At 35.5% G+C, this 144179-nt stretch overlaps 6 protein-coding genes and 1 long non-coding RNA gene across 8 annotated transcripts in view; 3 read left to right on the plus strand and 4 right to left on the minus strand.

Annotated features, from left to right (window-relative positions):
- The first annotated feature begins 5881 nt into the window (after nt 1–5881).
- On the plus strand, nt 5882–8407 carry chac1 (ChaC, cation transport regulator homolog 1 (E. coli)). Its single transcript, XM_056445575.1, has 3 exons — nt 5882–6520; nt 6625–6660; nt 7559–8407. The coding sequence occupies exons 1-3, from the start codon at nt 6350–6352 to the stop codon at nt 7940–7942; spliced, it is 591 nt and encodes a 196-aa protein (XP_056301550.1). The 5' UTR covers nt 5882–6349; the 3' UTR covers nt 7943–8407.
- Nucleotides 8408–8548: 141 nt separating this feature from the next.
- Nucleotides 8549–86888, minus strand: ino80 (INO80 complex ATPase subunit). The gene is given in 37 exon segments (XM_056445576.1): nt 8549–9781; nt 11250–11468; nt 16265–16442; nt 18768–18929; nt 20854–20942; nt 21052–21154; nt 21555–21713; nt 23281–23353; nt 23699–23793; nt 29714–29841; nt 48853–49078; nt 53690–53709; nt 53712–53829; nt 59888–60083; nt 60510–60603; nt 60696–60763; nt 62024–62157; nt 63595–63762; nt 63882–63967; nt 65585–65702; nt 65788–65872; nt 69148–69290; nt 69385–69444; nt 70617–70712; nt 72847–72927; nt 74498–74707; nt 74808–74875; nt 76575–76770; nt 76851–77054; nt 78201–78254; nt 79503–79705; nt 79785–79905; nt 79994–80140; nt 81397–81464; nt 81726–81886; nt 83012–83188; nt 86771–86888. Coding segments are annotated over 36 exon segments (4674 nt in total). The 5' UTR covers nt 83155–83188; nt 86771–86888; the 3' UTR covers nt 8549–9581.
- Nucleotides 32155–34048, minus strand: LOC130213798 (uncharacterized). Its single transcript, XR_008835499.1, has 4 exons — nt 33962–34048; nt 33123–33167; nt 32716–32894; nt 32155–32285 (listed from the first exon to the last, which is right to left on the minus strand). It is a non-coding gene; the product is annotated as an uncharacterized LOC130213798 (long non-coding RNA).
- Nucleotides 86889–88358: 1470 nt separating the features above from the next.
- On the minus strand, nt 88359–96280 carry vps18 (VPS18 core subunit of CORVET and HOPS complexes). Its single transcript, XM_056480872.1, is given in 6 exon segments — nt 88359–89344; nt 90971–91146; nt 91149–92840; nt 95184–95275; nt 95649–95790; nt 95883–96280. Coding segments are annotated over 6 exon segments (2922 nt in total). The 5' UTR covers nt 95974–96280; the 3' UTR covers nt 88359–88615.
- Nucleotides 96281–99079: 2799 nt separating this feature from the next.
- Nucleotides 99080–102123, plus strand: rhov (ras homolog family member V). The gene is given in 4 exon segments (XM_056480873.1): nt 99080–99302; nt 99305–99391; nt 99504–99562; nt 100596–102123. Coding segments are annotated over 4 exon segments (705 nt in total). The 5' UTR covers nt 99080–99190; the 3' UTR covers nt 101043–102123.
- Nucleotides 102124–137860: 35737 nt separating this feature from the next.
- Nucleotides 137861–141025, minus strand: pigh (phosphatidylinositol glycan anchor biosynthesis, class H). Of its 2 annotated transcripts, none has more exons than XM_056445485.1 (5): nt 140723–141025; nt 138672–138881; nt 138500–138583; nt 138322–138403; nt 137861–138221 (listed from the first exon to the last, which is right to left on the minus strand). In XM_056445485.1, the coding sequence occupies exons 1-4, from the start codon at nt 140897–140899 to the stop codon at nt 138329–138331; spliced, it is 546 nt and encodes a 181-aa protein (XP_056301460.1). In that variant the 5' UTR covers nt 140900–141025; the 3' UTR covers nt 137861–138221; nt 138322–138328. The 2 variants fall into 2 exon arrangements, with proteins under 2 accessions (XP_056301460.1, XP_056301459.1); XM_056445484.1 differs by having other exon boundaries at nt 137861–138245.
- A 1094-nt stretch (nt 141026–142119) lies between these two features.
- The window catches only part of zfyve1 (zinc finger, FYVE domain containing 1), a 14612-nt gene continuing 12552 nt past the window's right edge, over nt 142120–144179 (plus strand). The window contains exon 1 of the mRNA XM_056480779.1: nt 142120–143457. Coding sequence (XP_056336754.1) covers nt 142972–143457 — 486 coding nt within the window. The 5' untranslated portion in view covers nt 142120–142971. The remainder of the gene's footprint in view (nt 143458–144179) is intronic.

The following is a 144179-nucleotide window of genomic DNA, read 5'->3' on the forward strand; positions in this document are numbered from 1 at the left end:
AACCGGGAGGGACAGGTGGGATACATCCCCCTCACTTTTAGAGACAGACCATTTAGAAACAGGTGATTAATAATTATATGAACGTATGATCTCATACAGCCCCCCCACCCCCACCCCCCTTTAAAATGTCCGCTACGCCTCTGCTTCTAGGTATTTATTTTGGGGCCCTCAGATTTCCTGGGGCCCTAAGCAGGTGCTTATGTTGCTTATTGGTTAAATCCACCCCTGATGATGGAATTGTTGGCTAAAATATTTAAGATAAAAGTTCAATAATAATATAAATAATAATAATAATAATAATAATAATAATAATAATAATAATAATAATAATAATAATGCATTAAATATATATTTATAAAAAATGCCTATGTATCAGTGAGCCAAAAATTAATCATAATAAAAATACATCAATGTGACTGAAACGTTCCCCTGGATTTTATCATGTTTGGCAGAGTTTAGGTGCACTATATATGTTCATGGAGCATGGGAATATATTTTCTCTTGGATTTTTCTGTTTGTTTTGGATGCAGATTGCTTGAGATCCACACTATGGCAAATCCGTTCTGTATGACATACGCTTGTTTTGTTTTTTTGACATTTGATAACAGTACTATTGGCGACACAGTGGCTAAGTGGTTAGCACTGTCGCCTCACAGCAAGAAGGTTGCTGGTTCGAGTCCTGGCTGGGTCAGTTGGCATTTCTTTGTGGATTTTGCATGTTCTCCCCATGTTGGTGTGGATTTCCTCCAGGTGCTCCGGTTTCACCCACAGTCCAAAGACATGTGGCATAGGTGAATTAAATAAACTACATTGGCCGTAGTGTGAATAAGAGTGTATGGATTTTTCCCAGTATTGGGTTACAGCTGGAAGGGCATCCGCTGTGTAAAATACATTCTGGATAAGTTGGCGGTTCATTCCGCTGTGGCGACCCCAGATGAATAAAGAGACTAGGTCGAAGAAAAGTGAATGAATACAGTACTAACTAGCTGAAGTAGTCATTAACATAACGCCAAACTTGCATGACAGCCAACATAAGCAACATGAAGATCCATATGTTTGTCTGTATTATGTAATGTGTTTCTAATAAGTTAATGAGCTATAAATCACATATCAATTAGTGATGAATCTCAGCACTGAATCAATTATGCCATTACACGTAATCAGTCATTTGATCTAAACCCAAAAAAATGTAGAAATGAGTTTGTAATGGCAACAACAACAAAAAATGAAACAAGTAAACATCCAGCAAGCTCAACACATGTGCAATTCACATGAGCCTCTCGCCATTCTGCATTTGTCATTCATATAAGGTCAGCAGGGGCGTAGCGTGTCCCGCCTAGAGAAAGTAAACAGGCCGTCCCGTGAAAGGTCTGGTCACTGGACCTCCCGTCTGCCTGAGCTATAGGCAGAGAAAGGCTTGTGCATCATGCAGACTTTTAAGGAGCTTACATGTGCTTGTATCTTATGATGCCAGCTAATACCTCTATTTATAGATAATCCTATTTTAACCAAAGAAGAGCCTAAGCTATACTACAAGGAAATATCCAGGGGTGGCAGCGGGCAGAGGGGTGTTTGTTTACCACCTCGATTTCCACTAAACTGGACATGGGGTGAACGTTAAAGGGTGAGTTCACCCCAATAGGAAAAATCATACTCAATTCATATCGTTCTAAAACCAATAGGAGAGTTATTTCTTTTCTGAGCACAAGTGATGCAGTTTTAATCAAAATTAAGAGATTTGAGGGGAATCAAGAAAGTTAATTAAGCGTTTTAAAGACACATGATCACTTAAATTAAATTTGATATGCTGTCTGAATGCTGTAAGAATTGTATGCTTATGGCACTGCAGGCCAACGCAGTTGTATTCCTATTATATTGTAAGAAAATTCCATAATACACTTTTTTTAAGCACTTTATTCATTTGTGTTTGTATTACAACACACATTTTGAAAGGCTGTTTTCTAAAAATGATTGTGTTTCTATTGCATTGAGCCATTAATCTATACTTTAGCATCAAATGAGACATGTATGTACACTACCTGACAAAAGTCTTGTCGTCTATTCAAGTTTTAGGAACAACAAATAATAACTTGACTTCTAATTGATCATTTGGTATCAGAAGTTGCTTATATAAAGGCAAAGGCCTCTAGTTTGCACTTATTTTACCAAAATAGAATATGATCATGCCTTGATTTTTAATTATTTAATTAGGACAGTAAGGTCTGACTTTGCTTAGACAAAAGTCTCGTCACTTAAAAGAAATAATAATGTAAAGCAAAGAATGTAAAGTCATGGTGCAGTGGAGACAGAATTAATATTGTGTATGACTTCCATGAGCTTGGGCGACTGCATCCATACATCTCTGCAATGACTCAAATAACTGATTAATAATGTCATTTGGAATGGCAAAGAAAGCGTTCTTGCAGGACTCCCAGAGTTTATCAAGATTCTTTGGATTCATCTTCAATGCTTCCTCCTTCATCTTACCCCAGACATGCTCAATAATGTTCAAGACTGGTGGCTGGGCTGGCCAATCCTGGAGCACCTTGACCTTCTTTGCTTTCAGGAACTTTGATGTGGAGGTTGAAGTATGAGAAGGGGCGCTATTCTGCTGAACAATTTGCCTCTCCTGTGGTTTGTAATGTCTCCCTAGCCCCATACTGAATCTAACCCCAAATCATGATTTTTCCTTCACCAAACTTGACTGCTTTCTGTAAGAATCTTGGGTCAACGCGGGTTCCAATAGGTCTTCTGCCGTATTTGTGATGATTGGAATGCAGTTCAACAGATGATTCATGATGCCACTTTTCCAAATGATCAACTAGAAGTCATTTGTTGCTCTTACAACTGGAATCGATATGTATAGAGATATTTTTATTATACTTTTTTGTACATAATATATACACATTTTATTCTACTTTTTTCTCATTTTCTACAGTGATCCCCTCTGTAAAAATACCTGTATGTAAAAAAAACTGACTTGTTGCAACGATCTGAAATTTGTAGTGAAATGTAATGCAAATTATAGTGCACATTTAATTAAACACTACCTTATTTACATATTTAAAAATATTATTTTAGGAAAATCCTTAATGTGATCAATAAACTGGGAAATTATGGTGATAAATGTACATTTTTTTCAACCCTGTTTATCTCAAGTGTATGTGAATGGAATTCTAAATATAATCTGTTAATAAAGAGACTGGAAGGAACTGGATTAAACCACTCAATTAATTCATTGTTGTTGTTGTTTTACTTCTTTACATTTTGAATAATTAGACTTTTAAACGAGAAATCGAACTCTCAGATTTGATTAAAAGAGTGTTCTAAAGAAATATATTCTGGGTTTGTAACAACATGAGAGTGAGTAATTGATGACAGGATTTGAATTTAAGGTGAACTAACCTTTTGGTTTGTTTATCATAATAGTCTCATGGCTTTGGAACTGAGCTGATAAAACCTCAACGTAAGACACGGGCTGACAAACAAACTGTCATAAATCTGCCCTGCCTGTTTTTCTTAATGTGATGTTGTAATGTTGTTCACGGGCTGTTCAGTTACCCAAGAATGGTTCTGTATTACTCAGAAAACAGGTTGGCACATAAATATTTGTTTTGCTCAGAACACAAGGTAACTCAAGGGAAAAGCAGACATATGCACTGCAAATTTAAGGTACTGGTGACCTTGAATTTATCATAATTTGTAAATAAAGCAGTCAAAATGATATATAGGAACACGTGTATTTTGGTAGTTTGGTTTTGGACATCACATGTTTGTTAGATATGTCTAAAAAATATTATGACATATTTTCCGTGCCTTAAGTGTAAATGGAAAGATCTGAAATACATCACACTATCAGAGATGGAGATTACAGACAAAGCAGATCTAATATACAAGCCGATGGCATAGCTTAAAAGATCTTTAGGAAGAAACTAATCTGCCTCAACAATCATGATAGGATAAAACTGAATGCAGATGTTTGAAGAATGTTGCTATTTCTGGTGAAGCCAAAAAATAAACATACACTGTAAAAACCATAAAGTCAAGGTAACTCAAACCATTTAAGTTCAAAAACTAATCCTTATGAATACTGTGAACTTAATCCATTTGAGTAAACGAAGCAATTTGAGCACAATAAAACCCAATAAATGAAGAGAACTCAAACCAACTGAGTACTGTAAAACCCAATAAGTTAAGGCAACTCAAATTGTTTGAGGAAAAGATTGCTACAAACCATTTGAGTTAAAAAAACGAATATATATGAGTACCGTGAACTTACTCCATTTAAGTTGAAGTAATGAAGTATTTAATTAACTCATTACCTTCAACACTGAGTTCAAAACTCTTTTCAAATGAGTAGAGTTAACTTTCAGTAAACTTTGAGTTCATTTCATTTGATAAAGTTGACTGTTGGGGTTTACAGTGTAAAAAATGGATTTCATAAACATCCTTTATAACATCATTTGTAATTTTTATTACTTAAAAGTTGTAAACTGTTGTGTGTTTATTACAAATTAAGTAATGTGAACTAGATTACTAATTTTTGGTTTTGAATTGTGACAACGTTTTGATTACTTTTAGATCACTTTAGAACTAACTTGATTTGTTTGGTTTTAATTTGTTCAAAGATTAGAGCATGGATCGCAAATGAAGTTACACAACATTTACATGCCTATTTTATATTTTGAATATTCAAGGCAAATGTTAGAAAGAGAAAAGAAAATAAGTATAATAGTATGAACAATTTGCGCCCACTCAGTTTGTAATGCAGTATGTAATACAAAGGATGTTGTCATTTCTGGTGACAAGAAAATATGCAGGTAAAATTTGACAATATTTGACCACTGACCACACTGACAAAAATAAAACTCCTGAGAAATATGTTAAAGTCCAAACACAATTTGTAGTTGTCCTTTCCAGCATCTTGATTTTTAAATTACTTACAAATTCTGATTAAAAATCTGTTGACAAAAACTGTAGTCCGTAATTAAATCTACCTATTCAATTTAATGTACACTGGCTGCAAGTTTAGATTGCTTTCTAACTTTATTATTATTATTTGTTCCCAAATTATGAAGCATTGATTGCAAATGAATTGCAGAATATTAAAAAAAGGAACATTTGATCAAAAAAATAAGGTGAATCAAATTAATTACAGCAATTATTAATGACCAAGTAGTGATTTTAGAATCTGATTGTGTAATCCTGATTACATGTAATAATTACTACCCAACATTGCTATTACATTATAAGATATATTCTATTACATTACATAATGAGATGAATACTGTATTGTTTTCTGTTACGTATTATACATACATAATTATAGAAACATTTTCCCCCGGACCTCTTACTTCAGTTAGAGGCTATATTAAATATTATTATATTGTACTACATATTACACTTAAGCATCCATATGAACCTACATAGATAATGCATTTAACACTACATAATGTTATCTTATTCAGTCGCTTCTTATTTCTTGTACGTGAGCATTCAGCAATGTTTGGGTCTCGGATCGCATTCTTGGAAGGCCTGACGCAATCCTCTCAGTACGTCCTGTGCCTGCCTCGCCCCTTGAAACGCTTCTTTCACGTTGCATCAGCCGAACAGACTTTAAGCGACAGATCTGCTGACGAATGGGAGCGCGCGTGTTCTGGGACTGACAGCTGACCGGCCTATCAAATTAAACAACAGGGCGCGTTTTTTCCTGGTTCGTGAGCCAATCACACGGGTATGCGCTTATAGAGTCACGCAGAGATGGAACGATTGGACAGAAGACCAGCCACCCCGCCCTCTCTATGCTATGATTGGTCAGATCTTCGAACAAGGTCAGATACGCCCATAGGCAATGTTGCATATAGCCTGCCTCAAAGCAGCCCACATTTCATCATCCGCCGAGGACGAAAAGCGGCACGGCAACCCGGGGTGCGCGAAAACAACGGTTTAAAGGTTATTCGATCTGCCTTTAGAGCGTCGTGTGATTGGCCGGGTAGAGGTTTGTTTGTAAACAGAAGGCTGGCCGGTGAGCTAGCAACAGCTTTTGTGTTTTATTCCGATTGAAAGAGCCGAAGAGGCCGAGATGGAGTTTTAAGGCAATGATGCGGTAACTGCACGGCATAGGCATGCACCAGGCAAAGAAAAGCGTTTTGCGAGACTGCACCATCACAACTGCTAAGCAGTTGGGCTCTGATACCGTCCGCGGTATAGCCGTGAGCCAACCCATACCTCTTCTCCTTGATAGGAGGAAGCTAACGCTAGCTACCTAGCCTGTGGCCTATTCATTTAGCTGTTTTTACATCAAAGCGCACAATATTACCTTTCCTACACTCATACCATCCTGTAAAAGATGAAACCTCAAGACATCGTCGCTGGAAAATCCAGCCTGTGGATCTTCGGCTACGGCTCACTGGTCTGGAAGCCAGACTTCAAGTACAAGAGGAGCAAAGTCGGTTATATTAAGGGGTACAAGAGACGCTTCTGGCACGGGGATAACTTTCATCGTGGAGATGATGAAATGGTAAGTTTTTTTTGGATTCTATATTTTTCTTAAATTCATAAAATACCTGAACTGTTCTCCCATTGCTTTTCGTTGACCTTTAACATTACGTGTCTCCATGACAGCCCGGAAGAGTGGTGACGCTCATCGAGGAGGATGACGTAAGTGGAACTTCCTTTTTTATTAATTGAGAACCACCAACCATACATGTACATATATGGGTGCCCCGTTGGCGGCTATTTTTTACAAGCTATTTCTATCTAACTTTAGGACGTCTATAGATGCCGCAATAAGCATCCGCCATATTGGAACACACAAGCTGACACAAATGTGTCCATATTTGCATCAAACTCAACCACATGTACTAAGCATAAAGATACAACAAAACAGAGACGTTATAAGGATTAAAGGTTTTCAAACTGGGGTCCAGGGAACTGTAGGGTTGTGCTAATTATTGAATTAATATTAGATCAAAACAGTCTTAATTATAAAACATAAATGAATGGAATTAAATAAGACCTAAATATATGCTAAATGTAACAAACCACCTAGATTAAATGTTTATTTAATTGTAGGAACTGTACAGGAAATATTTTTACAATCAGAGGCTGCGTTAAATTGTAATGTGTTGGGAAATTTACAGACCACACGTTAACCATTCCCAGACGTCAGATTTGACCATTATAGTATCTGTCCATGTATACATATCTGGAGAAAATATTAGGAATTGGCAGCATACTTGCGTTACTCCCAAACCTGTTCGACTAGATGAACTCAAGCCTATAATTAAGTGATTCCAAACATTCTCATCCTTGAACTTGTTTACGGTGAATGTTCTGAGAACTATGACGGCTGGACGTCTTATGTTGCCCTCCAATATTATTTGACATGGCATGACCATAGCTACAGCCATAATATCTGCTACGTCTATTTTTATTGGACGGGGAAAAAAAATGTAATTTGGGTTTGGAACAACATGGTGAAATTTGGGCGCATATCACTTTAAATACACACTTTCCCTCCACCATATGTTTACTAACCGTACGTTTTGGTACACAGGAGTGCACCTGGGGCGTTGCCTTCGAGGTGACTGGCTCTCAGATGGAGGAGTCTCTCAAGTACCTGAATGTGCGGGAGGCAGTGAGAGGTGGTTATCTGACCCGGGCTGTCGACTTTTTTCCACGTGGCACCAATCAGCCACCAGTCCAGGCTCTGGTCTACATCGCCACGGCTGACAACCCCATTTACCTGGGGCCTGCCAGTACGGAGGAAATCGCCTCTCAGATTGCTGTGTGCAAGGGGAATTCGGGCCACAACATCGAGTACCTGCTTCGCCTGGCGGAGTTCATGAGAGTCAGCTGTCCTGATGTGGACGACCCTCACCTGTTCTCCATCGAGGCAGCTCTTCTCGCCACCATTAGACCCATATTATTGGCTGCATAGAAACCTGTAGATCTTCTGTAAAGCAATCAAATAGGTCAAAACAGCATTAAGGTTCAAATATAAAGTTAATGTTGCCGTCCTTAAGGTGTGATTGGTCATTTTAAGTGGCTGTTCAGATATATTATTCTCCCTATACCAATTTATTACTGTAATACATCAATGGGTGCTGATGTTACGGGAACATATTTAGTCTGTCAACGTTTGGAGTCTGTAATGTTAAAACATGAGTACTGTCAGTTGTCATTGTTTTGTGCTCTCAAGTATGTTGTGCTGTGGTACAAATGCATGCTTGTGTGACCATGTATTGCCAAATTTGTCCAGTTCTTAAGCTTTTTATGTTGTAAAATATGTGAGCGTGGAACCTCAAGACACTCCCCCTTTAATTTTATTTTACAATTTGCACTAAGCAGAATACTGTTAAGCCATTACAGTTATTTGCACATTAAAATTATCAACAAACATGTATCTGGATTGTCAAGTGTGTTTGATGTGAAATATAGCTGGTTTCTTTGGTAAATGTGTAAGAAAACTGTGTTTTTTAAAAGTTAATTTTTTTACTTTTAAAAAGTAATGTTAGGTACAACAAAATAATTAACACAAACAAAATTTCAAATCATTGAATCAATGTTTATTTAGGGTTTTTTTCCCCCAAAGTTAGTAAAAGAATCATTTGGGCTTTTCTTTAGGTATGTACACTGACCTATAAAAATAGACAAGCAATTGGGGGAAAAATGGGAGAACTTTTGAAAGGGACGAAACCCTTTAATTATTTACATACATATAACATTTATCATCACGTTTAAAGACAAAATGAACCCAGAAATGGCCTTCAACTATTTGCAACAAAACAAGAACTTTTCATTGTTATTTAAAAATAAAACCGCTTCGATACAATTTACACCTAGCACAGATCATAAATTACCCAGTCTTAACTTAAGCTATAATACATTTCACATCCAAGTATTTTTGTCACAAATCTGAGAAGTGACGTGTTTTTTGAGCAGCGCTCACTTCAGGCTTTTTTTTTTTTTTTTTTTTTCATTGCATTTACTACAAAACACATTGATTTCTTTATTTTTCCCAAGAGAAAAAAATATATATATTAGTATTTAGGCCAAACTCTTTGAATTTGCAGCAAATAAACATAGAAAGAGAAGGCCATTCGGTTTTGAAGTGAACAAACGTCAACAAGTCTGTCCTACAAAAATAACAGATCTTTTCGTATTTGTGTAAAATGTAAAGACTTTGTTCAAGAGGGCGTTCAAAACCAACATCCCTCCCTTGTCACCAATTCATCTCATCTCTGCTCATAACAATGATCTGAATGAATAATCTTCATTCGGCCCTGTTGCTCCTTGCTTGGTCTTGAAAACATGGAGAGAAAAAAAGGAGCAGTCACTGGAATAATGAACTCTTCTATCACCATTTCTGCATAAACTTAGCTAAACCTTAGATTCAGAATTATCAATGGGGAAAAAAGAATGCAAAATCGGGGTGGGCAGCAGGTCGGGTTTCACAGTGACGGTAGGGCATGTGGTTTGATAGCGGCTCAACATCATAAGCAAGAAAATCGTCGACATGGGACTGAAAATATACTGGCCATGCTACAATCAGAAAGCAAACAAACATTCCCAGGCTGCTACCGTCCACTGTGGTTGATGGGGATTTTGCCTCTTTTAGTAGGGTTGTGTTGGCTTTGTGAACTTCCATGTGCTAAAGTCTGTGAGTTGGCTGCCACGGTGCTGCTTTTAGCCTGCGGTGACGAGGTGCCAGCTGGAACAAAGGCAGGTGTGGTTGAAGACCGTATGAGAGCCGTTTGTAAGCCGCTTGCTGGAATACCTGGAAAAGGTTTGATTAACAATCAATGAACTGTTGTTTGTTATGCTGTCTATGTAATATCTGATGTTCAAAGTGGTTGGATTGCGGTTCTTTTCACACAACACTGTTTTGGGCATTGTGAATTTGTTTGATTACATGTTGTATTGGTGCCTTGAGGTTACTTTACACCAGTGTTTCCCAACCCTGTTCCTGGAGGCACACCAACAGCACATATTTATGTTGTCTCCCTTATCTGACCCATTCATTTCAGATTTTGGAGTCTCTTCTTACGTTCTGATGAGTTGATTCAGGTGTTTTTGATTAGGAAGAGGTGTCTACTGTTGGGCTGTGTCTGAAATCGCCTAATACTGAGAAGGCACTGCATTTGATTTTATATTTCTAATGGTCGAGTAGTAAATTCACAGTATGAATGTGAGTACTATGAATGAAACATACTGTGTCCGCCATTTTGTCATGATCATGTGACCTACCCACATCAATTATCAATTGCAAAAATACAGACTTTCCATTGCGTCTCCCATTAATTTTTTTTACTTCCTGCCCTCCATCTGAATTTCGCACGTCACCAGAACCACGTGATTGAAAACAACCTATAGTATGGAAGCATGTGATTTTGGATGCAGACTTGGTGTGCCTTCGAAAACAGGGTTGGAAAAACACTGATTTACACAATATTCCACTAGGAAAAATCCACAAAAAACAAAAGTCTCATTTACAACATGCATGCACCAGTAGTCATATAAGAAACTGAGTGGAATTCCTCTAAAATAATGATGGTGCAAGACGCTTGATGTATGTTGTCTGAGTGCTGATTTGCAGCAAAAATAATGAACAAACACAAAAATATGCAGATGGCTGACACAACTCCACCTTAAATTTCTCTCTGATCTCAGCCTTGGATAGAAAATCTAATGGACAAAATCCACAAAACTAAAAACACTTTGAGAGTCATGGTCTCGTTGATTGAATCTGACAGGACTTCTGAGAGTTGCATGTGTTGAGTTCTTTAATGGATTGTCTGGTAACGAAGCCAACTCATGAATTAAGGATTTTTGTGGTTGGCTTTTGAATAGTTTATGAATTTCACAGCATAGTCTCCTGATGACTAAATGTTCTTGAACGAATAAACTTACTGGTGCAGGAGCATGTAGGGACATTGGCTTTCCATTTTTATGTAGACCAGAAAGAACCGATTCATCCCTTTACATGTTAGTCATAAGGGCTCTTGCGCGATTCTTGGCCAATGAAAGCTATGATGGAGTCCAGTTTTCAGCTGCCAATCAAAGGTCTGCCAATGCAATACTTCTCTCTCATTGGCTTGTTGGTTGCTGCTTATGTTAAAAACCCATTTCACAGCCTGCTAAATATTTCTTTAGGTATCCATATAATGTAGTATCGTCACACATAAACAAGCCTCAGATTTCGAGCCTAACATTGTGTTGGAGTTCATTGGAGTTGAAACTCTTACCTTTAGACACACTGTAGCCGTATGCGGCATACGCAGCTGCAGAAGCGGCTGCTGCTCCTGCCATCGCTCCCGCCATAGCTGCAGCACTGCCTGCGGTCGACTTCCTTCCTCTTCCCTTCCTCACAGATGACTTTCCAGCATTTCCAGAACCTTTGGGTCGTCCTCGACTCCGGCCAGACCTTCCCCTGCCTGGACTGGATATATCTTGAGAAGAGACACCTGAGAGAACATCAAGTGTGATGAAATGTTAGCTTTAGCTTCTTAGCATAGTGCAGAAATACAGCTATAAAAAAAATCACTTGACACTTCTGTGTTTCTCTGGGTTTACTAGGTATGGGGTTGGGTATATTTGGATTATTTTGTAAAAGGTCTGATAAAATTTCCTGAAAAAAATTAAATTGACATTTACAGCATGTTTTTGAAGAAAATGACTAGCCAGAAAAATAATTACTTCAATTTGTTGTTTCATAATTGTTGATATCGATAATTATTGACTATTTTTTAACAAATCAGTTAGGAATATTAGGATTTTTTATTTATTTAACCACTTTATTTTAATTTACCGACATTACTAAGGCAAATCGTTTTAATAGTCAAAAACAAAAATATTCAAACAAAATATCTGGTCTCTAATAAAATAAACAGAAGTGTTAAAGAGAAAATTAAATCTGATAAATAAAATGTTACAAAGTGTGTGCAATGGTTAAGGTAAATCAACATCTGTAAGGTGTCAATAATAATGATACAGTAAACCTCAAACTCTGTCAACAAAACAAATTATGACAATCAAATCTGAGCTTTCAAGTAAAGGAACCGACCATCATTATTCAAATGCATACTGCAACATTACAAATTGTGAAGTGACTCACAAATGACTATATTACCCCTGTGCTAAAAAAATCTTTTAGATGGGGAGCTAGTGGCTGGAATGCACAAGAAAAGAAACCACAACAGCCACTCTGGCGACATCCTTACATCCTTTCTCATTTACAATCTACTCATTGCTGCTCTACAGCACACATTTTCGCATTTGTTGTTATTCTGACCTGAAGTGACAATGACGCAACTAAAACTCATGTGAAAAGCTTGAGCGTGTGAATTCCTTCACCAATTTCTATGGCGTCTCTCGTAACTAGGTGACCATCATGCATCTTCTCAAAGGAGAACAAATGGACAAACCATTGCTGCAGCTCTGATACAAGTTTATGGAGAAAAGTAAAAAGCACTGCAGTGTTTTGATGTGCTGTTTTTGTCCAAGGTAATTAGTCTACCGTTATTACTCCATACAAAGTGTGAAGCAGACTGGCTTGTTCTACGTACATGAATCGCAATGCGTTCGCAGCATTCAGAAAAGTACCTGAAAAATGCGCGCACATCACGTGTGCGCCACTTGCACAAACTTGCACCCTAAGCTTATTGGCATTCCTTCCAAGGCGCGTGCTTAGCAGCCACACTTTAATAAAACTATAGCCTCCATAGCGAAACTTCATACAGAACTTTTTTATGGATATTGACAATGGTCTTCGGTCAATAAATACAGATACCAATTTTAATCGCCCAGCCATAATTTAAATGCATCTAAAAACATTGTTTTGTTATTTTGACCAATTATCATTTTGTGTTTTGCTTATATATATATATATATATATATATATATATATATATATATATATATATATATATATATATATATATATATATATATATGTATATATATATATATATATATGTATATATATATATATATGTATATATATATATATATATATGTATATATATATATATATATATATGTATATATATATATGTATATATATATATATATATATATATATATATATATATATATATATATATATATATATATATATATATATATATATATATATATATATATATATGCTTTACTCAGCACAGGTTTATTAAATTGGTCAAGAAAACAAAACAAATCTGTTTATTTAAACTCTAATAATAATAATTTCACAGTTTTACTATAAATTCAGCCTTGGTGCAGCTTTTTTCCAAAAACAAAACCTCTAGCTCCACCTAAAACTTTTAAATGCTAGTCTACACTTAGAATATAATTCCACAGGTCTAACCAACTATTTATCGGATTAAGTGGCAGCCAAACAGCATTAACATGTTTCTTCTGAATTGTCAGAGTTTGTCATCTTCCACTAATCCTCCGTTTATTATGAGGTTGTATGTCTGAGCCACTGCGGCCTAGACTCACGCAAACCCTGTCTCCTCCATAGCCACAGTTCTCCTCTTGTTTCACCGGCAAGCTCGATCCCACAAACCTCTGTGCTCTCAGCTTTACAGCCTAGACTGCAACACTGCTTATTAGCACTGTGCTCATCACTCGACAGGAAGGCAGCCAGGTCTGTACTGAATGTGACCCTGTTCAACTATATTCAGAGATTTGAGTGGTAAAGCATCAAGCTGAAATGAGAATAAGTGAGACTAGAGAAGTGAAAAGATGAACAAATGTAAAGGATTCAACTGAAAAATAAAAAATGCCTTATTAAAGTGGAATAAAGTTTTGTTGTTAGTAGTGTAGGAATGTAAATGATCATATGCATTTGTTTATAGGGCAAAACGTCTTTTTTACCAAGAAGGTTCATACAGATTCCAAAGGCAGATACTAATAAGATCAGGGCCTAGTTAATACGTGGACTTTGGGGGGTTTATGATGTGGCCACATGTTGATTGGTCAGTTTAAATGTCTTAGTATTTGGGTTTTGGTCACATGGTTAAGAAAGATACAAAATATTTGGTAAATTTGCTCTGTCTCCCCTTTTCCTGCTCTGCGCTTTTCCTGCTCTGGAGTTTATCTTCTCTGGCTCTACTGCTATCAAGCTCTCTTTGGGGCCTACTCACTGCTCTTTGTCTCTCTCACCCTCTCTCTCTCAAGTAACTTTGTTTTACATTTAAGATGGGTATAATTAATATCATATGTTTTTATCATTTCATGTTTTATCATTTTTTTTGTTATTTTGTAACTAATTCAGTTGTAACCATAAAGAATTATTGTCATTACATCATTTAATTTTCAAGTATTTTTAAACTACTTTTGATTTAACATCAACACTTATTGCAATACAATACAATCACATAATAGCAATTCTCTCCCACATGTTTAGCTATTATAACTGCCCTTATTTCCGTTTTTGGTATAAGATTGCAGAAGGATTGCTTGACTGGAAATGTACAGTTTTCACCATCATACTGATGACTTTTCAGTCATTCGGCAGATCTACAGTTCCAACAGCTGTAGTTTAAATCTCATTCTTACATTAGCTACTGTATATCTAATCTCAAACAGACAACATGGCAGGAATGCTATCAACAGCTCCTTGGAGTTGACAGTTTTCAGATCGAGAGCAGGACAGCTGACTAACTCTTTTCATACAAGTTGTGAATGCCAAAAAACTTAATGTGGAAAAAAAAAATGTGTGTGTGTCTGTGTGTGTGTGTGTGTGTCCATCCATCCATCCATCCATATATATATATATATATATATATATATATATATATATATATATATATATATATATATATATATATATATATATATATATATATATATATATATATATATATATATATATATATATATATATATATATATATATATATATATATATATATATATATATATATATATATATGCTAGGGAACAAGCAAAAAAAAAAAGTACAAACTAGTTTATTTATTTAACATTTTATCAAGCTTTTTTTTTATTTAATCCCCCAAACTTCACATGGAGGAAAAATAAAACTGAAGCAAGAATCTTAATTTTGGAAAGAGATTGACAAATCCAAACAAACTTCTACCTGGGGGATTTGTGGGCTGGAGCAGAGCTTGTTTTTGGGGAAATGGAACGGAATTTAGTGGGAGGGGAACCGACTATAGGTACACCTGTTCAACTGTTTAATGTAAATTTCTTCAAATGTAAATATCTAATCAGTCAATCATATGACAGAAACTCTTGTGCATTTAGTCTTGAAGACATATGCTCAAAAATAAATAAATTAATTAATTAACAAACATAAACCTATTATCATTTTCTATAAAATAATGCTCTCATTGACTCCATTTACATGGACATCAGTAATCAAATTTTTTTCCTTAATCTGAATGAGACAATAATATGATTAAGGTGTGTACAGAAAATGATTTTTGAATGTTCCTTTCATGATCCTGTTTTACATGTTATAGCATATAATTTGATTAACGTCATTAACATCACCACGCAATCCACATTTCCTTCAAAGTTTAATGTAATTTCGGGTGTTTAATTTTTAATTTGTCGACTTTAACTCCAGTTTGGCACTTTCACTTTCATTCAGAAACATTTCATGCATGCCCCCCGTGACAAACAAGATATTGGATGCAAGTGTGAACTACTGGAAGAGTGTTGTTTTAATAGAATTTAATACCGCATGCCGTATGGGAAAAAACCCTCTGCATTTTGCGATGTGTGTGCCTGTGGTCCTTTTCTGACTTGGTAGGTGCAGAGAATAGTGTCAAACAGCCACGTGTGTATAGACTATATGCAAAATGCAGCGAAAATCCTACATGAAGGTAATAGTTCGATTGTGGCGTTTACATGTCTGTACTGCACTTCAATAATGGGACTAAAACCGGCATACTCCATATGTTTTAATTTCATTTCTGTTTAGTTTGATTATGACCTTAATCAGATTAAATTAATTAAAAAAGTGCTGTTTTACATGGTAGACTTATCGTCGAGTACTGTCTTAATCATATTAAAATCGGATTAATGGTGTCCATGTAAACATACTCAATGACAATAATTTAACTTAAGATTTTGAAGACACATTATTAGTTGTTTATGAAAATATATAAAAACAAATGACTAGTTGACTCAAAACAAGTACAATAGACAAACAAATAGAATCAACAATAATTTTCTGTGAAAGGTGATCTCTTTTTTCAGAGCTATACAAAACGAGTTCAAATGTTATTACAAAAACGATGAGGATACCCACCATTCATGGTATCGGAGACAGAGCCGGCGATGGAGGCGGGAGAGTTGGTGGCACGGGACTGTTGAGCAGAAGATACAGGTTCATCCACAATTACCAGCATGTCGCTGCTGCTCTCGTCTGCGGGAATGGAGCTGGGTTGGAGCTCGCTGCTCAATGAGATCTGCAGAGACACATAGTTCTGGGGGTGAGACGGGGACAAAGGGACAGCACCACAGAGGAGAGACAGCAGGACCACAAGATGGACGAAGAGGAGGAAGAGCTCCGTCAGATCACTGGTGAATCAGAGGAAGTGCGTTGACAATGGCATAACAGCTCGGGCAGCATTTATTTACTGTGTTTCAAATTACAGGTTACACTTTCAGTTTGGGGGACTTCGGTTCCTGAACTAACATGAAATGTTTTATATAAAAAGGCAGCACTATAAATAATTCATAACCACATTGAAAAATAAGAGTGAGAGGCAAATTTGACACTGTATTGTACACAAGGGAAGAACGTTGGAAGGCACAAATAATGATAGATTTTGTCATGTTTTTCAGAAGAGAACTTTGACAAGGATATTAACTTACACCTCAAAAGGATTAGCCCAATTGGTATTTTAATGAACAGCACCTTTGTTAACAATTTATCTTGGCTATGTACCATTTTAACTTTATTTTGGCTTTGCTTTAAGTTATTGTGAGAGCACAGCATTGTGAAATCAGTATAATGTGTGGTGAATCATCATGACATAAGTGTATTGTTTAGTGATGCATCAAAATAATTAGCAGAAACATTAATGTCACAAGCATTTAAGCATTTCTTTCACAAAAGCTAGTCAGATTCACAAAGAAATGCAAAGGTCTTTACTATCGCCAGTGAAATTATTGTGTAACAAAGAAATCATGACAAAAATTACTTCTGTATAATAAAATGTACTTCTCAAATATGACTTGTTAATATTAAACCCAATAATTTTACATACAGTTGAAGTCAGAGTTATGAATTATTAGTCCCCCTTTGAATTTTATTTATTTTTTTAAATATTTCCCAAATGATGTTTAACAGAGCAAAAAAATAAATAAAATTCACAGTATGTCTGATAATATTTTTTCTTCTGGAGAAAGTCTTCTTTGTTTTATGTCAGCTAGAATAAAAGCAGTTTTTAATATTGTAAAAAACATTTTAATGTCAATATTAGCCCAGCTATATATTTTTTCGATAGTCTACAGAGCAAACCATCGTTATACAATACCTTGCTTAATTACCCAACCTGCCTAATTAACCTAGTTAAGCCTTTAAATGTCACTTTAAGCTGTATAGAAGTGTCTTGAAAAATATCTAGTCAAATATTATTTACTGTCATCATGGCAAAGATAAAATAAATCAGTTATTAGAAATGAGTTATTAAAACTATTATCTTTAGAAATGTGTTGAAAAAATCTTCTCTCCGTTAAACAGAAAAAATAAACAGGGGGCGCTAATAATTCTGACCTTAACTGTACATAATTTACACAGTATATGAGCTGCTGAACACAGTTTTTTGGATTTAAAACAGGTTTGTGAGTATATAATTTGATTGACTTTTGATATAGTTTTTCATTAAACGTTAAGCTTTATGCTTTATTTGAATCAGTCCTGAAAATAAAGTGACATTAATATCACAAACATTTGTAGTTAAACTTGTTTTTTGTTCCTCCACAATATTTTCACCTTCGTAAAATTCAACACATCCATAAATTAATGAAGAAAGACTTGTTTTTGGGGTTATTGATGGTTTGCTGAAATTAAGCTGTTAATTTTAATCAGTCACCTTTTGACATAAGATGGATGAACTGTGAGACGAATAACGCCACCTCATTGTACCCACTTTTTAAAAACACTACTGAATTTACACTGTTTACAGTTTAAATAAACATTACTCCAATAATCCACATGAGACAGTATGGAACAAAATGAATGCCAACAGTATTTGAAATAAAAAGCTTGAATAGCACAAACTGAACACATTTAACAAGGAGGCTAAAGACCACAGAATAACGTCTGCCATTGGATCACCTCTTGAGAAAATTATATGCTACTTTGTACCTTTTATTAGCTTATTTTCCACACATTTATTGGTTTAAAATCTTAAATTGGTCCATCTTGACTTGTTTGGTGAAACAGCAGCTGGAAATTGTTAATCTGTACTCTATTGTTTTCCCTGCAGTTCCCGGATATAATGTTGAAGTAAATTCTGAAAGGTGAACATAAAGTAATAGATTTAAGCATGTAAATGTGTGTAAAATATTTTTAGTTGAAATATCAGTGCTATTCAACAACCGTTTTATCTCAAATACTTTTGGCATTTGTTTTGTTCCATAGGACAGTTCTCCCATGCTTGTTATGAGAACTCATTAACATTACAAAGTCCAGCACTGTCCAATAATTTACCCTGACAGCATGTCGTCTGTAACTTGGTTAGCATTATGAGGGTCACATAGTTAGTCCAGGAAGTGTTTTTGGGTCTAGTTCTGGTGTTTACCTCACTAAAAGGACTGGGTATGGCAGAGTCCATGTCCACACTGATGAAGGAGTCTTCTCCATCCGCTGACAGGTTGGAGTTGTCTGCAGACGGGACGTAAGGGATGACCATATTCACACCCTCCTTCTTCCTCTTCGAGTCTGGGTCATCCTCCTTCCTCCTCTTCAAAAAGAGCAAGATGCAAGGAGACATTAAGGACAATTCAAGGAGAATGGTGATCGCAACATAATTTGTCGAGTTTTATACTGTACTCCAAGGAAAAATCTTGACATTTATAACAAAAATAGTTTGTGGCAATGAATATACAGCAGTGTTTTATTTATATACTCTTTTCAGGCATGTGATCAGCCAAAAAAAAAAAAAAAAAAAAACAGAAAGTAGGCGACAGACTTATAAACAAAGAGTAAATCAACCATTTTTTTATAGTTTCAAGCCATTAAATCATGGAATGGCCGTAAAACTGTCAAAGATAATTTCAGGATTTCAGCGATATATGCTACAGTCATATTTACTGGTGTTACCAATAGCATGTTTAACCACTGTGCAAACCACATAATTACAGTTTCCACCGGGGGGTTTCAGGGGGATCACTGACGAACCGTTTTTATAGTTTCAAGCCATTAAATCATGGAATGGCCCTAAACTCTCAAAGATTGTTTCGGGACTTCATTTATATATGCTGGTGTTACTGGTAACACTTTTATAAGCCATACAAATGCACTCAGTTAGACAACCGCAGCTCCAGTTACACTACCTGACAAAAGTCTTGTTGTCGATTCCAGTTGTAAGAGTAATAAATAATAGCTTGACTTCTAGTTGATCATTTGGAAAAGGTAGATTTTTCAGGTGAACCATCTGTGAACCATCCAATCATCACAAATACTGCAGAAGACTTATTGGAATCCACATGGACTCAAGATTCTCACAGAAATCAGTCAAATTTGCTGAAGGAAAAATCATGGTTTAGGGTTACATTCAGTATGGGGGCATGCGAGAGATCTGCAGAGTGGATGGCAACATTAACAGCCTGAGGTATCAACCCATTTGTGCTGCCCATTACATTACAAACCACAGGTACAATTCTTCAGCAGGATAGCGCTCCTCCTCAGACTTCAGCCTCCACATAAAAGTTCCTGAAAGCAAAGGAGTTCAAGGTGCTCCAGGATTGGAAAGCCCAGTCACCAGACATGAACATTATTGAGCAGGTTTGGGGTAAAATGAAGCAGGAGACATTGAAGGTAAATCTCAGGGAGTCCTGCAAGAACGCTTTCTTTGCCATTCCAGATGACTTTATTAATAAGTTATTTAAGTCATTGCAGATATGTATGGATGCAGTCCTTCAAGCTCATGGAAGTCATACACAATATTAATTCTTTCTCCATCACACCATGGCTTTATATTCTATGCTGTGCATTATTTCTGTTAAGTGACAAGACTATTGTCTAAGCAAAGTCAGACCTTACTGTCCTAATTAAATAATTAAAAATCAATGCATGATCATATTTTATTTTGGTAAAAAAAAGCGTAATCTAGAGACCTTTGCCTTTCATATAAGCCACTTCTGATACCAAATGATCCACTAGAAGTCAAGTTATCATTTGTTGTTCGTAAAACTTGGATAGGCAACTAGTCTTTTGTTAGGTAGTGTACAAGCAGAATGCATGATTGTGGATTTAAAAGTTCAAGTAAAAAGTGCGTGTACATTCATTTGTAAACATTTTAGATTAGCTAACATTAGCTAATAATAAATAATACTTCTATAACTTTCATTAACATTAATCTAATTTCAACATTTACTATAATAAAAACTGTAAAAACAAAATTTTTACCACGGAAGTCACTGTGAACATGAACACAATTACATGAATAAAATTGTAATTTTACCATTATTAATAAATGTCCTAAAAATATTGTTAGTTCATTTTATGTAACGCATTTACTAATATTAATGTAATATAACTGTTTTAAAAAGTTTAACAACCTTAAAAAAATGATTTATAGAACACTACTATTTTCTTTAACACAAGTTAATAAATAGTATAACACTGAACACAAAGTAGATTTACATCTCTATAGGAGTCCTTACCCTTTCTGCATATTTCTCCCTTTTCCTCTTCCTCTCTTTCACCTTACTGCTCTCCTCCAGCTGCCGTTTCTCTTCTTGCCGCAAACGCACTGCCCATAAACACAAGTGCACCATTCAATCAGACTCAAACAATTCACTCGTTACCCAAATCCAGATAAAATACATTCTTTTACAACCATAAACCCAGCGGTAACTCACATTTCTTCTCAAGCTCCTCGTCATCCAGCAGCAAGCTGACCACCTCTTTGGGCTTCAAGGTATCAGGTTTGAAATTTCCTCCTGATATCACCATCCTCTGAATCTAAAGTGCGGATCCGGCAGCAGAGAGTGATTATTGAGACAGAGAAAAAATAAATCAAATCACTTCTAGCCGAAAGAGGAGAAGACTCAACTCTTGGAAACATATACGGACTATAACCATGTGTTGATATAGACGGCCTGAATGTTTACAGCATATATGCAATTACAGTATAATAAGTTGTAATTGCACAAACTAAATATTCCTTTAACCCCTTGTCACTGCAAACAGACTTCTTAGGTTTGACTTTTAGATAAACATAGTTCTTGTAATTTAAACGGGGCGTTGTAAGCTATCAGGAGACAAGGAATAATTAGCAGACTTCAATTGAAAAGGTGTTCTGTTACATTCTGTGTAACATTTTGGCCCAGTGAAGGTACTAGATTAGGCAGTGTGCACTAACCTCACTCTTTTCTTTGGCTCTCTGTAGGATGCGTTCCTCAATTGTTCCTTTGCAAATGAGCCGATAGACTGTGACCTGCTTGGTTTGTCCGAGTCTGTGAGCTCGATCCATGGCCTGCTGGTCAACAGTAGGGTTCCAGTCGCTGTCGTAGAAGATCACCTTGATGAAGATGAAATGTCTATATTAGAACTATGGCAGGATTTCCTCCAAAGAATGCATTGTTATAAATGGTTATTCATTTGTTGTTCTTGCACATATATTAATAACAAAAAATTGTTCTTCACAGTCCACAGACCATCTGATGCATATTGATTACAAAATTGAAAAGCACTTTCTATATCTGGCAAGCTCTTATCTGATTGGCTGAACTGACGCTTTTTTATTTCGTAAGCTAGAAGATCAAGGTACTGGACTGACACTGTGAATACTGTTAAGAATAACATAATCAGTGAATTTGATAAACGTTTGCCAGGTTAGTGACATTTTTGTGTTATGTTATTTTTTATAAAGTATTTATACGGAGATATAAAATATGATCTTTTTTTATATACATACATTTAATATATAGGGCGGCACGGTGGCTCAGTGGTTAGCACAGTCACCCTACAGCAAGAAGGTTGCTGGTTTGAGTTCCGGCTAGGCCAGATGCCATTTCTGTGTGGAATTTGCATGTTCTCCTTGTGTTCATGTGGGTTTTGTGATTTGTGAATGTGTATGGGTGTTTCCTAGTACTGGGTTGGGGCTGGAAGGGCATCCCCTGCGTAAAACATATGTTGGAATAGTTGGTGGTTCATTCCACTGTGGCGACCCCTGATACATAAGGGACTAAGACAAAGGAAAATGAATGAATGATTATAAATATAGATATTTTGCCTGTGTAATATTATCTCTACTTCGTCGGAATGGCATTAAACTCTAAAGTTTTGGCGAAACATTTGTTTGAAACATTTGTTTGCAGTTTTAAAATGAATGGAAGAGAAATTTAATCCAGCTAATATGTTTGGTCCGGCGCCCAAACTAAATGTTACTGAAAACTCATTTACTGAGAAAGCAACTTCAAACTTGGAAACAGATGGTTTTTTTTTTTTTTTTGATTTATGGCTTTTTATTTGGTTTTTGTATTCAGTTTAAAAACACGTTTTGGAAAATATATTTCATATTCAATTTGAAAAACTGCACTCTGTATATATGGTATATACACTACTTGTTATAATGAATGACATCTTAATGGGTATCCTCAGTAAATCATAGTAAAAATGTGCACGAGTCATTATTTCTGCTCAGAAAAAAAAATCAACAGGAAACATTCGAACATACAGGAGGACAACTTTTAAAGCTGCACTACACGGTTTTTGTTTTAAGGCTTGAAATGTCTTTTCCAAATTTTTCCAAAGTTCAGATATATTGTTATTTTTTCATATGTCAACCCTAATTCTGATCTTATTCTGAATCAACACAAAAGATTCTACATTTTTAATTTAGTAGCTCACAGACACTGCAGCACCATAATACGTTGTTGTTTTTGCCATGCCTTTTTGTTACTGCAGATAATTCTGATCCAGTGTAAAACAAAATCTGTGTTAATTTACATGCTGATCATTTGGCTTTAAAGTGTTCACACTAAGGTCAACGAGCTCAGCAGCTATGATGACATGAGTGCTAAATGTTCTCATGGCCTCAGGTTTGGGTGGAGAGAGGCGATCTGGTGATGGGCTTCAGACCTCACCGTGTCTGCAGCTGTCAGGTTGATCCCCAGGCCTCCGGCTCGTGTACTGAGGAGGAAGACGAAGATATCCGTCCTGCGAGGGAGGGGAGACCAGAACAGTGAGAGAAAGCAAATAAAGCGACGGCAGATCGTGCTCTTCAAGAGGCCCGTCCAACCACCCAGAATTTACAACAAGAGACGTTTAAATACACAGCACACTCCCCTCTGAAATAAAAACCAGAGCTGAGCTAATGCAAACCAGACCCCTGTGAGGAAGGGGAGAGCAAAAGCCCCTGACAGCACCACCAGGGAGGAGGAATTTACACTTGGTGACATTTTGGAAAAACAAGCTCCAATTAGGTTTAAGAAGAGCTGGGCGTTTACAGGCGCACATGTCTCCCTTTTCAGTCCGGGGGATGAAAACTAGCTGAAAACTCACCGGCTCTGGAAGTCAGCCACCATGTCCCGACGCTCTGAAATCTTGGACGAGCCATCCAGTCTCATGTATGTGTGCTTGCGGTACACCATGTACTCCTGCAGGACAGTTAATTAACGCAGAGCTATAATTTGATTTCAGAAAATATCATAAAAATACAAACTATAAAAAACTTACAAATTTACTAAAGTAAATATGTTACCCTAATTACACTGAAATAATAATCTTTTAAAAATCTGGCATCTTAGACCATCAAGCAAACAGCAACAGAGGAATAAAGCAGTTAACATTTAACAAAAACAAGTGAAAACTGTTCAGTGTAATGGTGTCTGGTCACTGTTCATTTAGAGAGGAAAGAAGGAAGAGGGGAAAATAAAAGCATCTTTGTAATTAAAGGCGCAATATTTAATTGTAAAGGCACAATAATTAACATTCACAAATAAACACATTGATTTATGATGCTGTGACTGAGTGTGGAATCATGGAAGTTGTCCTCTTCTTTACATCCTGTGCAGAAATCATGTTCATGAATGAGCTACAGTGTTCTAGACTTAGGGCTTACTCACAGTATGCCATGTGAACTGTGCCCAGGTACATTTCAGAGTTCCTGAATCATGCCCAGACACGTTCAGTTGGTCAGCCCTGGCCCAGTTGGAAGAGGTGTGCCAGAGCAAGATTTGGTTGGCTCGGTTGAATGCAAAGCACACCTGAGCGCCAAATTGAAGACACTACGTCACTTTTAAGGGGCTGTTTCATATGGATTTATACATTCTTACTGTTGTGAACTGTCATAGTTTATCAAAGATGCAAACCCCTCGCTGCACAACAGCTGCACCTTAATAAGTGCAGCACGAAGACCTTTATGATAATTTATGAGTGTCAAAAATTATGTCACTGCATCCCAAACGACAAAAACAATATAACTAAAGTAATGTCCACAGTGCTGAGCGTGAGTGCTTTTCTTCCTGTCAAATTGAACTGTCGCATCATCAATGACATAAGTGTGTTCAGGCTTGGAAGCTAAAGATGCAGTGTGAGTGCGAGCCATTGGAGGAGAGAGGAGAGCGGAGGGGGGGCAACCGTGCCTAGTGAGAGTACGCCCTTATTATTATGATAGTATAAAGTGGAGTAAGGCGAAATAAGATCACTAAGCTATTTGCTGATGAGAGATGAATGTGACAGTACCAAAGTAGAAGAGATTTAATCATGCCACAGTCCACCGCTTTATGATCTTCTGGTCATGATCGTGTGAAAAAGCAGCAAGACTGTTTTATCATACTTTTTAAGGTTCGGTTATAACCCTGCTCTGTGCAGTCTAATAAAACACCCAACATAGTAAAGCATTTTTCTAGATGTTTCTAGAATTTCAAGAAAACCAAACTGGAAATTGAGGTCTCTAGCGTTACTACCTGCTTATTTTTCTTAATTTGGAAATTCTTTGAAACATTAGGGATAGGGCAACGCAGAAGTGGCGCAGTAGGTAGTGCTGTCGCCTCATAGCAAGAAGGTCGCTAGTTTGAGCCTTGGCTGGGTTAGTTGGCATTTCTGTGTGGAGTTTGCATGTTCTCCCTGCGTTCGTGTGGGTTTCCTCCGGGTGCTCCGGTTTCCCCCACAGTCCAAAGACATGTGGTACAGGTGAATTAGGTAGGCTAAATTGTCCATAGCGTATGTGTGTGTGAATAAGTGTGTATGTGTTTACAGTGATGGGTTTGCAGCTGGAAGGGCATCCGCTGCAATAACAAATGCTGGATAAGTTGGCGGTCATTCCGCTGTGGCGACCCCCAGATTATAAAGGGACTAAGCCGAAAAGAAAATGAATGAATGAATGAACATTAGGGATAATGTAGAACATAAGTCGGTTAAAATAAATAAAATGTTTCTAGTGGATTTTGATATTGTAATGAAAAAAATCATACATATTGTGGTTTTAATTTTGTTAATTTTACTAAAACAAATTAAACAAATCAAAACAAAAAAACTATTACATTAATTAATGTAATCCTTTAAAAGTGTTTAATATAAAGTAAATAAAACTAAAATTCATTCATTTTTCCTTGGGCTTAGTCCCTTTATTCCTCAGGGGTCACCACAGAGGAATGAACCGCCAACTTATCCAACATATGTTTTTCACAGTGGATGCCATCTTCATTTATATACACTATGAACAGCAGCTACGCTAATTATTCTCTTTATTCTCTATTTCCACCTGGGGATACTCATCCCGAGGCCCTCAGACTATGCAGCGCTCCTAATTCGATCCAAGACCAGCGACAAGATGATCCCACGGTTTCCATAATCCTGGACCAGGCCGTATCCTGAGCAGCTTTGGGTGGTGGTCATGGAGGAGTGGAGAGCATTAGACGAAGAGTCGTCGCTGAGGCCCAGCTTCCAGCCTCCGGTTGCTTAGACTGCAGCTCTGCACAAGACGTTTGGCCAGCGGAGAAATGGTCGTGCCCATCTGAGCCTGGTTCTCTGGAGGTTTTTTTTTTTTCACTTTCGCCATTTAGTGAAGTTTTTTCCTCGCCCGCTGTTGTCACTAGCTTGCAGGTCGGTATCTGTAGAGCTGCGCATCGATGGATTTGCTCTTCAGTGTTTGGACTCTCAGTAGTGATTATTAAACCACACTGAACTGAGCTAAAACTGAACTGAACTTAAACTTGAAAACTGAACTACACTGTTTCAATTTACTATGATCTTTTATTGAAGCTGCTTTGACACATCTACATTGTAAAAAGCGCTATACAAATAAAGGTGAATTGAATTGAATGCCCTTCCAGCTGCAACCCAGGACTGGGAAACACCCATACACACTCATTCACTACTGTCAATTTAGTTTATTCAATTCACCTATACACATGTCTTTGGACTGTGGGGGAAACCGGAGCACCCGAATGAAACCCACGCGAACACGGGGAGAACATGCAAACTCCACACAGAAATGCCAACTGATCCAGCTGGGACTCGAAACAACAACCTTCTTAAATAATTATTTATTTTCAATATAAACTTGTATAAAAAGCAATTAATTGATAATAGTAGCTTAGTAGTATAATGTTATAAGTATGCTAGAAGTATAAAAATGTGAATTTACATTTAGTGAGTATTTTGAGGACTTATGTAGAGTTTTTTTTTATTTGTCATCAAACAATTGTCCTTATTTCCTCGGCAAGATCATTCGAATATATTTAAGCTCTTATTGTCACAAATGACATTTTAGTGGTGCATCTTACATCAATAACAGTTGAAAAACAGTTCCAGTAAGAAAATGGAAAATCGTGCAAGAAATGTAACCAGTGAGTCTATTTCACTTAAATCCTCTCATTAAATCTGCATTACTAGTTTTGAAGCATGTCCTCTCTTAACACACCCTCATTAGTGTAGCAGTATGCAGAGACTTTCCCAGATGACCTCCCATTCTCCTGCACACCCAGACTGAAGCCTCCACTTCACTGGACGGCCTCCCAAAAGCACATCTGGTGTGTATGAGGCTAGCGTTAGCACTCGCCTTGACATTAAACGCCTTTGATTAGGACTTTGTTCCAGACTGAAGTAACATTAGATCACAAATCCAAGCTCCTCTGCAGCTGTGAGTAACAAATGGGAGCATCTAAAATGGCATACACTATTGAGAATATGACTCTGGGTTAGCGGAGTGTTGAGAATCAGATGATTTAGTTTGAGACTTAGGAAGGATGCCCGGAATATGCTAGAACGAACCCAGAATTGGAGTTCAGCTAGTGAACATGTAATAAATAAGAAAAGTTTGGCCAAAACACACAAGAGGTTTGCTTGGGGAGACACAGTATCAAAGGAGACATGACTTGACAAGTCTTCGGCTGTGTCTGAAACCGCTACTACTCAGTAGGTACTGCGTTAAATTTAAACGTACTACTCGGCCGTTAGAAAAGTACGTTCTACTGTATACAGAAGTATGAACGGAATTCGGACGTACTACATCCGCCATTTTGTCATGGTCACGTGATCTAACTGCGTCAGTTGTGTCGCTTCCCTCCCATTTATGAATTCTCTCGCGGGGCATCATGGGATAGCGCAGCGTGCATGGGATGCACACTTCAGAATCTCGCCGGAAAAAGTCAACCGGGTACTTCTCGCATACTGATTTTCGAATTTTATGAATTCGGACATACTACTTGGCTGGCATACTGATTTTAGCATACTATATAGTATGGAAGTATGTGGTACGCCTTCGGCTTCTGCAAAATGAATGCATTGCTGGGGTTTACAATGCAAAAGCACGTTTAGGGCTGTTAAAGTTTACGTAGCATTCTAAATTTTCCTACACTTTCCTTTATTTATATTTAGCAAAAAAAACTGTATCAAATTTACATAAAGTGAATAATGTTTTAAATACCATTTGTGGAAAAAAATGCAGTTCTAAGATGTATTAAACATTAATATGTAATTATACAAAATTTATTTGATTGTAAATTATTAAAAACACCTTTCAGACAAATGGATAAAACCTTGCGGTTCAAAGGATAATGGCTAAAAATAAAAATGTTTTAAATTTTAATTGACCATATTTTAAAAAAAATTAGAGTTAAAACAGTTTTATCTTGTTTGAAAATGCTTTTAAGATTTATTAGGAAGATGAAGGCTGCACAATATATCGCTTTAGCGTTGATATCGCAATGTGCTAATCTGCAATAGTCAAACCACAGGATCGGTAATGTTGAGTTGTGTTTACAATGACCAGGAACCACATTTCAGAAGGTGTTTTGTGGAGTCATGGCAAACTTGAACCCTAAAGGCTGATTTATACTTCTGCGTCAAGCGCATGCGAATGCTCTGCAGCCTGCGCACGGTCACATAGCCCTCGTCGTGGCTAACGCCGACGCTGATGTGCACCTCTAATGTAACTACACGTCACAACGACCCGTAGCGCAATCATCTCTGTGATTGGTCAGCTTGGGTAACTGTGACAAGTGTGGGCGGTGCTGAGAGGCGTGAGTCAGATGGTGCAAGGGTATAAGTGTCAAGTCCTGTGGAGGAGCTCCAGATGGAAACTTTTATTTTGTGTTTACCTTATGATTAAAATTGTTGCACATCTGCTGATTCCCGCCTCTTAATGAGCGAGTTTTAGCTACTTGTACATTAACGTAGCATTGAGAAAAAAAACAAAACACCCACGAAGAACTCCACACAGAGGAATATTTACGTATACCTACTGCCAACTAGCGTTTCGGAAGTGTTATTGCAAAGCAACACAAATGCAGAAGTATAAATGCATGGCTACACACAAAGTCAAACATTGCTTTCTTTTAAATTATGTGCAAAATAGAACTGTTCACAATAAGATCAGCAATGTGAACCAGAAGAATAAATAGGGCCAATTCAGTTTTTAATGTTGACTTAAAGATAAACCATTGAGTTTCACATATACATTCCAATGCCAAAACTAATGTCCACTCGAAGCCAAAGATTGATGCAATGTTTATTTTCCCCGCATAGCTTTTTCAATAGACCAACCACTTCACAAATAAAGGAAGTCAAGTGTACGTAACCAGACCTGCGAGAGACCGCAATAGAAAACACTTTTGCTAAAATCAATGGGAAGAAATAACTATTGACTCTAAGGAGGGTTTTCTAGACTGCGCTGTTGTGAAGCACTATAACTGACCTGTGTTGACAATGTTATTGGAGACTTCTACATTTAGCTCTGTGTTTGGCCGACTGCTGAACATGTGGCAAACAACTGCGTGCCTCTGGAAAAAGTGATTGTTTCCTCGAGTTATCTTTGTCCAGTTAACAATATGGAGCTTTATTTTTCCTCTCACAACGCTCGATCAAATTTCGCCATCTCTCCTTTTGTAGGATTTAACACTCAAACTGAGAGCAACGTATAAACAAAACACGTACTCTTTGACCTCAGTACAGGCAGATTTCTTTGGAGATTAAGGAAAGGCTGAAGGTTGAAGAAAAAAACATGTCACAATGACATAGTTGTGTAATGTTCGCAGGGCTGTCATGTCAGTGGAAGCTTCTGGATAGGCTCACCTCTAAAAGGTCTATCATGCGGGTCATCTGCGAGTAGATGAGGACTCGGTGGCCCTGAGACTTCAGTCGAGTCAGCAGCAGGTCCAGAGTGTGAAGCTTCCCGCTGTCTGTGATCAGAGACTCTTTGTCTGAAGAACAAAGGAGAGAAAAAACATTTCCAAACAGTAAATACTGCGTCAGCTCTCAACATCAAAACCGCATCCCATACTGTCAGAAAGGAGCTGATTAGAAAACTCAAAGAATTATAATGAATAAGCTTGTGGAGTGACAGCAATTTCCTTTCTCCGCTCAAAGCGTTCTGTAATCACTCCACTCCAGCTCGACTCTGGGCTTTCCATTTCCTGCTCCTCACTTAACGATGACAGGAATCTCACTCTCCGCAGTACATTTTGTAGTACTGAAGCTTTTTTTCAGTATGCCATTTTTATATTGATAAAGTTTAAGATGAGGTGGTATCGGAGCGATCTTGCTTTGATAAAAAAAAAATAAATAAATAAATAAATAAGTTGGATTAAATTATTGCTTGTATCAGTGTTATTTTAATATTGAGCAACTATTGCATTTTGTATTTATAATTTGAATTAAGGATGCTCTGATCAATCGGTATCGGCCGATCACATTTAATGGCTCGATTTGGTACTCGTTGATCTGGCGAATCTCATGAACCAATCGCAAGTGTTTGTGTTAGTTGGAGATGAGCAAAATATTTGAATGACCTTGCGTGTATTAAGGCCTTTTTTACATGGAAGTGAAAGTTCTGTATTTTTGACAAAATTGCAAGCTCACTAAAACCTGGCTGAAAATATTAAAGAAAATGCCATTTTTAACATGAATATTTAATAATATAACTTCTTGTAATTTACTTATAACAATAAACAGTAGATTATAGGCCTATTTCCTTTTAGTAAAGAAGTAATGGATTTATACTGTAGGTTTGCAGTTCAACTTCTTATGCATCAAATATGTGCTCCAAACTTTTTCTTGATTGAGATATGTTGAATTCTTCTTCCATCATTTGCAGTGTTTCCAAATTGCTTTGTTAGTAATTTTCTTACCATGTTTTTGTTTTTTATCTGTGCTATCTACTATTTTCTGTAAAGCTGCTTCTGACTATGACACGTTCACACCTAAATGATCATAAGAAATGTGTTTAAGGGATTATATGCAGCATCCTTCATTTATTCTCTTAGGTAAGTTAAGATCTCCACTTAAGTATCATACTTAGAAGGAAAATGTGCTTTAAGCATTATAAAGTGTGAAGCATCAGCATCGGTACTCGATATCGGCCGATCACCATGACAAGGAATCGGTATTCGGTATCTGCTGCAAAAATCTAAATCAAAGCATTTCTAGTTTGAATCATTATTGTTATTACTATTTTCTTTTACATTTTCTGTTTATATTTTAACTGTATTACTAATGCGGATTACAAATAAATCACAAAAAGTGCTAGGTACAATGTTTCTGTCATTGTCTAGAGTTTTCTTGTGGTAGCGAGTCATTTGTTTTTCCATGATTTTGCTACTTTAGTTTAAATTTAAACTGCAGGAAAATTAATTTATTCACTGTAAGCCCGGACAGGTTGATTGAACCTAAAAAATTTATGGAAACTCGTTGCCCTAAAAAAGCTAATTTCATCTTGTTGAATAAACAACACTTTTTTAGTTTATTGTACTTATGATTTCAAATGCATTTAATTAAATATTTAGTTGACTGAAATGAAGGTTTTTAGTACAACACTATTGAAATCTTAGGTACAATAAACCTAAAAGGTGTTGTTTTTTCAACAAAACAAAATTAGCTTTTTTAGGGCAACGAGTTTCCATAAATTTTTTAGGTTCAATCAACCTGTATAGGCTTAATACATAAAATCTTGACCTGAATGTTGTGACAGAAATAATTAAAAATTTTGCTATTCACTATAAATGATTTAATGAAAATACACCTACATTACAAACAAGGACAAAGAATAAAAATTTACTTTACACTTTATTTAAAATCACGCATATCAATCCGAAACAAGTAACAAAAGAAAATGCCTTGTACAACAATTAGTCAATATTTATTGTTATAAATCGTATTAAAACAATTGCTTAAAATCTTTTAAACAATTTTTACAAACACATACAAATCATAAACAACCACAGTATGTTATTAAATTGTAACATTATGGAATATTAACACTTGCCAAACACTAAGGCATAGTTTAAAAAAATTTTGATCTCACAATTAGGACAGAAGCCTGAAGGAATATGCCTTTTCTGTACCTTTTTACATGGCAAGTTGATTTTAACAGCCAGAATCTTACCCTTCAGTGTCTTCTTACCCAAACTTGTTGAATGAAAAGAAGGGTATTGTCCATGCACTTTGGGTAGCCTAGGTGTAGTTCATATCAATCAATCCAAAAGTTACATGGCCTGGGGTATATTGTTCATTTCAACATTCCCCTCCTAGATGATTCCCACTGAGGATGGGTGGAGGCGGAAGGACAGGGGTTGCAGAGCCACATCTTCATTTTCTCGGTTAAGGAATCCAGTGGGCACATGTTGGCATGAGTCTCCATAATCTGAAGCTTACAACAATAAATAGATAACATAAATAAATCTTAGAGGTGTACATTTGATTTTAATATATATTATTTGTATTGAATGTTTTAGTTCTAGGCAAACATAATTTGTTAATTGTATACCCAAATAAATCCAGTATTCAATAATATATAAAATATGAAAACTACAAAAAAACTAAATACATTTTTTTGTATACAAGTCATTACATACGGCATGAAAAGATTTGATATAATTAAATTACTAAAGATTTTATGTTATTCTACTTTTCATTTTAGAGTTTCAAAGGTGTTGATCATTATTCTTTTTATTAATGAACTACAATAAGACATTGTTTGGGTGATTTATTTATTGTTATTGCTAACATAAATGCACATTAAGAAACATGATACAAAAAACGTATATTAACATACAAAAACATTTATTAATGATACTTACATGCTTTGAAGAACTCAGTTGGGTCATCACCAAGAAGTACTGGAAGCACTCAATGGCAACACAGTAAGACCTCTCTTTGACCTGAAGATCTGGATCAGCTGTGGACAGTGATGATCAAGAGACCCATAGAATTCTTGCTTAAGATTCTTCCTAACTATCTGGTTGAATTCTTGATACACCTGTAGTAGTAAAACACACAAAAAAATTATTAACATCAGAGAAATGTCAAAATTGAACAACTGTCAAATTAACATGTTATCATGTTTATCAATGCTGTACTCATTTCATTACAAGTACATTCCTGATATATGCATGGAAATGGCTGGTTCTTGCATAGCTCCCATGTTTAATTCTCTAATGTTTTAATAATAACCCTCTTTTGTCACAAGCAAATGTGCAATACTTACATTTTCATCTAATCCTGGTTGGCCTTGCTTTGATCTTTCTGGAATCTGCAGTTACAAAAATATACATTAGATTACTAGCTGACAAAAACATTTACATATTTTGATCTGTTTACTCCAAATTTCTCCCAAACAGATACTGTTAACCAAAAGAATTAGAGTGCACAGCTATTTATTTATGTAGCTTTTCATTCTAATAACCTGAAAATGCACTTGCTAAGATCATGTTGATGAGCACGAGGTTACATATCTTTAAAAATGCTGACTAACATGGATTCGTATTTCTTACATGTGAAGAAAGAGGCAAATCTCAATGTATTCTAGTCTGTTTAATGCTTCACTTACAAAGAAACATTAAAAAAGCTCAGGTTAATGTTATGCTAAACATCTCTGACGATACATAACCACCACTGAAAAAATAACAATTTACACAACAGATAACGCGGATGACTCATCGAATACAATATCAATATTAAACATGTGACGACCTCATAAAGCATGTTTTCACGTACAGTAACTGTAACGTTAAGTTATAATGCGGGCCGCGATAGGTTATAACGTAGCATAAATGAACACGCTAACACAGGCAAAACTAACATTCACTTTTTTACAAATTATATGTTCGATGTCACGATCGCATTACGCACGTCTTTGCACTTTGCATGTCTTAGAGCTGTTTAAATGTGGTAATGGCGGTTGCGATTGACCGGAACAATAACATGATCCTAACGTTAGACACAGCTTAATCTTAAATGTAGCTTTCTTGTTAACTGTTACATACTTTGTTTATTAAAGAAAACATGTATGGGCTGTTTGAGACAAAAATATGAAATCGTACTCACAGTGATCAGCAGCCATTCGAAAATGCGCGCTCAAGCTGTATCCACCAGTGACGTCAGTCCAAAGACAAAGAGCCAATCACATTTTCCCTTGCACATCACTACTTTGACAACAGACTAGAATAAGCTTTGTTAAGTACATTCAATTTAAACATTCCAGTAGAATAAAAATATCATGCAAATCGTACAACAAACTAAACAAATTGAGTAATTGAGCAAAAAAATTGGTATTTATGTTTATTGAATCTAGGTGTTTTGAATTAATACAACTTTAGGGATAACAGTGTTGTTTATTATTGCATATTTATTTTCCTTCAAAATTGGTTTTGAGTTAACGCATTACCTAAAAAACAAGTAATAATACTTGAATTACTCTTAAAAATGTAACAAAAGTTACTTTTTTGTTTAATTAATTAGCTTTTAAAAAGTAAATTGCTGAATTAATTAGACTGTGTTCATTATTTTGAACACAAGGAAGAAAAGAAAATGTACTTGGACAATGGTTTGTATTTCACTAATAAGACAAAAACCACAAAAGCATCAAACACATTGCTTTAAACTTTCAATAATCTGTATATGTGGCATAGAGCTCTGAGATCAGGAAGTTCTCAGAAGACAACATTATCTTACATTATTAGTTTTCAATGTGCTTTTTACGGTAAAAAAGATGTAGGTTATACAGTGTATTGTTAATTGCTCCTTTATTAAAAAAATTTAGTAAAGCTAAATTAACTTAAAGTAATGTAATGCATCACTTACTATAAAAGTAACTAAGTAACACAACTAGCTACTTTTTAGGAGAGTAACTCAATATTGTAAAGTGTTCCTGTCCAAAGTAACTTTCCCCAACATTGGTCTTGGGTAACTACTATGATAAGATGGCTTGATTTTATAGAAGCTAATCGAGTTGTAGATGCTAATCTAACTATAATCAAGAACTGTAGTTAAAGCAACCCAGTGAATAAAACATTTCAGTTTTTTTACATGAATTCTAGCCAACATCAAATCTACCTCATTTATTTAAGACATCAACACATTCGATTTGAGTTTCACAGAGAACGTAGTGGCAATGGGCTGTCAGTGCGATCGCCCCAGCAGTGCTCACAAAAGAGGAAGCATGGGCTTCCCATTGTTGACTGGATCAACCCTTGACCCTGAGGTCGGCGCATGGTGGGGGGGGAAGTTAAATGACCCTGCTAGTCATGGGCACTCAGAAAGTGATTATACACACAAAGTGAGCCTGCTGCCAGAGCAATCTAGAGATCCCCAGAGAGAGTTTGAGCCTTAGACAGCACAAAAAGCATGTCAAACGCACGGCCTGCATGACCATCGCTGCTGTTACCACACCATGTCCATGCTAATGTGAACCATGGCTGAACCCTGACTCAGAAGCCCCATGACCCTGCACAGGCTGTGTGTGTAACCTTTTGAAAGTGGACAAGAATGGCTTAAATTAGCCCATACACTCAAGAATCTCATTCACACCGTGTTGATGGTTGACATGATAATGAGCACATGGGTCTAATTTACTCTAGATGAACGTTTGCTGGGAAGATGAAGGAAAAAAGGGAGTATACATCAGACCTGGGGGCCCTTTTGGGCCTGATTGACATTCGAAAACAACTTTTTTGAAAAACAAACAAGTCTGAATGCTTAACATAGTTGTGTTATTATATACACTTACTCTGAACTAGATTAAAAAGTAGTTCAAACAGATACGTTTGCTGTGGATGGAATGTTTGAATGCTTGAGACAAAGCATGTGACAAGTGAATGGCACCAACTCACACTACACTGTAAACTATTTGTTATGGCCAACCTTTAAAAGAGATATTTAACATGATCTGGCAACGAAACCCGAAAAAAATTAAGAAAGGCATTTTGAAATATTTGCCTTCATTTACTAAACCTGAAAAAAATCCACATGCATCAAACATTCTGAAAGGCATTTTTGACATCTAAAATTGTTATGGAAAGGTTAAAAGGTTAAAATAATTAAATGTAGCTTTTCTTAAAGCTTTTCAGAAAACAAACAAAAAAAGAAACTTAAATATTTAAAAGGACTGTAAAAAATGATATAATTAATTATATTACAGTAAATAAAATAAAATGACAGTAGTTTGGAGTCTAATAACGATATACTGTTTTTGAAAGAAATCTGTTAAGCTCTGAAAAATGCATTAAACCTATAATACTGCAAATTTTAAAATGACGAAAAGTTTTCGCGAAAATCATGATAACAATAATTTAACCTAAATTAAAACTGAATGCTGTATGCTTTGAAGAAAAAAGTGCAAACTAAGGAAAGTTTATTAAAACTGCATCCCTGCTAAACAGAAGTATTACAGGAGCAGTATGTAAGTTTGACACCCAGTGGTTAAACTATGCATTGTACAGCCGGTTTAAAACACACACAAGCGCAGGTTGCCAGATTGATGACACCAACAGCAGTGTGCCTGACTGTGGAGCCTAAAGGTTAATTTAACGCTAATTTAAACCAATGGCAATAGGTGGATAGAGGGAATATTTTCCATAATAAAATTAGTTTTTGTTCTAATAAAAAGCTAAAGTTTATATTTTAGAAACGTCTTTTTTTCTAATTTCTTGCAGCTGAACACCAAAAAAAAAAAAACTATGACAATGATCAACCTCAGGTACACCTCATGTGCTTTAATCAGTGTTAAATGCTAACAATGTGAGTTTGAATGTCATCTTACATGTAATTTATTGCCATACTACTGAAAGCAGCAGCAGATAGTTCACCTCAGATCTTGAAAGTACAATAAACTGTTTGAAATTGATGTTTAATACATATTAATTAGATTATAAACCTTACTATTTCGCTGGAGTGCACATATATTCTGTGCTTCTAAATGGCTGAATTTAAATTTCTGTCGTGTTTTGGCTGGTGCAGACAACCAAATTGCTAAACACTGCAAATCACGTTACGTGGCGTGTTGTTAGGACACAGGGTTACAATGTAACCTGCTCACCTAATGTTTACGTTTGTAACATTTATTTTGTTTGCTAATTAATAACCAACTCATGTAAAACTCACAAAGGCAACCCAGGGCTACTGAAATATAATTGGCTAAAGTGGCATTGAAAGGGACCAAAACAAAGACAGACGTTCCGGCACGTAACGGATATTTTCAAAGCAGAATATCTGACTTTAGCATTGTTTTTCAGATAAATAAGTATGTTCACTTAGTATGTTTCTTAAATATCTGCAAACATGGTATTTTTATGCTTTAGCAGAGTCAAAAGCTTACATAAAGCACCTTTAATTTCTTAAAAAAAAATAAGCAAAACCTTTCCAACATCAATCTGACATACTTTAAACAGAACTGCTCTAGTGTTTTCCAGCTGAGCTTGCACACTCTAATAAAGATCTACTACAACTGATTTCACGTTATGATTGTAAACCACACTACTTTCAGACCACTAAAGACAGCTTGTATTATCACATTTTGCAGCAAGGCATTGCCTGCTGATACACATGTACATGTTTAACAGGCGTATCCCACAGTGTAAACAGCAATGGTTTCTTTAACATAAAAACAGAGGTTTCAGTTTCCTGACATAGAGAAGGCTGGTTTGATGAAGAGAAGGTGCTCTTCCCCATGAAGCTCTAATCTAATGGGTCTGGCGTCAGAAGGACGAGGCCCAAGGACTGCCAGATCCCCCTTTATGAAGCCTCTGAAAGGCTGCGGGATGAAGATGGTGGTCTGAAGGGATGATGTGACCCGTTGGTGCCCACAACTCAGCGGCATTGGCACCACTGAGTCTCCTCTGGTGTTTCCATTCGCGTCTTATCAAATCCCCCCACACGTCCTATTTCACAAGTCTGAACACGCTGCAATTACTCAGTTTTTTTTATTCTCGACATGTTCGACATGCCACTTCATCTTAAACCAGCTCACAAACACAACTTATCTTGAGCTAAAAACAGTTTTTAGGGGAAACTAACAAGAAGTGAGTGACTTCGTCATTTAGATTTAGTGATAATGGATTGTGGAGAGGATAATGTTGGAATGAAAGTTCAGAGGACGGCTTTATGTATTTTCAGGATGCCTTCCAACTGGACTGCAAAACACGAGGAGCTCAAAGGTACCACACACTATCAATCCAACACACCTGCTTGTGAAAAACTCCAGGAGCCTCTGCTCTAATCCAATCCCTCTCGTCCAGAACTGAGTCCTGACCCGAGGGTGACCCTATTAAAAAATCTGGACGAGCTCATTAACCCCCTGTCCGCTTAACTGGTCATCCACTGCCTGCTAATTTCATTAATGTGATCACAGCTTTAGGCTTCTGGTGGGCCACAACGCAAATGCTGGACTCTAATGCCCTGCATGCCTTTAAATTTGAACTGTAGTGTTTACTGACACACTGTAACATCCTCTTGCCAATACCTAAACATAGGCATTGAGCCAAAGGGTGAGGCTAGTGCTCAACACAAACAATATTTGTTTTGCCACTCTATAACATATCAGGACGTTCAGTTGTGTGAAAGTAATTACTGCACCTTTAAAACAGGGCAGAGTTGCACAAATAAATAAATGATGTAATGCTGATTTACAAGGGCATGAGCTCAGAACTGAAACATAATATTCGTCCGAGGAATAATTACAATAATGATTCTTCTATGAAACTTAAACTTTTAACAATGGTTTAATTCTTCTTGTCCATTTGAAAAATGAAAGTCAATGAGGTTAAAAATAACATTGGGTGACCTCTGCCCTTTAAACAGTGTGGAAAAGTGATTGAAGGAGTACTTTACTCCAAAATAAATGCTGTCAACGTTTGCTCGTTTTATGTTGTTCAACACCCAGAAACTTTTGTTCCTTTTCTAAACACACACATTTATGGGTGATTCTAGAATTATGGGTACATTTTACATCTTCAAGATAAACCTTCTATTATTCTATATAAATAAAAACATGAAACCGTTTTGAATAATAACACAAATTTGATCACGTTATCTCTAAAACTGTCTGTATTGTGTTTTAGTCTCCACCTCCTGAATCATACATTCAGCTTCAATGGGCTGAATGCACAGCTAGTGTTTTTCAGGAAACTTCTGGTGAAAGCTTTATGTATTTTTAATGTCATAAGGTTCTTTTTACAGCATCGATGTTGTAATGTAATTCAAATATAATCATACCCACTCTATATCGTATCTTAACCAGGCAGTGAAGATAGCAGTTTTTTTTTTTTTTAAAGATGCTGCGATTTTGTATGGGATGACAATTCACCGCAAGCCCTTTGGTTGGCTGACTGAAATTAAAAGTCTGTGCGCATATACCCCATTATCATGAAATAATAAAGTCTAATTTTCACAATTTTTGTGTTTGTTTTACTAAGTAAAATAAACATTTGCATGAAAATATATTCTGACCCTGCAATCTTGTCAACTCTGTTACTTTGGTTATAAAAGACATAACAATCTGTAATAGTACTGATAGAAAAAGCAATTGGCTCCAAGTGATGTCACTTCCTCTGTCGGGAAACTCTGAAAGGCATTGAGGCATGTTATTATTCTCTCTTATTAATTAAAAAAAACAATAGGAGATTAATTATTTATGCTGTTATATTTCAGGGAATTTCTCATTGGGATAAAAAACAATAATATGATCAAATACATACAATTCTGTTTCAGACACGATATGAGGTATTTATTTTGAAGTTAGCATCTTGAGCTAAAGCACAAAATGTTGGAAAAAGTCAAGTCTGAAATGGATAATAAGTTAAGCATCAATAAGTAACAGAATGAATTGTTCCCTATCAGATTTAAGCATTTTGCATTATTTGACTTAACGGCTTCAGTTTACAGTAAATTATTCATTTGTTGTCATTAAAGTTGAAAATGAATGGAAAATGCAAAATGCACAATTCTAGAATGAGTCGTAAACATGGTGTTTTCTTATCAGATCTGAGAGACAGCTGCTCTCTTGAAAATCTTTTCACTAAAAACTCTGATGCTTCAAACCTTTTAGGGCTGTCAAGACTACGAAATCTGACTGACGAGGGTTGGACATTGTCATTTCTAATTTGACATAACTTTATTTGTTTTTTGTTTGTTTGTTTGTTTGTTTTATTGCTGAGCTACAAAAAAGCTAATTAAAAATTAAATGTTTTAATTAAATGTAAATGAATCTGAGTTTTTAAAATGGAAATACTGTCACTCGACAAATAGCGGAACCTGCAGAAGACATTGGCGAGCAAATCAAGACAAAAACCAGTGTAACTCCATTCAGTTATAAATGAGATTTTTTTGCTTTTACTGTAATATGTCATTATCAAATGTTAAAAATATATACTGTATTAGTTCATATAAAGCAATGTTTTTTTATTTTTAAATATTATTAAATAAATTAGGAAATTACCCACGGCAACTATATTTACCTTCGGCTTACGATCCTTAATAAAGTTGAGTTTTTGTCCCTTCATAAGAAAGTGTTTGGGCACCCCTGGTCTAGATATGGCTGCTTCCAATTCCGAAGACATCTTATGCAGATTTAGTCAATCCAAAATGTTGTAAACTACATGGGTATGCAAATGAATGGTCTGAACTTTGGTCTGAATTTACCCAGCACAATTTTTATTTTTTAACAATCCTGATCATCTGAGTCAGCGCCAGTGGTGTAGTGGTTAGTGCGTCAACACATGCACTCTGGTGCTCATGGTGACCCGAGTTCAATTCCGCCTTGCGGTCCTATGCCGATCCTTTCCCTCTCTCTGCTCCCATGCTTTATAACCATTAAATCAAATCACAACTGTGACAACCCTGTTTTAAACTAACTGCGACTGACTTTTAATAAAAAACAATCCTAAAGTGTCAGAATTAACATCTTACATACATTCTTACTATATATCTTCTTGAGCTCTACAAATAATGGTTATGAAATATGAAATGTGACATTCACCACACACTGTGTATTTGGATTCTTGCAAAACTTGAGCAACCACAGATCTTGCTGGAGTGGGAAATGAAACAAGCAAATGATGGATGCTGTCATAAATCTGTCATATATCGATTATACTCACCAGATCCTGTCTGGGATCTGAGAACAAACCCAAACACAAAAACACAGGGGGTGAAATATGTGGCCACATTTCCAATTTAAAAAAAAAAGAGCAAAAGAAGCAAATCCAAGCAAAATGCTCCCTCTGCAGACTAGAAGGAGATCTGCAACAGAGAAACAACTCAGGAAAGGTCGATGTCATGACATTTGCAGCCTTTGACCTGCACAAACAAAATACGTGGTGGTCTTGAAGACGTATTGTGAGCAATGGAGCTCATGGGAAATCAGAGTGATTCTGTTCCCATACTGATCCCTGCTTTTTGTCAGTTTGATTTTTTGTTTACTATAACAAAATAAATGTAGAATCAGTATAAAAAAGGCCGTACGATATAGGAAAAATGATATTGCAATATTTTATTTTGCTGCAATATATTACGATTAGAATATCATTTCACCAGATGATTGGAAGAGCTCTCTTCGGAAAGATTCCGTTCATTTAGATGTACTTTGAAGATCAAGGCTTTTTCTATGCAAGTGCATTGGTATAAAATATAAGAAATTAGAAGCATATATTAATGCGACAGAGCAAAAACAAAAGTTAAATAAACAGTGTTTTATGGTTTTCTGGAGAGTGAAACAGTATACTGAAGTACAGAAATTAAACAATCAAATATAAAATGTGGTCATAAAACATGGTCATCATTGTATAAGTAATTGAAAAAAAATTATTTTTAATTGTATATTTACCTTTAAATCTTTAATAAACAATCTAATCCTGCGATGTGACTATTGCAGATACACACACTGCGATATTGATGCTCAAACAATATATTGTTCAGCCCTATATATGGAATAATAATAGTAAAAAATACTGTTCTTTAGAAATATGCAAATTAGGTATAACTTCATAAAATTTGCCCTAATTTGAATACATATTTGAAATCTGAACACTGTATATGCAGTCATGTTGAAAACATTTTTTTCCTTTACTTTTTTTGAGTTAGAGGATCATACAGAGATTTCAGCCAGTAAAAAAAACTAATAAAAATGTAGGAAAAAATATATTAACGGCAAATCAAGTATGAACATAGCCCATTGTAAAAAACTTCAGAATATACACTAATAAAACTGTAAAGTTGGAAGATGTATGTTGCATACTTAGGTATGATACATACAACAGTTCTGTCTGGTTTTCGAACCTCATTGGCTGATAGTCATGCGGTATTCTGCAAAATCAGAACTCGTACAGCCTCCTCATCCTTCTGTATTACTCCGCCCACATAGAGTGACAGCAGATCAAAAAACTCATAACAGTTAAACAAATATCGCAGCTATTGGACAACATAATGTACTTTTGAGGCTTTTTTAGGCGAGAATGTAGTTGTTTAGATAGCAACTATGCAGTTTATTTATAAGGATAGTGACTATTTTAAAATATTTGTATAACCCTGAGTTACCATCTGTTTGTTTCTAATGAGTCTCCTGTTTTCAGTTACTGCAGACTAGTTCAGTAAAAAGAAAGAAAGAAGAAATGCCCACATGTGTTTAGTGTTTTTCCTTATCGCAAACACAACAGTAATCTAGTAGTGATTGCTTTGTTTTGTTTTTTTGGGGTTAATTATTGTAATATCCCCATTGCAACCGAGAAATACTGGACAATCTCTGTAAACTGATGGCATTTCACGCCGTTCAGCTTTATAATCTTAAAATGTGAGCAAAATCACCTGTTTTGTCATCACTTTAGACATTTTTTTTTAAATATATTTATTATCTGTTTTTTGTCCTGTCTCTGTAATGCTGTTGCACTGTAGAAACTCTGTCACGAAAACAAATTCCTAGTATGTGTGAACATACCTGGCAATAAAGCTCTTTCTGATTCTGATTCTGATTCTGATTACGCTAGTAAATCATTCAAATACTAGCTCTAAAATGGCGTCTGTGAAGTAGCAATAGCTTCTGCTGTTCTGACGTCAACTGCAGATGTGAATGGTGGAAGAAAGTAGTTCCTCATACAAAATAATTTTTAGACTATCTATGTTTAATTTTCTTTTTTATACACTATTACCAACGCATGCCTCCCACCAGTGCCGATATACAGCAATATTGCACTGCTACTCGTGTGATATTGCTCATATATACACTGATAAAAATGCTGGGTTCCACACAATCGATTTGTGTTGGGATAACATGAAGGAATTAAGTTAACTTAATGGTTTTTACAAATGTAAGGGTTGTCCCCCCCAAAAAAAACTCAGCTCCTTTTAAGTATTTTGAACAAACAGAAAATGTCATTTTTTGAGTGTATATTAAATTTAAATTACAAATCTATTTTGAAAATGTAAAAAAAAACATGTATTTTGTATGTTTAAAAATGTATTTTGGATGTTCTTTTTCCATTAGATAGAAAAAAAAGCCTTTCATCAAAATCCAAAAATTGACAGGTGCATGAAAAAACAGTGTTTTGCCCAAAAACCCTGATCAAAGAAAAGACCAGACGTCTGGTCGAAGGATAATCTTCCCAAACACCTTGCTGAAAGCCGGCTGTTTTTCACAGGCAGAAAGGCGGGACGAGGGAGTAGATCACAAACAATTATGCAGTCACTGTTGTTTGGGCCCCAAATCAAAAAGGCCAGGAATATTTCCGGCCATTTTGCTGGAGTGCAGAGATTCTTTGAAAGAACAGGAAGGGAAAGCAGAGTTTCCCACAGGCTGTCTGTGAGCCCAGCTCTGCAGCATATTCTCACTCTCTCTCTCTCGCCCTCAAAACAACAGCTCAAAGCAGCAGTGGCAGCATTAAAACAATGTGCAGAGCTATTGTAGGACAGAGTCTGTCCTTTTGTGGCCTGCCTTCCAAATAATGGGAAAGAAACGGTACAGGAGCAACACAAGCACAGGATGGACAGCTGTGTTGATGGTGTCAGAATTCTGAGTTGAATCTTGCTACATGACTGTAATTGAGTGATGATGGAAAAACACAGTAAATGTTTATGAAAAGGGCAGATAACAATGTCCTTTTCTGTTTGAGGGTTAAATGCGTTTGCTATCTCTAAAGATGTAAATAAACATCCTTTTAGTATTACCATGCTTTGTTACTTGGGGTTTCAAACCAGTTCCCGAGGGCCTGATCAATGTTGGACATAAAGCATTTATCATTTAAATGCAATAAAAAAGAGCAAATAGTTTCAATAATAAATGCATAATTAAAATTAAAATAAATAATAACTTGTTAAGATAAATAAATGCATTAAAAATAACAACATCACTATAATAATATAATAAGACAAATAAATTATGAAAAATCTTATTTAAAAAATATCATTAAAAATGTTTAAATACACTAAAATAATTAGTAAATTAATTAATTTATTAATATAGCATTATAATATGCAAATTACACAATTAAACAATATAACTTAAAAGACAGAAAATAATTTTCTTAATAATATATTAGATTGTGTTTGTTTCCTATTTCTGAACAATATTAATCATTTTCAAACAAGTTTTTTTTTTCTTTCAGCATTGGGGTCTTTCTTGGGGGGGAGATGGGTCAGTGGGATTTAATAGTTTGAAAACCCCTGTATATACTAAATAGATTATATGCTAGTTTTAGAATTATTTTATTTTTTTGTTTGACTTTTCAGAAACGTGACCATATTATTTGTCAACGTCAATTTTATTTAGATAGCACTATTAAACAACAAAAATTGACCAATGTGCTGCACAATACAAATCACAAAGAGAAGATATAAAATTATAGCTAAAACAAATAATTTTGACTGATAAAATGGCAAATCAAAAAGGTAAGTTTTTTCTAGATTTAAAACAGACAGAGATGATATAAGTCTAATATAGAGGGGCAGAGCATTCCACAAGATAGGACCAGCTACTGCGAAAGCACGGTCACCCCTGCATTTCAGCCTCGACTTGTGGGATGCACAAAGGTCTGACAAATAAGAAGGTGCCCGGCCATTTAGTGATTTAAAAACCAAGAGAAGAATTTTAAAAGTGACACGAGCGCAAGACTGGTGTGATGTGGTCATGTTTTTTGGTACCAGTTAAAAGCCTTGCAACAGCATTTTAAACTGGGATAGAGTTGTCTGACTGATCCCAAATATAGTGAGTTACAGTAGTCTAATCTTGTGTTTAATGTTTATCAAATCTCAAGCCATCACTAAAGATAACACCCAAATTTTTTACCCAAGGCTTCACAGAAAAACTTGGTTTACCAAGATTTACTGGGGGTGTCCTAGAATAATTTGACAGGCCGAACACAATTATTTCAGTTTTCCTCTCATTGAAATCTATAAAGTTCAAAGACAACCAGGCTTTCACATCAGACAGGCAACCCACTTGAACTCAGTTTTAAGGGCAGGTCAATTTAAGTGTCTTTTATATAACGCTGATAAAATTAAATTTAATATATTTTGATTAACATCTTAAAGGGCACCTATTTTACCCCTTTTACAAGATGTAAAACAACCAAACAGCTTATAAAAGTTATCATAGGTGGCCTTTAAGTTACACATTTACAAATTTAGTTATATAATTAGTTTAACATAAGCACAGTAATACATGCCCCCCAACATAAATAAAAAAGTTATGTTACTGTGGTTCATTTTGCACGCGTTTCACGAGTAACCCTATAATTAGAAATCCTTCAACACAGGTTCCAGTTTTGCTCAAAAACACTCTGGCAGCCTCTATAAGGAGATGCAGGCCTTCAGCTCCATTAGGCAGTGGTGGGAGCACCAACAAGCTTCAATGACTGTTACCCAGTCTTGTGTCATTTCCTTCCCTGGGTACAGAATGACTCTGAGAAAATGGGAGAAGTGCGCTCTGAAACACCTTAAGCCTGTGAATGAACATTCAGAGCGATACACACACACACAGACACACTCGGGCACATTCAAAGCGCTTACCTAATGCTGTGCAGAAACAATGTCCAATAGTCCAACTTCCTTGCTTTGTCCCCCCTCCCAACTTCACAAGCGCTCCCAGACCTCTTTTCTTTCTGTTTCCCAGTCTGATCCCAGCAATTACACTGGAACGCGCACACAAACCTTGCGCAAAAAAAAATCATCTTATCTGCAAAAATAAGTATCGCCTGCTCTTATCGCACTGCCATGCTTAATGTGATGAACGTCTGTATAATGGTGCCAAAAGAACGACAGTGACTAAGAGGTGCACGGGCCCTCAGACGTGGCCTCTTCCGTGACCTCTGACACTCTCCCATGGGCCTCAGTCTCTTTTTTAGGCACTCTGTGAGTTCTCTTTGATTGAAATGCACTTTGGCCCCAAAACGCTGCAGTACCATGGGGTTCCTTGGGGACTAAAGTCGTGCCATAAGAAGCTAGAGCTGGAGTTTTCTGGTTTGTGTTTGATCTAAAAGTGAGGTCATGTTTTATGTTGCCTGGCGAAGTCCAGTATTTTTTAACAATTCTGTGTGTGTTCAAGGCAGTCAAGCAAATTTTTCACATTCATCAACATAAAAACACTAGTTGGGTAGTGTCTTCTGTGTGGACTGTGCTCCATACATGGCTACACTATTAAACATAGACAAAGGACTTGATTAATAACGATTTGATTAATGTTGACTATATGCTACATCATTTTTCAAAGTTGGCAGATAATTTTTCATATTGTACTACATGACTTTGGTCCCCAATTAATTCTGATGTTTTCAATCGATACAATCACAGGGCCTAAACATTTAAAACTTCTTTCCTTCGTCACTTAGTCAAAATTAGATTTGATCTGATTGCCAGCACAGTGAATGCTCATGTGGCTGAATAAGTTTGAACAGCAAGAGGTAAAAAAAAACTCCACTTACTGACCAAACCAAACAGATTGTTATGGGCGTGTTGTGAAAAGGTGCACCAAAATGAAATTCAAAATACAGAATTGCTAATACAAAATACTGAACCAAAACACAACTAAAATTGTGATTCTCATCCTTTTTAATTGCATGTTTTCCACTATTTGTAGTCCACAGAACAAGAGTTTGTACATTCACTAGTACTTGTTTGTCACACAGAGCATCTACAAATGACATAAATTGTTATAGAAATAAAGCAAAATCCAAAGATAGGGGTTCAAAACTTTAAAACGAATGTAAACTCATGGCAATACCAGATGGAAACAGTAATCAATATCTTGGTCTCTCGTTGCCTACAGGTTATTGCAGTTGTTATTTTCAGGCGAAACGTATTTAAGTGTAAATACGTTTAAGTGGAAGTACAGTGGAAGCCTCGAATTTGCAAAAAGGTCCATATGTTTAGCCTATTATATATTACACTGTCATCTGCACTTCTTTTGGATCGGGTCTTCAATAATTCACACTATGCAGTTTTCACTCACTTGAACAAGCCCAATTTGCCTCAGATCTGAAAACACCTTGTTTTCTCGCAATGAGGCAAAGTCTCTCTCCAGAACCTTTACCCTCTCTGTGCCTCTTTGATGGAATGAGCTGCAGTGCAAACCAATCAGCTGCAACCATCCCATCTTTCAAGAAGTAGCTAAAGACACACCTTCTCCACAAGCTCTTAACTATACTACACTCTTAAAACATGTTCTTGCACATGCAAGTTTTCATGATTTAGGGGGACTTACCATCGGTGTAAATATTGTACTGAATATTCTGTCCTCTTACCCCAACTCTGCCCTAAACACAGCCCTCTTAAAAAGCATTTTTCATTCATTCATTTTCTTTTCGGCTTAGTCCCTTTATTCATCAGAGGTTGCCACAGCCGAATGAACCGCCAACTTATTCAGCATATGTTTTATGCGGTGGATGCCCTTCCAGCTGCAACCCATCACTGGGAAACATAAATACACTTTCATTCACACACATACACTATGGACAATTTAGCTTATCCAAATTCACCAGTACCGCATGTCTTTGCACCCGAATGAAACCAACGCGAACACGGGGAGAACATGCAAACTCCACACAGAAATGCAAACTGATTCAACCGAGGCTTGACCCAGTGGCCTTCTTCAAAAAACATTTTTACTTTTTCTTAATATTTCATATTGTATAACCCATAAGACTGACTCACAATGTCAAAAAAACCAACACTTGTAGGGATAATTTATCACATTAATGTAGGAAATATCAGGTACATACACAAACACACATGATTTAAGGGGACTTTCCAAAGTCATAATTTTAAAATAATTGTTTTAAACAATACAATCTATCCCTCAACCATAAATCTTACAGAAAAGCTTCTGCATATATTTTAATTATTAAAAAATCTTTTTATATGGTTTATAAGCTGTTTTCCTCATTGGAATCCAAAAATATCCATATACATCCATCCAAAGTCCCAAATGACTGGTATTGCTGTACTTAAGGTGACATTTTGTCCCCATAATGCAGGAAATACCAAGGTCCACACACACATTCTTTCCATTTTTTCTCCGGTTTTCTAATCTATTCGTCTAATGAACCTGCCATTGTGTACTACAATCAATGTTGGCTCTTTGATGAATTGCTTTGTTCCTCATCTGTAAGTCACTTTGGATAAAAGCATAAATGTAAACGGCCAAACAATGAAATGGAGCCTGAAATAATGTAGTGTATACCCATCATTATGTGCCCACACCATAAGAGAGGGAGTTGTCGCCATTCATGGCATTATAAATTTCAATTAAATTGAGACTTCCTCTGGAGACATTCGAGACTCTTATGAACAAACCAATGAACGTGAGAAAGTGCTTTGTCTTAAATAAAAATGTCTTCTCAAGGACAATAGCCGGATACAAACGTCTTGGAAAAAATCAAGTACCTCTCCACCACTTTTACACACGGGCAAGCATAAACAAACACAAACGCACGCTAGCTCCCACCCAGGATTTCACCCACCTGGAATCCTTATAAAGGACCAGCCGTGCCTCTGCTGCAGGGCCATGACGCCCCCTGGGTTCAGCGGGAGGAAGGACTGAGAGCGTTGAGCCCAAGCACATGCCAGCTCGGGGGATCCATACAGGAAGCACTGCTTAGCAATGAGACTCCCCCCGTCGCGCATTAACCTCCATTCATACTCAGCGCTGCGATCCGCACAGTAGCGTTCCAGGGGTACCGAAGTCACCTAGGGAATAAGAAAAGCCATTATTCAACACCTCAGAGGCTGTTTACACTATCAAATTGTCTGTCCTCCAGATAATTGGCATCCATTTCCCTGTTCACTCTTTTATTGCTAAGAAACGCCAAACAAATTGCACCTTCAGGAGTAGAAGAATCATTTCCAGTTGCTGAACGTGTGCACACACACACATACAACCCTATCTTTCTGACATTTTGTCCGAACCCCGCCGCTCTGGCAGGAAAGCGTGGCAGAGGTCAGCGGTGCTAACAGCGCTAACAGGCCTTTGAGTAACAGATGACCATTTCCTGTAGTGATTCACACTACTCACAATCCCTTCCACTGCATGTTTCTTTTTTTTCCTCTCCCTCTGCCTCTTGCATTATCCCTCTTTCAGCATTATGGACAATTTTATGGCGTGCTGACAAGCGGATGATATTATCTTCTTCCTTTCATTCTTATCTCTGATGAAAAACAGCTCAGCTTTGGCCGGGCTTCCAGTTTTGTAGCGAACAGCTGACCAATGGGAGCGCGAACACACAGATGTGGCCATAAAAAGCCAACAGGGTCAAGAGTCCCTCATGAATAAAGAGAAAAAAGGCGACTAATCTATCTTATCACTTTCCCACAGTGCCCATATGCCCCCGGTGCCTAGAGGCGAGTGCCAATGCTGTGCCAATTCTCACAGCAAGGCCATGAGGCCAGACACGATCCCAAATCTCAGGCCTGGGATAACACAAAGATAAACTGGCATTAGCCAAGCTAACAGCAGATGTTGGAGGGGAAAAAAACAGAAAACTGTTCCTTGAACATGATTGAACCATTAACAGAGCAGATATGTTTCAGTAAAACCAAAATGGGCACATATAAAAGATTAACATCTTGACTAGCTTATGTAGGAAGTTTCCTGGATCAACAATTTGTCTGGAACTGGAACATTTTTCTATCTGCCAGATTTCAGATTTTCCAATTATGTTTAGGGTTACGGTTAGGATTCAGGGCTTGAATTTTTCATTGAATAATATGTAAAATAATCTTTTCTACTTTAAAGTGTGGGTTATGGTTTGGATAAAAGTTTTTAAAAAGGAAGAATATACTCAAATATTTTTTTAAAATGTTAATTAAATAAAGAATGAATGACAATTCTAATTAGACCATAAAAATAAACAAGAATTATATCAAATATGATACAAAAAGAATATTAATCCTTAGATTTTTAAACAATAATGATAAGAATTATAAGAAAATAAACATTCACTAAAATCAAGATCATTAAATAATTATAATAACAGTAAGCATAAAATAATGCAAATAATTATGATTAATTTGAATAAAATTCATTGGAAGAATTAAAATAAAACGAGAACTCTTAGAATTAAAGCATTATTATATCATTAAAAGAATGATATATTTACCATCACAGTAAGTAAACACTAATGATAATATGATGTGTTTTAATAATATGAGTTTTGGCTGGGATAATTTGATAGGAATGTTGATCTTGAACCATTAGACGATATTATAGTCTCGCCTACCACATTCCCTTAAAACCAAAAATTCTGAGTTCACGATATCTTTGAGAATAACTTGAGACTATCCCAAATGACGGTGTGGTTTTTGATGGGCTGTACATTCACAGCCAGAGAAGCAAGACCTCTGATTTCTCACTGGTGGGCTTGTGTTGTTTGGTTACTCTCCACCGGGGTCATGATTAGCCGAGCAGAAGATCTGTCAGGGGGTCAAAGAGGATAAATAAACCAGGCCTGTAGTGAGGGCCACACAGAGAAAAAGCCTTTCATTATTGATAGCAAGTTTGTTTCTGAGACAGCGGGAGATCGCTGTGAGCAGCTGACCACCCTCAATAGCAAACCATGCTCAAGAGTTTCTGACTTGTTCCAAACACTTGCTGGATCTGGAAAAACGAGAGTTACTCCATAAGGAAATCTGGAATTGTTTCAAACCACCAAACTGAGCGAAAGCTATACTAGTCATTATCCACTTAAAGGGATAGTCCACATAAAAAACTAGATAGCTCACACTCACTCTTCCTTATTATGAATTTGAAAAGCTTCCTTCTGGTAGACGATACAGAGTACACACAGCAAAAATAAATATTTTTAAGATAAATTTTACACCGTCTGCTTTTACCATACTGAACAAATGACCATAAAGTACTTTATATGTTATTCTGTGACACTGTCAATCTATATCTTCTCATTTATAATCTACAATCCATAATCTTGTAGCCACGATCGTGTGTTGGTAATCCATGGTGTAGGAAGCTTTGTGTTTGTTCTCTATGTTTGTGTTTTCTATTTGAGCAATTCCATGCAAATGTCAACCCTGCCATGAAATAAACTGCCATGAAATAAATAAAGTTTTCACCAAAGTAGTGACAACCCTTTCTAATTTTTTGTGCATGCTTGTATTCAACAGTACTGTAAAAATACTCCAAAATGGCTCTGTCTATGTTTTCAAACTATTACATTTGATGTACCAAAGTCGCACGAGTGGCAATTTCACATCTGTCACATCCATAACGGAGAGATGTCACATCCTTAACCAAGATTTTTCCTCATATATACAAAAATGTCAAATAAAATAAAATCAATCATTTTTGTTTAATAGTGAGCAACTCTTATTCTTTTCATTAGCACTGTTTAATTCACAGAATTTCTACAAAGTATGTTGTACATTGTAACTCGCATACTTTTTTGGTCACATCCATAACATTTTATTTTCCTTATTTAAAATTTAAAATGTTTACAGATTTTTTTTATTTTGCTCCCATAACTCCGTGGTTAGTAGTTTTGGAAAATACAAACTGAAGGTTCGATCTAATGTTAGCATATACTTTCTTTGTGTATTTATATTTAGAATTTTTTACTGCAAATATCACATCCATAACACTGGAATTGCTCATTTGTAATGTTTGATGATGTTTAGTAACATTTTGTGAGGCCAAAGATGAATTTCCAGATGTGTGGACAATAAAGACGTCTAATCAAAACGAAAATTCTGTCATTATTTAATCACCCTTGACTTATTCCGTAACAGTTTAAGCACAAAAGAAGATATTCAGAAGAATGTCAAAAACATGAAACCATTGACTTCCACAGTAGGAAAAACAAATGCTATAGATGCAAATGGTTACAGGTTTACAACATTATTCAGTATATCCTCTTTTGTCTTCAATGCAAAAAAAAAATAATAATAATAAGTCATGGGTGAGTAAATGATTTTTATCTTTGGTGTTAGAATACTGACATGGAATACCGTTTCCGGGTCCAAGTCTCTACTCAATATCAGGGTATATACAGGCATCAGAGAGTGAAATTCAATACTATTTAGGACCTTTTTTAAGACTCTTCTCATACATTTTAAGACCTCTTCGCCACTTTAGGTTTCAACTGGTAACATTGGCGACATTTTAATTTACAGTATATTTTATAAATACTGATTGTAAGAAACAAATCCGAAACTAAAACGTTATTCACATACAGAATAAAAATACTAATCCAGCAGGTGGCACCTAAACAGCAGGAATAATGGTGTTTCCTTGGTTACTGCAGTAAACAAGCAGCATGATGTCAGCTCCAGCTGTATTTAATCGATTTCATAAACTACACAGCATCCCGATATTCACAGATTAAATTCAGGCAAACTTTAGCATGCTGATACAAAACTGAATACCTTGCGTTAGCATTTAAGACATTTTAATACCTTTTAAGGGCCTTATATTTCTCTAAATAGATTTATCAGCTATTAATAATTTTTAAGACCCTGCGGACACCCTGATTAAAATTAAGATAGCATTAGCCGTTTATTAGCCAAACAAATACTCTGTGTAGTCTTATCGCAGACTAAAGCAATTTTTTTGTTACAAAATCATGTTGTTAGCTTTCACTACAGTCTTTAAACTTGTTGCAACACAGACGCCAGTATGTAAAAATATATAGATAAAGGTGAATCACTGTCTGACCACCTGAGAATAGTAAATGATATAATGGACAACACGATCGCAGTTTGATCTTGGCAATTGGCATATTCACAATATGACAGTAAAATTTTTTTTTATAGTCATTGTTCATTCAATTTAATATTAACCTCACTTAATGAGGCAGGTGGGCACAATGTTTTACAGAACAAGACTATTCTTTGTTTAATTTTGGAGATTTTCACTTGGAGATCATCCTCTATGCTCAATTGTGCCCTTTATTTTTTATGTACGAGTGCCGCAAAGGTGTCAAAGTTGAACATTGTACTGTAAAATCAATCTTCTGCAACTAATCCTATTGCGGTGTTGTTAATAACCCAAGGGGTCGCAATGCAATGAAAAAAAAATGGAAAGACTGATGATTTTTTTATTTGCATGTTGTTTTTTATGTAACTATTAAATAATATTTTATCTTCTGTAAGTTATGGATGAATTGTTGTAATTTTAATAGTTTAATAACATATATGAGATATTTTGAAATCCCCAAACGACCCCCTGGGGGGTCTTGACCCCCAGTTTGAGAGCCATTGCACTAAGAGACTATGATGTGTGATTTCAGACTTAACAAGCAGATAGTCCACTAGGATGTTTTCTTTTTTGAGGGAATGTGTGTTTCTTACCCTGGGTGTAACGGCGAGTAAAACTTGGGTGGTTGAGTAGGTTGGCATTGTCTGAGCGTTCTAGTGGATGAGCGTCTGCTATGGATCACTGCATCAGTGTGACAGATGGATAAAGACCCTGTAGATGTGAACACCAGATCCTGCAGGAAAGAGAGAGAAAATAGTTCATGTATCAAATTAGCCCCTACTAAATCATGCATTGTCAAAAAGTCAACACGTATGACTAAGTGGGTGTTTGAGGATGGCGGTTTCCCACATTGTGCTTGAATGTTTTCTAAAAAGAGCAATCCATGGGTCTTTAGCACCTCCTAGTGATCTATGCGCTCCCTACATCAAGTTACCCATAATCTAATGTAAACCCAACTCCTATCTCATCAGCTCCATTTATCACAAGCCAAGAGGTCACGCTGTGCAGAAGTGATACCCTAAATGAAACCACAGTGGTAACAGACGTCCAGATGGGGTCATGGTCAGAACTACAGCTCTAATGACCCACATGAATCATAAAGAGCAGCCTATATATCTGCCTGTTTCCTGTCCGCATCCACGTGAGTGACAAGAATAAACAAAGCTGTCAGATTCATTTAGAGGAGCCTAGGAGCTAATGATGGATGAGGTGTGAAAGACATGTGATGACAGAAACAGCGAGAAAGTGGAAAGATATGAAAAAGAGCAATAACTAAAAGAATAAAGTAGAAGTAAGAAATTTGAAAAAAAAAAATCAAGCAAGAAGGAAAATTAAAGATGCAAACAAATAAAGCAATATGTAAAAGAACAAGAAAATGAAAGAAGTGTAATAAAAATACAGCAATGAAATGAAAATGTGAAAATGTGGAATAATGAAAGAGAGAACATAAATAAACAGAATAACAGAGAAGACAGCAAAATTTATGAATAAAATTCCAGAATAACAATAAAAAAAGATTCAATGAACAAATAACAAAAACAGGCCAAAAAACAATGATTAAGAAAGGAACACAGAGAATAAAAGAAAGTGAAATATAAAAGAAACGGTCTGACAAAGCAAGAAAGTGAGGGAAAACGTATAGAGGGGAAAACAAATGAAAGAACAACAAACAAAAATAAAACAAAGAAATTAAATCAGAACGAAATAACAATAATAATAATAAGTGAGAAAAAAATAGGACAAGTAAAAAGAATACATGAACAAACAATAAAAAGCAAGCCAAAACAATGATGATTAAAACAAGGAAACACAAAAAATGAAAGAAACAGGGTTGACAAAGCAAGAAAGCAAACAAAATAAAATTCTCATATTTTAATAAATAAATAAATAAATAGCCAGAATTAACAAAAGAAAAAGCCAAAAAAATCAATAAACAAAGAATATATGTCAAAAATGCAATGACTTTAAAAAAGAAAGCAAAAAAGAAAGAAAGAAAAAAAAGAAGAAAAGAAAGAAAGAAAGAAAGAAAGAAAGAAAGAAAGAAAAGAGAAAGAAAAGAAAGAAAGAAAGAAAAAAAAAAAGAAAGAAAGAAAAAAAAGAAAGAAAGAAAGAAAGAAAAAAAGAAAGAAAAAGAAAGAAAGAAAGAAAGAAAGAAAGAAAAAGAAAGAAAAAGAAAGAAAGAAAAAAAAAAAAAAAAAAAAAAAAAAAAAAAAAAAAAAAAAAAAAAAAAAAAAAAAAAAAAAAAAAAAGAAAGAAAAGAAAAAAGAAAAAAAGAAAGAAAGAAAGAAAGAAAAAGAAAAAAGAAGAAAAAAAGAAAAGAAAGAAACCAAGAAAGAAAGAAAAAGAAAAAAAGAAAAGAAAGAAAGAAAGAAAGAAAGAAAGAAAGAAAGAAAGAAAGAAAAAAGGAATAAAAGAAAATAAAAGGAAAGAAAGGGCGCTGTGGAGTCTCTCAGCAGGAGTGCTCGTTTCTCGTTTCATAAAGTACGAGCTCAGTGAGAGTCACTGTACAAACACAGATGAGGAATGAATGATCCAGAGATTCTCACAGCACTCCTGCCTGCGGCTGCACACTGACTGATACAAACAAATGAAATGCTCATTACCACACAACAACACACAGATCAGCTACATCTGCACAGAGCACCTCAGAGAGGAGGATCCTTCGGCTCACATTCAACGATGGGCTTGAGCAATACCTGATGATTCTCAAGCACACACTGGAAACCAGAGTCTCTTGGTTTACAATTCAAAAATCACAGAATGTTGCAATGTTTGGAGAAAACTGAACTGCTCTAAACCGAGTCTGGGGAAGGTTTGAAATCTACTATTAATCTTATCTTCAAAAAGGCAGGTGCTTACACTTTAAGCCATTAGTTAGCATGGCTAATGTCTTTTCTTCCCAATCTTGACATGCATTCAATTTTATCGGTTCTTGAAAAAGAGAATGTTTCCATCAGGGTTTGAACGCCTCGTTGAATTGCTTGTTTAATTTTTACATTTTTAAAAAGAAACACAACATCTTCATAATCAGAGTTCAGCTATTTATTGACCTTTTCTTTCAGAATGTCTGCTAATTAGAGTGAACTAAAAAGAGACTGTACACACAAAAAGAATGTTTAAAATTCACTGTATTTCTATTAAGTTGTATCTTTACTTTCAGGTGTTCCACAGGAATATTTGCTTGCATGTTAATTCTGACCAACCTGAAAGCAAATTAGGAAATGTGTTCATATCTGATCAAGTGATGTGGATGTTGTCACATGACTGCATTTTGGTCCGTTTCAACTAGTTCAAACCAAACAATCACTGTTGTGTGAAAGCACCCTAAATAACCTTTCTTCCCCATTCTGACGCTCGGTTTAAACTTCAACACATGAACTTGACCACATGCCATCCCATGTGATTGACTAATTAGACATTTCCATTTGTACAAGTGCACCTTATAAAGTGTCCGATGAGTATATATTTTTAAAAAGAAACACAACATCCAGGCCTCTGAGTGCTTGATATGGGCCAGTCCACATTTGCACACGGGGAGCTGATTGTTGTGGTTTCGTGTTCCCTGTCCATGCCCCAGTGGAGCTAGGAGACGCTTGTGTGGTATAAAAGTCATAGTGGGAAGTGGATAAAATTACACTTCAGTCAGCACCTTCTGAACACAGCTTCCCCTGACCGTAGCCAATACGCACGCCATTGCGCCAAACTGCAGGTTAACCTTGCCTCTGTTTGGCCCCCTTGGGACGACACTGTAGCTTCTGGACTGGGACATCCAGCATCCATTCCTCTATCATCTTTCCTTTCCTGTATAATCAGTTTGGACCTTTGATATTCCCATCAGCATTTGATATACAGCAATGCTGTAGTGTCTCGTGGGTGAGTGGAAGTAGGTTTCCACAGCGAAATATGAGCCATTGGCGCTAATGAATGATGAGGGTCATTTCATCTGGTTCAGTGGGGTAACCCAAGGCAGGAGTAAAGCTGCACACCCATACACAAAAACTCCAAAACAGAGCATGCAAGAGCATGTTATAGAATTTGTACCAGCATGTTAACAAGCCCAGATCCAAAAGCAGATCTGCTCCACTTTGTCCTTTGGGTTATGCTTGAGAAATAATAATTTTTTGTATGTACAACCTTTTGTTCATGTGTGCCAATAAGAGTCAACTAAAAAGGATTGTACACCTTACCTGTCAACCCTCCCGTTATTCCCAGGATTTTCCCGTATTTTACAATTCTATCCTGCTAACATTCTGTAAAGATATTTGTCTGTATTTCTCCCGTACTTTTAAATGTTTCTATGAAGGGTAGCAATAAACAACAAAGAGCCGATCCTTCCTATATGCAACCCATACCGCCAAACCACCAGGGGACGCCCCGTCCTCTTAAATGTGAATCTGTTCTGTGCTTTCACAGGGTTTCTGCAGGTTTCATCAAGTCAAATTTAAGACTTTTTAGGACCATTTTAAGAGCATTATAATTGAGATTTTAGACTTATGTGAGGCTAAACACTTAGGATTTTTGGTAATGGCCCGGTTGGACCAATGGAATTGGAAAAAACCAAATGTAGTTATTCAATAACCAGATTTTAATGTGTCAAAACAAGAAAACTCTAGTTTTATTGACATTTTATCCAACATAATGTTTCTTTTTTAAATGACAAGTTTAACATTGTTCAAAGTTTAGTTATTATGAAGAAAACTACATGAATAACCAAAAAAAAATATTTGTTTGCTTTTGGTCTAAATGAATTGAGTATAACTCATATTCAACCTAATGCATTTCTGTTATAAAACCTTAAGTTTCATGCCTATTTAATGTCCACTCACACTTTCTCTGGTAAATAGCTTTTGTGTAAATGGAAGATTATGTAAAGGGATAAATAATTGTTAATAATTGGCATTAAAAATAGTTTTTAGTTTTCTTTTCTTGATTAGAAATTTTTGAAAAATGCTGTAAAATGTCTAACAGCTATTGTGAAATAAACATCTCAATGCAATGAAAATCTTAAATATATATTAAAAAAAATATTTAGATAGATTGTTGGTGATTGGATGGGTTTGACCCGATTGCTTAACATTACTTCAATAACTTTTAAAATTAAGACCTGTTTAAAAAGATTTAAGACCTACAACACAATATTTCTCTAATTTTAAGACTTTTTAAGGGCCAAAGTTTTGTTTTATGAAATTTAAGACTTTTAAGACCACGTGGACACCCGGTTTCATTTTATTTAGGCATGAAACACTTTAAAATAAGTATAAGAATGGCAGGATTCCCTTTACAGGCGCCGTTGCCCCTCCTATGCATTCTCAAAACAGTCAATTCATATAGCGGTGCGTGACTGTCAGATGCGCTCCATGATAGTGATAAATAGACGCTGTTTCCCAAATGGAATCTGTACACACTATTTGAAGCAGAGCGAAAGTGGACACTCTGGGTTTTGGGTGGGTGTTTGAACAGACATATACACACAATAATAATAATAATAATAATAATAATAATAACATCTAAACATGTCGATCTTGGTGGGTTTTCTTTTAAACACAACAAATTTTGTCTTAAACGAGCATCAATAATTAAGAAAACAATCGAATTGGGGGCGCTGCCGAGCGTGATGGAGTAATGACGTGTTTTCAGCGCTCCTACAGAACCTTAAATTATTAATACAATAACAGCTGTTTAAAGTCTGAGAATGGACAGGATTTGTTATTGCAAACAAACTGACAACCAGACCAAATAAATACAGTCGAGGATGGCAGCGAATCTGCGTAAATACAAGTATTCCGGCCCTACCACCGTAAGGCCCAAAGCCTCGGGGCAGAGTAGTTCCAGCGAGCCCGGCCGACCTGTCACTTCTACTTCTGGATGGCCTGAAGATACAAATACAGACTTTGAGCTAATAAAGGCCGAAAGTTCTTCTTTAAGAATGGATATATCATCTGTAATAAGGAAAGAGTTGAAGAACGCATTGGCAGATGACTGACGCAAGTAAATCTGAACTACAAGTGATGAGAACCAAAATCACAAATAATGCCAGCGCTGTGCGTTCCGAAACTGACCAAATGAAAGAGAATATTAAGGATGTCGAGGGAGGACTCTCAACTTGGTCAGACAAGATGGTCACTCTCCAGGCCACGGTAACTAAACTCACAAGTCCAGTCGACGACTTGAAAGAAATCGATCCAATGCTTCCATTATAGATCTGTGCATTTTTAGTGACACCTCATTTTAATAAATGTAATCAAACGAAAAATCTAAATGAGTGATTCATTCGCTGCTCTTTAATCAGAATATTTAAATTATACAGTGAAGAAAAGGTTGAGATTTGATAATTTGACTCAATTTCTTTTTAATAGCTATTAATTTTAATAAGCTAAGTTGTTTTCTAATTTATTCGCAGCTTTTTCTAATGTGTACTATTTATTCTATTCTTTGTAAATATTAATAAAAAACATATTACTATGGGGGGGTATCCCTTATTTTCACATACCATTGTTGACAAGTATGCTGTACACACAAAAATCATGTTTAAAATTCACTGTTTTTCCCATTCTGCTTTCCCTTTTTCCTATGCAAACATGCCTTTGACATACGGGTCTTACATCTTTTGCAACATTTCATCATTCTAAAATAAATCTAAGAATAAACTCAAGCTATGAAGCCACCGTATCTGATGTTGTGATTTATTTGCTATTATTTTACACCACTAGCTGAAATGCATGCACATGGTGATATATGTATACAGTATATGCAGTCATGTGACAAAGCAAAATAAGAAGGACAGAGCATACCTGTAGAACAGGACTGCTGTGGACATTTGGGAAAGATGTTGGCCTATTGAGCCACAAGATGAGATCCCTGTGTGAAAGACATAGCTTTTCTAATCGGCCTCTCCCTTTAACTTCATTCGTCTTTTCTTCTTCATCCCACTGACGGCTATGGTGGAGCCGATAAGCTGATTTGAAAGAAAGATATAAGGCTAACCACCTGAAAAAAAGGAAAAGAAGATATTCTCTAAGTTAAACACAAAAAGTAACACATTTATAATAACTAATAACTAAATATATAATAACTATATAACTTATACTAACTTATAATAACTAGTGACTAATAGTATCAAGAAAAAGTCAGTGGATACCCTCAACTGATTGATTATTGGCAACTTTCAAAATAATTTTTGTGTTCAGGAGAAATTCTTATTAGAGTCATGAATAGAAGATATTTTGAGAAATGTTTCTTTCTCCTTAAAGTCTGTGGGCTCATATCATGTTTGCTTCCCAACATTCTTAAAAAAATTCCACAGGAGAAAAAAAAAAACATGCATGTCTAGAACGACGTGATGACAGAGTTTTCATTTGCAGAACTATTCCTCCATGTAAGAATAATCACTGGTGTAAGTGTGAAGTAACTGACCTCACTAGAGTCCCCTGAAGCATGACGTTTGACATCTCGGCAGGAGACACATCGATGAAACGCAGGAAGGAAAAGCTGCTGGCTTCATCGTCAGCTGTAGAAACGATGCAGACGATGATCAGAAACGAGTAGAGTGTGGCATCGAACAATTCAGAATGTAACTGAAGTTTAATAAAAGACAATCACTTTTTCTGTGAAATAAGGACTGTTGAATGTGTTGAGCAGAAAACGGAGACAGCAACGTCTGTTTCAGCCTGAAGAGTGAAGGGAATGAATAAAACAGTATTAAAAACAAATGTTCGTGTTGTGTTGTATTGTATAACAATGTTTTGAAAGGAGATGGAATCAAATTTATAACTATAAAGCCAACTGTATTTTTTCACACCTAAAATAGTCTGATCATTATACACATATACCATTCATCAGCTAAAAACATTATCCTGAAAAAAGTGATTCCAACAATATCGTTCACCTGTGTCTTTATTGTAACAGTTGTAATGTGGACTACTCTCATACACTATTCTTATAAAATTGCAGTGCTTTCCACACAGAGACTTTACATGGTATATTAACGGCTGCCCAAGTAAATTTAGTGACACATTTTTTTTACTATTATTATCATCATCCTTTTACACTTTTTTGTATCCGCTCAATCTAAACAAACATCTGTGAGCGATTAAGCAGTGGAAAACCTTCTCTCGTTTACCCGTTTCATACTGCTCGTTCTGTGTGCACGAGTACTGTCAACACTCACGTAGTGCAGACCCACAGAGACACACACCTTTTTGCGTCTGGCCGGGGTTTCTAAATTCTAAACGACTCAGAAAAATGTTACTAAATACTCAGAGAGGACGAAATTACATCTAAATTGGCTGCAGAATATTTGTACACCATTAGAAATAGGTAATCAACTCGTTTGTCTTATTTAAATAATCTACACATTTTATTCTTGCAATTATTATCCTTTTTAGAGATATTTCTGTTTTTATTTCTTTTCATTTATTTCTCATTTGCTGTATATTTTATTAATTTGATGATGTCAATGTTACATATTGTATACATCTAAAATGCTTTGTCAATACTGTACAAAATGTCATGCCAATAAAGCAACCTGAACTTGAATGAGAGATAGAGAGAAGCAGATTTTAATGGCTGCACATGGCTTCCGAATAGGATAAAAGAGAAATAGTGGAATAAATAAATAGAATTATTTATTAGTAAAAAAAAAATGTATTTATTTATTTATTTATTTATTTATTTAAACAGTCTTTTTTTAACCTTAACCCATTGAAAAAAAAAGTTGAAAAACCTATAATAATAAAAAACTGTGTTAAAAATCTAATTATGTTTTGTTTGTCGCATACAAACTTTTTTTGTGCTGTGGGTAAAAGGTGTGTTTCAATACGGCCACCACCGCAAGTATATTTAAAACCTGTGGGAAGCACTGAATTAGAATGACTAATTTTATAGTTATAGTTATTTTCCTTAACGAAGGTACAAAAAAAATGACTCACTTGGTCTTTCCCTGGTTAGTTGTGTGAAGGATGGCATGTCGAAAGAGGAATTTGGACATGATGAAGGGCTTTAGGGACATGTGGAAAGGTGAGCGTATCTCCTGACGTTCAAACAGGTCTGGGTGGTTACAAACCTTTTACAGTTGAGAAAACACACAGCGATTTAAAAACATAAGCTCATCAAAATGTATACTGTTATTTGAACATATATTGATCTCTTTGGTGGAACATAATAGAAAATAATCTGAAGGATGTTGGAGACCAAGCGGTTTCAATTAAAATTGACTTCAAATGTATTTTTCATCCATACATTGCAATCAATGGGAAGTGAAACATCTCATAACATTCTTTAAAACATCTTTTGAGCTTAGTTGAATAGAATAATACATGAAAGATTGAAATAACATGAAAGTGAGTACTGAGAACTGTACTGCATTGGTTTAATTAGAATTTTTTTCTGATATCTACGTAGTTATGTGGCTTAAGTAAGTTAAAAAAATCTTCAGAAATGGTTTTACAGGTTCATTTATTACTCCATAAAATACCCCTAGAATCAGAAGGTCCATAATTTACCATATTTGGATTGTGTCATGAATATTAATGAGCTCTGACATGCAGATCTTACAGACATACATGCATGATGTGCGCTAAACATGGACAAATATAAACAGGGGCGCCGCTGGCGGTCAAAGTTAGGACGATCCGCCACAACCCCTCCCCCCTCCCTCTTCACTCTCATCCCTGAAAGGTTGTCAGAGGGCCGGTGGCGCCCAGTGGCGCCCCTGAATATAAACAACCTAAAACAGATCTACATGCAAATGATGAGGGCATGGCCAGTGAGTCACGTAACAGTTTGCTTTGTGTTCTGATTAGCTTGTTGTCCACCAGGGTTTTACAACTTGTGTAATTTACATGAGAACCAGGATCAATGGTGTCTGAAGGCTGATTTATACTTTGCGTCAAGCACAGACGTATGCTCTGGCACAGCCTTCGCACAGTCGCATAGCCCTCACCGTGGCTAACGCCAACGCTGACATGCACCTCTCAAAAAATGTAACTACACGTTGCAACGACGTGAAGCGCAAGCTCTGTGATTAGTTGGCTTGGTAGCTGTGCGGGACCGAGAGCCACGCAAACCCATTGGAGTGAGTGTTTACAAGTGTTAAGTCCCGTGAAGTAGCTCTAGATGGAATCTGTTGTTTTGTGTTTACCTTATGATTAATGTTGTTGCACGTCCCCCGCTTCACACCTCTAAATCAGTGAGTTTGAGTTACTTGTAGATTAAGTAGCGTTCAGAAAAAACAAAACACTCGTGAAGAAACTTGACACAGACGAACATAAAAACCTACTGCCAGCTAGCGTTTCGGAACAGCAAGCAGAAGTATAAATGTACGACTACGTGAAAGGCAGATGCCGTGGGTCACGCCGATCACTTGACGCAGAAGTATAAACCAGCCTTGAGGCTCACGGAATGGCCGCTTGCATATACTGATCAGTTATTATTCGGCTATGCCTAGATATACCTACATTTCTTTATAGGCCACCTTTAAAGCTGATGAACAGAGTCTCACCTTCCTGAACTGCATGACAAGGTTCATGAGGCTGCTGGTCGTGCTGTGGGCCTGCTGGGCCGATCCCATTGATGACTGCAAAAGGTCCTCGATAGAGATCTTGTTCTTCAGAGCCTGGTAGAGCAGCCTCTGTCTGCTGGTCAACTGGCAGTATGTCAAGATTTCAATCTGAATGGTTGAAGTTTTGGAAATTACGCAACATAAATATAACAGATAAACTTGGAAACAGTGTTATTTAATTGTATGTTTCAAACTACAATTCTGCCTGAGAGGCTGAAAAACATCACCTTGTCAGAGAGCTCGTTTTCCACATCCTTCTTTATTCTGCGCAGCATAAAGGGTTTTAGGATCATGTGCAATCGGGAAAGTTGGTCTGCAAAGGAAAAGCAACAAATAAGTATGTTAATTGTAAATTGACATTTAATATTGGATTATTGTTTTATTACACATGCAATGTTAAATGTTAAGCAGCTTGTTTGATAACAACAGCAGAGTGATTCTGGCTAAAAATCAGCTGGCTTTGTCTAGTGAATGCTGTTTAGCTGTGTTGTTGGGTGAACATACAGTACTTTAAGGACAATCTGTACAACACAGATATAATTTTTTCTAAAGAATATGGAGTCTTTGAAAAGAAAGTGAACAGAAATAAGAATGTAGCTGTTTTTTTTCTCTATTTATATCTGGAAACACATACATTTCACTGCTAACTGCTAATAGTGTGTAAATTTTGCTTTTTTAATCAACCAGAAAGATATAATATGGAGGTGAAATAAATATTTATTATGAGATTAAACATTATTAAACCTCACCTCACTAAAACGCTAAAGTATTTTAGCAAAACCAAACAAGATGCTAAAATATACAAGCAGCTAGCTGAAACACACGAACACAATGCTAAAACCTGGTAGTAAATTAAAAGGTTTAAAACACTTGCTAGAAAAAATACACAAGCCTTATGTTAAACATGATAACAATGTGCTAAAACACCCCAGCAACCACATAGCAACACCCAAGCTACCTATAATAAGCACTCAAAAGCTTCATTTTTTAAAAACTATTTCAGACAGTAAACTCTGACAAAATTTACCCAAAGTTTTACAACATTAGCATAGTTTAACTTTGGTATATTTAGCAAAACTACATTTATACAAATGCTAATAAAATAACAAAACACTACTGCTACTACTTCCACTACTACTACTACTACTCCTCCTCCTACTACTAGTACTACTACTAATACTACTACTACTCCTTCTACTACTACTAATACTCCTAGTACTACTACTAATACTACTTCTACTACTACTACTACTACTACTAATACTACTTCTACTACTTCCACTACTACTACTCCTTTTACTACTACTAATACTCCTAGTACTACTACTAATACTACTACTACTTCCACTACTACTACTCCTTCTACTACTACTACTAATACTACTTGTACAGCTACTACTACTACTAATACTACTTCTACTACTTCCACTACTACTACTCCTTCTACTACTACTAATACTCCTAGTACTACTACTAATACTCCTAGTACTACTACTAATACTACTACTACTAATACTAATACTACTTCTACTACTCCTTCCACTTCCACTACTACTACTCCTTTTACTACTACTAATACTCCTAGTTCTACTACTAATACTACTACTACTTCCACTACTACTACTCCTTCTACTACTACTACTAATACTACTTCTACTACTAATACTACTTCTACTACTACTCATTCTATTACTACTAATACTCCTAGGACTACTACCAATACTACTACTTCTTCCACTACTTCTACTACTACGACTCCTACTAATACTACTTTAACTACTACTACTTCTACTTCCACTACTCCTTCTACTACTACTACTACTAATAATAATAATAATAATTGAACTAAAATGTCAAAACACATCTCCCTAGAAATGACATGGACCGTAAACAACAACTTAAATGATATTAAACACAAGTGTTGACTGACTTTCATCAATAGCAGATTTGTTCTCAGCATGACTCTCGATGTCCTTAGAAAACCACTCGTTGAACTCTTCGTGAGAGTCAAACAGCGTTGGCATGATGAAATGAAGCAAAGCCCACAACTGAGAGGAACAAAAATAGTGTCAGTTTTAATGTGGTACATCACTTTTAATGTGGTACAACAAGATCCCACATGAACACACTCACCTCTGCCATTGTGTTCTGGATTGGCGTCCCTGTTAGCAGGAGGCGGTTCCTGCACTGGAACTGAAGAAGGATCTTCCACCGGACGCTGCCAAGAAGAAGCAGAGACAACCACTAAGACCTCCAAAGCAAGCATCAAGCTGAGGTTAATGGAGGATATAATTCTCAGCGTGACAAGAACTCTCAAGGCACAACTAGGAATCCAGGCGGGATTCTCTTCAGAGCACATTTCTCAGACCCACTTAAGTCTTTCATTGATTATGGGGACTTTAGAGACTTGAAAGCAGCACTGATGTCTTGTCGAGACTCTGATTGGCCAATAAATCATGTCCCACCACAACAGAAGCTGCTGGCACATGTGCTGTCATCTCCAGAGAGGCACAAACTCACACTCTGAGCTTGAGAGGCCCTCGGCTCTCTGAAGGCTTCCAGTCCAGACATAGTGTCACTGCACTGACTATGAGGATGGGAACATGGAAAATCTGAGATGCACCGGTACTGGAGACTCTCTCTCTCTCTCTGGGGCATCTGCCGCTTTTTATAAACTCATTTTTCCTTGTTGAAAGGTTCAACCAAGGATGCGTAACAGTGAGACAAGCAGAGTATCTGAAGAAAATAGTCATTAAATGGCCTGTATTTTGCTAATGTAAGATTATTAGCATAAGCTGGACAGATGTGGAATGCTTGTGTGCTGCATTTAAAGTGAATACTGAGTGAAAAGCAGGTTTACAACTAGGAAAAGGGTCATTTTCTATCCATATACGGAACTGTATTAAAACATTTTGTTTATAGTATTTTTTATGTATTTTCTTACAAAATTTAAACAGCTTGTAACCAAACTTAACTACACCTTCCCTGACTTTCTAGGTTGTCTAGATAGCCTGTTAACACTTTATATAAAAATGAAAAGGCTGTGACGATAACACACACTTAAACAAGCCTGTAGTTTATGGCACATAAAAAGAATGCTTAAAACAACATTTACAGTGCATCCGGAAAGTATTCATAGCGCTTCACTTTTTCCACATTGTTTTGTGTAACAGCCTTATTTCAAAATAGATTAAATTCATTTATTTCCTCAAAATTCTACACACAATACCCCATTAATGACAATGTATTTTTTTTAATTGTTGCAAATTTATTAAAAATAAAAAAGCTGAAAAAAAATAATAAAATTACATGTACAGAAGTATTCATAGCCTTTGCTCAATACTTTGTTGATGCACCTTTGGCAGCAATTACAGCCTCAAGTCTGTTTTAATATGATGCCACAAGCTTGGTACACCTGTCTTTGGGAATTTTGGCCTATTCCATTCTTTGCAGTACCTCTTAAGCTCAATCGGCGACGGTGTACACCCATTTTCAGATTTCTCTAGAGATGTTCGATAGGATTTAGGTCTGGGCTCTGGCTGGGCCACTCAAGGATATTCACAGAGTTGTTGTGAAGCCACTACATTAATATTTTGGTGGTGTGCTTTGGGTCATTGTCCTGCTGGAAGATGAACCGTCACCCCAGTCTGAGGTAAAGATCACTCTGAAGCAGGTTTTCATTCAGGATGTCTTTGTACATTGCTGCATTCTTCTTTTCCTCTATCCTGACTAGTCTTTCAGTTCCTGCTGCTGAAAAACATCCCCACAGCATGATGCCTTGGGATCTTATATAGACAGGCGTATGCCTCTTCAAATCACATCCAATCAACTGAGTTTGAACTCCAATTAAGCTGCTGAAACCTCTCAAGAATGATCAGAGGAAATAGAATATACCTGAGCTCAATTCAGAGCTTCACTGCAATGGCTGTGAATACTCATGTACATGTGATTTTTCAGGTTTTTTATTTTTAATAAATTTGCAACAATTTCAAAAAAATCTTTCACATTGTCATTATGTGGGTATTGTGTGTAGAATTTTGAGGAAATAAATGAATTTAATCCATTTTAGAACAAGGCTGTAACATAAACAAATGTGGAAAAAGCGAAGTGCTATGAATACTTTCCGGATGCACTGTATCATAACATTGAAAGAGCTATTTTATACTACAGGGTGGCCCATTTATATGGATACACCTTAATAAAATGGGAATTGTTGGTGATGTTAACGTCCTGTTTGTGGCACATTAGTATATGTGAGGGGGCTTGTAAATAACTCATGAAAGAATAAAGTTACATTAAAGCACACCATTGTTTTTTTTTTTTTGTGAAATTGCCAATAAGTTTATTAAAGTGTCTCTATATAAATGGCCCACCCTGTACAATGTCATTGTGTCTAGCAAAGAAAAGAGATTCATTTAAACTATTCATTTTAACTCATAAATAATATATAGCCAGATCTACATAGTAGTCTATGGTCTCACATCCATTTATAGTGCAACTTTCAGTGTAATTACAGTGCTATTTTAATGACCTCATCTGTCAACATGATACAGTGCAAACACCCACATTGTTATAATCAGATGTTTTCTTAACCCTTTTATTCTCACCACGGTCATTTTTCTTGTGTGTTTATTTTTTTATTGAGAAGAAAGAGCGCAGACTATATTTACAAATTGCTGCTAATTATTTTCGACGACTTCTTACTTGCAATCAAAGAACAATACAACTTTGACGTGAGTGTATCAGTCTCTTGTACGTTATTAATAAAAGGTTATTAAATACTACCATATCAGGGTATATGCAGGAATCCTATAGGTAATTTCAATACCATTTAAAGACTTTTTAAAAGACCTCAGAATATTTTAAGACCTCATCGCCAAGTTCTAATCAGCATCAAACCTTTAACTTAATAAACAGTTGTTAATAAACAGTTGTAGTTAAATAAATCAATGGAGCACAACCATGCAACAGAACTCAACAGGAAACAAAGTGTAAAATAATAAATTGCACGGTTGTTTTCAGCGACAGGCTTCAGCCACTGTTTAAACTTGTCTTTCTCCAATCAGGAGTACACAAACTTACATTCTCCCATTTTGCCATCTGTTTCGCTACAGGTGGAGAGCGTCAAATCACTTTCCCGCATTTGTCGCAAATTATGACGGAGGAGCATGCCCCAGCCCAAACCAATCGCGTGGATCGAGCATGCCATTGTTAATAGTTGGAAGAAAATAAATATATTTATGCTTTTTGGAGTCAAACACTTTGGATACCACTTGAACAAAATTTAAGACCATGAAAAAAACGCCATTAACAGTTTTTAATAACTTTAAAGGGTCTAAATTTTCTCATAATTGATTTATCAACTTTTAACACTTTTTAAGACCCTGCGGACACCCTGCATATCAACAATAACATAATTGAACAATAAATAAATTCAAATAATGCACATGTGTAAACTAAACTCTGAAAAGGGTAAAAAGTGCTAACTATTACCTGGTGCTGCTTTTCAATGCTTGAGCTTCATCCAGAACCATATACTGCCATTTCACTCGCTGGAAATACTTCACATCCTGCACCACTAGCTGATAACTGGTGATGACTACATGGAATGGTGCATTCTGAGTATATAGAGTTTTCTGCAAGAGGCACCAAAAATGTATAAAATACAGTTGAAGTAGCAGGTTTTAAATAATCTTTTTATTTTGAGTAGAATTCTTCTGAAATATTTACCTGGCTCCAAAATTTTCGGATAACCTTTCGATCATGAGGATTCCCCCAATACGGTAACACCTGTGAGACAGAATGAGGCTGTTATTCGAAATTTGCCAACAAATTATATAAAAAATACTATTTTAATTATATTATAAAGATTATTTGCCCAAAATATACATATAAATTTTTATTTCCTGCCCAAACAAACTTTTCATAATCGTAATCATACGAACTTTTCATAACTTTTCATAATCATAATCAAGTTCAAAAATAAAAACTGACCCAAGCAGGAATGAAAAATTCCAAGCATGTACAGTTAGCTCCATAATTTCTTTTTACGATTTGAACTTTTTATTGATTTTTCTTATTTCAAATAATGCAGAAGAATATCAAATACAGAGCATTAACATAAAAGCAGAACAATACAACATAAGTAAATTCAATAAATAAATAACATCATATAAATTGCAAAAGTAAACCAAACCAGAACACACACAAGAGGAAAAAATAAAGAAAGAAAAAAAGAGGGGGGGGGGGGGTTGGATAATATCATAACCTTAATTATTATTTTGTCTCGTTACATGTTTGCTAACATTGTGGGTCGCAGAAATTTAGAAATTTTCCCCATTTATCAAAATAAATTTCAATTCTTCCATGTAAACTATAGGAGGGTTTTTCATAAGCTGCAACTCGTCCTAACTCTGAGATCCACTCGAAAATCTGAGGTCTACTGGAAGATTTCCAGTTTTTATAGCTCCATAATTTCTATTTATTACACATATTTTTGCAACATATTTAATATAAAGAAAACGAACGTTTAATAAAAAACACTTTTCTTCCTGACATAAAAATATGTTGCTAAAAATAAATTGCGGCTGGATCTTTTTGTCTTTCCAATTGCTCAACCTTCTTATTTCCTCAAATTATTCTGGCTGGGATTTTACATCCAGATCATTTGTGAGATTCAATCTGACTGGCAGGAAATGAATATTTAAGCTGCTGATATTAGTAGAACGTGCCATTTAAATGATGCAACACTGCCCCCAAAAGGATTTCAAAAGCCAGACCAAAAGTTTAGTGATCTGTCATGCGTTTTTCTTTCATTAAAAATATGTAAAGGCTTAAAAGAAAAAGGCATTTTCCATTGTTCTGAAAATAGATATAGTTCAATGGGTTTATAAAAGGTTTGAGACGGTGACGGAGAGGATCGGACGGCTGCAGGTGCTTCCCTGCACAGCTGCCATGTTCACCTTGAATTTGGGCACAAAGCGGGAGAACTCCTGATGCCAGTTGTTGAGTGTTGAGGCTGGGGAGATGATCAGGAACGGCCCCCAGATGTTTTCCCTCTGTCAGATAAAACACACGAAACACAAAATAAGCCAAACAGGTGCAGACGGCGCTGAAGGAGGGTGGTGGAAAAGAATGAAAGAGGGGTCAAAACAGGAAACAACCAAAGAGCGAGGTAACATGCTAGCATGGTTTCCTATGGGCCAACAGCGCGACTCTTTCATATAAAATAGCAAAACTGTGCATCCTCGTCTTTTCGCCAGCCCTGAAAATCATGGAGACAGCTGGAGGGCATCGATGCCAGCGAGAGCTGAATTGTGGTGTCAGGCGTTTGTTTTAAAGAAATGAAAATGATTGCACAGGAAAGCAGAAGAGAGAGGGTTTTTTTTTTTTTATAACGCTGGTGTCAAATTCCCAAAAATAAAAACCTGCTCCAGATTTGTGATCTGAGAAGCAAGCTATTGGGAAATGGGGTATCTTATGGATGAAATCTGCTGGCTGGAAGATGATACGATAGAGAAGGAAAATGTTTCGCAAAGCCTGATATCCTGCAGTGCTGTGCTGATTGTATGACTGGGCAATTTAGATAGCTTCAAAAAATCTTGATATTTAAGTAGTCCCTCTAAAATATGATTGAGATAAAAAAAAATTATATATATATAAATATATATAATCTATATATATTTAATATATATATATATATATATATATATATATATATATATATATATATATATATATATATATATATATATATATATATATATATTATATTATATTATATATATATTATAGGTGGGGATAGATTAATTTTTTAATCTAGATTAATCAAAATTAATTTTGAAATTAATCTAGATTAATCTAGATTAAAATAATAAGTCTTTGAGAACGGGTTTCTCGAGCCAGGTGGCGCATTAGACTAGATTTCCAAAATGCATCACAAACTGCTTGAGAAACTGTTCTACTATGATAATTGGTGATGAAAATAAATGATGTTCAATAAGATGTACTTGTGTTTACTAACTGTTTATCCAGTTAAACATGAATGTTGAACTGAAGGCCTACATTAGCTCCAAACAGCGATTTCATACTTGCTTTTGATGTCCGTACATACAGAAAATTCTCCTTCTTAATGCCAAGTTCACAGAGCCCTGACGTGTGTCAAACATTGCATTTTTATATGGGCAACAATACTTTAATATGATTTTAATATGATTAAAACAATACTCTGAATAAGAGTCTCCCATGTTCACAGAGATTTTTGATTACCTTAATGCGACTAAAGTCATAACTGAACTAAACAGAAATGGAATTAGGACATGTGAAGTATGCATATATTAGTGGCATTACTGAAGTAGACACTGCAATCAAACTATTACCGTCATGTAGGAATTTTCATTCTTCAGCATTCTTTCATTCTTTCTAAGCATTCTTTCTAATGTTCTTTCTGCCTTCCTGTGATTAATGGACTGTTTATCTTGACTCTAATTGTTTGCTGGGCTGCCCTGACTATGTTGTATTTCATTCTCTGATTGTTTGCTGGGCTGTCCTGTCTTTTTTTATTTTTTGGATTGGCTTCTTTCACTTGTGTTCCCTTGCAAGTGTGTTTATTTGTTGTTGCTAATAAAATGCTGCAAATAGATCTGCATGTGTCAGACTCATCAAAACAATTGCACACTAAGTCTGAAGGCCAAATTAAAAGTTTTTGCATGTTAAAAAATAAATACAATCTCATTTTGTTTCTGTGCATTATGAATTTTTAGGATGAATACGATAAAAGACATGAAAATTTTGGATTGTGTATGCAAAGACCTTGATACAACTTAATTGTCATTTTAACTTTGCCACTACCCTTAGAACGTCTATTTTTGTTCTTTTTATTTTGCTAAAATATAATGAATTACAGTACTTGTTCTTCTATATATCTTAACAATTCAAAGTTAGAATATAGTTTAATTTTTACATCAAAATATCTGATACACTGAATTATATATTAAACCATGTATTACAAAAACTATTTAAAATAACATTAATGATAAATAATGCTTATTAATAATACTACAATGTTATCCATATTCAGAATTTCTTAGCCAATGAAAGATAAGCTTAATGTCCAGATTTACCTAATATACAGTGTGATCCTCACATAAAAATGTTACACAATTTCAAAGGTTTTCAACAAGTAGTTCTTACCTCTGCCAGATGAGCCAGTAAAGCAATGCTCTGCACCGTCTTTCCAAGCCCCATTTCATCTGCCAGAATGCCATTAATGCCCTATGAGAGGTGAAAATACAGAAACATGAATCACTTCAGTCTTTATATAGCTTACAGGTATGAGAGAAGAGATATACTCTTATAGAGATATACTAATATTAGAAATTTTGGGATTGGTAAAAATTTCTAAAAGTTTTATACTCACCAAAGCTATAGTACAGGGAAAATAATAATAAAGTTTTTAAATTAAAATACTATTTTTATTACTTATTATTATTATTATTATTATTGTTGTCATTTAACATACTTTCAATTGTAAATTGTTCCTGTAATAGCAAATTGTCACACCAGTCTTCAATGTCATGTGATCCTTACTTTAGACATGATTCTAAATGTTTTTACTGTCTCTATTGATCAGTTTAAAGGATCCCTGGTGAACAAAAATAATACTTCCTGTTGTGACCAGGCTTCAAATCACAACATGAAGAGGATGCTTAACCAAAGGCTATAGAATACACAAGACATGTCACTCATTTCTATTTAATGGGGAAAAGTGTAACGGTCAATATGGCAAATAAAGCCCGCCCAAACAGCTTAGAATTACCAAGAGGCGACACTCAATAGAGCGTTCCATTGCAACAGCAGCGCCCAGCAACAGCACTGCGTTTCTGCTTGTCTGGAGTGTACGTGATCGGCCGTCCATTGGAACTTATTGCTGTTGCGATGGCAAACAGCAACTTAGTTTTTTATTTATTTATTTAAAAAGCGCATTAAAGCTGAGATACAATCTGAAAGATGACAATACAACACTTACTATCACAATCATCTGCACGTTTAATAGTTTAGTTTACAGACTTATAATATGCTGTTGTTCTATTGGAATTTTCATTCCAAAATGGCCGCCACGTGACACTAGCGGCATCTAGTGGCTGTTTCCCAAATCGCACTAGAGTGTCACCTCTTTGTGATTCTATGCTCTCTGGCCCGCCTTCTAGTACAGGAGCCAATCATTGATCGCTTGATGGCGAATGAAGCCCACCTTCTAGTACAGGAGCCAATCATCGATCGCTATAGACTGACAATACTCCGGGGAAGGGGCTCAGACCAGATGTGAGTGTCTGCAGATTTTGTGTGATTTCGGCGTTTAGTAATGAAACTGAATAGACAGTTGTTGTTTAATTTCATTGGTGATTCCTAATATGAAATTTAATCATAAGCTTGGCAAGCAGTTTTGGAGAATTTGATGTTTCCCCATTCAAACAGAATGCCTGAGCATACTGCCCAATAGGCGTTTCAAAGATGGCCGCAGAGTGAAATGACTTGTTTTAAAGGGACTTTGGCTTAACCAAGCTAATTAAAAAAAAAGATGAAGAATTTATTCAAACAGTCAAATCTATGGTAAACAACATAAAACCAAATTAATAAATGCTTAGGAAATGGCATTTTCAAAGCAAATGATAACAAAATATGAAAACACAACACAAATATCTCACTCTTCAAACAACAATTAAAAAAAGACGAGAGTGAGGCAAAATCCACAAACTTCTTAAATAAGCTGCCAGAAGTGTTGCTTAACACTATTTTCTCAGCAGTGGTGTGTGTAAAAGCATAAGAGAGCATCAGAAATCACCTGTTCATAGAGATTGGCCAGCCAGTTCATGCCTTTAAGCTGGTATCCCTTCAGTTTGCCGTTGAAGATGGTGGGTTGAGGGATGTCTTCACCTGCTTGAATAGAAGGGTTTGATAAGCTGTAGCTCTCACCGAAGCCAGAGCCGGACACACTAGCGGCGTGCAGAGAAGCACAGCGACTGTCCTTTGCTTCCTCGTCAAACAACCTGGTCTACAGATCAAATAGAGAGATGTCGAATTAATTACAATCCAGATAAAATTCATGAAATAACTATATTTAACATCGTAATGCATCACAAACTGCCACTTACTCTGGCCTGGTGGATCTGGTATGCCTCTTTTGCATTTTTCAGGGCCTGAGACTTGTAATAATCACTATCTGCAAGATGAATTTATATGAATTTATTTTCACGGTAACACTTTATTTTGATTGTACATTTGAGTATTAGTAGACTATCTGCTTAATATCTGTTTATACTGCCTTATTTACTAAATTTAACTCACTATAAGAAACTTTGCAAGTACATGTCAACTTACACTAACTCTAACCTAACAGTCTACTTATAATCTAACGAGAATTAGTTGGCATGTAGATGCAATGTAACTTAAATTCAACAAACAGACCATTAAAATAAAGTGTGACCAATATCACATTATTTGAAATCAAATATGTGATTTTATTTGTAAACAACAATGATTTGGCTATGAATAACAATACTTTGAATATTACAATTAAAGCAAACAATCATATGTGTTTACACTGCCGCTGAAGTCTATGCTCAAAAGGTTTATAATTGGATTATACTACTTATCACTACTGAATAAATCTATATTTTATAAAAATACAACTATTAAAATAAAAAAGCAATGATCTAAAATACAGAACATTTATTTCATTGAAATGTGTGTGTGTGTGTGTGTGCGTGTATATATATATATATATATATATATATATAAATACAGTATATATAGAGAGAGAGAGAGAGAGAGAGAGAGAGAGAGAGAGAGAGAGAGAGAGAGAGAGAGAGAGAGAGAGAGAGAGAGAGAGAGAGAGAGAGAGAGAGAGAGAGAGAGAGAGAGAGAGAGAGAGAGAGAGAGAGAGAGATTTGTTCAAAAATCCTGATTCATCCAGTAAAGTAAGGTGAAGTCTTATAAATATATAATATAAGAGAATAGTTAGTAACACTTTACAATAAGGTTGCATTAGTTAATGCATTTACTAACATGAATTAACATTGAACAAAACATTTATTGCAGTATTTGCTTTTGTTAGTTCACAGTTCATGAAAATACAGTTGTTCATTGTTAGTGCATGTTTACACACAGTCCATTCACTAATGTTAACAAGCATGAACTATGACAAGGGACAGATGTTGTTTGGTATTTCTGCTAAGAATTTTATATAAAAAAAAATGTTGGTTTATGCAGAAATTATTTTGGGAATATTATATTAATTATTATATAAAATTATAATATATTAAATGAAAAATAATAGCTTTTTCACTTGTATTCACTGGTTACAGTGCATATCCATCAAGATCCACTTATTTTGTAAACAAAGCAAGTCTCTCATATAATATATTTACTAAAAGACAGAAAATATTTCTTTTCAAACTGTATTGTTAATAAATCAAATGAACACTTTCTTATTAGTCAACAATATTACTGAAATTCATTTTAAAAACTGAATAAATATAAATTCACACACATTTACACAAGTCAATAAATAGACTTAATGACAGGCTAAAAAGCTGTGCGTGCAGATTCCGTGAGGGCCTAACTATGACTAAGAAATGCTATACAAGTATTGTTGAGTCTTAGTTCATGTTAGTAAACACATTAATTAAAATTAACTAATGAAACCTTGCTGTAAAGTGTGACGGAATAATTGAATCATTTAGTAAAAATTCCAGAATCACATGCCATTTTGTTTAGTTGTCTTTTCATAATGTTGGGCAAATCCTAATCTCTCCATTCAAAAAAAAAAGGATCTTAGCTTATACAGAAATCACACAGCTCTAATGATTATAGTACCCATTTCCATGAATAATCAATCATAGACAGAAAAAAGGCCTCACCATAGTCCTCCTGACTGACGTTGACCATGACTCCTCCACCGATGTCGATCTGCCGCTGGGAGCTGTTGTCCTCCAGCTTGCGCAGGATCTCCTCTTCTGTGCAGTCTCCTCCAGCGTTCTGCTTGCCGCCCATAAAGTGAGCGTACAGCTCTGTCTGGGTGATCAGAAAGTTCAGCTTCCTCTGCTGACGCTTAGCCTGATGGGATGCACAGGGAACAGCTGTTTCAGAAAGTAATTCTCGATGCAATGAGATTTTCACTGTATGTATTTTGATACCTCCCGCATCTCCTCATCGAGTTTGCGTTGCTCGAGAGCCTCTTTCTCGGCACGTTTACGGTGCTCCTTTTCCACCTTCTCGTACTTCTTCCAGTACAGCAGCATCTCTTTGGTGAGGCGACGAGCTCGTGGTAAAGTCTCTTTGCAGTTCTTCTGTGCCTGTATGGCAGCCCTCCGGACCTCACGCATACACTGGTGGGCCAACTGGACAAGTGTACAAGCGCAAACACTCAAAAAGCCACACTCAGACAAGTAGCAAAAATGTGTTTAAGTCAAAGGTTACATTTTTCAAAATGAAGAAAGAAAGTTTTTATTTTATCTCGTAAAGATTTGTAACAAGTAAAGGGTGATGACAGAATCTTCATTTTTGGGTGAACTATACCTTTAACACTTTATTCAAATTCATACCTATTAAATGACGAAATAACAAAAAAAAATCAAGTGGTTTCTTAATATTCAGCATATTAGAATGATTTATAAAGAATTATGTATTTTCTCAAATGAATCCATTTTATTATATGTTACAGTGGGGAAACTGTCATGACTATCATGTTTTTTGGGATTGTCAGAAATTAACCTCATACTGGGAAGAGATTAAAATACATTTCGATCCTTTTTTTGAAGAAGAGATTGCTTTCACTTGTGAATCTTTATATTTAGGCAATATGAATTTAGATGGATGGATTCATAAAGACAAGAAACTTTTATTTATTCTTCTGGCAGCTAGTAAAAAGTAATCACAAAAGAAAATCGTTAAAATTAGAGTCACCTACAGTTGAAGAATGAATTGATACAGTGCACACTATATATATCCGTCATAGAAAAAACTATATTTTTCATTATGAACACAGACTGAATGCTTTTTTCTAATTTGGAATAAATGGATTAAGTATATTTCACCAATTCGCATGCTATTTTAAACGGAACTATTCAGATGGCGCTCTGTGGCACGGCAGAGAAATGAACAGTGTCCTGAGTCGTGGTTGGGCGCCGTGGACAGCCGCCGACTTGCGGCGCTGGTGTGTGTGTACCCTGATAGAAACCTATGTTTAGAATTCTGAAATGTATGGCACTGCGTGGCACTGCGTGGCACTACGCGGCGTGCCGCCAAGCGGCGCTTCTGGTGTGCGACCTGTTTAAGTCTCTTTATGAGAGATTTTGTAAGTTATATACGTTTTTCTATTTGGAAGCTCAAAAAATATATTTTCTAGACGTTACAGAAAACAGAAATAGTATAAATTATAAATAATTGCAACTTCAATAGATAAAAGAGACTTCTTTCAAAATCTCACCCCAAACTTAATACAAACTTAATAAAAATACTTCATATGTAAAATAGAATTCGCTTACCTTTCTAGCATTGGTTAAAACAAAGTTCCTTGCAGAGACTTTTTGTTTAAATGCCTGAAAAGGAGGAAAAATACAGCAAACAAAATTAAGTAACAGATGAAATAAATGCTTTCAATCACAAAACTCAAAGGGCTCTATTTTAATGATCTAGACATAAAGTCTAAAGCACTAAGGGCAGTCCGAATCAACTTTTGCTATTTTAAAGACGGAAAAATATGCTCTGCGCCCAAGTCTAATAGCGTTGTGCTTATTCTCTTACTGGGTGTGTTTTGAGCATAACGTGCATTAAACCAATCAGAGTTTCATCTAACATTCCCTTTACGGGTCAGATGCGTCGCTCCATGACGCATTTGCTATTTACATGGCAGAATTTGTAAGTGGAAAAACTGAACGCTTCACTAGTAAGAAAACAGTTAAACAAACTATCTGCAGCACGAGCCTCCTTCATTCAGCCTCTTTACTTTTTCCTCTTTACTCCTTTACTTTCATGAATAAGAAAACAGTGCTGTACGCACTCCACTGAATATATCCATTAGCCAACATATTTAATTTCATTTGTAAAGCACAAAGATTTGTTTCAAAACTATTTCTAAATTTAATTCTAATTTCCAGCAAATTATTAAATAAACAATAATAACGAAGTCAGTTATATCTGAGTGAGTTAAGTGAGTTAAAACTGAGTTATATCCAAACGCACGTCCTATTCTTATGCCCCATATAGTGGCGCATGCATCTCCAAAAGCAAAATATAAATATGCATATAATAAATAATACTGCTAATAATAATAACATTATATAAATGCTAATTGTCAAGAACAAACTGAAAAAAGCCCCCCAAGATGAGGCATGGAGGCAGTGTTTTTTTTTTTATTTATGTAGAAAATAATAATTTTTGTAACATTTTAATCCTTAAATGTCTAAGGTAATTGTTTATTGCTGTACAGCCTGTGTGTATTAAGCAATGTTTAAGCGTTGAGACCTTCATTGGTGCATAACTAATGTTTTCAGACGTTAGACTAAATAGACTGCTTTTAAATGGTCAATGGCGCAGCATATTTCAGTTCTTCAAATTAGCAAAGCGCCAACAATGCGCCTTAACACACCTCTATTTTACACCAGCACGCCCATTAATCCACAAAGTGGAGCAAATGGATTTGCTATTTAAACAACATGGTGCTAAACATGAAATTAGGATTGCGCTAGTCTGAAAATATCAACAAATCGCGCCAAACACGTCTTGTGCCTTACTGCGACGGGTGTATGATAGGGCCTAAAATGTTGAATAAGAATCTTTTGCTGTACCTTTGGGATTTCTTTTTTGGCAATTGTAAGCCAGACTTTCCGTCTACGAGCATTTAGCTGCTCGATGGTTAAGTGCTTCTTTTTGATCATAGGAAGTGGTGCATCATGGGAAAACTTGGCAAATGTTTTAGAAATGTGTTGCCTTCCATCCAAAGAAAATTCCTCTCCTCGTTTCTTCTTCCTCTTCATCTTTTTTAACTTGGCTATATAAGTAGAATAAAGATGAGTGTTTAAAAATGACAAGTAAACACCAACATCCACTCTGTTTTTTGGCAGTCTTACCCTTACATTTCTTTTCCTCCTTGATTTTCTTTTTCTTCAGGCCCAGTAGGTGGCGCTGCTGCTCATAGAAAGGATCGTGAGTGGACAGCAGGCCTGTGCTGTAGTGTTGATAGTGCTGCAGCTGTGAACACAAACACACATGACCAACTGTTTCCATAAGGCTGTTTATGTGTGGATGAATATCTGAGGTTTAGCGAAGCATGTCGTACTTCTCTGTCAGATTGAAACTTGCTCTGGTGGAGTCTGGTGAACTTGTGCAGGCGCAGCATGTCTTGGAGCTCTTCTCGCGTCATTGTGAAGTCAGAATCATCCGAGTCGTTGTCTGAATCTGTGGTGTCATCGCTCAGCAAGATGCCCTGCGATTCACAAACAATCGACCAGACATAAAACAGAGGCACAATTCCTCCTTACAATTGTTATTAACAATGTATGGCATTGAATGTGAAATTTAAAGCTTTGTATCCTCCCCCTGAAAGGTAAAAAATGATTCTTTTATATTTCATTTTTAAAACCATGGGTGTCTATTATTTATTATCTATGTTTTTGTAAATGTTGATTAAAAGTTGTGTGAGCTGTGTCACAAACACACAAAAAAGCATCATGAGAGTCCAGTGAAGTGTGATGAAGCCCAATAGAATCAATAATTCCCCTTATTATCTTACACAATAGGTCTATACAATACTGTTCTTTTATTTTTAAAAAAAGTGTCTAATTTTATTTATTATATTTACATGACAACATGTCACTCCTGTCTGCTCTCTGTATATCATGTGCAGTGAAACTCGCTCTTGTTTACCCCACTCATAGGATGTTTTTTTTTCCTCTCACACAAACTTCAAGTTATAATCAAATATTTGAACTTAAGAGGAAGACATCGCGTCTTCTTAGCCTTTTTCGAGGCTAATTATCCTCGCCATGCGACACTAATTTGCCTCAATCCACATGAAAAGATACCCCCCGCCACCACCACAAAAAAAAAACTGAATGATTAAATGGTCCCAGCAAACAATTTTTGTTTTTAAAAGATGTCTAATAGAAGTCTAATAGACATCTAAACATAGTCGTCTTGGCCAAAACAAGGCTAAACTTGGGCTGTCAGTGAAAATCTAATAGATGTCTAAGGATAGGCCAAAACTAGACTAGCCATCAAATAAACAGAAATGAATGACTACACATATAAAGTCTGTATTATCTGTCTATTTAGCGATCAGTCTAGTTTTGGGCTATTCTTAGATGTCTATTGGCCCTGATTAGATTATATCTCTCTAGTAATGCCACTATATTTTTATTATCTCTATTTTCCATCACACTATTGTGATATTTTGTTTAATTGTGGTTTTACACACTGTGAAGGGCTTCCATGTACTATTTTACACTTTAATTTTATACTTATCTTACACTCAATTCAATTCATGTTTATTTGTATAGCAGTTTTCACAATAATTATTGCTTCAAAGCAGCTTTACAAAAGGTGCACATTATTGCATTACAATCAAAATCAGAAAAGTTAAGGTTAACTTAAATATTATATTACAATTATATCACAATTACTAGTTTTATGTTTTACTCTTGAGGTGTAAATGGGTTTCATTTAGTTTTTATTTATACATACCTTTAACCATTTCCTACTTTTCTTCAGTCTGGAGAAGTTATACAGGCTGGCCTTGTCAGCTTTGTGCTCTGTGGGTGACAGTTTGGAAAGTTATTTTTATTCATTTCTATAAAGAAAGAAAGAGTACATCTGAAAAATGTTTAAAATCATTAGCTTACTCCAATTCCTCATAGTGATGCCATGTTTAGCCAAACAATTCATAAGATAAAATTAACTTAAAACTATATCCATGCTATCAAATGCCAAGAAAAGTCCTAAACATCAGCAAAGAAGTCAATTTTTAAAAAAGAGGTCAGGCATTCTACATGTCTGTTTGTTATTGTCTGTACCTTGTAGCACAGCTCCATTAAGAGTGCCACACTCTGTGTCTCCATCTCTGCAGGAGTCCTTGGTCTCGTCCTTAGGGCTGATGTGATCTTTTTTCACTGCCAGCAGTGGGTTAGACGAGGCCAAAGAAGACCCCTCGCCCAAACCATCATCGCTGTCATCGCTGTAGCGTAAACACACAAACACAACCTTAAACAAACCACCACAGGCCTCATTAGCAAACTCCTACAAAACAGCTACCATTAGCTACTAGATGAAGGACGTATGGAGAGTTGTGAAAAACAGGCTGAAGCTAACAACTGAATAAAGCCAAAAGGCTTTATAACACTGCATTAAACCCTGGGTTGTCGTTCTTCTAAACAATGCTTTTAATCCTGGTTACAGGAATGTTTCATATTTGTAATTTAGAAATGGGGTTAGCATTGATTTTTACCTGGGGTTATGAAACCCTGTTCCGGAGCAGTTTTAGCACCACTTTTGTTGTGTTGTTAATCCTGCATTGTGGTGACAAATGTGCCATGTGAAACGATGTGCTGTACAGTGTTATGGCTAGACACTTAGCAACTGACAGAAAAATCACATGCTTTGAACAATAAAATAAACACAGCACATTACATAATCAGCATGTTTCAGTGTTGGAGTCAATGTGACAACTGGAGAGGAGGCTGGAGCTTTACGATTGGGAAACGGCATTTAAGAATCAATTTTACAGTAAAGCTGGCAATATTTGAGGATGCAATATAGTTCAGTGTGTAAACAGGGTGCACCACCAATAAAAGACACTGACACAGGAAATATGCAAATAAACATGCTAACCTGGGGTTTAAAATATATACCGTGTGAATCGGTGTTTACCCTGGGTAATGCTCATGTAGAGAATGTCCAGGAGTTAACATTTTCAAGTGTGAAAGCGCTTAAAGAGATAGATCACCCAAAAATGAAACTTTACTCACTATTTGCTCACCCTCAAGTGTGTTATGAGTTTCTTTCTTTTGCTGAACACAAAAGAAGACCTTTTGAGTAAAGCTGAAAGCATAACCATTTAAATCCGTAGTAAGAAAAAGAAATACTATGGAAGTCAGCGATTATAGCTTTCCAGCTTTATTCAAAAGATCTAATAAGACACTGTAGCTAGTGAAGAGAGAATAAATGATGACAGAACTTTTATTTTTGGGTGTACTGTCCCTTTAACAGTGTTTAGCCATAATAGTGTAAAGGATTTTATAGAGTCTTAGATGATAGTCATACTGTGACTCAAAAGACAGAAGGTCAAAGAGGACTGAATTACCTGGAAATGTTCTGGTTAAAAACTGTAGCTGTCTGTCTAAGAAAGGTGTCTAGACGAAGTGATCGCTCCAGGTACTGTAGGTGAAGTGGTTTGGCCAACTTTGAGCATGTGGCGTTTCCCACGCCATCCTGCCCTGAGGCCATAGGTAGAGGTTTGGCGCCCGGCGGAGGGCGATCACTGTAAAGACCATATGAAAAAGAGAAGGAAAATAAACAAATAAATACATAAATAAATAATGTCGAACAAATGATGAGTCTGAAACTGAAGAGTACTTGACAACGAATTATGCCATAATTTAGAATAAAAAAAACTGTATATTAAGTATTCAGAAATGGATGAAAATAATTTATAGCAACTGAGGAGAGCAGAAACAAAAAGCATATGCATGCTCTATACCAAAAGTGGCTAAAAGAGACAGAAGTGGATTGAGTTTAACATGATGTGTTTACTGATACACTAATTATTTTCTTTATTCTCTATTTGCACCTGGGGATGCTCATCCCGAGGCCCCTAGAGACTATGCAGCACCATTGATGTGATCCAAGACCTGTGGAGAAATGATGCCAAGGTATCCATAATTCTAGACCAGGCAGTATCCTGAGTCGATGCTCTGGTGTCATAAAGGAATGGGGTGTCTGAGACCACAGTGGACTTTTCAGATGTGCACACTATTTTTCAAAAGTTTAGGGTCAATAAGTTTTGATTATTAAAAATGTTCCTAAACTTTTTTGTAGAAAATTATTATAGTGGAACCTACATTTTGCAACCACATACTGTCTTTTACTGTCACTGAATAATTTAATATAACACATTCTTGCTAAACAAACATTTTTAAAAAATAACTTTCAAATAGTGTGCCAGTTTTGAGGCTGTTTATATGATTGACAAAATGTACTGTTATATCAGACATTCATGTTTAAAATACAGACTTTTACAGACACTTGGATTTAATGAGTAAATGTGACTGCTGCCTCACTTCATGATTTAAATAAGGTCTGCAAAATTTTGGTTTTAGGAATAAACTAAATTGCTTCAAAGTTTGCATACTAGTATTGTCAAGTTAGGATTACTACAGAATCTTTCACTCGTTAATTAAAAAAACCCATTTTTAAAACCCATAGGGGCAAATTATCCGTAGCTTATGTGTGTGAATGAGTGTGTATGGATGTTCTCAGTGTTGAGTTGCAGCTGGAAGGGCATCTGCTGCGGTAAACATATGATGAATTAGTTGTCAGTTCATTCCGCTGTGGCGACCCCTGATCAATAAAGGGACTAAGCCGAAAAGAAAATGAATCAATGAATGAAAAAACCCATAGGAAAATACCAACTGAACTAGCAGCAAATTAGTCTCCTGGGCTTTGAGATCACAAATACACTGCTCTAATACTGATGACTAGGCCCACACGAAATCTGCGTGTGCAGATTTTTGGAGCCATCTTTAAGTTAATTATTTACTTATGTACAGTAAATGTGTGTAAATACATGTTTATTGTTTTTTTTTTGTTTATTAATTTCAGTGATATTATATGCAATATAATATGCAAATGTTCATATGATTTATGTTCAATATAAGTTTGTAAAGTGATATTTTCTGTCTATTAGTAGATATTTTATATGATTACCTAACAAGAGGTTTGAAAAAAACTTAAATAAAAGTTACAAATATAACTTTTTTTTTGTTTAAGTGTTTAGTTTTTATGCTCTCAAAATTCTACATTTATACAAAATTCTGCACAGAAATAGCAAAACAAATGTCCAGATTCTGTCTGGCCCTGCTGATGACTCATCTTGCACTGCACTCATTTTTGTCCAGTCAAATGCTTACAGTACTAGCATAAGAATGTCCAAGCCCCCTTAAATCCCCCTGTAACTGGAAGCAAATTTAGTTTTTTCTTTTGTCTGTGGTATTAATCTAATGCAATCAAACTTATTTTTAAAGGCATAAGCCCCATAAAAGTCCTATCCAGTCTTCCTGTTTTAGAAAGAACTACATCGGTATTGAAAAAAAAAGATATTTCCTGAGGACTTTTTGAAGAATGTAGTGAAAATATTTCTTCACTTGACATCTGATGTATCTTTTTAACATGTAAAGAAATAGTGTGTATATATATATATATATATATATATATATATATATATATATATATATATATATATATATATATATATATATATATAGTGTATACTTATAAAGCTTTTCTTTTGTTTACATTTGTGGTGCACATTTAATTTGATTAAATGTTCAGGTATTATCAAGTTATTAACAACTTCATTTTCAGTAAAGACTAAAATAATATATTACTTGATTCAATTCATTTATAAAAAAAATAATTATCATGAAAATTGAATGTCTAAATGAATGTAGTGGATATTACTCCAATTAATTTTATTGTAAACCATTAATCTTTTACATGACAAACTCAATAATCCTGCTTAAAATGCCTTCTTTTGCCTGATACATCTCAAAATCCATCCATTAATCAACACATTGAAGCCGAAGCAGGATTCCCATGTTTTTTTTCTTTAAATTTGGTTAGCGTGTATTACAATATGCACGAAAACTCCCATTTCATTGAAATTTTACAAATATAACATGCAGAATCAACTGTTCATTATGAGAGCAAATATCACACATTTTCAATAGATTTTTATTTCATGCCATCTTTGATGACTATGGCTTTGACTTAAAAATTATTTGACTATATAAGTTTTATTAAAAGTGCATCATAATTTGTTATTATTTTCATAGTCACCCAGTTGGAAATTCCACAGCAATACCTTATATAATAAACAATATAGGGGATTTGAACCTTTAAATTTTCTGTAAACATAAACCTTGACACTGCTAGTGTTTTGGTGCCCCCTTTTAACCATTTCCTGGATGCATTTTAACACACAGCAATGGCTATGGGTTACAGTAAATAAAAGTATTTTCATATCAATAATTTGGCTACTAATTTGACTGTGATGTCCGGGAACTATTATTAAATCATCAATACACGAATGCCGAACGTGATTTTTTTTAAATCGTCTAAAAAAAACTAAATCAGTTTACAAACATAAAGCACACCGATAATACGAGTTTCTCATTTGATACAAAAAGAAAATGTAAAGCAGCGCAAGGTGTCTCCAGTCTCGTTATAAAAAAACAGGTAAAGTACTGTCAGTTTACACTATTGTATCGACAGGTTGGTGATTTATATATATGACTTAGCTTAGCTAGCGCACTAGACTGGCTAGGTTTAGCTAATGCTAAGCTCCTCAGCAGTCAGTGCTGCTTAGTAATCTAAATCCAGGGTTACTGTATATGTTGCTAGTTAGCAACGCTGCAATTATAAGGCAAACTTGAATCACGACCAATAAAAAGAGCTTTATTGAGTTTCTTAAAATGAATGCTAAAGGCTACAGCTGCCTCCTATTGGAATGATATTCATACAGAGGTGACTTTTTAACCAGGATTTCGTATCGTGACAAGTTCTTGATAATTTTGAATAATTGAAATGTGTTCTGTCTCTTTAAGGCCACCACCTCTTTGTCAAATGAAATGTAGGGAGATATGATTTTAATTGATTTGGTATATATATATATTGTGGCCTTCTTCCACGAGGTCAAGCACCATCTGTCCCGTCTCGTGCCTACATTCGCCGCGGGAGCCGAGGAGGCCGGCAGATCGGCGATTCCCAGATTCTAATTCTTTCTCCCTCCCGGCCATCTTCCCCCATTGCTCCCCCACCATGTTCCTCATAAACGCCAGCTCACCTTGTCCCCCGTGTCCGCCGTTTTCGCTCTGTCTCTGTTGCAGCCGACTCGCAGCTCTCTGTCTCCAAAATGGCGGTTGTGAGCGAGGAGAGAGACCGTGAGTCGGTAGCAGCAGAGAGGCGGCCACTTTCAGTAACTGAGAGAGCAGGGACACGGCGCCATGGCGAGGACAGAGTGGGGAACAGGCGTACCAATCAATTATAGAGTCACGGCTGCGAACATGTACGCGTTTTGAGACGGTATCCTAATAAAGTAGTGGCAATAAACAGAAAAGAGGAGCTTTGTTTAAGAAATTATAGCGACGTGAACTCGACCTGTTAAAATTTAACCGAGTTATTAGAGCAAAGTATCAGTGCTATCGGAGTTCTGTTGGTTGTGTCTTGAAAAGCCGAGTGTTTCCGAAGGTCCAATGACGTAAGACTTTCCGAATGTAGCCTCAAAATATCGCGTGATTGGGACTTGACGTAGAATTTCTCGTGTTCTTGTTAAACATAAATAGCTCTAACGCAATATTAAAATCAGTATTTTCTAGGCAGCTTAATCATTGTCCTTGCATTATGCTTTATTTAAATTTTGTCACGTTTCCATATCTCGTTACAAAACTTGAAAGGTATGGTCACATTTTATGTTTTTATTTGTTTAATTACTATTATTATTATTGTTATTATTATTATTATTATGCATTCTTATGATGACTCTTGACGTGACAATACAAGTGATTTAATTTTCTATTGTTGTTTGTTGTTTTCCTTTGGCTATGTATTGATATAATTTAATTCCATTAAATGAATTGAATCTAAATATCAAGAACTTTTATTATTATTATTATTATTATAACCTTTATTTTACCAGGAAAGACACATTGAGATTAAAAATCTCTTTTACAAGAGCGTCCTGGCCAAGATTAGGCAGTACACGTCACATGGGTCTAACAAACAAAAAACAATTAACAGTTAACAAGAATCACACATTGACAAACAAACTATCCAAAACATCTACAAGCCTGTGTTTCAATTTCCAAATCATTTATACTCTTTTTTTTTTTTTTAAGTATTTAGTGAAATAAATTTTTTAAACTTCAACTTTGTTTGTAGATTATCCCATGCAAAAGATGCTGTGTATTTAAAAGCCTTTTTCCCATCTCAGTCCGCACTTTAGGAACAGACAGTAAATAAATATCCTGTGACCGAAGGCCAATATTAAGCACAGGCTTTTTACAAATGTAATTCTGTAGATATGGGAGTAAACCCAGTATAGATTTGTAAACAAGGATATACCAATGCTTGAGCCTACGAATGGACAAAGAAGACCAACCTACCCTAGTATACAGCACACAATGATGAGTAAGAGATTTAAAGTTATTTATAAATCTTAGTGCACCATGGTAAACAGTATCCAGACTCTGAGACGAAATCACTTGTAATTTTTTCACCAATTGCTGAATGTGAGAACTAAAAGAAAGCATATCATCAACTCAAATTCCAAGATATTTGTATTGGGACACCAATTCAATATCTGCACCATGAGTAGTAGCAATAGAAACTAGCTTACCCTTTAAAATCCCATTAAATCACAACATAACACAAGATCCAGTCAAAATGCAATCATTTATTCGCATTACTCATATGCAAAATGAAAACAAGTGCATTTTAAAGTTTGGTCTAAGGAAGCGAACACATAAAATCAATGAACAACATTTATACAGTGCATATCTGTTGACAAAATCGTGTTAGTATTTATTAATCCAGCATGTAAAAATTTCACAATGCACAACCGGTTACATATTAAGCATATGTACATTGTATTTAATAAATGTGTTGTGCAGCTCAAGCAAAAGCGTCTCCTTCAGAGCCAGCTGGACATCTCTTGATCAAACTTCTGAGGATCAATGAACGGCTTGTCGATGGATTTGATCATCAGCTCACCGCAGTAAACACACTCGCACGCTATAATATCATCAATGTCCGATTTGATCTGCTCTCTGCTTCCCTGGCCTTTGCCTAAGCTGACTGTATCCTCCTCTCTAGGCTTGTGCCGGGCCTTGGTGGTCTGTGTGGTTGCTGCCAGTTTCTTCTGAAGCTCATCCAATTTATTCTGCTTATAGACAGAGAGGTGAGGAATGACTTCCTGCAGGAGGCAATCATAATGGAACATGTGTCCGCACAGGAAGAGATAGAAAGGTCGGTTGAGCAAGGGGAAATCACAAGTGGCGCATTTTTCCTGAGACTCAACCACGCCATACTTATTCCTCATCTCCTGGATGTCTTCGCGGATGCGTTTGGCACTTTCTGTGGCCTCCTCCATTTCTTGTTTCAGCTCGTCGATGTGTTTGTTATACTCCTCTAAAGAGCTGCATATCGCCTCCTTGAAGTGGTCTATTGTGACAAAGTCTGGAAAGAAAGGCAAGATGTCTTCAATCTTAAGCAGGTTGCAACTGGACAGGCAGTTCATGGCCTTCTTGACATCCTTCTCCTCCTGTACTACATGGCGAGCGATCTTCAGCCAAAGCTTCTTTCTTAACTCCTCATCATCCTCTGGAAGGTCAGCGCAAGACTTGGCCAAATCCACATCCACCTGAAGGGAAAAGCAAAGGTTTTATTTTATATTTGAAAATATTTTGGCCACCATAAAGTCATATACACAGAGAAAATGATGGCATTTCTGTGTGGAGTTTGCATGTTCTCCCCGTGTTTGCGTGCGTTTCCTCCAGGTGCTCCGGTTTCCCCCCACAGTCCAAAGACATGTGCTATAGGTGAATTGGGTAAGCTAAATTGTCCGTAGTATATGTGTGTGAATGGGAGTGTATGGGTGTTTCCCAGTAATGGGTTGCAGCTGGAAGGGCATCCGCTGTGCAATGTGCTGGGTAAGTTGGCGGTTCATTCCACTGTGGCGACCCCAGATTACTAAAGTAACTAAGCCGAAAAGAAAATGAATGAATGAATAATTATATTATAGGATCCATGTCTTCATCTGTGATTGAAAATTGGGGTAATTTCACCAAATATTGATAGTTAAAATAGTTTTGTATTGTCTAAAATTTATATAAATATGTCAAATAACATGGTACAAGCAAAGAAAAAATGTAATGACAAAATCTTTTAAAGTTTATAGAATAAAATACATATGTAAATACATTTTAATTGTAAATATATATATATATATATATATTACATACTTCAAAAATATATTTAAAATAAAAACTAAATCTCCATTTTACTTATGGTTAATCCTCAAAACACTTTGAGTAATTCAATTAAGGCAATTTTTGAAAATATTAGAAAATTATTTATGAAATCCTAGATAATATTTCTAAAATATTTCTATATATGTTGTAAGTCATACCTTAATTTCTGTGTGTATGCTAGGGATCACCTACAGTTATCATGACTCATTTTTTGCAAGAATAGAAAGTTATTTTAAAGTAGTTTTGAATTGTATTTTCAACTACTTTGTTTGTCCACATGGTGGCAACATCGGACAAGCCCATTGTTTTTACAGTCGGAAACGGAACAAGAACAACAACAAAGCACTGGAGATGGCAGAAACAATGGGATATATGCACAGCTAGAGTTTTAAAGTGAAAATTAAAGCTGAAAATGAAAAGTCTGTGTGCATATAGTCCACAGGGTATATGCAAAAGGACTTTTAGATTTTCAGTAACCTGGGTCAAGCGCTTCCAGTGAACTGTATGCCGTTACAAAATTGCTGTGTTTAAGGTCTGTTTTCTTTACAAGTCACTGCCTGATTTATATACGATATAAAGTGGGTCTCAGAATGTACAAGAAGCACTGCATTAAATTCCATTCTTCCACACCATATCTTTAAACATGAACATTTATTTTATCCCAGAATATTTAATGGAGATTCTGCGCTAGCCTGCTAATCCTGAAGGGTGCGTGCGTGTAAACAGCTTTTCATCTCATTTTACGCTTTAAGAACTAAATGAATGCTGAAGTCTATTTAACTGATTATATTTTAATTACTTTACAACATCGATGCTATAAAAGGAACCGTATGAAATTGAAAAAACTCAAATTAACCGTTTACCGGAAATTATTCAGTATGGGAAAAAACACTAGCTGTGCATATACCCTATATATTCAGATGTTGACGAATGTTATGCATGTTAAACAACGAAGCGTACTCTGGGCTTAAAATTAAAAAAAGATAAATGTGCCAAAAATGTCAAAGCGAACATACTTTCAGAGCAAGATCCACAGCTTCCTCATACAGCTCCATAATCTTGTAAACCAAGACGCAGGCCTGCAGGTAGCCATGTTCGGAGCAAAGGCGCAAGGCATATTTCAAGTCGTAATGAATATCGGAGACGTGAGTTCCTGCCTGTTCGAGGTACCACAACAGAGCGTCTGGCTTGTGTTGGCATAAAGCGAGAGAAGGTAATTGTGAATGGCTTCTTCTTTGACGTCCAGCTCATACACACAGAACTCCATGTACCGGATGGTCTCGTTTATCTGCTGCATGCTGCCCATCTGGCTGTAGTTCACAAGCGCTGGGATCAGATTCTTAGGATCCAACCGGTTTCCCATCTGAATCCATGCATCGACCACCTTTTTGGGGATGTGCTGCATGAGGACTGGGGAGAACTTGTAGAAGAGCTTGTCGTCACAGTGTTTGGAGAGAACATCTAAAGCTGCGCTGTAGTCATCATGCTGGCAGTAATGAGAAATGACACGCTCGTAATCTTGCATGATGACCGAGAAATACACCATGTTGTCCACGTCGCCGTGACTAGCGAGCAGATCATAGATGGTGCTGCGATTGTTGTAGAAGCAATCTTTATGTTTGGGGCTTTTAAGAAAGGTACGGAACTCTTCACGGGTCTCCAGAAATAGATGTTGCTTGCCGTCTTCGGCCTCCAGTTGACCGAGCCGGTTCAGATAGAGTTCGGTCAACCAGGTCACCAGCAGGGTGATCTGAGTCTTCTCACTGGGCTTGAGGTTGACCAGCTTCTTAAGCAGAAACTCTTTCAAGGCCTCCTCCTGTTTGGCCTCAATGAACTTCAGCGCAATCTCCTCAAAGTAATTTTGAGTGAGCGCGTAGCATTTGGCGCTCTCTAGGTAGCGCTTGTTTTGAAAGCAGTGCTCAGCCTCTTTGGCGAGAACCATGTCTAAGCATTCTGGTCGATCTTTGCAGTACTCTTTGGCCAGATCAAACTTATTCATGTTCATGTACATCTGCCAAACGTCCCGTGCTTCCTTCTGGATGTGATATCGAAACACTGCTTTCTCTGTGTAGATCCACACAAGCCCTGTTACGGGATCTTTGATCATCTTTTGCAGTGTACCAAACTTTTCGGGAAACACATCTTCATGCACAACCTGCCCATTCAGAGTGCAGATCCCTCGGACACGGTCAGGAAGCAGGAGCAGGAAGTGGAACTGGGTGAGGACTATAGAGATGGGTTTGACGAAGTTTAAATCGATGTCTTGCGTGTATTCCCACACTTGAACATCACTGAGTAAAGAGTCGGGGCGTACATAGTCCAGCTGCCCATACAAAACCCCATTGCCCATCATCCAGGCGAAGGTCTTGGGGCGACTGCGTAGCTTTGATGTGTAAAACGTAATCTCACTGTAGCCCATATTGACAGGAAATTCCTGGAAGCTAGGTAGAAGGTCCTGGTTCTGGGCAAAGATGGAGCTAAAGCCCTGCTGCTCAGATCCTTCTGCCAGCTTTCCTACAAACTGGAACAGCCGTTTTCGTGTGGTTGCAATGATAAAGTATTTAGTTTCCAAACCACGTTCAACCTCCAGACAACAAACCGGAGCAGGCTTGCCATCCTCCTCCAGGTAATGAACCTGTCTGAAGTACTGGTCCGGGTTAGTGTTGAAGAGACTGCCCTCTGAGGCAGAGATCTCAGCTTCAAAGATGATTCCTTGGCTGGTGCCGACCAGAATGGGCCCGGTGTTGGTCTCAGAGCCGATTAATTTGTTCCAACCTATGCTTTCAATCAAGTGGCCTCTCCACCTTGACAGACTTCGGACCTTCTGCGTGTTTCTGTTTAGGTATACACATTCATTGGTAGTGAGGCAGATGACTAAATGTGACCCTGTAAAACATTAGAGAAAAGATCATTTACAGAATCTTTTAAAAAGTAGGTAGGTTTAAGAAGGTCAAGGTACAAATGGCATTTTCAAACATCAGGGGCCTCATGTACGAAGACTTGCGTTGAATTCTTACCAAAACATTGCGTACACACAAAGCTGTAAATGTGCGTACGCAATAAAAAATTCAGATGTATGAAACACTGCGTACGCTGAATACCACGCATATTCTCTTTGTACAAATTAACGTGAAACTGAGCTCACGTGCACACAACCCCTCCCTGCCTCATCCCTGTAATAAATATGGTAATGACTCTACTTTGGCAAAACCAAATGAAAAAGCTATGATCTTATTTGCGTTTGTCCTCCAGAATTAATAACAAATGAAAAAATAGAATGTGAGAGTTTAGCTGATGCGGTTAACGCAGCGGGGTCTGAACATCGCACTGAGTGAATAAAAAAAATTGTCCGATGTAAAGGTGTAAAATTTTGTAGTGTCTTTTTAGGCTAAGGAACGAGCTAGTTGAGTGATTATCGCCCATCACCGTTTGATTGACAGAGACAACATAACTAAGGAGAGCGACATTCAGCAGCCTGAGTGGCGTAGCTAGTAAAGTGTATGGCAACATGTTTTGACACGATTGATCATGAACCCAGTTCGAATCCAGCATCTGATGAACTCATTCTTTGTTTCTCCCCCACTACATATCAGATTTTGCCTACTTTTCATCACGAGGAAGACAAGTAGGAATCATTAATAAGTGTGTGTATTATGTTAAGCACATTTGACCATCACATATTATTTGCACATTTATTGAATGGAAATGTTTCCGATTCACGTATGCAAATTCATCTTCAGATGGCGCTTTTATAGCAATGTGCGTGCAGTTGATCGATTCGATTACATTGGGAAAACCGGCGATCTCTGCAAATTGCGCTTAATGTTTGGCTGGTCAACTGCTTTGTATGGAAACCTTATATATCTATTAGACATGGGGATGATCCCGTCCCATACAGCTGCCATTGCACGACTCAAAGATACTTTGTAGTGTGCAATTTAACACAATTGCCTCTAGGAGTCACCAATGGAAATAAAACAAACAGAAGAAATGCGTACGCCAGACATGAAGTTGGCGTGGACCAACGCACGTTCTCACGTTCATTTCATCTATAGTAAATCCAAACGTTAGCGTGAAATCTGGCGTACACAATGTTTTGTGCGTACGCAGTGTTGATCCATGAGGCCCCTGGGCTGAGCTTCTCATCCCGTTTACACTTGGTATTAAGATGGGTCATTGGGGTATCAGATATTACAGGTAATCAGATCATTCAGTTAGTGCTAAACAGGTGTAAATGGGGTTCAAAATGTTTTGTGATCTAATCAGTAAAACTACATATCCTAGTAAACATGCGCCACACCTGTATTGTAAAAGCAACTCATGAGCGTCAACCACTATAGGGAAAAGATTTTTTGCTGGTAAACAAAATTCCCTAAAATTCACAACTATAAATGTAACACTTCTCACATTTAGAGATGGATTTTTTTGTTAAGTCTTTAATATGTACTATTTTTTATTAGCTTTCATGATTAACATTACACATTTAAATGATGGTGTACATGGCAAAAAAAAATAACAGAATACTTTTCTACTATCTATCTAAAGATAATCTTATAAATCTAAAGCATTTAGACCAAACTGACCACTTCAAAAAGTCAACTCCTGCACTAAAGTGAGATTTTGCTTGTAAGCAAAAACAACTTTTGAAACATAATTTAATTTTTAAATGTATTATTTCACATTTATATGTGAGCTTTTATACAGTTGAATTATTATATTATATTTTATTTCTTTAAAAGAAATAAAGATGTACATGGACAAATATTAGTAAATAATTTGTACTACCTACCAGCACAAGATAACATGACTAGTTTAAAAACTTAAAAAGGCATACAAATATTTTTGTAAGGCATAAACATCTTATACATAATTTAAAATGCAGCATTTGCATCTAACTTGACCATCTGTAATCATGTCACTGGAGATTAACTTAATACCAAGTGCAAACAAAGCATTAGAATCTCTGAATGATATACCCTGAAGAGCTATACAGGACATAAATAAAATCCATCTAAAAAACAATAAGCATTACATTTATAACTGTTCATACTTGTGCTTCTGTTTGTTTTCTCCACATTGAATTCCCCATTCATTACTTTGATGCTTTTTGCCTTACAAATTACAAGGGAAATCTAATCAAACCATTTATGTCTTTAATAACTAAGAATAGATGGCCTAAATGCATTTAAAACCTCCTACCACAAGGTGTGAACATTGACATGTGATTACCTGTAGGATCTAGGAAAAGTCTGTGCACTTTGCTATCATCCTTTCTTCCCAATTCAATTTGATTTGGCTGATCAGGTTTTCCGAGATCAATTCTGAAACACAATATGCATGACAATACATTTGAATCTGCTCTGTAAAAAATGACAGACCTCTTTCAAGTCAGTTTAAAGAAATTAACCCAAGACTTTTAAAGGTTTTAGGACCACATATAATGCAAATGAATCACAATTAGATCGACACACACAAATAAAGACACAGATTAAGTGATTTGTATCCAGGAGGTCAAATATACGTTTCAAAGTGAATTGTCCTTAATGGTCCACATCCTTAAGCCCTTCAGACACCAAAATACACATTAATCACACATTGCATGTACATAAACTAATCAAGCCAAAACTTATCAAATGCAAAGCATGGTATTTAAACAACTGTAGATAACATAGAGTCGAGAAATGGCAGTTTTACCTCAGCAGGGTGTCTTTTCCCAAACTCATGCATAACTGGTTGTTGCAAACCGAAAAATGGTTGATTTTTTCGGGAGGAGAGAAATCGATACGCTGCTTGGTGAAAATAGGTTTTTCTTCCTCTAACCTTACATTTACAAACCCTGTGGAAAACAAGCATTCGTGTAAATTGTCATAATCACCATACAATGCTTAAAATACAAAAATAACATAGCAAACGATGTAATGTTTGGACCTGAATGAGTGATGCCGATGTTGGCCGCGGAAACACGGCTGTGTTGACGGATGTTCTGCGAATCTTCATATTGATCCAGAATAGATGCCATTGCAAATGATCAAATATTCACACGACGATGTACAGCAAATGGTGAACCTGTGTTTGCATTGCAGGTAAAGATGTACAGTCTCCCTACCAGCTGTTTCCACCCATAGCACGCTAGCATGCGAGCTAAATGTCCTGTTCGCAAGCTGTGTCACTGTCAATGTCCTCTTTGCGTGGTCAATAAAACATAATGGACACCCTACAGATATAAAATAAAACAAAATTATGCGCCAAGGGATATTTTATAAATGAAAAAGCAATGACAGGTCTGAGACACCGAGCTGTGTTGTGTGCATGTCTGTCTTGGGTCAGCTGATGAATATCATGTGATTACAGTTAGAAAGAAAGTTGCTGCTTCTTTTTTGTCCACGTAGAGACGCTGTTTAGTGAACATTCGAAACCCCCCAAAAAACCAAAATTGCTACATAGGCAATGCTTACTTTCAGGACATCCAAAGATATAGATGGATTTTATCTTTAGTAGAAAATTTAATTAGATATGTTGGAACTATGGTCCTTGATGAAACTGAAATGCAAATCAGCAGCTGAGAGTAAAAAAACGACACATACAAACTAAATTAATATGTACAGTAAGGCTTCTGATGATACATTGAGGTCTTATGGAGTCAAACTTTTAGTCTGTGCAAGAAATTAAATAATATTCACAATATTATTACCTACACCCACAGTATTTATTACCAGATTAAGAATTTATCCTTAGTGTTGTTATTGTTTTGTGTTTTGTTTATGGAAATTGTGTGTTAAATTGTTCATCAAAATGGTAGCCTTGTGCTTGTCCTGTACACTGAAAAAAATTATTCAAATGTATTTATTTAGTCCCTTATTCATCAGGCCACAGCGAAGGTAACTAAATTAACAGCAAATGGTTATTTTTGTGCAAACTGTACCTTTATGTTTTGTAATTTTTTACACTACCTGACAAAAGTCTTGTCGTCGATCCTAGTTGTAAGAGCCACAAATAACAACTTGACTTCTACTTGATCATTTGGAAAAGCGGCAGGCGGTAGGTTTTTCTGATGAAACATCTGTTGAACTGCATCCTAATCATCACAAATACTGCAGAAGACCCATTGGATCCTGCATAGACCCAAGATTCTCATAGAAATCAGTCAAGTTTGGTGAAAGATATTATAGGTTGGGGTTAGATTCAATATGGGGGCATGCGAGAGATCTGCAGAGTAGATGGTAACATCAACAGCCTGAGGTATCAACAAATGCTGCCCATTATATTACAAACCATAGGAGAGGCAAATTCTTCAGCAGGATAGCGCTCCTTCTCATACTTCAGCCTCCACATCAAAGTTCCTGAAAGCAAAGAAGGTCAAGGTGCTCCAGGATTGGCCAGCCCAGTCACCAGAGCATGTCTGGGGTAAGATGATGGAGGAGGCATTGAAGACGAATCCAGAGAATCTTAATGAACTCTGGGAGTCCTGCAAGAACGCTTTCTTTGCCATTCCAGATGACTTTATTAATCAGTTATTTGAGTCATTGCAGATATGTATGGATGCAGTCGCCCAAGCTCATGGGAGTCCTACACAATATTAATTCTTTATCCATATCCATTTATCCTTTATCCTGTATATTCTATACTGTACATTATTTCTGTTAAGTGACAGGACTTTTGTCTCAGCAAAGTCAGACCTTACTGTCCTAATTAAATAATAATCAAAATCAATTAATAAAATCAAGGCATGATCACATTTTATTTTGGTAAAATAAGTGTAATCTAGAGGCCTTTGCCTTCAATATAAGCAACTTCTGATACCAATGATCAACTTGAAGTCAAGTTATTATTTGTTGTTCCTAAAACTTGAATAGGCGACAAGACTTTTGTCACGTAGTGTATAGTTCTTAATACTTATTTTATTCATGCTTTATTTGTCTTGCTTGTTATGTGTATTTTGTAATGAACATTCACATTAGTCTAACCTAAAGATGTTCCTTATAACATCTTTACACAGTGGAGATAGTCAGTGGCTTCTTAAAGGCATAGTTTGCCTAAAAATGAAAAGGTACTCACTATTTACTTACACTCAAGTGGTTCCAAACCTTTATAAGTTATTTATGCTTTTAAACACAACATATTATATTTTGAAGAAAGCTAAAAACTGATAACAACTGACTTCCATAGTAGGAAAAACAAATGCTTTGAAAGTCAATGGATGTTTCCAGCTTTCTTCAAAACATCTTCTCATGTGTTCAGCAGAAGAAAGAAACTCAAACAGGTTTTGAACAAGTAAATGGTGAGTAAAGGATGACTGATTTTTTACTTTTGGCTGAACTATCCCTTTAACTTAAGATGATCCAAACAGATGTCAAAGCAGAAAGAGCCGCATCAGTATGGACACTACAACTAGGCTTACATTTGATCAATTTGACAGGGCGTGACTTAAGCTTGTTGTCCTCAAAAAAAAAGAAAAAAAAGAAATACAAAAACTAGCAAAAGATCATACAATTCAATGATAGAGCACAACCCTAATCTCTGTCAGCTTTTTCTTCAAATGATTTCACTTCCGAGTCATAGCTTAAAATGTGTATTGCACACAGCTGACTTTAAATTTAATGCAAATGTGACCTGAAGTTTTTTTTTCTCCTAAATAACAGTTTTTAGCATAACAAAACTATTAAAGCTGTAGGTTCAGTTGGCCTGAGGATAAGGACAATGACAGGGTTTGTAAATTTGTAAAGTGTTTTTATCAAAGAACAAACATTTTTGGGATGAAATTGGGATGGAATACTTTTTATTTACTGTATTTATGTTTTTTTTTCTAGTCAAATGTCCCTAACATATAAAGTCTAATAAATTGCATGGTTTAAAAACTCTTATTTCAACAGTTACAATAATAAAACACATTTTCTTTGACCATTATAAAAATGAATCAAATTCATCCAGTTTGTTTCACTGAGAATCCTTTGGGATTAAAATAGCTAACTAATCATTAAATGGCTTATCTGTGTTCAAACCATTATCTGTGTGTTCTTTCCATTGAAGCCCGTGACTGTGGTGGTGGTGGGCGTGGCCATGCAAAGTCAAGCCTCTCCATTCAAAGGCGGAAAGCTCCCGTCAGTCATCAGAGTCAATTCCCCTGCGAGCTGAGAGAGTAATGAGTCACTCATCAGTCTCAACAAGGACGCAAAGCATCACTGTGGAGTTTAAAAAGTTTTCCTGAGGACGCTTCTCCCTGGTTTCAATTGTCGGACATGCCACCTCAAATGGATTACTTTTACCACGAGTCAAGAGTTCCGTCCGTGTGCTTGGAGCAGGACGAGGCGCTGCTGGAGCCCGCGATCAGCTGTATGCTGGTTGGGGATGGGCTGTGGGGAAGACCAGTATGATTGTCAGCTACACCACTAATGGATACCCCACAGATTATAAACAGACTGCTTTTGACGTCTTCTCAGGTAAGAAGTGGGGGGTTTACTTTTTAGATCTGTTCTAGATTATCATGCTGATGATTAACATGAAGTAATTATGAGATTGAAAACTTGACATTTTTATTTTCTGGTTATTCAGGGCAGGTTCAGGTGGACGGCACTCCTGTGCGGATTCAGCTGATGGATACTGCTGGACAGGTAATGGAAGAGCTTCACTCAATCTGATGTAAATGTAAAAAATAAAGTCTTTATATTAAAAGGAGCACAATAAAATCGTTTAGACAAGTTAAAGACATTTTGGAGAGTTTGCACTTTTAGTTTCAAATGTAATGTAAATTGGTGTTTCTGTTCTTGGGTTTTAACTTGTTTTGATGTTTTCTTTTACTGATATGTTTTCTCTTACTTTTTTTCCGATTTTCTTGTACTGTAAAGCACTTTGTAACTTAATGTCAGTGAAAAACCTTTACTTATTTAAAAATGTAATCACTCAAAATTTAATCACTCCCCTGTTTGACTATCTAGAGAAGATATTTTGAAGAAAGTTGAAAACCTGTAACCATTAATTTCATAGAAGAAAAAAAAAATACTATGTATGCCAGTAGTTACAGGTTTTCATCTTTTTTCATATCTTCTTTTCTGTTTAACAGAAAAAAGAATGTCAAACAGGTTTGAAACAAGTAAAATGAGAGTAAATGATGACATTTAGTGTGAACTATCCCTTTTAAAAGTGCATTTAAAAATTCAAAATTTGTTAAAGGAAAGTGAAAGTAGTTTAACAGGTTGTGAATTATAAACCTTTATAATAACTCTGTGGTTGAAATATTTTTCTAGTGTGACAATCTGTAAAGTGTAAATATTGGTTAAGTTTGTTGATGGAACTGCCTGTAAAGTTGACACAATTTCTAATATATGTAAAGTGACTGTAAATAATTTGTAAACTTTTTTGCAAAAAAAAAAATCTCTAATTTAAACATTTTTAAGATTGTAAAAATTCTTAATTTTGTAAAGTTGCAACAGTTAAGCATTTCTGAAATGTTTGTAAAGTGACTAAACATTTTTTTAAAGACTCATAAAGTATAAGTGAAGTTTAAACATCTATAAAGTTTAAACATTATTTTAACCGTCTGTAAATCCGAATCTTTTCAAACACTTGTAAAGTGTACATACTGTTAAACAAAAGCATGCTAACTTTAGTCAAGTGTTCTTATCTGTCCGTGTCTGTGGCTTACAGGAAGAATTTGATGAATTCAGATCTCTGTCTTACGCACACACGGATGTCTTCCTCCTTTGCTTCAGCGTGGTGAACCCAACATCATTCCAGAACATAACTAAGAAGTGGATCCCTGAGATTCGCGAGTGCAACCCATCCTCCCCCATCATTTTAGTGGGAACTCAGTCAGACCTTGTGCTGGACGTCAACGTCCTCATAGACTTGGACAGATACAAGGTCAAACCTGTCTGCAGTTCACGGGCACGCAGCCTCTCAGAGAAGATTAGAGCTGCGGAGTATGTGGAGTGCTCGGCTCTAACTCAGAAAAACCTAAAGGAGGCCTTCGACGCGGCAATATTCGCGGCTATTAAACACAAAGCCAGGAAGGCCAAAAAACGACGACTCTCAGACAGACGAACCAAAGCTTTTTCCAAATGCAGCTGGAAAAAATTCTTCTGCTTCATCTGAAGCCACTGAGTGTACCAAAAAGTGTGGAGTGTTTACATGAACTTTTAATTTATTTTGGCCAATGTGTTTACCTACGCCCGATTAGCTTTATTTTATGGGCGGAGTTGTTTGATCTGTAAGAAACGTCCCAGGAACTGTCATTAGAGAGCTTTAAAGAACATATGAAATGCACAGCTATTAGAAGTGAGATTTAAAGACCTGTAACGAAGAAAGAAAGCCATTTGTTGCTCACAAAGAGCGCCCGCCATATGTAAATGGCTGAATTTGCATGAGCTGCCTATTCAAAGCTTGAATGGTGCTCACGTGGAGATGAAGGGGCGAGAGCAGTATCTGTCTTATCTCCTTTGTGTCGGCCCCCTACTTAGACAGACTCTTTCATATGCAACAGTTCAATCTAAAGCCAAAGTGTGAGTTGTCTCCTCCCTTGTGACCATATAAACCCAAGATCACGCTTACAATAACTCAGCCTGATAAATCTTAGCTGGGATTGATTTGCAAATGGCCAAGATGACATTATTAGGTTTCTTTACATCCGGGGGAAATTCGTCAGGGTTGTTCCTGATTTCCTATAAGACTGGTTTAGCGTCTTCTCTTGTGCAAATGTATTGTGGGAACGTACACACAGATGAAAGTATAGCAGCCCTGCCCATTTTGTGAAGCCGTTAGCTTGGTTTTTATTTTTCACTGACGGCTGTATTGCTGTCGGTTATGATTATGCTTCTTGTGGAAGACATCTTGTTTTTAAAACGCTGTTTGTTTATAACAGTCGTGTTTTAACAGTTTTACCTGTTCTGTTTTGATGCCTCAGGCAAGAAGGATGTACCGCTTGATCATTTTATCTGTTGTTTTGCCTTTTGATCAAATTCAAGCAGCACTTTTAAACAGCTTCTCCTTCAGTCTCTCATCTGAGAATACATGTAAAGGGCAAAATACATTTCCAATGCTGTTTTCATAACACTACTAGTTCTCTGTTTTCCTTCTTTATCCTTCATTAAGTGTTACATGTGAACGTTCTTTATTTACACAGTCTTATAATATTCTTCTTTAATATTAAATAAATGAACAACATGTTGAAAATTTAGATGGCTTTTGAATACATTTTATTCTATTAATTAATTAATTTTCCTTCAGCTTAAGCCTGGTTTATACTTCTGCGTGCTGTTTGTGTTGCTCTGCAATAACACTTCCGAAACGCTAGCTGGCAGTAGGGACGATTCTAAGGGCCCATGCACTTTGGGGTCCCCCAGAGATGTTATTATGCCCTTTCACAGGTGTTTGGGTTTTTCTGAACGCTACCTTAATGTACAAGTAGCTCAAACTCGTTCATTTTGAGGTGGGAACTGGGGGACGTGCAACAACTTTGATCATACGGTATACACAAAATAAAACTTTCCATCTAGAGCTCCGTCACGGGACTCCACACTTGTTAACACTCGCTCCAACAGGTTTGCGTGGCTCTTGGTTCCATCCACACTCATCAGCGCTTCCAAGGCAACCAATCACAGAGCTTGCGCTATATGCGTCGTTGCGATGTGCAGTTACATTTTTTTGAGAGGTGCACGTCAACGATGGCCACGGCGAGGGGATATGCATCCACACGCAGGCTGCGCCGGAGAATACGTGTGCACTTGACGCAGAAGAATAAATCAGCCTTTAGTCTCTTATTTATCAGGGGTTACCACAGCGGAATGAACTGCCAAGTATTCCAGCATATGTTTTACTCAACCCAGCACTGGGAAAGCCATAGACATGCACTCATACACTACAGCCAATTTCATTGATTCATTTTCTTTTCAGCTTAGTCCCTTTATTAAACCAGTGGTCGCCAGAGCGAAATGAACCGCCAACTTATATAGCATATGTTTTATGAAGTGGATGCCCTTCCAGCCACAACCCATCACTGGGAAATACCCATACACAAACACATACATACACTATGGCTAATTTACTTCATCCAATTCACCTATATCACATGTCTTTGAACTATCGGGAAACTGGAGTACCCGGAGGAAACCCACATGAACACAGCGAGAACATGCAAACACAGACATGCCAACTGGCCCAGTGGGGACTCAAACCAGCGACCTTCTTGCTAATTATAATATCAGCAATTACAGTGTCATTCAAGTCATTTATGCCCCCCAAGACTGCATTTATTTGATAAACGTACACTAAAGTTATGGAATATAATTATAAATTAAAGTAAGTCTATATGGTATAAAATGTCATTTGTTTATTTGATGACCAAACTGAATTTTCTTACCTAACTGTGGGTTTCTCCAATTTGACTCAGTGTTTGGTTATACAACAACAAATTGGGTGTATATTTTTCAAAACAACAAGAAGCAAAATATTTATATTTTACAGGGTGTCCTCGGGGTCTTAAAAGTTAAAAGTTGCTAAATCAATGTAGAGAAATGTAAGGCCCTATTAGTGAGGCCAGCAGGGGGAGCTCAACCTGCAGTCTGTGTGGGTCCTAACGCCCCATTATAGTGATGGTGACTCTATACTGCTCAGTGAACTCAGTGAAGTCTTTCGGATGAGACAATAAACCAAGGTCCTGACTCTCTGTGGTCATTAAGAATCCCAGGATGTCCTTCAAAAAAAAAGAGTAGGGGGTTAACCCCAGCATCCTGGCCAAATTTGCCCACTGGCCCACTGGTTCATCATGGCCTCCTAACCATCCCCATATCATAATTGGCTTCATCACTCAGTCTCCTCTCCAATCATCTGGTGTGTGGTGTGCGGTCTGGCGCAATATGGCTGCCGTTGCGTCATCCAGGTGGATGCTGCACACTGGTGGTGGATGAGGAGATTCCTCCCAATGAGTAAAGCACTTTGAGTGTCCAGAAAAGCACTATATAAATATAAGGAATTATTTTATAATTAAAATTATACAAATTCTTAAATGCTATTTTGCAAGGTATTAAATTGTATATCATCTTAATTATGCAATGTATAGTTGTATGCTAAAGTTTGCCTGAATTAAATCTGTGAATTTCAGGATGCTGTGTAGTTTATGAAATCAATAGAATCCTGGTTTAACATCATGCTGCTTTGTTTACTGCAGTAACCAAGGCAACACCATTATTTCTGCAGTTCTATAGGCGACAACCTGCTGAGTTAGCTAGATTTAATAGAATTTTATTCAGTATATGAATAATGTTTTAGTTTTGGATTAGTTTCTTACATTAATATTTAGTAAATATACTGTAGGCCAGTGTTTACAGTTGAAACCTTAAGTGGTTTTAAGGTCTTAAAATGTAATTCTCGGAGGGCCGCAGGTCTGCATATAGTTTAGCTTTAACCACGTCCAACTCACATCTGCTTAATAGTCACTAGTAGTCTTGAACACCTGATTATTTGGATAAGCTGTGTTTGATTAGGGTTGGACCAAAATTGTGCAGAGCTGCGGCCCTAAAGGAATCGGGTTCGAGACTTATGTGCACTAAGGCTTTCTATACTGAGCATTGACTTTTGGCTCTATAAACCACTAATGTTATGTAGAGTTGTGTTGAGTCTTACAACATCCACATTGTCATTTTATATGTCCTAAAATTAATATTAGCTGTGTTAGTAGTTATTATTAGTAGTTAAGCCGTTACTCCAGTCTTAGTGTCACGTGATCTTTGGAAATCATTATAATATGCAGATTTTGTTCTCAAGAAATATTTATTATCATTTTCAATGTTGTGGAATCTGACACATTTTTCAATATTCTGTTTAAAAGATCAGCATTTATTTAACATTGACTATTTAACAGAAACTATAAACTGTTTACTGTCATTTTTATTCATTTATTGCTATTTATCTGAACAAAAGCTGTAATTTTGTTATCACTTTTAATGTTTCCCTCAAATTAATTACACTGTAAAAATATCATTTCTGCCTTAAATGTTTGTTGAATTAAATAAACTTTTCTAATCTTCTCAAGTTAAACTTTGTATAACATTAAAGAATGCAGTTGAAACCTAATTACCTTCTGAAAATAAGTTAAAGCCAGATAAAAATATTTGTTGTCCTGACTTTTTGTCATATTTTTTTACAGTGTACAGCAAAGTTTAAATTCACTCGGATTTGTATTAAAAGAATTGAAATGTCTACAGTAAATATTCATTTATTATGGCTTTCATATATTATGTGCTACCAAATGATTTAAACGGCAAACAAATGTTAGCGATCTGAATACGCTTTCCAAACCGCATAAAGACGTGATGTGAAAGGTCCTGTAAATGTGTTGAGAGGGTGTAAATGAGACACACAGAGACGTGTCAGGTACTGCAGGAATATGAATACATAGTGAAGTCACACTTGTCTGCTGTGGGCTCACGCTGGGACTGTGAGTGAAGCTCATCTCAGTGCGGGACAGACGTCACTCACAAACCCTTGAAGTGTAAATGCGAGACAAAGGGCTACTTATAGTTGTTTGTAGAGTTCAGACGGCTCAAAATAAAAATCAGTTTGTTATGTTGGCTCTATTATTTAAGTTATAAACAAAAACTCCCCAAAATTCCTGTCTTTCTTTCTTTCTTTCTTTCTTTCTTTCTTTCTTTCTTTCTTTCTTTCTTTCTTTCTTTCTTTCTTTCTTTCTTTCTTTCTTTCTGTATTTCTTTCTTTCTTTCTCTTTCTTTCTCTTTCTTTCTTTCTTTCTTTCTTTCTTTCTTTCTTTCTGTATTTCTTTCTTTCTTTCTCTTTCTTTCTCTTTCTTTCTTTCTTTCTTTCTTTCTTTCTGTATTTCTTTCTTTCTTTCTCTTTCTTTTTTTCTTTCTCTTTCTTTCTTTCTTTCTTTCTTTCTTTCTTTCTTTCTTTCTTTCTTTCTTTCTTTCTTTCTTTCTTTCTTTCTGTATTCTTTCTTTCTTTCTCTTTCTTTCTTTCTTTCTTTCTTTCTTTCTTTCGTTCTTTCCTTTCTTTCTTTCTTTCTTTCTTTCTTTCTTTCTTTCTTTCTTTCTTTCTTTTAACAAAAAAATGCCTAATATTTAGCATTCAAACAAAAATAATTTTTTAAAACTTTTATCTTAGTTATTTTAAAACTCAGATCTAATACAAATCCTTCATTCTAATGCTCCTATAGGAAAAACACATAACTAGAAGCACCTTTAAAATAAAATGGCTTTATTTTGTATTTTTTAGACAATTTTTCATAGCACAAATTCTTATTTTTATCATAGCTGCTTACTTTTTACCTCAGATTTAATAAAATACCTATATAATCTCTTACAGTAAAAAAAATACTAATTCTTTAAAAATACACTTTTTCTTTTGTTTTAAAATAAAATTTTTATAACTGTTTAATAAAAAAAATTATTTTTTCAACTAAGATGTCAATCAAACGTAAGCCATAAGCTTAAAAAAATAAGATCTAAGATGACCAATTCTTTCTTTCCAAATCTCCAAATCTTCTTTATATCATGACTGTTTACTTTTACACTTTTACTATTGAACTAAGACCTAAAAGAAATCCCTAAGCCATAAACTTTAAAGAAATGAATTAAAGTATTTAAAATATTATCAAATCATTCAAATCATTCATTCAAATTCCGATTCATAAATTTTGACTTTTAAACTCATATTTCATAAAACGCTAAAGGGCCATGGTATGCACAGGCCCCCATCGATATTTCTTTAGGACAAAACCACAAAGCAAAATTGTAATGAGCAAATGATTGCTCACAATTGCTGCAAAGACTCCAGTAAACAGTGAATCACTTCCACTGTGAGGCTTCGCTCATGCTAACAAAAGAGCATCTTATGAGTTGCACAATCTCAGACTAGTTTGTAAAGTTGCACTGGAGTGAACAGGTGTCAGCAGCACTCAACAATATGATCAAATTACACATGACCTCACACTTGCTCAACCACCGTCAGCATGAACAAACTGAATCCAACAATGGCATATACTTTATATTACAAGTAAACAATTAAGAAATGAATTATATATTTATATTATATATTTATTTTCAATCAATCGAAAATAAAACATTATTTAAAGTATGTATTGGTTCTCAGCCAAAATGACAGCATCAAATGATTTTTGACCTTCCAATCACAAGTGGACAATGCTAAATACAGGGTTTTGAGCTTATCCACTTTCAGAGGTGGTCAAACACCTCTTGGATTGCTTTTTATAGTGTAGATGCTCCTATGGTCAAATATGAATGAACAGCCACACAAAAGTGCGAGCATTATGGTACATGTTGTGAGAGAGTGTAAGCAGGCAATGACATTTCATTCATACATTCATTTTCTTTTTGGCTTAGTCCCTTTATTAATCAGGGGTCACCACAGAGGAATGAATTAGCATATGTTTTACGCAGCAGATGCCCTTCCAGCCACAACACAACACTGGGAAACATTCAGTGGTGGAAGGAGTACTGAATAATCATACTCAAGTAAAAGTACCATTACTTGCCTAAAAATGTAATGCAAGTAGAGTAAAAGTATCTGTTGTAAATATTATTCAATAGAAATTTCAAAAGTACTCAAGAGTAGCGAGTAGTGAGTATTACGCTGTAAAAAGCTGATACATTTACATGTAATTTGTGGATATGTGTGTAAACGTAATATTATGTAGTGCATTTAGTTATAAGATGTTAATTTTAGGTTAGATTTAGGTTCTGATGTCAGGTGACCAAAATTCAAGGTCTAGTCAGTGTCTAAGGACAACATTATTTTGATGTCCAATAACAACGTCAAATGACGTTGACATTTCGTTGATTTTAGGTTGTGTTGGAAAGTTACCAAAACCCAACATCGAGCAAACATCTTAAACCAGTGTCATATTGACATCAAATACTGACATTTATTAATCAGTTATGGCAACCAAAATCCAACATCTGATAGACGTCATAGTGGTAACATCCACACAACGTCAAGCTGCAACATCATTAGACGTTGATTTTTGGTTGGTTTTAGGTTGGATGTTGGACATAGACGTTGGCCTGACGTTAATTTCTGACGTCAACTTGATTTTCATTTCCAAACAAAATGCAACGTCCCCATGACATTAGGGTACAACGTCAATCAAACGTCATGTTGTGCCTGCCGGTTGTTTAAGGCCATTTCGATCATCATACAGTAAACATCCGTCATCTTCCCATCAGTGACATGCATCTAATCAGATGTCTCTGGGTCAATGTGTGTAAAGATTCTGGACATCTTCTTGGACACTTTTAATGCTTCCAAACAGTTTGCTGCAATTATAAAGCGCACATGTCTTGAGGTAGTTCATCATGATGCGAATGACGTTCTGTGTGATTTGATTGGACAGGAATCACAGGACTGATTTTTCTAATCCCCATAGACAGGAAAAAATAGTGACTGCAGGTTGATGGAAAGTAGTGGAGTAAAAGTACCAATACTGCACTAAAAATGTACTCAAGTGAGAGTAAAAGTACACATTTTTAAAACTACTTAGTAAATTACAATTTCTGAGAAAAACTACTCAATTAGAGTAATTTGAGTATTTGTAACTTGTTACTTTACACCACTGGAAACATTCATACACTCTTGCATTCACACACATACAGTACACTATGGCCAATTTAGCTTATTCAGTTTACTGAAATGACAACTGGCTTAGCCGGGTCTCCAACCAGAGACCTTCTTGCTGTGAGGCGATCGTGCTACCCACTGCGCCACCGTGACAGCCGCAATGACATTTCGTTTTCTTTATTTTTCTTTATTTATTTGTTTATTTATTTTCTGGAAAAATCACCATTCTTATAACTGACCTCAAAGATATAATATTAGATGACTTTTAAGTAAATGTGGTATGTATATGTTTGGTTACTTTGTGTAATGTTTTTTCTTTTCATCTGAGTTCGGATTGCTTGTTTGGGCAGCAGTTTATTCCTTTCTTTGATCAGGGGTTGCCACAGCAGAATGAACTGCTGATTATTCTGGCATATTTTTTACCAATGGATGAATTTCTTGCCACACCCCAGCACTTACAGCGCACTAAAGGTTGATTACACTGAACACGCTTTTCAGTTTTGAAAACATGAGGCGCACCACACTGCCTTACTGAGGACTGTAGAAAAGAGCACTGCACTGCACTTTTTATGTTGGCAACCACTGTATCAATGGTCTTCAATGGCACTTTTTCTACACAGAAAACATAGGCTGAAGTCAAAGTAAATTGACCATTCAACCTTTTAGCTTTGCTGCTTTTCTGTATTGCTTGACGAACACAAGCAAATGAATATCCCAAGTTTGCATTTGAAAGTTTTTATTGATTTTAAGACTACAGAATGATACTGACTCTATTTTTGTAAGATGAGTAAAAACGTGTTCACATTTTACCTACAACCACAGTAAGTATCATGTCGTTCACTCACAATGGAAGACAGGAGAGCTGTCAGTCAAGAAATTGGTAACTGGCATTATAATGTTATAACTTCTCATACCGGTAAATTTCCAGAACGCAATATTTTACCTATATTTATTCAAAAAGGTCCTTTTCATGATATCTTAATCTTTATAAGTAACTTACCAAAGATTATATGTGTGAAAGAGCCTAGTGAGAGCAAACACATGCAGTTATTAATTGATGCTTACAGAAGGGGAGTTTATCTGTATTTGCATTTTTTTTACATTTCTTCCACATTTATGCACATAGGAGATGTTATTATAGAAAAAAAACAAATTACACCCATGAACACACACCTAAAGCAGTGGGGGATTTGGTGCCTTGCTCAAGGGAATCACCTCAGCTGTGGTTTTGAGGTGGATATTTATTTACTCTCCCTACTAACAATTCCTGCTTGTGCTGGGACTTGAACCTGCAACCTTTGGATTCCAAGTCCAACTGTCTAACCATTAGATCACTATAACAAAAAAATAATTAAAATCAATTAATTTGGATCAATTAGAAACATTTTAGCTATGCATTTCCCTGGAAATTATCACACAATTTAAAAGTTCATCAGAATTAAGCACTCAACAGCCTTGTGGAATGAACTCAAATATACAGCAAAGCACATATTCGAAAAGTTATCTGCAAGCCTTAAAAGTGTGGCAAACACGTATAAGTCCCTGTTTTTACATTGAGGTTGTCAACTGAGATATACTGCTTATATTCAACTGAGCATACTGTTTCCACCTGCCATTAATCTGTTCCGTTGTTCAAATTCCTTCAATAAGGAACGAACCCATGCTATATGCTGTTTATAACCGAGAGGGAAAGCAATGTGTTCCGGCAGCTGCACTTTCTCATAACATGCCCTTTAATAATCACATGCTAGGTCAGCAGATGGGAGTAGGCTTGCGCAATCAAACCAATTTGGTCGAATGTGTTTTCAATGACCTCTAGAACAGATAACCTTTTTCAGACCCTTCATATACTTGGGATCATGCACTTACGATCTGATCGACGAAAGCACATCTTACTACCTGATGTGAAATGAAACCCCCAAAGCAAAGAGATCTACAGCAAAGCAAGAAATAACAGATTTCTATAATTAGCCTGACTTGGAGTAATTAACCTAATCTTCTCTGCTTGTAATTCAGTCGCGTTCACACACACCCACGTTTCCTTGAGGATCCATTAGTGTTTTTGGAGTCTAGCATGATACCGCTCTCCACATGTTGAGCAACAGAGGCCAGGCCTGACAGGTTTAGGTTCCCATGAATGGTGGAGGTGTTCATCTCAGTTTGTGGTTAAAGGAACGGTTACTCACTCTCTTTGTTCGTTTTCTCGCCCGCCCCTTTTCCCAGGCCTCAGACTAAACTGACTGGTGGCTTCTATGGCGCACGGCCAGTTTCGCTCACATTTCCTTGCTGAGAGGAGACGGGCACACAGTTCCTGGTCAGCCAGAATCATGTCTTACTGTTAGTGCCACAGGCTGTTTGGCAGACAAGATGATGCAAACACCTCAGTGGATTGTTTTCTTTACATGAACACAATATTCAGATGTGAAACTGACAAACTGCTTTCCTCATGGTGTTTATACCAGTTCAGATGTAAACTACATGTTTGCATTTGATCGATCTTCGTTCAGGATGAACTCTGCTAGGATGATTTGGGCACTATAATGCACTTAAAAATCCCTTTTGCGACTTGTTCAAACAACTTATTTAAAATGAGTTGAAACAACACAATTCTTAAGGTTTGGGGACAACTTAATTGTTTTATGTTCATTCATTTTTTTCATTCATTTTCCTTCGGCTTAATCTCCACACTGTAAAAAAATGCTCAGTTCCACACAATTTCTTCATGTCGTCCCAACACAAATTAATTAAGTTAACTTAATTGTTTTAGCAAATTTAGGTGTATTGAACATAAAACAATTACGTAGTCTTAAAAGATCCCCAAGAACTGTGTTGGTTCAGCTCATTTTAAATATATAGTTTGAACAAGCAGCAGAAATATTTTTTTGGAGTGCATGTCTAAGGTCGCCATGAACAGTCAACTATTCCAGCATATGTTTTTCACACAACCGCAACCCAGTATTGGGAAACACCCATACACACTCATTCACACACACCCACACACACACTCATACATTACGGACAGTTTAGTTTATTCTAACTAAACTGGACTCGAACCAGCGAATTTCTTGCTGTGAGGTGACAGTGCTAACCACTGAGCCACCGTGCCACCCTATTTTAGGTTCAATCCAACTAAATTTGTAAAAATTATTAAGTGAACTTAATCTATTTGAGTTGGGACAACATAAAGAAATAGTGCAGAACCCAGCATTTTTACAGTGTGTGTGAGTGATTGTTAGCATGTTTATAGAGCATTCAGGATGAATCGTTACTGCAGTGATATTGTATTATAAATGTAGAAATATAGCCTAATGTTTGCACAAAAACAGTCATAAAGGTCATTTTTGAAATGAAGATTTCTGAGCTGAAAGCAGAATTCGTAAGCTTTCTACATACACTACTGGTCAAACGTTTGGGGTCAGTTTTTATTATTTTTTTTAGTATTCTGTTCATCAAGGCGGCATTTATTAATTAAAAAAAAAGGTAAATTGTTAAATATTTATTTATTAAATATATTTAATACTTATAGTATGTAGTTTCAAATGAAATTATTCCTCCAGTCATTATTGCTTTTATTACTATTACCAATAATAATAATAATAATAATAATAATATTAAAATAACAATAATAATTAATATTTGAGTGGTTTCTGAAGGATCATGTGACTCTGCGCACTTGAGTAATGAAGCTGAAAATTCATCATTAAAAATCACCTGAATAAATGATTAAATTAAATTATAAACTACTTTTGAACAGTTATTTTTTTAATGCAATAACATTTCACAATTTTATAATTTGTACTGTATTTTTGATGAAATAAATGCAGCGTTGTTAAGCAGGGGAAGCTTATTTTAAAACATTTAAAAATCCTACTGAGCCCAAACTTTTGACCGGTAGTGTAGTTTTATAAATTCAATCAATTAATAGTTTTATCTAAATGTAATTATCCCGAAGATATTCATACTCCTGGCAAATTCTGACTTAAAGTTACTTTTATTCAACCAGCAAGTTTTCTTTGACCGGAAATGACACAGGCTTCTTCTAAAAAGTGGATTAGAATTTGCTAGAGGTATAAATAACTTCAGGCATGACTGTTTATACATGTAAAAAAATAAAATGCAAAATGTAAACATTGTATTCTTTTTGGTGTCAGTGTTCTTTTTGGCCCAAGAAATTCGGCAATGTTTGAAATTCAGGAATATGAGGGTTAAAAAAATCTAAATATTTAAAAAAGTACCTATAAAATGACCAGATTTAGTGACTAACAATGTATATTATTAACCGAAAACTGATTTTGGTGTTAATATTTGTGGTTGTAAATTTTACAACATGAAACATGATCTTTACTTTTTAATATTCTATAATTTTCTAATGACTTCTGTCATATCATTATTATTAAAATAATAATTATTATAAAGTATAATGGTTCTATTGTTAAATTGTTCTTTGATTGCTGGTTTTGCTTGTTGGCACACTTATTGCTATTGCACTATATTTTTAAAATTCAGTTTCTTATTTGATATTGTTTTAGTTTTTGATGTACTAATAAAATAAAATAAAATACAAAATAATAAAATAAAATAAAATAAAACAAAAATACTAAATAATTTAATTTAATTTAATTTAATTTAATTTAATTTAATTTAATTTAATTTAATTTAATTTAATTTAATTAATTTAATTTAATTTAATTTAATTTAATTTAATTTAATTTAATTTAAAGTGCAGTACTCTGAAATCAGTGAAATAAAGACTACTTGTTAATTGTGCTTTTAAAAACTATTTATAATTTCATATTACTATTATTGCATGATCATTATTTTTCTTTTATCATTTTTTAGAAAACTTGATTAAATGCATTATTAAAAAAACACTTTCAGTACTCAAATGAATTGGTGCAAATGTAGGAAATCAAGAGAAAGTTTTGCTTCGAGACGCTGGACAGCTGGAGGGTTTGACAGCTGCTGTCTGCAGAAGAGCCTGAAGGCAATAACGTTACACACTCCCACACTCACTGTCATGTTTATTTGATTCAGTTTCGGGTGTGTGGCTTATGAGCTGTTATGGTTTCAGTTCACATGTCCTCTGAGACAGAACTCTGTTCCTGGTTGACAGAAAACTGGTAAGCAGTCATGTGAACTGACTGTTTGATAATGTGATCATGAGGATGAACTGTCTCATAGTGACAGCCAATGCAAGACACTGCAGGTGAATAGGGTAAAAAATAATAATAATTGGAAAATCATTAGTTTTCACCATTATTTGTTTTCAGCAATTCATGTCCAAACTGACTGATTTAACAATTGCAAAGACGTTTTGCATTAGACATTTTATAAAAATGTTTAAATATGCAAATGAGTCATTATATCATTAAATATGTACAAACATTAGTAGCACCAAAATCAAACAAAATCAAATCCTATTTTTCACATATTAGAGTCAAAGGATTTGACAAAGGGAAATTTGGAGTCCTGTATTGCAGCATAATTCAGAAAAAAATCTGAAACTTTTGACAATTTATTTTAATAAATTATTCATAAATATATATGAATCAGACATATTATGTATAAACTAATCTTTCAGTAAAAAAGCTTTTATTTGTTCAGTATTTCAGTTTTCTAGTTTTCATTTATGTTTTTAAATTAAATTAAATTAAATTAAATTAAATTAAATTAAATTAAATTAAATTAAATTAAATTAAATTAAATTAAATTAAATTAAATTAAATTAAATTAAATTAAATTAAATTAAATTAAATTAAATTAAACTGTTCATAGTTAGCTGTGCTTTAGCTAATTATTTGTAAATATATTTATGTAAAAAACCTAACATTTATTTAAATGCATATTAAATGCTTATACTATTATTGCATCATTATTTTTATTGCTAAACAACAGACCTGATTTATATACATTTTTAAAAATGTATAGAAACCAAGCATAATATGTGTTAACTAATCCCTTAGTAAAAACCCTAAAAATAAAGATATTAATAAAACTGAAAGTTATTATTTGTTCAATATTTCAGTTTTCTTATTTGTTTTTTTAGTTTTGTACAATTATTTATTTTATTTTATCATTTAATTTGTACATTATGTTACTATTTTTTATATTTATGTAAAAAACTAACATTTCATAAATGCATATTACTGTTATTGCATTATCATTATTGCTATTGTTATACATTATATGACTGCTTTATCTAATATTTATTTCCTATCTACTTTAAAAAAAATACCATTCTATAAATGCATATTACCACATTATCATTATTGTTATACATAATATGCCTGATTTATATCAGTTTTTAAAACATATTGTTATCAAGCATATTATGTGTGAACTAATCGCTTAGTAAAAAATAACCCTCAGAATAAAGCTATATGAAACTGTAAAGCCCAGTGTACATAAATACTTTTAAAGTGGAGATTTCTGGCTCAGTACAGCAGAAAATAATAACTATATTTTGTATTATGTTATGTTATGCAAAATCTACTTATGGTTACACCTCAAAACACTTTTAGTAATTCATTCATTCCTTTTCTTTTCGGCTTAGTCCTTTTATTAATCAGGGGTCACCACAGCGGAATGAACCACCAACTTATCCAGCTGCAACCCATCAGGAAACACCCATACACTTCCATTCACACACATACACTACGGACAATTAAGCTAACCCAATTCACCTGTACCACATGTCTTTGGACTGTGGCGGAAACCAGAGCACCCGGAGGAAACCCACGCAAACATGGAGAGAACATGCAAACTCCTCACAGAAATGCCAACTGACCCAGCCGGGGCTCGAACCAGCGATCTTCTTGCTGTGAGGCGATTGTGCTACCCACTGCGCCACCGTGCTGCCCTATATTATTCATTCATTTTCTTTTCGGCTTAATCCCTTTATTAATCTGTTGCCACAGCGGAATGAACCGCCAACTTATCCAGAATATTCCTTTTACGCAGCGGATGCCCTTCCAGCTGCAACCCATCATTGGGAAACATCCATACACACCCATACGGACAATTTAGCTTACCCAATTCACCTATAGCGCATGTTTTTGGACTTGTGGGGAAACCGGAGCACCCGAATGAAACCCACGTGAACCTGGGAGAACATGCAGAACCCCAGACAGAAATGCCAACTAACCCAGCCGAGGCTCGAACCAGCGACCTTCTTGCTGTAAGGCGATTGTGCTACCTACTGCGCCACCGTGACCATTATAATTTAATCGTACAGACACAAATCGAGTGCCATGAGACACACTATATAGTGTACTTTGCATTAACGTTCGACTGAAAAACAAATACTTTATGAAAAAAATCCTGCAGTGTTTTGGCCTGAAGTGTCCCCATTTGAAAGAAATGACAGCCTTCTGAATCCTGGTCTCCTTTCACAAGACTGATGAGCTGATAATGACTGGATGAAAGCTTTGATTGGACTGTTCAATTCTGATGATATCATTTTGACCATTGAACTGAATCAATGGCGCTGTTCCTGTGCCATTGACACGTTGCTCTTGTCCGCATTACAGTTTGACCTTTCGAAACACAGCGAACAACGATCTGCTGAGTCTGACCAACACAAGATCCATCTCAGTCAACATAAACACAGAGATCTGCAATCTTGAGTAAAGCGCTGACGTTTCACTTCACTGTATTTGGATCTACGGTGTTTTTTTAGCCCGTCTCTCAGTCATAAGACAACTACAGAGGCGATTCTGATACAATAGAAATAATTAGTACTCTAAAAAATAGAAAAGTAGCTCATCAGCAGCACGTTGCTCTTGCACAGCCATGCAACTCCACAATACAAATGCATATTTTCATTTGAGAGATGAAATCATTTTGATATATTTAAATAAATACTATTCTTTTAAATTATAAATATACTATTGTAGCTTTTAATTTTATATTGAATTTATTAATTTTAAAATAATGTAAATATACATTTACATTTCGTTTTCATTTTCATTCGAAAGCAATTTGTTGTGTTTTAAATTAATCATTTTGGATCAGGTTTTTTCAAGGTTTTACAATAAATTAAACCCCAACACCCAAAACGTACCCCAGACAGGTTTAGAAATAAAATGTAAGTGAATTAATAATCATTATAAAATAAATAATTAAATAAAAATAAAAAATAAATCTAATCAAACACAACTTCAGACTTCCAAAGCTTCTTCAGTCTCTCCATTTTTCACAAAGTTCAAAAACACCTCCCAGATATCACTCAATTCAAAGGGTTTTTTCCTTATGTGAGCTTTTCAAGAGCCAAACGTGTTATAAGGTTTCTCAACCAAAGTTCAATGGAGGGGCGATTAACATTTTTCCAACATAAAGCATCGCAACATCTTGCTTGTATAACATAAATCAATAAAAAATTTCTTTAGTAGACAAAGAACAACTGTCTTCATGCATATTCAATACACATAATCCAAGACATAAAGGAATTGGAATGGATAAATAAATGATTTTAGTGTAAATAAATTTTTTATTTATTTATTTTACTTATTTTTATTTATTAAATTTGAAGTAAATAATAATAATAATAATAATAATAATAATAATAATAATAATAATAATAATAATAATAGTGAATCTAAGTTTACTACATAGTTTAGTACAGCGTAAGTTTATCTTATGGGAAGGATTTGGAACAAGGGATTATAAATATGATTATGTATAAGATTAGGCATAAATGTGCTTTATAAATACTAGTAAACAATATGCAGTAATATGCATGCTAATAACCAACACGTGTTGAGAGTAATACATTACAAATCTCATGCAATTACAGTAATATACTTCTTTTCCTGTAATGCAGTAATATTATGCTATGTGTCACTTTTATAGTATTTTATATATAGAGTGTATGAATGTTTCCCAGTGCTGGGTTATGACTGGAAGGGCATCCACTGCATAAAACATTTGCAAAGGTAATTGGTGGTTTATTCCACTGTGGTGACACCTGATAAATCAGGGACTAAGCCGAATGATAGTGAGAGAGTAAAAAGGCTTTAAGAAAGTTATTAAAGTCGTCAATAAATGACAAGGTAAACAACAATATGGTTCAGTACAGATTAGCCTGTGTCTACAGTATCTACCAAGTTTTTCCTGAATGTAGGCATATTTACTAGTATCTCTTAAATATGACAATTCAGCACGCAAATATTGCTCCAGTGAATTTGTGTTCACAAAGATTCTGTGTACAGCATTCAGCAGCTTTTAGTCCAGATGTACACATTTACTTTACTTGTGAAGTCACATAATTTTTTTTTCAATAGCATCTGGATGCAGCCTTTATGATGCAAGCTGAGATTGCATTACTCAGCGATGCAATGTCAGACACAATGCACTCAAATGGAGCGAGTGGCATCACTGTGAGGGGGTTGGGGGTTGGGTTAGGTGAGTCCATTAAAAACGCATTGGAAGCAGCTTAGATTGCACTGCACCAGGTCTGCATCCAGACCCCTTTCTTTTTTTTATCACTTATTTCTGCTATCTGGTCGGCATTTGCTACCATTTTATACCAAGAATTGCACCTTAAAGTAATATATTTTTACTATTTATACACACGCGCACACACACACACACACACACACACACTTTCAATCCACAGATTAATTACAGATGTGATAAAACTGATATCATGTGCAAATATCATGTGTTGCCTGTATGGGTATATTTTTGGTAAGAGCCAAAAATGCATTGTATGGGTCAAAATATTGTTTTTTCTTTTATACCAAAAATTATTAAAATATTAAGTGTAGATCATGTTCCATGAAGATATTTTCTACATGTTAAATATATCAATATACCAATGTGCACTGCTAAAACCTAATTTAGACTATTTTAATGGGGATTTTCTCAGTTTTTTTATTTGTTTTGATATCATCAGATTCCAGATTTTAGAATAGCTTAAAATCACCAAATATTGTCCCATCCGATCAAACCATACATCAATGCAAAGCCCATTTATTCAACTTTGATATTAAGTTGTGATCCAGGGTCACAAATATATGAAGAGTTCAGATGCCAAAACCTCAAAGAGTCGTCTGAAATTTTCTTCTAAAATTAGCAATTTTATGTGTGTATTTATATGTAAATCCACTTTTATGCCCAAAAATGGCTATTTGTTGCCTTTAAAATGAAATAACTGAAAAAAAAGCTCATTTTAAAAGAAAATTTTTAGATGGAACTTTTGAATCTTCATATCTAAAAGTAATTTAGGTTAAATTTTAATGAATGAACTTTTACATTTACAAAGTCATTTCAGTCAATCAAGAAATAAAACCTGGCCAACATAAATGGCTATTAAGCAGTTGTTGAAACATTCATTGCTCTGATGAGATGTTTTGTGAAGATTAGGGAATTAATTATGCAGGGTGAGAATCAGGAGGTGGTGTCTTTCTCACACTGTTGAGCTGTGGTGCAGCGGCACGAGCCAAATCACTGGATCAACTGCAAGTAAAGACAGGACGACAACAGCCGACAGAAGTGTCCCGTGATTTCCAAACACCCGAGAAGATGCTGGCATTGTTACATGTTTATTAATGGCGCAACAGGTCGCATGTATTCTCACACACTTGCTAAGACTTGTTCAGCTAACATGATTATCGGGCCGATAAGAACCAGATCACTGTACCTCAATAATCACAACATTTACGACACAACCACTGTCCTGATGGAAAACACTTTGTTTCAAACAAGTACCCAACCTGATGTGCTTGTCTTTGTTTTTTTTGGTAAGATTTTAAATTATGTCAGTAACTTTTAGCTGTTTAGCAGCCACATAAGAGTTTTAGATGCACATCTAGCAATTAATAAACCATTAACTAAGCCTATTAGCTCCTAATTTAAACTTAGTTTAAATTATTTTCCTGCTTATGAATAGTTATTGAGGAAGTAGTTGGTTTGAGGTGCTGGGTAGGATTGAAAATCATGCAGAAGTACAAATAAACAGCCAAGGTCTTTAATAGCCAGACAATATAATTCACCAGTAAATCATTAGAATTGCTACTTAAACTAAAATGTTACCGTTTTGGCTTTTAGCAAAACTGTTATGCTGCTTGATGTTGCAAACCTGTATTGGTTTTCATATTTTAAATGATTAACATGATCATAAATGCATTGATTTGTAAATGATTTGTTTTGAATTTTAGAATGCTTGATTCTGATTGGATAATGGATGGTTTATACTTAAAACTAGCCCAATTTAGGGATTGTCTGTTTGATGTAGGGAGTTGTGTTGATTTACAATTGACAAATCATTTTTAATTTTTTTTGTAAAGTAACAGAAGTTTTCCCAGTGATGGGTTGCAGCTGGAAGGGCATCAGCTGCGTAAAACATGCTGGATAAGTTGGCGGTTCATTCCGCAGTGGTGACCCTAGATTAATAAAGGGACTAAGCCGAAAAGAAAATGCATGAATGAATGAATGAATGAGTACAAGAAGTTTTTTTTTTACTTAATAAAAGATGCAAGAAATGATTGTTCCACTTTGTATGACATAACCTTACGAACAATAGCTGTCATCGTTTACTCACCCTCTCTTATTTCACTATCTTTCTTCTCATTCATTCATTCATTCATTAACTTTTCGGCTTAGTCCCTTAAATAATCTGGGGTGGCCACAGTGGAATGAACCACCAACTTATCTAGCATTTGTTTTACGCAGCAGGATGCTCTTCCAGCTGCAACCCATTTAGCTTATTCAATTCACCTATAGTGCATGTCTTTGGACTTGTCGAACCAAAGACAAATCTTGCTGTGAGGCAACAGCTACCCAAGAATGACAAAAACCGGTAGGCATTGACTCCCATGGTATAGATGTCAATGGTTACTTCTTCACAAACATTCTTCAAAATATCTTCTTTTTTGTCCAACAGAAAAAGTGAGTAAATTTTCAGTTTGGGTGAAATATTCCTAGAAATGTATGGTCCTCTATGTCAGGCTCTGTCACATATGTGATGTTGACCAATAGGACCATAGAAGACCTTTCATATGATGGAACAAGAAGAAACACTGTTATTGGTGCTTTTAAGTGGAAATACGAAATGCAGGAAACTCATTTTCTGATGACAGAACTGTCAGTATAAAAGACAGTACTACTCTAGACAATGTTGTTTATGCCCACATTTCAAAATACTATAGTGTTTTTGAACCATACTATATTAAATTGTATTATACTCTATATAGGCTTTTATAGTATTTATAACTCTTTGTTAATTATTGCCACATCATACTGTAAATTGAAAACAGTGAACTGATAAACATAAGAAATACTGTATATATTAGCTTTAAGTAAGCTTGTAATGTAATATACAGTTGTAGAAAACTTTTTGGTCATTTGTTCATATTATTACCACTGCAACTACAGTATTACCACAACAGATTAAATCAAGTACATTATGGTTCAAAAACACTATCAATTACTATAGTATTTTTATGTGGGTGCTAATGACCTGCCAATCAGTCAGCAGTTCTCTCAATGACATCACAAATGTCATGAAAGACCTTGAGCAATGACAGGAAAGAAGGAAAATGTAGTCTGACATGTCCACGACACAACAAGGGTCAAAATAAGAAGCTTTAACACTAATTTAATAATGTATGTTTTAGTTCTAGGAACAACTTTAGTTACTACTACACAGTAGGGTCTAATCAAGCATAATAGTAACTACAGTGAATTAATCCTGATTGGATGAATGCATGTCATATGAAACACAGAATAAAGCTAATGTTAGCCACATTTACCAGTTTGCGGTGTCGCCCTTTTGTCATCCTCAATGATGTGTAGTACTGCAACTCGCCATAGATGTAAGTGCATGCTTGTTTTTGATGTTTCAATTACATATATTATACATCTGCATTCCATCTCCCTTATCACTAAATACACGACACACTGAACTGGACTTTTTTTTTTTTTTTTTTGAAAGTTAATGAACCTCCTATCTTACTATGTTCAGCTTGTTCTATGTACGTAATAAAAAGTATACAGTTTTTTTTTTAAATAGCAAAGTCAATATCTGAAACACTGGTTATTTGTTAGCCTTTGTATCGTTAAATTTCCAAATAAGTAAAAATCTGAAATTTGTTATGCTATATGCTAAAGATCCATTCATTTCTCATTACGAAGACATCGGAATGAGACATTGTTTCACAGTGACATATTCAGTCCTGGAATGAAGCCTTTGAAGGATTTAGCCTCTGAATTGAGAAACAGCCATTGAAACTTCTAATCATTTCTGTTCTGTGACTGTATGCATCAATTATTTTTGCTACTGACATAGCCTCATGTGAGCATTTTTTAAGAAGTTAAAGAAAAAGTGGAAAGCTGCCAAATGCTGCTTTAATATAATTCTGTGTCAGTGGGTTTTGTCACCATGTTGTGCATTAAAATAATTGCACATCTATTCTTAGGGTTAGGATAAGACCTAACCCCCCTGTTTATTTTTTTCCTCAATTTCTGTTTCACGGAGAGAAGATTTTTTCAACACATTTCTGAACATAATAATTTTAATAACTCATCACTATCTGATTTATTTTATCTTTGCCATGATGACAGATATTTTTCAAGACACTTCTATACAGCTTAAAGGGACATTTAAAGGCTTAACCAGGTTAATTAGGTTAACTAGGCAGGTTAGGGTAATTAAGCAAGGTATTGTATAATGATGGTTTGTTCTGTAGACTATTGAAAAAAAAATTGCTTAAAGAGGCTAATCATTTTGACCTTAAAATGTTAATTTTAAAAAACTGCTTTTATTCTAGCCAAGAAAAACAAAACAAAAAAACAAATAAGACTTTCTCTAGAAGAAAAAATATTTTCAAACATACTGTGAAAATGTCCTTGCTCTGTTAAACATCATTTGGGAAATATTTAAAAAGGAAAAAAAAAAAATCAATGGGGGGCTAATAATTCTGAATTCAACTGTAGATCATACGCTCCATGCCATATAAATAAGATCTAGTCCCGGACGCCAGATCCTGTCAGAAAATGTCTGGCTCTCTGGATATTCAGACAATAAGCCATTGGAGCCACTCAATACCCAAACTTGTTAACCAGTATTCAACTAAATTACCAATCTCCTATCAATATGGAAGTTGACCGAGAAAGCAGAGAAGAGCAAAAATCAGGAGACAAAGTAATGGGGATAAATAAAGAGCAGAGTTAATGGAATGATTTTGCGAACGTTTTAATTCTCAAACTTCTTTCCAACAAGTGTTATCACACCACAAACAACAGCAATGGAATTTTACTGCTTCACAACATTTTCCAGAGACAATGCAGACCTTTTCAATTCTACATTATCTCTTACTCATGAAAACAAGGTTCGCTGGAATCCACAGTCATAAGATTGTTTGCTACAAGAATTCTCAGATCCTTAGTTCGATTCTTCAACTTCATGTCAGTTTATTCGAATAGTGCTTTACACAAAAATCTATCAATAATAATTATCCAAAGCAATTTACAAAAAGTTATTACATTCAAAATCAAAAACAGGAAAAATTAAGGTGTTTGTGAGCACTATAACTACAGTTTGAGACAGTAATCCATCCTTTTGTGACCACTCTGTTAGATTACTGTAATGCACTGAATACTTTTAGAATACAGTTTAAGATTTTTTTATTTGTTTTTAAATCTCTAAATGGTCTTGCCCACCTTATATCTCTGAGCTGATACACCCCTATAAGCCCACTAGTTCTCTTAGTTCAGCTGATCAGCTTCTCCTGATTGTACCAAAACCAAAGCTTAAGCTTAGAGGTGATCATGCTTTCGCTGTGGTAAGTCCTAAACTTTGGAATGTTTTGTCGCTGCCCATTAGACAGGCCTCTTCCATGTTCTCATTTAAATCAGCTCTTAAAACAAAATTTTTTTTCATTGGCATCTGACACCTGATCTTAATAACTGACTGTTTTTTGTTTTTATGTGCCTTTTAAGTAGTATACCTATAGTTTATCTTTTATTTTATATACTATTGTGTTTATTTTTTTGTATATTTTCTGTACAGCACTTTGGCTCACTTCTGTGTTTGTAAAGTGCTCTAAAAATAAAGTTTGCCTTGACTTGACACTACAGCTATCAAGCTACACAATACAATGCAATGATATCTATATTTCAATCAAGTGATCTGAACATTACAAAAATGTTCTACATCAATCAAATGTCTGTGCTATTTACAAAGATCTCACAGAGTTTTCACCATTCACACATCTTCACACACACATTTTAAAAGGAAAGTTCCTCCAAAAATGATCACCATTTACTCAAACTCAAGGTTCTAAACTTATATGAATTTCTGTCTTCTGTTAAGCAAAAAAAAAAAAAAGAAAAAAAAAAGATATTTTGAAGAAGGTTGGAATAAAAACAGCCACTGACATTAATAGACATTAATAGTAGGAACCAAAAATACTACAGAAGTCAATCTGTGCTTTTTTTCAACATTCTTCAGCATATCTTCCTTTGTGTTGAACAGAAGAAGGAAACAAGTGGACAATGAGTAAGTGATTTTAATTTTTCTGTGAACTACCCCTTTAATACAAAGTGTAAACAGGACTTGAAAACTCTGATAAAATAGTTCAATCCAATAGAGTTCCAAAGTAACAGATTTCGTACACCTGATAAATCTGACGTCAGCCTAAGTTCTTGATGCTGAGCTATAAAAGGAAGCATCTCATACCATAGCCACATAATTCTTTGTTAGAATGATCTAGAAGACTTCAGACATCTGTGTTATCATCCGTCAGCCCTAATCATAGTATAACTCGAAGAATGCAATGCATGCAACAAAGGCATGTAGGTCAGCTGTGTTTTCCAATGACATCTACCAAACGATAAACGTGACTCTTCTCACTTACTCAGTCTGAAGGAATTTAGGTTTTTTTCTAAAATGCGCATGTTAAAATGGACTTCATTGATAAAACGACGAAGAAAAAAATCTGATGATCATTGTTTGAAAGCCCCAAATAATTGAGTCCTGTATTTACAAGACACTTGATTTCACGGTAGATTCATTTCTTCAGAAATTGCAGTACACTGTTAATGATTTTTGTAAATGACACAGTATTTAACCCTAATATTAACTGTATTTTACAATTATGCAGTATTTTACTGTATTGTAAAGTTGCATTGTGAAAATTACTGTATATTTTACAGTAAAGATATACATTTAATTCTGTAAATACAGACACAGAAAAATAAATGGTGCTATAAATGTAAATATGCATTCAGCTGTAATTGATTTACAGTAAGTTACTGTAGATTATACAGGAAATTGTTAAAAGTGTATATATCTTTTTTTTTTAATTTATATTTTTATACACAACCCTCATTCATTCATTCATTCATTTTACTACCGCTTATAGTGCCTTATTTATCAGGGGTAACCACAGCGGAATGAACCGCCTATATACACACACTACTCTACACATGTAAAAATTGTTCAAACCATTGAAACATTCACTATTGTGGCTCTTAATGTAAATGTACCAAAGGTCAATGACAGATGATTTCAAATGAAGCCTATACACACGTTTTGTTAACAAAGCAAATGCTGGCCTGACCGGTTTTACAAGCTCTCTCTCACCTCTCATCTTAAAAGCCACCGAGTAAAAAAAAAAGCTGGTTTAACTTGATGAACATCTACTCGATCTGCCCTGCCTCTTTAGATCTGCTAACTGCTGGTGAGGTAATGTGAGCTCAGCGCTGTTAACACAACAACATCCGCTTCCACACACTTACACAATGATATCTACAGATCATTAAGAGTTTGCATGAAACCCAGCACTGCAGATTAAGCTAAATTTAATCCTCGAGGAAACAAGAGTATACACGCTGTAATTATTATGATTCTGGCCAGTTTTGAATCTAAAACAGCAGCCTTATGTTTCTCTGTATTTACACTTAAAAGTTAAGGTGAAAGTTTAACCAAAAATGACTCACTGTTTATTTGCCATCAAAAGGTTCTAAATCTTTATGAATTTCTTTATTCTGCTGAACAAAAAAGCTTATATTGTGAAGAAAGCTGAAAACCTGTAACCATTAGCTTCCATACGGAAAACGAATACTATGGAGGTCAATGTTTACAGGGTTTTAGCATTTTTCAAAATATCACATTTTGGGTAAAACAGAAGAAAGAAACTCAAACAGGTTTTAGACAAGTGAAGGGTGGAAAATGATGACAGAATTTTCAGGTGAACTTTTTGGGTGAACTATTCCTTTAAATAGACAACCAGTTCTGTCCCTTTAAGCCTCTGAGCTTTTTTTTTTTTTTTGTGAACTACTGTTTTTCAATTTCGTTTTTTATAAAATAACCAAAACACATGCCATGCTTTTAGACATGTTTAGATTAATAATGTCGGTATATTATAAATATCAATGCTTTAACTTTATAAACTTTTATGAATTCTAAACCTTTTATGAATATGATGATTTTCCCTCATTTATCTTATTGTGCTACAAGTTGGTCCCACACGAACATTACAATTTGTTTATTATCTATAAACAAACTTTAAAAAATTTAGCTAAAAAGCCAAGGAGCTATCATTACAGTAACTGTATTGAACAACATACATCACTAACATTTGACAATTTCTTTTTTCATGCTGATGTGTATATATTCATTCATTTTCTTTTCGGCTTATTTCCTTTATTAATCTGGGGTCGCCACAGCAGAATGAACCGCCAACTTATCTAGCATTTGTTTTATGCAGTGGATGGCCTTCCAGCTGCAACCCATCACTGTAAACACATACACACTTATTCACACACACATACACTATGGACAATTTAGCCTACCCAATTCACCTATAACGCATGTCTTTGGACTGTGGGGGAAACCGGAGCAGCCGGAGGAAACCCACGCGAACACAGGGAGAACATGCAAACTCCACACAGAAACGCCAACTGACCCAGCCAAGGCTCGAACCAGCGACCTTCTTGCTGTGAGGCGACAGCACTACCTACTGCGCCACTGCGTTGCCGTGTTTAATATATAAAATATTTAATGATCTTGCACCACTACCTCTCAAACAATGTGTGATTTTCTGCAAAGACAATATAAGACAGACTACGTCATCGGCTAGAGGTGATTGTTCGGTTGAACTTAAGAGAACTGCTTTTGGACAATCAGTTTTTTTAGTCAGAGCAAACAAAGATGGAATAAAATACCAGTGCATATTAGAGAGAGTACCACTTTTAATCATTTCAATCTGTTCTTAAATTTTGGCTAAAGAAAATCAAATATGCAACCACTGATTTGATTTCATTTTATTGATGTTTTGTATGTATTGTTTTGTACATGTATATTGTACTATTTTTTATTTTTCTGGACATTGTTACATTTGTTACAACTTCCTGTCCAGGGACTACAAATGTAAATTAGCTTTATAGCTAACTCTGGCACAACATGTCATGTTGTACATTGTCCCTGTATAAATAAATAATATAAATAAGAATAACAATATTTGGTGAAATAACCCTAATTTCAGCTTCGTCAAATTAAAAAAATATAACCAACCAAATTTTTTTCGAATCTTCTTCTAAAATAAAACTAATTCAAAAAATGGAAACATTTAAATGACAATATTTATATGAAAATTAGAAGAAATGTTATTAGACCTCCATAGAAATAAAAAAAACATTTTACTCAGACACATACTATATAAATCCAGAGAATCTGATCGATTTCTAGTCCTCCTAATTTTTCCCCCCTTAGATTTATATACATTTGCCCTCAAATCAGTCATTCTTTTATTTTCCTTCGGCTTAGTCCCTATTTCAAAGGTCGCCACAGTGGAATAAACTATTCTGCCATATGTTTTACACAGCAGATGCCCTTCCAGCCACAACCCAGTACTGGGAAACACCCATGTACACTCATTCATTACGGCCAATTTAGTTTTTATCAATTTACCTATAACGCATGTCTTTGGACTTGTGGGGGGAACCGGAGCACCCAAAGGAAACCCATGTGGAGAACATTTTTAAAGTTTTCATTTTTAAAATCCATGTTTAAGTATATATAAGGTCTTGCCCCTGAGGTAGTCTGTGAGTTGATACATAAATTCAGCAGTGATGGCTCAAAGACTAGAGGGGCAGTAAGTGGGAATTGTAGAATCTGCAGATGCAGAACCACTATGGGTCAGTTCAGTGAAAGGTTCACCTCTATGGAATGCCATCCCTGTTGATTTAGCAATGAGAACATTAAGTATTATTCTTTCAGGTTGGCCAGGTTTACATTTGTCTTTAGTATGCAGATTGACTTACATTTTATGTTGGTGGCTCTGTATATACTGCACATGTTTGTTGTATTGTGCTATTGTGTTCTTTTTTTATGTAAAGCCTAACCAGGGACGAGGGTTGCAGATTAGCTTTATGCTACAGTATATGTCCTATGTACGCGACATTGGTTGTCTTTGTATAACAAGGTCAAGTTTGTCCCTGTTGAATAAACACGCAAATGTAAAAAAATAAAAACATGCAAACTCCACTGAGAAATGACTGGCCCAGCCGGGATTTGAACCAGCGTCCTTCTTGCTGTGAGGCGACAGTACTAACCACTGAGCCACCATGCCACCTTTGCCCTCAGATCTGACCTCAATGATGCATTCCCAACTAATTACTTACAGTAATATCTGGGTGTGGATTTAAAATAAAACAATGTTAATACAACCTCGTTTTATGAGAATGAGTTAGAGTCATCTTCCTGTATTATCATTGTCTCGTCTAATAAAAAAAATCTTTATAACAAAGACATTTGCTGTTTGTTCAGTCTACTTCTATAAAATCAGCTAAAACTACACAATCTTTGAGGTTTTGTTTGGGACAATTTAATTGTTTTATATTCAGCCTGTGTAATACTTAATAGAGCCCTGCATGGGCCTTAAATCTATTTTAATCTAATCTTGCTCCGGTTTCCCCCACGCTGCAAAGACATGTGCTATAGGTCAAGTGACTAAACTAAGGGCGCACTCACATACAGTTTCCTTAAACCGTGCCAAAGCACGATTGCCCCCCTATCCCCTCTCCCCCTCGAGCTGCACTCACATTGCATATTTACCAACCGGACCTGAGCACGCTTACATCATCGATGATGCGACTGTTCAGTTTAACAGGAAGAGAAGGGCTCTCACTCAGCACAGTGGAGAGTGCTTTAGTTATATCGTTTTGTATTATTTTTAGTCTTTTGGGATGCAGTGAACACTTTGCTGAACAGATCCACCACTTTTGACACTTATAAATTAAGCCCTAGCTCGGCCCTGCCCTTGTCCAACAGCTTATCAAAATTTTTGACCCGAGTCCGACCCAAAGCCCGGCTTTTTTTCCACCAAACAGCTTATACTGTTACAGCCGTTCAAATAGACCAGATTTGTATTTAATAGAAAGTTGATGCTTTTTCTTTTTAATAGTTTTTATCAGAATAATTTAGAGAAATGTGGAGTTTTTTTTGTTTGTTGTTTTTTTAAAATGGAAGTTTTAGTTTTTTAAGTGACATCAATATCCAAGCGGTGTGTGGTCCACAGTGAGCTTACTCAACTTACAGGTTGTGCATTGTGCATCACTAGTTGGCTCATCACAGGTAAAAACAGTTTTCGAAGCTATCATGCATATTCATGAAGTTGCACCTCACAATAGAGCGCGCTGATTGGTTCGAACCAAGTCTTTCTCATGAATTAATGGTGAAAACTCAAAGACGTCACGTTGTACCCAACAGTACAGACGTCCAGTCTCCATGCTGGAATTCACACAAGGATCTAATCGACGTGACGAAGCTTCAAAATTTCTTTTCAAACCAGAAGCAACCAAAAAAACAACAACTAGTTTTCACAGTTTTTGTGAAATATATGTGTCCTAATAGTGTTTTAAGCAATGACTGTTAATGACATTTTAAAAAGGTGTTTTGGCATTTTGTGACCCTTTAAAGTTGTCACTATTTGAAAATTTGACCAGACGTTTGCCTTTTCTCAGGCTCAGGCTCAAATGCAGGGCTCTAACTCTTAACACAAATCAATGAACCCAGCATTTGTTTCAGTGTTCCATTCTCGAGCACTTGTCTATAGCAAACTTAATAAAATAATTCAAGAGGATATATGGTGGATACTTCTTGGTGAAAGTTCACAGATGGAAAAAGCACATAATCTTGAGCAAATCGAACACTAGAGACAGCGGAACGCTGAAAAAGACATTGTTTTATATGCACTCTGCAAGTGCAATGGCACATATAGTGGTGCCGTTTCAGAGATTTCCCTACATATTGCCTACTGCTGGAGTGATCTGCCTAACTAATATATTTCCTCTTTTGTTAGTCTGATCACTTCCATTTCTCATTTGTATGCTGCTTTAAATGGAGCATCTGTTAAATGATGTGCATTTTACTGAAGGTTACTGTCAACATACACCTTTAACAAATAATCTGGTAAACTGGCAAAAGATGCCGTCTGATTCCCGTGGGTCAGGTCAGGTGACAAACGATGCGTAGCTGCACCTGTCGTACGTTTCTGCTCACGTTTATCAACAGAAGCCAGAGAGTTTATAGCCAAGATTCAAGCGAAAACTTGAGGTCTGAAGGGGTGGGATTTCTGGTTGAAGTTCCAGTAACAGTTTTGCTATTCAGAGACGCATTGGGGGATGGAAAGCATTGAAAAAGCACAGCAGTAAAGCTTCCTGCATGGGTAAAAATACAGAGACTTCTTCTTTTGAATAGCTTTATAATGCCCTCTCAAAATGTTTTGACATCTTGATTTCATTCTGATAAAAATGAAAAGGTGAGCTGAGTTCAATCCAAAATAAAAATACTGCTATTAATTATTAACCCTCACCATCCTCCCAAAAACCACCAGATTGATCATCTTCAGAACATTTTTTTCCAGCTAAAAAAACATTACGCAGACTCTTTCTAGTCTTAAGAAGAAACACCAAGGTTTCTGCAGGTTTCAAATTTAAGACTTTTTAAGACATTTTTAACACAATTTTGAATGAAATTCCAAAAAAAAAAGGCTAAATGCTAAGGAATTTTTAAAATTATCCAGATGGAAAAGATTTTTATTTGCCATTTTTTAAAAATAATATAATACATTTAATGATACAATAATAATTGAATAATATTTAAATTCAGTAAAAATATTTAAGATGTTTTTTAGCTAAATATTTTAAAATAAAAAATGAACAAACATTTTAAAAACTATAATAAACTCAATCTATGCACAACAATCTGTCCAGGTCGGTGTCCTCAGCAGTAAATACATGGAGAACTTTTAAACAAATGTTATTGTAAGGAAAATAATTCAGCCATTATGCTAAATAGAGTTAAAAATTACCTGTTTAAATAAAAAGCTTAACGTTTTATTGAGATAGATTGTGTGGGTTTTGGCTCTTTTTAAGATCTTTTAAAAAGGCTTAAGACATAGAACTAAATATTTCAGTAAATTTAAACATCAACACAATTTTGATTTGGAGATTTGGACATTTTAAGACTCTTAAGACATTCACGCAATCAAGAGACTAGAAAATCTGGATTTGATCCTGCTCTGAAGTTCACTGTGAAAAATGATGGGTTACACACAGTTCCTTCTTGTTGTCCCATCACAAATCTTTTACATTAACTGTTTTTACAAATTTAAGTGGATTGAACATAAAAGATTTAAGTTGTCCCAAAAACTGTGTTGATTCGGCTCATTTTAAATAAGTAGCTTAGACAAGCAACAAAAATCTTTTTTTTTTTTGAGTGTTGGCTAATTTAGTTGCCCCAAAATCCATTCTAAAATTACAATTATTCCATTTCTATGTAAATGCAGCTAAAAGTGGGTACTTCAGCCAACAGTTCTAGTCTTGTGAAAGTTTGTCTGGTGTAAAAGCCTAGTTTGGCATTAATGGAATCATGAAGCACTTTTAAAATTCATAAAACCATTCAAGAAAATGATTCTTTAAAATTATGGCACCAACTGATACATCCCATTGCCAAATAAAATCTGTCAGGAGAGATGATCTGGAAATTCGGTTTCAGATGAGGATTGGAAATCAGTCTTATACAGAATTCAAAAGTCCTCTGTCTGTGCAAGCAGTGCAAAAATGTACATTGTGTACACTGGACAAACCTAAAGCTCTCAAAGCACTTTCAGCATATAGATCCTGCTTGTGATCGCTGTAATTCCACCCCAGCCACTCATGCACATATGTTTTGGTCTTGTATAAAGCTTAACTGCTTTTGGGACACTATTTTTACATTCGTTTTTTGGGTATATCTATCTCCCCTTGCCCACTGATTGCCATTTTTGGAATTTTGTCTACGTCATATAATCTTACAAAGATACTATCTGATTGCAAAGCTTTTAATGTGCTCTGAGACAAACAACTAATATTGCTTAGGTTGAAGGATCAAAAATCTCCAACCCCAACACAGTGGATCTATGATGTCCTCTTCTTCTTAAAGTTGGAAAAAATTAGACTGTCTTGAAGTTCATCTAACCAGTTTAAGAAAATTTGGGGAACATATTTAGGAAATATACCCAAGAACATGTTTTATTGTCAAATATAGACAAAGTCCTTGTTCCAGCAAATTGATTCTTTTTCTTTCCTAAGAGCAAAGTAGAGTATTGTGTGATTGTACAATTGTAGTTTTTGTTAAGCCACATTATAATTTACATTTTTATTAGTTTTTTTCTCATTGTATGTGCTTAAGTTGATACTATCTATACATTTTTATTCTTTTTTTATAATTATTTTTTAGGGGTTTTCACATTTATAGACAGGACAGTGGAGATTAACAGACAGGAAAGTATGGGGAGCAGAGAGAGGGGAAGGATCGGCAAAGGACCTTGAGCCGGGAATCGAATTCAGGTCGCCGCGAGCACCTGGATGCTATATGTCGACGCACTAACCACAAGGCTATTGGCGCCAGCACCATCCATACTTTTTGAAATATAATAATTAAAACATTTTTTACAGTAATTTGCCCTAAAAGTCATAAATAAAATAATAATAATGAAAAAAGAATCTTTAGGTTATTAACATATTCGTCACACTAAGAAACAAACTGTTCTTTTAAGAACTTTTACATAAAAGGTTCTTTAGGCAACCAAAATTGAAAAACCTTTCATTTCAAAAGTCAATCAATGAAGAAGACACCGTGCCATTTTCCGCATTGTGTTGCTCAGCATTATCTGAATTCACAACAGAAAAAAAGCGCACACATACAGTTTAAGAAGGGATTATGTTGCTTCCCGGAAACATAAGTACATCCAACCCACGAGTTAGCAACTGCATACAAAAAATGATGGCCAATGACAAGATGATTACAGCTGGAGAAGGGAGTTGCTCCAGCGGTCCATATTCTATCACCAGGGTGTTTTTGTGTTGCCTCATGGCCTGTGAATGTTACACCTTAGCACATAGTAAAAGTCCACAGGGAAGCGCAGGGAAACTCCCATCACAGCAGGGCTCCTGCAGCCTTCCCACACAACTGCTTTCCCTCCAAAAAAAAATAAATAAATACAGCCCTTCCTTCAGGCAATCAAAAAAAAAAAAAATCACAGTTTAAAATCAGCTTACGAAGGGGTCTACGTTTAAATATTTGAGCTACATAATCAATATCCTTTGCTTGTAAAAGCCCAAAACACACTCCTTTAAGGAGACTTCCTCCCACTTGAGCTCAAAATGCCAAGTTTTATCACTGTTTAGCTTTTAAAAAGCAATTGCGCACACGTGCCGCTTGTGTTTATGTATATACAGAGATATAAACCGTGGTTAACGTCATTTACCCGAGTCAGGAGGACACAGTATATAAACACATCAATCTGAGCAGCTGCACACCCTGATCTCTTACTGTTTTAGGGAGTTTAATTTGTAAAAAAAAAAACTGCTGGTGGATGGTTTGTTTATGATGTGCTTGTGTGGGTTGCTGGAGGGTGTAGGATGGTTAAAACCCCCCACTGACACCCCCCAGCAGAGCTCCTGGGAGGTTCACACCTCGGGGAGGGATGATTATCCTGTCATGAGCATCTTCACAGCACCCTAACAGGATCATTTCAAACCCTTGAGTTGTTTTCACAGTCTCTGTGGGAAAAGTCATTCCAAATGGTCAGAGGGGATGAAGCAGTGCAACATGGGAAACAGTATTTGAATAACAACAAGGTCTCTGCACTCTGACCTTTAGGTTCCATTCGGGCCTAAACATGAGTACAATAAGAGTTAAGCCCAAACAACTCTGATTGTAGCAACGATGTGGATTGTATATTACATACAACCATAAATAAAAAAAAATTATACATACATACATACATACATATACATATATATATATATATATATACACACACATACATATACATACAGTGCTCAGCATATATAAGTACAGCCCTCACAAATCTATCTTTTAAATTCACAATTTTATTAGGAAGCTATACAATATTACATTTGTGCATGTACATTAGATTAGTCAGTACTGAAGCCAAATCTGGAGCTTATCTAACAAAATAACTTACTGAAACGGTCCAAAAACTAGTACACTTAAATTTATGTTATAGAAAGATATTAAATAAAAATGTAAAAAAAAGAGGGAAAAAAAAATCAAGAACCAAAAAAATAGAAAACTTTAGTTGACATTTTGTAGGTTGTACATTTTTTTTGCAATATTTTCCTTGAATTTAATTGTATTATCTTTTAATTTCTAAATATATTTGGTGATTAAAATATTATTTTTAATAAATATATCAGTTTATTAAATCTGTTTTGTTTAAATGCACCAAAATACATTGCCTATATTCACTGAGAAATGTATAAAAATATTTTTTTTTTCAAAATGAGCTGTACTTAATTATGCTGAGCACTGTATGTATATATATATATATATATATATATATATATATATATATATATATATATATATATATATATATATACACACACATATATATATACACACACACATACATATATATATACACACACACACATACATATATATATATACACATACATACATACACACATATACATATTATATATATACACATATATATATGTAAGATTTTATAACGTCATTTACCTCAATTCTTCTCTTAAAGCTTGTTTATTGTGTGTATTATTATGTCGCAAAGCTTTTATTGCTATTGTCATGGTTTTCACCATTTTCCTTTTATGCTGAAGTAGTAACAAAGCTGTAAACTTAATTTAAAAGTTTAGGGTCAGAACTCGGGCCAGTTACAAAAATACCCTACCAATCTTAAACTTTTGAACTGTAGAGAAAATTAATAAATAATAATATTAATAATAATAATAATAATAATAATAATAATAATGATGATGATGATGATTATAGCAGTCCCAATTGCTGCTATAACATATATCTTAGTGTTACACATTTATTTATTTGGTGTAAGAGCGAAAGTAAGTACTTGTTTTAAATCGAATCATGCTAATGCTAATTAAAATAAAATGGATACACTAATTAAAATGTAATAGCTTAGCCAACTCCAAATATAAAAATAAAATTTTGTACTAAAACCATTAACGCAAATATTGGTCACAATTCTGCCTATGTTTTTGCTGTTTTTCTGATCAATATAATGTCAGATATTCTGCAATTTCATCCACACTTGTCCTGAACCCAGAAAATGAATTCAACCTTAATAAAAGGGGAATTTGCATTCATACTGTCAGTTAGCTTTAAAATTAAGGGGAATATTTCGCCACATGTAAACACAAAACAGAATGAACACAAATAAACAAGGGTGGTTTCTCTTTCCTTTCCACAAACTTGAATGACAACTCTTGCCCTCATCTGCGGCTCGCAGCGACTTCCCATAAGGAACAAGCAGACCATTTAAATAACACAGAGGTGGCATGGAAAACATTTCCTCAGAATATGTAAAAGCTAGTGGAATCATGTGCAAGGGTAAACAAAACAAATACTTTTGTGTTCGAGGAGACAGTAAGACCTAAAGTGTGACGGATGTAGACGACAGCTGGGTACAGAAATACTATATGAAACTGATATTGCAAGAAAGCTTCACTTCCCTTCTGTTGTCTGACCTCTTCAGTCTAAGCGGACTATTTATAATAATCAGACATACTTCAGTTTAACAGTGATTCATTCAACTACATTCATTAGAAACGTCTCCCAGAAGCTCAGTAGCAAGTTGTGTTCTGTTAGGAGAAATCATGTCACAGTTAGACGAGCCTCAGCCATAATAAACCACTTTGGAAAACAAGACATCCTGACAAAAGCTGGAACACAATTAAACGCTGACCCACCGAAAGGCAAATGAGGTGGATTAGCATAATCCCTCAAGTGACCCACAACAATCCAGGCCAAATAAGATCTGCTTTCAGAGCACAAGAAAACGCTGATTCTCTATAAACGGTTTAAATAAAGGTTGTTTATTTCATTCATCAGACATATCAGTTCCATGAAAATGTGTAATTAATGTTACTGTTTCTAATTTGGAAAAAATAAATACATAAATAAAAAGATTACCTGAAAAGAGCTAATTTATATTTAAAAAATTACTGTTACTATAATGCAACATTAACTTAGTAATAATCATATCATTCTTATTGCTATTTATTAAACTGATTTTGTAGTTCGTTTCAAAGTTTGGCACATATGTCCCCCTAGTGGTCATTCAATGTCAGAAGGAAGTAACTTATAACTTATAAACATTTACGATACTAAACAGAAAAATAACACAAATTTCCAGAAAGTATACTGTAATCTTATTTCTTTAAGGTTGTAAATTACCATTACTGGAGTTACATACTACAAGAAAACACTAGTTCAGTTTTCTATTAAAACTTAACGTTTAGTAAACTAGTACCATATATAAAATAATTATATATAATTTTATTAATATTTACTAAACTGGTTTTGTTGGTTGCTTAAAAAAATGGCACATATGGTCATTTAATACTAAACGATACTAAACAGAAGAATACTTATTTCTATTTAAAGTATACTGTAATCCTATTTCTTTGAAACGGTAAATAAACATTACAGGTCTACATGCTATAAGAACATACTATTTCCGTTTTCTACTAAAACTTAAGGTTTCTTTCAATTATTATTTATTACTGTTTTTAAAGCTTACGAGTAATTTAGTTCTACGCTAAATGATTCAGTGCATAAATCTAAAAAATTGGTTGGAGTGTAACTTTACAGAGGCATTTTAAAGAGAATGAAAACACTTTAGGTGTGTTCACACTTATTGTAGGGTTCTGTTCCTTTGTTGCAGAAGTAAATTACACATGTGGTCCCGCTTCACTTAGTGTTCGCATTCTTATTATTCATTCAGACTATGAACACGATTCATCATTCAGTCCTTTTAATAATAATAACAATAATAATAATAATAATAATAATAAATTTTATTTATAACGCACTTTTCTAAAACCCAAAGCGCTTTTAAAGCTCACATCTTGTGTTTTTGGAAATGGACCAAGATTTAGCATTAATATTAATTAATATTGCAATGTGTACATTTTCAATTGTCTCATCGCAGGATCTACAATATTAAGTCTGTATTATGGGTGACCAGCATCACAGTTTTAAACAGGGTTTCGGCAGGTTTCTTCAAGTCAAATTTAAGACTTTTTAAAACCCGTTTAAGACCAATATGAGTTAAATTTTAAACTTATACAGGTTTAAACACTAAGGATTTTTAATGACCCGGGTTACCTTTTGTAAATAGTTTTTGTATTAACGGAAGATCACGTAAAGGGATGTGTTGCTTTGCTTTTCTTTCCCTGATTAGGGAATTTATTTTGGAGAATTTGCTGTAAAACAGCTGATGTGAATTGTATCATTTTGCAATAAAAACCTAAATATAAAAAAAACGTTTTAAGATGGATTATTGGTGATTGGGTGTCAGCCTGATTTGGTAGCTTTACATGGAAGTAGTAACATTAAGCCCTGTTTAAAATGATTTAAGACACAACACAATATTTCAGTAAATTTAAGAGTTTTTAAGGCGTAAAATGTTGTTTTTGGAATTTAAGACATTTTAAGACTTTCTTAGACTTCGCAGACACCCTGTTTAAAGCATGTTCAAAGCATTTAAGCAATAATGTCTGTAGCTTTAACAAAGATTACTTGTATTTAATTATTTATAATACACAATGTAATTTTATATTTGATTTTTTTTATTTCTGCATTGTTAGACTCTCCAGTAAACCATAAACCATTGTATTTTCTGTTGTACTTATTTTTTTCTTGCAATATGTTATATTTGATCCAAATGTGCTCCCCTAGTTTTTTTTTTTAAATCACGCTAATCAATCTAAAATAATGAATTATTTCTGAATAGATCTATTCAAGTCATCAAGGGAAAGTATTCATATTAAAATATATATTGAAAATATTCCATTGTCAGTCGTTTTACAAAATCACGCAGCGCTAATTGTCAAAGTTCAGCATTCAAACTTATTCAAATAAACCGCACCAACAACTTAATCAAACCTAATCAACCAAGTGTGAACACATCCTAAAAAACTAAATGGCTGATCATTCAATAATGTTTTAAATGAGGCGAGAATACTGTACTGTACAAATGTTTGTGGACGCAAAACGTATCTAAAAAACCTCTGCATGTAACAAAATGCATTGTGTATTAGTGACAATACAAAAAAAGCTACCAACAATGTGCTTATGATTCGTTCTGGAGTTTTCCAATCTTCATTCATCTTCAAAGAAAGCCTCTGCTGAGCGAAAGACATGGAGTCCTAAAGCATACAGAGACACAGAACTATGTCAGTCATGTAAAACATGCAGAATATCTAGCGAAACATGAAGCATTACCTCTGCGTCATCTGCTCTGTGCTAGAATCTCTTGACAGCTCTTGTACACTTGAATCAAACAATTGAGCCGAGGCTTTGAACTCTAGAGAAAGAAGCAAAGGTGTTCATTTACATACTGAGATGCCACAAATTCCTATAATCTTGCTTTCGGGATTGTTTAACAACAGCTATTTTGAACCTGGAAGAGAGGAACAACACTGGTCACAGTCTCAGGATCTGCCGGGTCCTTAATCAGAATGCACAGATAGTATATGATGTTGTGCTAAGGAACAAACACACAAACACTGATTATTTTTCATTTATTTTTACATCTCAATATCGATCATGCGTGAAGGTCACTGCGTGTTTACCATATAAACAGCCTCGTTGATGACGATGTCTTTCAGCTTGCTCATCTCGATGAAAGTCGTGCTTTCTCGTCCAGAAGCGTAAGACGAGGACAGCTGAACACCCAGAGAGCCGATGATGAGAAGGGTCTCATGGTCCACCTTCACAAAGTGAATATGAATCACCATCCCAACCAGCGTGAGGATGATGGCACTCGACAGGACCGCCGTGTTCTGGACATTGAACAGAAGGAGAATTATATCGGGTCAATAAGAGCAATTAGGTTAGATTTATATTGAACAATCGGTTGGCATTCACAAACACATTTAATATATTCTATTATATTAATCAAACTCTCAAGCACAACCATCTTGGAAATTCCTGAATAACTTCTCCCTGCTCAGCACTTAAGTGGAATTTTGAGATATATATTAGGACTGTACGATTTTGGAAAAAAAATGACATTGCAATATTTTATTTTTCTGCGATACATATTGCGATTCTGTATATAATTTCACCAGATGAAATGAACAGATCTATTTGGAAAGAATTTACACAATATTATGTTGGTTAGGATGATTTTGTAGAGTGCATCTGCATCAAATATAATAAATCAATCAAAAGTATTGATAAAAACAGTAGAGCAAAGATATAAATGAAAACAACAACCTTTTTCTGGGAGTCTAGCAGTATTCGGGTATTCAAATTGAGTAATCAAATGTAAAATAACAGTAGTTTTTATTGTGTGTTTATACACTTAAGTACAATCAATCATTCTTAAAGTAAAAACATTATAATTTATTGACGCTTTACATGCTTATACAATCACAGGCCTTAAAAACACAAACACGATTAACTGTGGTTCCTGGTCAACGATAATCCCATCTCAACATTGCAGATCCTTCGAAGTAACTATTGCAGATGTGCCAATAGCTATATTGATGTTAAAATGATATATTGTGCAGCTCTAATATATATATATATATATATATATATATATATATATATATATATATATATATATATATATATATATATATATATATATATATATATACACACATATATATATATATATATATATATATATATATATATATACACACATATATAAAGTCAGAATTGTTAGCCACCCTTTGATTTGTTTCGGGTTTTTTTATTTCCCAAATTAGGTTTAACAGAGCAAGGAAATGTTCTATTTTTATCTAGTTTATTGTATTTATAGGGATAGGACTTCATTGAATCATCATATTCTGCATTTTTGTTTTATCTTCGTTAAAATTGCATATTGTGATGAGCAAAGAAAACCTTTTTTGCAGTCTTAAGATGGTTTGCCTCATGTGATAAAAATCACTGAATACAGTTAGAGACCACATGACCAGCCTTACTGTAAAATCCTTTTTCTTCAAATAATTGCCAATGGATATTTAACAGAGCAAGGAAAATATTCACTGTATTTCCAAATATACTTTTCACTTTTTAGAAGCATTTTTTTCCCCCAGAGAACTATATTGTTTTCTTATTTTGATATCCAAATACAGCTTAATGCACAATCAAATGTTTTAACCAGCTCTCAGCAGCTGTAATAAATGCGCTCTAAATGAGAGAGTAAAATATTTCTGTTCACTCAATATATAAACCTACATTTTAAATATGTACATTTTTTTCTTAAGAAATATAAAATATTGGCTACAGATTAAACCTGTTTTGTGGACTGGTGTCCAATGACTTTGACCTAGTTAACCTAAATAACCTAGTTAATCCTTTAAATTGCATTTTTAGATTAATATTACTAGTATTTTGCAAAATAACTTGTAAAATATTATGTCCTTTCATTATGGCAAAAACTAAATAATTAAGTTATCATTAGATTATGTGTTGAAATAAAATCTTTTCTACGTTAAAGAAAACTTGGTAAATAACTTAGTAAAAAAAATTTATTTCACAGGAGGGCTAATAATTTTGTCTTCAACTGTATAGTAGACGTTTTTGCGCAATGTCAAACCAATGTCCAATAGAACACTATTAGAAAAGACGGCAAGGACTTTATATTCGCATGCTAAAATGTTCTTACCTGCGTGAAGAAGAATACAGCATAAGCAAATAACCATACACAGCAGGTGTACACCATCACCTTGCGCAAGGACAGTTTGGGTGAGGTAACAGTAAACTCTCTGCAGAAAGAAGAGTGCGTTTGGCAGTCTAAAGAAATCCAGTTGCCATTTATGTCTGTGAACTCTTCATCGGCCATCTTGATCACTGCTGGTTATTTCGCGGTCAGAAAATTACATCAATAAAGATTTCAGATTAAATAGTTTTGCTTTGATTGTTATTTTTCCACCAACAGTGAAATCATCTTCTTCTTATGATGATGTGACGTTGGCAAAATAACATACAGTGCGTTTTTGCCACCTACTGGACTGGGGCTGAAAACTCCCACCCTGGACCACAAAACCGGTTGCACAAATGTATTTTTGGGCCAAAAAGTATTCATAGTTAAAAGTTAATTGTTTAGGTATTTTTTTTGTATTGTTTTAAATATGTTTTTCTTTTATGCCAACAATAATTGGAAAATTAAGTTATTTATTGAGCTATGTTCCATGAAAATAATTTGAAAATGTCCTACTGTAAAAACATTTTGATTTGTAACATGCATTGCTAAACACTTTGAGGCAACTTTGAAGGCAATTTTCTTAAAAAAAAAAAAAAAAAAAACTCAGATTGTAGATGTTCAAATGGTTTCATCTCGATGAAATATTGTCATATCCTAATAAACCACAGATCAAGCTTGTTTGTTCAGATTTAATGTGATGTATAAGTCTAAACTTCCTAAAATTGACACTTACAACTGGTTTTCTGGTCCAGGGTCTCATATTAGTTGTAATGGGTTTTTATCTTTTCATGGTAGTTGCCCGTTTAATTTTAAACCTAAGAAAACAGACAGAGTTCAGTGGATAATAGATTAAATATACTTCATTTAATCAGATTGAAACTACTGCAAAAATATACTTTATCACTATAAAATGCCCAAATATATGAAACAAGAATAAAAAAACCCTAAAAATAATACAACACAAATAAAAGTCATTTTTATCTGCCATAAACAGTTTTAGCTCTTTTTAAATTAAGCAGTGAGAATATATTAACTTAACTTATAGTAACTTAATTAAAATGATAAGTATTTTACATTTTAGTGTCTTTGTCACCAGCCACGTAAGGATAAAATCTACCTAATAAATGTAGCCTACATCAAAAAACATTTAATTTAGCATTACATGTGACCACTTCTTACTGCGCCCCACATAGGTTCCCATAAATTGTGCTCTACCACCATTTTGTTTTTGGAAATATATTTCAGTTGACCTCTCCCCATTCCATTATCGATCCTTTTGGATATGCATGAGACCGGACTGCATTTCCCATCAGCCCCTGCGGTCGGTAACCTTCGACTGCCGCTCCAGTGAAAACAAGCCGATCAGCTGATCTGACCTGGCAACAACATTCACCCGAATCTACCGGGGAGGGGAATCATTTTACAAGCTGGTGGGCAAAACAGTTATCTTCTCATCAACCGGCTTATTATTTTTGTGTTTATGACAGAGTCGTTGTCGTGTGCGATGTTTGAGGGAGTTCAGCAGCTCGTTTGTTGAAAACTGCGGTGTGATTCTGGCTCGAAATCAGCTTGTTTTGTTCGGTCAAAGCTGTGTTGATCAGTGTGTGTTGTTGGGTGAACATACTTTAAGGACAGCCTGTACGATACTAAACCATTATTAATTCAGATACAGAAGTCATATTTTCTAACCCCACTAGTATTTAGTCTTTGAAACTGGAGGAGATTTTCCAGTCACGTATGCTAATCTTAGCTAGCTTGAGTAACAAAAGCCCAGGGCGATAACAACACTCGAATGTAGCCGTTTTCTCAGTGTTTACGCCTGCCAATACAAACATTTCGGTGCTTATGGCTTGTATATTGTCAGTTTAGACCGCTTGAAGAATTTTAAATCAGTCAGAAGACTCGACAAGTCTGTCCTAGTGCCAGTGCTATACGGATGTCAACTGATCTATTTATAGTTCATATTGAATATTTGATTTTAAGCCAGTGTCATAATTTGACATTACATTTTGAATTCCAATGAAATTCACGGCCAACGAGTGAGATATATTGTTTGGGACGTTAAATGCATGATCTATGAGGTATTATATAGCGTGTCAGTAGTTGATTGTACATTTAGGTTACTCTCTGCTGTAGTTGGTTAACTTTCAGAGAAATTTCCGTTTAAGTTCGTTTGCCTCCGTTACCTCGCTATTATATTTGGACATATAATGAGCGGCCAGGGCTCGTCGGCGGAGAAGGGGCTGAACGGCGTTCTGGTTTGTCAGGAGAGCTACGCCTGCGGTGGCTCGGACGAGGCCGCCTTCGAGTGCGACGAATGCGGCAGCCTTCAGTGCATCCGCTGCGAGCTGGAGCTCCACCGTCAGGACCGCATGAGGAACCACGACAGGATCCGAATCGCACCTGGCCACGTACCCTATTGCGATTCGTGCAAAGGTGATGGAGGGGTGCCGAACGGCGGTCGGCTGAGAGCAGTAGTCCGATGTCAGGGGTGCAAAATCAACCTGTGCTTGGACTGTCAAAAACGGACTCACAGCGGGGTCAGTAAAAGAAAGCACCCTCTCACTGCGTACCCTCCTCCCTGTAAACCGCCGGAGAACAACTGCAGCACCGGAGACGAGCAGCTGGATGAGCTCAAAGCCAAGCTGGAGAAAGTCACCAGCTTTCTTCTAGTGGATGAAAAGGAAGACATGCAGGTACTTCAACTTTTACTTGAAGCTTTTTCTTTTATACACAAGTCAGCTCTGCTCCAAAGATTTGATTGGCTAATTTGTCAATGAGCACAGACATGAAGCTTTTTGATTGGAGTCTTCTTTTATATGGTCTGCACACAAAATTACAAACTTCTCTACAAAGTAACAGGCTAAAAACAGCTTGTTACAAAAGAAGTTGGGATTCACTTATAAGCCTAGTCCCAAATGGCACCTTGTGGTCTTACTATAAATCTGAATATGGTGAAATAATGGCACTTTTCATTTTGGATAGATGAGTGAGTCACCTTAGTAGGTCCTTGGCAGAAGTGTGCATAAAGGATGCAAAGGGAGCACTTGAAAAATCTCTTTTCAATTCTAAAAATGCTCAAATCCAAAAGGCACCCTAAAAACTTGTGGCCTTTCATCCACACATTTGTGACGTAGTGCCATTTAACTGTCGGGTAGAATCTGTGTGGAGCACATAAAGACTGCAAAGAGGCACATATGAGCACATGGATGACTAAAGGGAGTAAAAAATAAGTTTAATCACTATTTACCCACCACAAACGTTGTTCTGACATTTTATGGGTTATTTTATAAGATATTTTGAGAAATGTAAAAAAAAAAACGTTCTTCAATATCTAAATTAACAGAAGAATGAAACTCTTAAAGGTTTGAAACAAACAAAGTCCTAAAAAAGCCCTCAAGAAACTTGTAACTATTGA

This window comes from Danio aesculapii, chromosome 20 (assembly GCF_903798145.1).
Source record: "Danio aesculapii chromosome 20, fDanAes4.1, whole genome shotgun sequence".
NCBI lineage: Eukaryota > Metazoa > Chordata > Actinopteri > Cypriniformes > Danionidae > Danio > Danio aesculapii.

Excerpts from the sequence above, each read along its gene's own strand:
- chac1 (XM_056445575.1), top strand. The coding sequence starts at position 6,350 with ATGAAACCTCAAGACATCGTCGCTGGAAAATCCAGCCTGTGGATCTTC. Across the intron at positions 6,521-6,624 it reads ATCGTGGAGATGATGAAATG|CCCGGAAGAGTGGTGACGCT; the intron begins GTAAGTTTTTTT and ends TCTCCATGACAG. Across the intron at positions 6,661-7,558 it reads CGCTCATCGAGGAGGATGAC|GAGTGCACCTGGGGCGTTGC; the intron begins GTAAGTGGAACT and ends TTTGGTACACAG.
- pigh (XM_056445485.1), bottom strand. The coding sequence starts at position 140,899 with ATGGCCGATGAAGAGTTCACAGACATAAATGGCAACTGGATTTCTTTA. Across the intron at positions 138,882-140,722 it reads CTGTATTCTTCTTCACGCAG|AACACGGCGGTCCTGTCGAG; the intron begins GTAAGAACATTT and ends TTCAATGTCCAG. Across the intron at positions 138,404-138,499 it reads GTGTTGTTCCTCTCTTCCAG|AGTTCAAAGCCTCGGCTCAA; the intron begins GTTCAAAATAGC and ends TTCTTTCTCTAG.